The 107,848-nt window shown below is 42.8% G+C and overlaps 2 protein-coding genes across 2 annotated transcripts; one reads left to right on the top strand and one right to left on the bottom strand.

Annotated features, from left to right (window-relative positions):
- The first annotated feature begins 3,150 nt into the window (after positions 1–3,150).
- TEK (TEK receptor tyrosine kinase) lies at positions 3,151–76,715 on the top strand. Its single transcript, XM_090038813.1, has 23 exons — positions 3,151–3,572; positions 28,637–28,948; positions 35,867–35,977; positions 36,634–36,786; positions 38,313–38,444; positions 40,038–40,178; positions 41,350–41,478; positions 42,531–42,685; positions 46,546–46,693; positions 47,920–48,081; positions 48,985–49,119; positions 61,018–61,305; positions 62,548–62,847; positions 63,522–63,679; positions 64,653–64,863; positions 65,793–65,903; positions 66,483–66,673; positions 68,339–68,452; positions 69,558–69,628; positions 72,484–72,524; positions 73,768–73,864; positions 75,240–75,339; positions 75,431–76,715. Exons 1-23 carry the CDS (start codon positions 3,521–3,523, stop codon positions 75,503–75,505), a joined length of 3,387 nt encoding a protein of 1,128 aa, XP_089894939.1. The 5' UTR covers positions 3,151–3,520; the 3' UTR covers positions 75,506–76,715.
- A 2,445-nt stretch (positions 76,716–79,160) lies between these two features.
- Positions 79,161–107,478, bottom strand: LOC149868546 (RNA exonuclease 1 homolog). Its single transcript, XM_090038814.1, has 15 exons — positions 106,034–107,478; positions 104,510–104,605; positions 102,730–102,928; positions 100,454–100,590; positions 99,566–99,703; positions 97,919–98,033; positions 96,918–96,980; positions 93,450–93,596; positions 92,300–92,413; positions 89,633–89,706; positions 89,069–89,179; positions 88,009–88,124; positions 86,503–86,641; positions 85,615–85,735; positions 79,161–80,183 (listed from the first exon to the last, which is right to left on the bottom strand). The coding sequence occupies exons 1-15, from the start codon at positions 107,465–107,467 to the stop codon at positions 80,092–80,094; spliced, it is 3,096 nt and encodes a 1,031-aa protein (XP_089894940.1). The 5' UTR covers positions 107,468–107,478; the 3' UTR covers positions 79,161–80,091.
- Positions 107,479–107,848: the final 370 nt, after the last annotated feature.

Below are 107,848 nucleotides of genomic sequence, written 5' to 3' on the forward strand. Positions count from 1 at the left end.
CACCCCAGAGGTGGTTACATTTCAGTGATTATTGAAATAGCTATTACCTAATGCTTCAGAGGAATTATTTCTGTAATGGCCGTATTCAATTATGCATGCTGTATCGTTATGACCCTCCTTAGCCTTTACATATTACTTTATATCTACTTATAAATGTCGGAAGGATAGAATTCCCCACTGCCTTCTCTAGTGATCACTTTATGATGTAGGGAAGAAGATTTGATTATCTTAGCTTGCCATGAGTTGCAGACCAATGACCAAACCCCTTTCAAAGTCAGATCCTTGTTAAAACTGATTAAAATGAAGAGCAAATTAAAACAAGAGATAAAGAAAATAGATTAGAATTCATGCTAGGAATGAGTTCTGTGTACATATTTTTCAATTGCAATCATTTTTCAAACACCCCAGAATTAGTGGGTATTTACAGCAGATATTCTGATTCAGTCTGCTTATACATCAGGACCACTAGTAAATAATAGATCAGGATTCTACAAAGATTCCCCTGCCTGGGAGGCAGCATGGGGTGGAGCAGTGGGAGGTGGGGGTTGCACAGGGCCAGATGCAGGAGGAGCTGAGGGAGGAGGACATGTGCCCCCCTTTGGCTCCCCCATGCCGTGCTTCTGAATGAGCTGCGGGGCTCTGGTTTCTCCATGACCCGGCCCAGGTGAGGCCCCATTCATGGTGACTGGGACCTGGTCAGGCCAGGTCGTGGGGCAAATGGAGCCCATCGGCTCCTCCAGGGGCACAGCACGGGGGAGCCAAAGCTGGGGGCTGTGGCCCCTCAGTCTGTGCATGGGGCAAGGGTGGGCTGCAGCTGCGAGCTGTGCTCAGCCTCTGCTCCCTGCCTCACTGCTGCTACTTTGACAGTGGTGCAGCGCCATGTGAGTCCCACCACTGTGGGGGTCAAGCAGCAAGGTACATGGCGCCACGTTGCTCTCAATGCAGCGGCAGTGAGGCAGGGAACAGAGGCTGAGCACAGCCTGCCACTGCAGCCTGCCCTTGCCCCAAGCACAGACTGGGGGCCACAGGCTCCACCCCTGGTTAAGCCATGGGGATCTGATTGCCCCATGACCCAGCCCAGCCCAGGCCCTATTCACGGCGATTGGGGCACTGGCCAGGGTGGGTCATGGAACAATCAGAGCCCAGTGGCTCCTCCAGGGGTGTGGCACAGAGGAAGGGAGGAATGGGCCCAGAGATGAAAGGGGGTATGGGCCTGGACCCAATGGATGGGGGGACATGGGCCTGGACCCAAACCGGCAGTAGGAGGAGAGGAGGAATGAGCCCGGACCCAAACCCATGGGGGGAGAGGGAGGAGGCGGGGGATGGGCTCGGACCCAGGGGCAGGGGGGAAACAGGCCCAGACCCAGATGGATGGGTGGGTCTGTATCCCTGCCCACCAGTCATTCTTGATGGGTAATTTGCTACTTATCATAGATAGTCAAAATGACATGAAATTGGCTGCTCTGGGATCTAGCTAGCTAGCTAGCTAGCTATCTGTCTATCTATAATATACAAGGTCTTCATAAAGTCCTTGTGCACTTTTAAACTTTAATAACTAAGATTGTAGGTATGATAGAAACAATCTGTAAATGGCATTTAAAAGCAAATTTATTAAGGTTTTAGGACAACTAAAGTACACAATGCTAGACTTCAACATAACCACCATCCATCATGATACAACGCTCAATCTGATCTTCCAACTCCTTGAAAACGTTTCCCAGTTGCTCTTGAGCTACTGCACTAATTGCATTGGTGATCCTAGCCATAAGTTCCACCAAAGACTGTGGTTTTGACAAGTAAACTACACTTTTAACATATCCCCATAAGAGGAACTCCAATGGCAATGGGTCAGGTGAACAAGGTGGCCAAGCAATTGGTCCACCTCTGCCTATCCACTCACTGGGAAAATGTCAGTTAGGAACTGTTGTACATTCAGAGCATAGTGGCACGAAGTTCCATCTTATTTAAGAATAAATTCATTATTACTTATGAAGTCTAGCATTGTGTACTCTAGTTGTCCAAAAACTTTAATAAATTTGCTTTTAAATGCTGTTTACAGATTGTTTCTATCATACCTACAACCTAAGTTATTAAAGTTTAAAAGTGCACAAGGACTTTATGAAGACCTTGTATATATGATAAGAGAACTGGGAATGATTTAACAAAAACTGAGTCTACCTCTGATACCATAGATATTTATGTATCCTATCCTATCAGATATATTATATACTATCTATATTTGATAGGAGAACTGGAATGATTTAACACCTTCTGAGCCAGCCTACTCGCAGCTTTCTCTGTAGCACACAACTAAACTCCCTCTACATGTCTCAAGAAGTTATCCTGAGACCCAGTCTTACACTGATGGAAGGCAATAAAGGGTTCTCTTTTGAATTCAGTGGAAGAAAAATCAGTCCCAGAATCCATTTTCCAAAAGAAGTGAAGAATCAATGCCTCTGCCACTCTTTAAAAATCATTCTGGATGTTAGCATGTCAGCAAGACTAGAGTTCTTTCAAATACAGCACTTGTGGTTTGATTCTCTGGGTGTTGCCTCTCTATTTGTTGGATTGTTTTTTTTTAACTTGCTTCTCATGTTTTTTGTTTCATAGGCTTTACTCTTGTCTATTGTTTGTAATTTTAACTTTGTTCCACAGCCCCTTTAGCTTAAGTTCCACTGAAGTCATTAAACTCTGGTTGCAATTTATTTTTACATCTAATTTTTTAATCTGTTTCCTATCCCAGAATGGAAAAAAAACCCACTTTTCAGTAAACTTCATAACCAAATGGGGATCGTGGGGGGATGGGTGGGGGGGGAGAGGAGGGGTTATCCTTGGCTTTGGTCTATATTGGATCTGACTAGTTGTTTTGTTAATGCTTCTTTAGTGTATATTATGGCAGGATGGTTAGTTGCCTTGTAATAGTCACCTTCTGCATGAATTAAATACATCAGTGAAAAGATTATTATATCCTGAAAACTCTCTGCTGAAGTGCTGAAACTTAGAGACCTCTGGTGCCATTAGCAAATCTGTACGTTGAGCAGGGGCCAGGATCACAATTTCCACATACCATACATAGGTGGAGGGCTTGTTATTCACGCTATCCCGCCTACTGGAGGATGCCACTATTGTTGCTGACATTGCTGACCATGACCCGTTGCCAGTTCTTCGAGATTAATCCTCTGCCTCTCCAGCAGCCGCAGATAAGTGTTTTGATATATTGCTAGATGGATAGGATTTTCAGTGTCTCGCAATCCTGCTGATACAAAATGCCTTTAAGATCCTGCCTTTCCCATCCTAATCTACAAAGGAAACAGGAAAAAGGAACTTAAACTCCCTGTACTCAGACAGCAATGAGACTGTTGCAGTTTGCTCCTGCACTGCAAGTTTTTGCCTCTGACTTGTAAACAAGAGCCCTTGTACCATGCAAGTGAAGAATAACCAGTGAAGAGTATACTCTGTTAAAGGATATTCCTAACTCCATGAGCTGCTGTGGAAACTGGATGGATACATTTTGGAAAGCATGGACCCTTTAGCACATTTACTTCTCTATGGATTCAGCCTGATGATTTCAGGTAAGACTTCACTTTAATTTCTGCCATGCCACAGCTCTACTGTTTCTCTCTCAATACATGGGAGGCTCACTTCTTAAATCCCTGCTTTAATGAGTTATCCTTACTAGTTTAATTGTTGACCTTGACTTTGCCTACATAAAGATTTTTCAGATAAAGAGAGGGTAGTGCATGCAAGTAGGCAGATCTTGTAAGCACTAAATGCACAGTTATAATTTCATTAATGCAAAGGTAATTTCATATCATGATGATCTCCAAGGTCAGAGATGCTTTACTCAAAGATGATCATTTTCTGAAGCACAAGGAAGCCTATCCTTTTCCATGGGCTTTCAGTCATTCAGCGTTAAAGTACTGTGTGACAAGATTGTTTGTGTAGTTTTAGGAATAGGTTAGACAAGGACTTATATGGGATGGTTTGGATGGGGATGATCCTGTCTTGAGTAGGGGGTTGGATTAGATGACCTCTGGAGGTCCCTTCCAACCCTAATTTTCTATGATTCTATGCTTTCCCTGCCAGCTTCTCCATCTGACCATCTTCTAGGCAGTCTCCTCAATACGACACACAAAACAAAGCCTGGGAAAGGGAAACAAGCCTGAGAGACTTTGAGATAGCTTCACAGCAGAACTCTTGTTCCTCGTTCACTCCAAAAGTTCAGCTTCAAATCTCATTTTGATAGTGACAGGACATTTCTAGTTTAAATGTCACATGCAGTACAATTTCACATGATGCTATTGTAAGAAACGGAAGGGAACAGCAAAGGAAAAAAGAATGTTTAACTGTGGTATAACTTGCATTACAATTTCTTGATCGGGTAAAAAAAGTTTAGAAATAGCATCTAAATATTTAGAAAAATCTGAAGATATATGCATGCAAAAATGTTTACTTTGAATTTGGAGTGTGGATATGTGTGCATCACTACATAATTACTGTATATCATTTACTGCTCTTTTGTGATGTGAGTGTCTTGCTAGTTGTAGCTTTAGAGCAGTTCATCTCTCATTTCATTATTGACTTCACTTTAGGGATAGCTGGAGAATCCTTTGAGCATTATGAACAGAGAAACTAAAAAGAAAATTTCAGTTAATCTGAGCTCCTTTGCTCAGAAACGAATCATCTCTGAATCTCCCATCCCCAAAGCAAACTCATATTGTACACACTGTTCTCTGCAGGAAGCAAGTAAAATTCATTAACACATTGGAATGCGAGAGAAACAAAGGCTAGCTATGCAGATTAACAATAAATGTGGACAGCATGCTCAGTTGATTTCAGTATTGAAGAGCTGCCAGTCACAGCCTTTTCCACAGGGCTTGACCAGTTAGGTGTGTACTGGAGTCACACCCATCTCAATAGATCTGTCAGCTTTCCCACTTTTGTTCAAGTGTGATATCATGTTTCCTGGGGCTAGTGCTGGAAGACAATGCTAACCCGCTTTCCTCTAGATACAACAGGCGGAGTCCAGGAAAGCAGTATTGACATTCCCTAAGCAGGAGAGGCATTAAAGTCAATGCGACTGACAGACTGTGAACTGACTTAACCTTTTCCTACATGATGGTGGACTTCTGTGGGTGTGCTGCTGATCTACTCCACCCTTGTTCTAAGGTGGGGACTGTGCCTCTGGGCTTGGTTCCTAGTTACATCAAATACACTGTAATTTCCTTTTCTTATATCAGCACTTCATCATCTTCCACAGCCAAAAGGGTTCATAACACAAGATGCTGTTAAAGAAAGAATGGGATAAATTGTGTAGTTTTCTTCCACACTGGACATTTGGGCAATCCAAAGCACATCTCCATTTATTCTGACAAGAGGGTTAAATTTAACTCCGGAGTTGGACATTAAATAAAGCCATGGATATGAACATGCTCGCCCTTGCTAAGATTCTGTTTTTCTCTTCATTTGGCCCATGAGCCGCCATGAGAGGTTGAATGAAGAAACTGGATCAAAACAACCTGGACACACAAGCTAGTTTAAAAGAAAATTCCATTTTCACAGCCTGAGACTGTCTCTGTTTGAGTGGGGGCAGCTCTCATTGCTCACCTGTTAATGCTAATAGACTAAGCAAGGATATGATTGGAGTAAACAGTATCACTTGTCTTCTAATAAGTAGTAAGATTCTCAATGAGATTGGAAATTTAGGTTGGTATTGCACATTGAAACTGACTCTTGCTAAGTGCAGTTAAAATGCAAGTAGACACAGGTTCAAGCAGTTTAGCACATGTTAAGTGCCTTCATGGCATTGCAAAGTTGTTTCCTTTCAGGAAAAAGTTATCTCCTAACGGGTACTAACTTTCATAGGCCACTATATCCAAATGACTTGAAACTGTTGCAAGTAAACAGTTTCTCCTCTTGGTTTTGGTATTGTGTTGGAGCTCCATTCCAGCAAGATGGAAGCCACAACCTTCAGAAAGCCAACAGTAATTAAGAACAACTTCTAATTAATTTTACAAACTGTTCCTGGCAGGAAGCTTATACATTTTCAGGCCACTAGGATGAGCAGCATCTGTGAAGTTTTGCTTAGTACCAGGAGTGGGAGAAACCAATGGGTCTCTAACTGCAAAAATAATTTTGATTCATTTTTATCTGTTACGTTTTAATCTGTATATGGTGACATCCCCTAAAAGCTACTCTGATCACCCAGGAAAAGATGCACCAAAAGCAACATTACAACATTACTAAAATTAATAACTCCATGATAATTATTTATGTATCCAATGTGAGATATATATCACAAAAGGATCTCTGATCCCTACTTGGGGTGTACGGATGCTACCATAACACAAATTACACATAATTATTTATCTCATCATGTGTATAAATATATCCCTCTACATGTATGTAATTAAAATATGTAGTCATACATAAAAGTATATTGAAGATAGTATTCTAATATAGATATGTCAAAACAAGGCATACAACTATACAAGTGTTATAGCTCATTGCACAGAGTGGATGGTTAAAACAGTCTTGGGTTTCAAGACTTGTTTTTTTTTCATTTTGTGAGACATTTTCACTCCCTCAATTTAAACCAAGGGAAACATAAGTAAAGTCCTCTTTGGTATCTCTAGCCAGTATGACATTTGACAATAGGATTCTTCCTTCTTGCCTTCCTTCTGGGATTACCAGAGAAATAAGCTAAAATAATACACAGTTTTCAAGCTTATGTTTTTGCCAGTGTCAAAGAGAACTTGAAATATGTTCTTCTTGGACAGCTGTAGGTTGCCAAGTGTGTCCTAACTGAAGCAAATAGTCAGATTTAGATTTAGATTGGTGATGTCGGCTATCTCAGTATAACTAATAGACTATGAAACTATAAAAAATATTTTTACTTCGAAATGGCCCTCAGCAAACAACTTAACACTCTTGAACTCGTGTAAAAAGATCTAATCTGGATTTAATTGCAACAGAGGAAAAGGGCTAGAGTTTTTGGTTCCTCCTCTCCAGATGTGTGTGTGATTCATGGTATATAGCAAGTCCATCTGTTTGTGGTCCTCTGATCAGTTCCATGAGATGGCAAAGTCCTGGTATTATTCTAGAGATGCAGACAAATTTCTGTAGATTTTTTTTTCAGAGAGAATCTCCAGACAATCCAGAAGTTATGGTCTTGATGCAGGACTAGCTGTTTGAAATTTTGTGGCCTGCTAGAAGTCAAGAGCAAGAGTGTGACTTGGAGTAAATATCATAACTGTATGCAGGAGATTTGTCTAAATGATCATGGCTTTAAGATTAGATTTACTATCTGGGTGCAAAGAAAACCTTCCAGATGTAACCTGATATACTGCTCTCTGTTTGGAAAGATAGGTAATGAAAAACAACAACTGCAACCTGGACAGACTGCTTTAAATGCCCCGTGCAGCTCCCAAGGGATATATTAATTTAGGGCTGCCACCAGTATTCCCAGGGAACAGTTCCAGCATCTGGGATTAGCAGGAGCAAAGAAGCATTGCATCAGGCCCTAAATAACTGCACCCAAAAAGGTACAGTGAAGTGCCATTACATTCAGAAGGAGATGGGTATGATTAGAACTGGTTGGAAGGTATGAGTTGAAATTTTGTTTTGGTGAATTTTTGGCTGCTTACTAAAGCCAAAATGGTTTGCATGGATGTACTGGTCTCCACAAACCTTTCATCTGGAGTGCTGGGGAGTGAGTAAGTGATCTAGGTGGCCAGGATAGTGCACTAGAATGTGGGAGACCTTGGTGCAACTCCTGGAATGGCCTGATCCAAAGTGATAATGGTTATAAAGCACTACTCTGAATCAGGCACAGCAGAGATTTGATCCTGTTCTTTCCATATCCAGCACCAATATCCTATATGCAAACTGTCTCCTTTTTACCCAAAACACAGTGAAAGGGTTTTGACTTTCAGTGGGCATGTCTACATGTGCAAATGCTGTGGGGTAGGCTTACTCTAGAGTAAATTACAGGGCAGCCATCTACATGTGCAGTGATTTGGTGCTTCCTGGCAGCAGCTGCTCCCACCCCCTCTGGCCCTGTACCAGGCCCCTGCAGCAGCCAGAGGGCACTCCCCCTGTGTGCTATCCCAGGGGCTGGCAGGGAGATCTAAGAGACAGCTGTCTCCTGGCGGGGGCTGGGAGATTGTTCCTTGCCCCCAAGAGCTGCCTGCTGCTAGGGTGGGCTCCAGTGGCAGAGCTGGGCAGAGAAAATGTCTCCCTACTCTGGCAGCAGGGAGCTCCAGGCCGCAGCTCCCTAATTGGGGTTAGGGGTCTTGGAAAGAGCTGCGGGGGAGGGGGCAGGTCTCAGCCCCCTTCCCTGATCTACTGGTGGAGCAGCTAGCAGCAAATGCAAGTAGCAAGTTAACTACAGAATAATTACCTTGCAGGTGTAGATGGCCAACCAGAAGCAAATTTGCTCCCAGTCAGTTGGGCAGTGGGGGGCAGGAAATTGCTCTAAAGGAAATCCACCCTGCAGCATTTGCACGTGGGTGCATCTACACAGATACTATCATATGCCACAATAAATAACTGCGGCTTAAATATACCTGTAGATGGTGACATCAGGATTAGTTTACTCTGGCTCAAATTGAGGTAGAGTATATCCAGTCATATTAATTGCACATATATATGCACCCACTGGTTCTGATTTTTGTTTCATTTGCTCTAGTGTATTGCACACAAAACTAATGTAATTATACTGGCATAATATTAGTGCAAGAGGAAGGTCAAGTCCCTTGGATTCCCATATATTTCAGTCAATTTTATAGCTCATCTATGTTATCTCCTAAGTTGATGGGCAACTAAATATTGTTTTTTAAAGAAATGGTGGCACAGCTTGGATTTTGGGTCCCTTAATCAAGTTTTCTAAAAAGTAAAAGGTGGAGTTACAGAACCTAGATGGAATAAAAATGCTTTCATAATAATAAAAGGGAAAAGCCTAGAAAATAATTATTTCAGAGGCAGTTTCTACTTATTATTGTCAGAAACTCAAGCACAGCAACAGTATGATAATATTGGGGAAGTACATAGGGAACCTCATTTCCAGTGTCATGTAACTGTCCTGGTTGAATAAATAAATACCTTAAATGGGGAAAAGTAAAATCCTTGCTTGAATGCCTGTGGTGGCTTTGAATATATAAGATATTGCTAACTGAAGGCGACTGGCTAATGAAGTTAGATTTGCAAATATAGTTCTTGGGACCTCAGAATGGTTGTTTTCCCATGGTTACAGCATATGTAGGAAAGCAAATATATTGGTGAATTATAAAATGCTTTTTGGTGGCCTTTGTTCCTTTCTTTGGGTTTGGCCTTTACCTTGCAAATGTTAATGTATTTGCTGAATTTATGACTGATTCATCAGACTATATGATGCAACTATATACTGGTATTTTAAAAATTGCATATATTTTAACTGCTTAATTGGAGATCTTCTACTCCAGCAACTCCAATTGTGTTCTGACCTTCCTGACTTCATCCCTGCATTCCCGAGCAATGCTTTTATATTCTTTTCTAGTTATTTCCCCAAGTTTCCACTTCTTATTAAGCTGCCTTTTTTGTGATTTAGTTTACTAAAGAGTTCTCTGCTAAGCCAAGCTGGTCTTTTGCCATACTCGCTAGTCTTCCTGTGCATCAGGATGGTTTGTTCCTGCAGTCTCAGTAAGGCTTCTTTGAAGTACAGCCAGCTCTCCTGCACTCCTCTCCTCCTCAGTCTTCCCAGGGGATCCTGCCCATGACTTTCCTGAGTGAGCTGAAACCTGATTTTCTGAAGTCCAGCATCCTTATTCTGCTGCTCTCCTTCCTTCCTTCCTTTCCTTAGGATCCTGAACTCAGTCATCTTGTGGTCACTGTTGCCAACCACTGCTACATTCCCCACCAATTCTTCCCTGTATGTGGGCAGCAGGTCAAGAAGAGGACAGCCCATAGTTGGCTGCTCCAACACTTGCACCAGGAAGTTATCCCTAATACTTTCCAGAAACTTTCTGGATTGTCTGCGCACTGTTGTATTGCCCTCCCAGAGGATGTCAGGGTGACTAAAGTCCCTGACAAGACCCAGTCCTATAATTGGTAAACTTCAGCTAGCTTTTTGAAGAAAACCTCATCTGCCACTTCCTCCTAGTTTGGTGGTCTATAGCAGATCACCCGTCTTTCTCTCCCCTCTGACCCTAACCAAGACACTCTCAACAGGCCTATCTCCAGCTCTGTACTGGAGCTCTGAGCAATCATATGGCTCTTCTGCATGTAAAGTACAATTTCTCCTCCTCTTCTTCCCTTCCTGAACAGTTTGTACCTATCTATGACAATGCTCTGGTCATGTGAGCTATCCCACCAAGTCTCTGCTATTCCAGTCACATCATAGTACCGTGACTGTGCAAGGATTTCCAATTCTTCCTGCTTGTTTTCCAGGCTCTGTGCATTTGTGTACAGGTACCTGAGGTAACTAGTTGATTGCCCTGATTTCTTAGGAAATAATGAAAGCACCTCCCTTGTTGCCTCCTTCTGCTTGTTCTTCCTCAGGTCTCCTGCTTCCCCACTTACCTCAGGGCTTTGGTGTCCATCCTCCAGTGAACCTAGTTTACAGCCCTCCTCACTAGGTTCGTGAGCCTGTCTGTGAAGAGGATCTTTCCTCTCTTCATCACATGCACTCACATGACTGCAGTGGGTCAGGCCAATAGCTGGGGGGGCATTAGAGCACACCTCCCTGATTGGCTGGAGCAGACAGGAACCAAAAACTGGAGACAAGAAACCAAAAACCCAGGGCCAAGGCTAGCCTGCCCACACTGCAAGACAGGGTTTGCAGGGGAGATGCAAAACATCCTGGGATGCTGGAGGACTGTGAGCTAACTTGAATCTGTAGGGGATCTGGGACAGAATTTCCATATACTAATTTAACCTAAATCAGTTAAATCTGATACGACAACCATGCAGGTTTATCTTAAACTAGTTTCAGCCAGTTTGAAAGAAGTTTATGTGGACTGAACTTCTGTTGTGTTCATAGGCAGAGAAAGAAAATATTATCTGGGGGCTGAGTACACATAGACACACACACACACACCACCAAGCAGGTAAGACTGTGGAGGAGGGAGGGGCAGGGGGAGAGGGAAGGGTCATGGGGGGTTTAGATCTAAGTTCCCACAGTGAGCAAGGGTAGCACATGGCAGCAGGCAAATAGCATCATGCAGCTCTCAAGGCAGCAGCAGTGGGATGCAGAGCCCAGCCCACAGTGGCAGCCCACCTCTGCCCCTCACAAAAGTCCAGGGGTCACATGCCCCCATGCCCCCCTTGGGATGTGCATAGCAGCAGAGCTTCCCCCCCCCCCTTACCCCTGGACAAGCTGGCTGGGCTCCAACTGTCCCATGACCCACCCCAGGGCCCCATTCACCCCAGCCCCTACCCCTGACTCTGCTCCCTCCCTCCTGCACTGTGAGGGCCTTGATCTGGCTCTCCCCATGCCACTGCTGTGGTGGGCAGTGCTGCACATGCTGCCAGGCTGTAATCCTGACTGTGTGCAGGCTGTGGCTGGGTTTCTGTGCCCATGTGTGTCCCCTGCTGCAGCCACCCAGAGTCCGTGCCCAGTTGCCCTGTGGCCCTCTGCGCTGCCAAAGCTGCCCCATGTTTGTGGGGGCTTATCTCCATTAGCCCCAGCCTTCTGCAACCCATGGTTGTGTTATGCATTGGAACTGGTTTTCAGTAACTTAAACTGGTTTATGTGTAACTTCTGTCCCGAGCCTATAAGAAGCAACAGATACCTGATTGCATTGAAAATCTATTTCCCTGATAAGTTCTATGGCCACCAAGCAGTTTAAACAGCTGTTTTTGGTCAATTTTCTTTGCAGACCAAAGACAATTTATTTATGTCAGGGGTGTCAAACATGACTCGTATATCAGGCTGAATTCCAACCACGGTGATTACTACTCATGATTACACACCAGCTGACCTGTTGAAACTATTTTGTCTGTTGGCTTCCATCCTCTGGTCAGTGGCAATAAACCCTGCTAATTTAACCCTGTTACTCTCGGGGATAAACTACACTAAGTTAACTTCCACTTTCCATAGAATAGGAACAGACAGACCAAAACAAATACTTTGGATTCAGCTGAACTACGGGTATTTTCCAACCTTTCTCCCTTAAAATAATTTGTTTCATCCATCTAATGGTTTGTTTCATTTAAGTCTAGGTCCTGCAAGAATTACTTCTGAGAACAGTCTTAGGACTCAAAAGGGAATACTCACGTGAATAATAGTTGCAGGATCAGATACATGTAACTGTAGAGAACACCCCTTCCCTTCCTCTGGTGTTTTGTTGATATACCATTCTTCTGCGGTTGCTTGTCTGCACCATGATCAGAGCTGATAAGAACATGACAATTCCCACCTGCAGCAACCTTCAAGGCATTTGGTTGTATTCTACACTGGGTGTGCCTACATGAGGCAATTTACGGAGCAATAGAGCTAATTATTGCCTAGTAAGCATCACTGTCTACATGTGCTGACCCTTATTGTGCAGTAAGTTACTGCATAGTAAGTTCAGCACTATAGATGGTGATGGTGTTGTCTACACCTACATGTATTTGTGATCCTGCAACCATTATTCATGTGATTATTCCCCCTGGAGTAAATTAATGCACAGTAAGGTCAGCACATGTAGATGGTGATGCTTACTATGCAGTAATTAGCTCAAATGTACAGTAAAGCATCTCATGTAGATGTTCCCAGAATGTAGGAGAATGGATTTTATTCTTCAGGCTCAAACCCCAGCGCCTCCCTTACTGTTGGATGTTATCACCACAATAATAACTTATCCCAACAGAGGAAAATGCCAAACTTTTCCTGTGTCAACAGCAAAAATCTTTCAATGTTCTGAGAAATATAATCAATATCATAGAATCCAGGCATCAGCATAACTGTTGGAGACAGTACTATCCTATGGCAGAGTAATTTATTCCACTGAAATGCACATGTAGATGGGTTTTGCAAACACACGTAGAAAACAGAAAGGAAAGAAACAAGTGGTGTTAGTTTAGATTGTAAACTCTAAAGTCAATGGGATTCTTTCCACTGATTACAGCCAAATGTTTCTAAAGCATCTGACTTGTTATATTTTGTTCCTTACTGCTATTTACAAGCAATAGTCTTAATTTGGTTTTTTCCTGCTATTGAGTCATGGAGGCAGCCTTGTTCCATTTGAGCAACAATCATTTCTAAACAATGATGTATCAGCTTTGTTTTCCTGCAAAGAGACAGTTGTCAGGATGGAACCTGGTTTGTTCATGAAAGTAGTTTGAGCGCAAGAATCTGACTCAGAAGTGAAATAATATGGGTCATTGTTATCTTTGAGTCACTGAAAAAGTTAGGCATCTGGATCTCTTTAGGACATAAAATGCTTCATTATCTTTAAATGCAGATAAGAATAAATAAAAATAAGAAGCAATAGAACTGTTTATCATGAAACTGCACTTATAGCTCAATTCTGTGAGAAATCCTTACGTCACTAGATATGGGAAAATCTTTCAATTCCAGAATTTTGAAAAATATCTACTGAGAGTTTCAAATTTAGCCAATACCCTCCAAAGAAATCACAAGGTGATGGGTTTTGGGGTTGTTGGGTTTTTCTGGTAAAATATTGGGTTTATTTTTCCATTATGTCTACTGGCAAAGCCTTTTATTATCCCTTTAAGAAATGGGACAAGCTTGAATTAGAGGCGGACTGATACATTGGTCCGATATCAGATTGGTACTGATATAAAGAAAATTGTCTATATTAGATATTGGCCCAATGAGGCCAATAATTTGGCCGATAAATGCCTGTGCTGTGTGCAGCCATAGCGCAGCATGGAGCAGAGCCACCAGTGTGGAGAGCTGCTTCCAGCTGGTAAGCTGGAAGGGGTGGGGGGAGGAAAGGGGTATGGAGGTGCAGATCAATACCCTCCTGCTCAGCTGGGGCGGGGTTGGCATAGGATGAAGGCACAGCTCGTGGTGGGGTGGGGACAGTTCCTGCCACTGCTTGTACCTGAGCCCAGCCCCTGGCAAGGAAAGCCCTGCACAGCACCAGCTCTGGCTCTATCCCGCAGCTGCAGCCCACCTGTGCCAAGCAGATCCTGGGGTGCACTCCCCCCACCTCCTGGGGTGCAAGCAGAGGTGGGAGCTGCCCCCACCCCACTACAAGCCTCATCTCCGTCCTGCGCCCCCCCGCCCCAATTGCGCAGGGCCTCCCCCCTTCCTCACTGTGGGAGGCGTTGATCTGCCTTCCCACACCCCTCCCCTTCCCTCCCCTCCTCCTCCCCTTCTACCATACCAGACTTACCACCTGGTGGCAGCTGTATTGGAAATCAGATTGATATCAGCCAATATGCCTCCTTAAATGTCCGCTATCAGTATTTGCCCTTACAATCTCTATTGGTGCACTCCTAGCTTGAATCCATAAATGGTTCATTTCTTTCTAAGACTGAATAAAATTATGAACATACATTTGAGCACAGATTAATTTAATACCGTGCCTATTGTAATTGTAATAATAATTAATACTTCACTTCATTCTAAAGGTTTACCAGAGAAGCTGTCAGATTCCATTACTTTCTCAATAAAATTGTCAAAATGCTTGCATCTTGATTCCAAAAGAGATTTTTAAAAATTATTATTTGTTTGTTTAAAATGTGGTCTTTACTATGCAAGACAGATAGACAGTGTGAAGAATTGCAGTGGAAAAGCTAAGTACACAAGCTAAGGCACACTGAAAAATTCTGAAAGGCCAAACATTTTATTTTCAATCAGTAGGAGCCAACCTTTTTGGCAGGTATGCCACAAATTAATCCTCACACTTTTCCCAAGTACCACTCCAGTCTCCTTTCCCTGCTTGATCTGATGCTGTGCTTTCTGTTCCCTGCCCTCTTCCTGATATGGTGCATGTTGCACACAGATGCTTCTGATGTCAGTGCCACTTGTGGCATGTGTGCTGCAGGTTGGTCACCCCTTTTTTAAATATTGACTTCTGTTTTTGTGACCTTTTTTGAGGATCTCAAAATAAGAGGAGTAGGTGGCTTGGCAAAATGGGTCATATATTTTCAGTATGCTCCAAAGTAATCTTAAATCCCATAGTTATAAATCATATAATGAATGTGCTTCAGCTGTTCTTATACTAACCTGCTTGTGAGGCATATGATCCATGCTTTGGCAATGAAGGCCTAGCACAGATTTTAGCTGCCCTGTTGGTAGGGTATCTCTTTGGCTTATGGTCTTACCCCAAAGTTGTTGCTAAAAAAATATTTACTTTCTTAGTCACATTAAGGACAATGTAAATCTATTGTTCTTATTGTATTATAATCTCCTTTCAGTGATACAGACTCCAGCCCTGATGATAAAAGAGTGGGCTTTACATATTGAGATTATTCATAGATAAGATCCTTCCTCCCCAGAGATGCTTATTTCCCCAACTAAATTCCTGCCTTGGACTGGAGGCCACATCCTACAAACTCCTTAGTGCTTACAACTACCACTGATGCTGAAGAGGGTATATGAGAGGAAAACTCATCATATTTAGAGGGGCCCTTTTGTCTATATTGTAGCAAAAATGTAAACAGTTACTTGCAAGCAGTAAAGGCCAGATTCTGTTCCATCCACTAGGTGCCCAAGTGTGATAATATTTCATCATGAAAATCTTGAGTTACGAAAAGCAGCAAAGAGCAGGATCAATACTGCCTTAAAGTATGCTTTAGTTTTCTCCAGTCAAGAGCTTAGTTATCTCTTTCTCTCTCCAAAGGAGCGCCCAGTTATCTCTCTAATAAATGAGTTTTATTGAGCATTATAAAGTATTAACTCGAAGTATGCATAGAAATATAATCTTAGCAGTTTCAGTAATCTTAACAAGATACAATTTTAGCAAGCAAGTAAGTGTATATTACCAGTCCTAATAATACACACATTGAGTGCTGGCCAGGCATCTCAAAGTGGGCTCTGGTTCCTTGAAGGGAGAACAGATATCTTCAGTTCTCAGACATAGTTGGAGTGAGGGGAAGAAAAGAGGAGGAGGGGACAGGAAGAGAAAGGGGAGGAGAAGAAGAGAAAAAGGGAGAAAGGGAAAAGCGGGGGGGGCATAATATTTATAGTCCTTTGGTGTGTACCAACTAGGCCAATTTTCTGTTTTTCATCAACAACTTGGGGTTTGTCTTCACTTTATCATTGTTTTTCTCTTCTTCTTGGTACCAGGTGCCATTTGCTTCAAATGTGAGTGGAATGTACCATACAAAAACTTTTATCCATAATAAGCATTTTTACCACCAGACTCTTGCAGAAAGGTAAGCTGCATGAGACCTTTTCTCTGTAGGGAGCAGATCATACAATAGCATAACTCCATGAATGCACTCTTAGCCTACTTATGCAGACCTAAGGGACCATTACAGTCCTGTCAAACATCAAGAGGCTGAACTGTCTCCACATGTGTGCCTGGGACTGAGCACTTTGAGCTGGGGCAGAGCAGCCCCAGTCTGGTAGGGGTCTGGGGGGTCAACTGCAGGCTTTGGGTAGTGGTATCCCATGGTGGAGGGGCTGACTGGGGCACAAGAGTGCTAAAGTGCAGAGCTAGGAAGCAGGCAACCCCCACATTTTAGCACCCTTGTGTCCAGCTAGCCCCTGTCACCATGTACATGTACATTTTAGTGGAGTAAATTACTCTGCCATAGGATAGTACTGTCTCCAACAGTACTATCTTACAATGGAGTTAATAAATTTACTGAGCCCTAATACCAATGTACATGTAGACTGTGACACATTACTGCAGAGCTAATTAGTCAACTCCACAGTAAAGCATATGTGTAGATGCAACCGTAGAATCCCACTTAGGTTCCTTAAGTCCACATATGTGTGTACAGGGTGGGAAAGAATCTGGCCCTTAGGCTCCAATCACACAGAGACAATTGTCTGAGTCCTGGAAAGATTTTCTAAGAAAACATTTGAAGAAAAGTTTTAGGTAGTAAACTGGTGCCTGGGCATAACCATTTCTAACCAGTTGTTAAAAGCTGGTCCAGATTAGGAATTTTATCACTGGCTTCATTGGGGGAGGATTTCTGCCTAGGTACCTATATCTGTCTCATTTGGTATAGCCGCATTACCAGAAACTATATAACAGTTCTTTTAAGCTGTGGGCAATTGCTTTTTGCAGATAGGACTCTGTAAATCCTCTTTCAGTTCTTCCTGTGCTGCTATTTCCTGCCTCCAAGTGGAGTTCTCCTTTGAGGATAGGCCTTAATTGTACTTGGAGCATGGAGGAACCCAGCCTAGTTGGTCTCTGTATACTAAATAAGTGCCCTCAAAGGAACCTCTCGCCATAAAAGCAATAAAGAGCTTCCCTTCAGAACAAGGGAAGGGCCAGAAAAGACATTCGGATGAACTAAATACAAGATAAGTGTGTAGCACACTGTAGGAAAAATTGTCCTACAGAGATATGATATCTGGGTTACCACACCTAGACTGCTTAAGTTGCTTGAGTGTCTATGGTGTCTCTGTGCTACACATCCCTCTGTAATTAGGGTGAAGTTACACACTGTACTTAAACCTACCAAATCTGTGGAATGTTAATCAGTGTTAAAGTAAGAATGTACTATAAGCAGCGAAGGGTTAATACCATTTCTTTTCTGCACAGCTCTGACTTGCCAGGAAAAAGGTGGTGAGCAGGGACATGGCTAGAAGCCAAGGTATCTGGGCTCTATCCCTGCTTTTGGGGTCAGGGGCTAGAAGTGGTGCATCCTGGGATGCTGAAGGACCGCAAATTGCTTATTTTATCTCCATGGAGCAGACTGAAGTTACCCTAACATGAGCTGGGTAGTATAGCCCAGAGTTAACCTTTGCCTGAAATGGCGTATGTTTGAGATGCTCAGAGGGCACTTAGCACACATTAACAAGGTTTAACATGTTGATGCTTGCATTTTAAGTATCCTTAGTATGGTCTAAGTGTAATGTGTAAATTCACCCTAACATGGACAGAACACAGAACAAAGATGACAGAGGTCTATGGACCATAATGTGTAAAAAAGGCAGGACACACCCATTATTCTGGAAAGGAATCTAAGGAACCAACAAAGGCTACTCAGGATTAAAAAGGCATTAAGGGTGCTTGCAGAAGTGACATCTGTCATATGTTAGGCCCCTTGAAAGCACTGTGCAGCCATGCCTTGACAGAAGTTCATGGCTGCAGAGTGCTTTAAAAGTGCTCAGACTTGCAACAAACTAACCCTCATGTAATTTGGAGCACCTTCTGCTTTGGAGCACGTTCATTAAGTTCTGTCTGTCCCTGCACACAATCAGGAACTTCTGTCTGTCCCTGCAGGGGGCTCCAATCCGTTTGTCCTCCCTACCCCTCCAGCTCATGCTGGGCAAACCTACCCTAGAGCTCCCTCCCTCTCCTTTCTCTCTCTCCCTTCCTGCAGACAGCACTGGAACTGGGGGGGGGGGGGGAAGCAGAACTAGGGGAGAGAGCCTGAAAACTGTCAGCTCCTCCTGTATCAGCTCCAAAGTGGAGCTCAATCCCCCACCCCTCTAACCCAACAGCGAATGTCTGTTGGGTTGAGGAGGGGGTGTAGTCACTCCAACTCATAGTGCTTTCTGTGGAACACCATGAGTTAGAGTGAGGAGATGCACATCTGTCAGCATCCTAAATCATTGGCACGGCAGATTATCAGCCCCAAATCATACCAGTTTGTTCCAAAACAATCTAACAAAAGGAAGATTGATTCCCTTTTAGACCTTTTTATCTTCCTAAGTTCTTTTCCTCCCTCCCACTGCTCCCTTCCTTCCCTGTTTCCCTCCTTGTTATTTCTTAGAATTTATATAGCACAGATCATATAATCACATATATGGTCACTATTTGTTCTGCCTTTCCTTTAACTGTGACAGACTTCTCTTTTGGCCTAGCTATGCTATAAACGTGCCACGCAACACAGTCCTCAAACATACTGCAGTGCCCTTCATGGGCTGCCATCTAAATTGGAAGCAGTGTAACCATCTCTCCAGAGTGCTCAGTTTGGGGTAATTAGTGCCAGGGCCAGCGAGTCTGTCCTCATGCTAATTATCCTGCCTACAGTACTGTACAGATGACACCATACTGATTCCAGTTCAGGACACAACTGATGTAGACCTGTGAGCTGTTCTCGAGATGCTGTTGCCTGACTTGGTAAGATTGACTTATAGACTCTGAGGGTGCCTGTACACAAGCTGGGAGGCTGCTCCAATGCACTGTTCAATAAGCTTTAGATAAAATGTCCCTGCCACCATTTTGAAGCTTGGGGATGCTGACACATGAGATGCTCTGGGGCTTTAGTTAGAGCAGCACTTGGAGCAGCTTTAGTTAAAGTGCCCCCACCTCCACCCCCCGGAGGCATGTAAAATCACCCTGAGTGTGAAGGAGGAGAGACAGCAGATCTGTAATTGATGTTGAGCAGAGTTTTCTGGTTAATCGTCATTTTACTCAAAGTTAAATATCCCAGTGTACGTCAGGACTATCTTGAAAATGTCCAGGCCTTGTCAGGGGCAGGTGAAGGTTAGTTAGCACTGCAATTTGGGAATTATTTGGACAGGCATTTTCAGAGATACAGTGCCAAAGGAAAAAAAAAGGCAAACCATTACATTTTCCCCTTTCTTCCAACATTTTCAAACTTACGTCTACAGCTCATATTATAGAGCTGCTTTAGTCTGAGATTACTCAGACTTTGACCTCAGCTAGGACCTACTTCCCTGTTCCACACTGGGGGAATAATATTTAAAAGGGTTTTGGTAGGAGCCTGTGGTCTAGCTCTGAAAATGTAAAGATGTGTGCTGCTGTTCCTCAGTAGAAAAATAACACAGTGCTAAGGACAGATAGGGTGCCTGACAACATATGCAGCCTTTGAGACTACACAAGGGGGATGAGCTCCAGCCAGGTAGAGAATTGGTGCTCTCTGAAGTAAGTACCCGCTATATCAATACTACCAGCCATAGCCCAGTGAATGACAGTGCACCCTCTGGGTTTGAATAAGTGTTGCATGGAGACCCCAAAGTAAGTAACGTGGGGTGGGGGGAAGGGCTGGCAGGATCAAGGGGGCCTGGGAGGTTGGGGAGGGAGCACTGGCAGGTTTTGGGGGGTGCTGGCAGGTATGGGGGTGGTGTTGGTGGGTCGGTAGGGCACAGGAAGGGTTGGTCAGTCAGGGGAGTGGAGGGGAGCTAAAAATAGCCCATGAGGATTGGAATGGGGGGTTAGGAACACCACAGTCCTGGGGCTAGACCCAGTGGCTGGGATGTCCAAGTTGAAGGGCTGTGATGTGAACTCATGTAGGCATTCATGAGATCAGGTTAACCCCTTCCTAGATTGGGCTAACCCATTCTTGGTCTAAGTTAGGATACCACCTGAGGTGAACTAGATTAGATTGGGTACAACAGTTTTTGCCCAAATTAAACCCTTTGAATGCCTGTATGAGTGGGCATTTAGATCAACCTACCCCTGGTCCGTGCAGAGTTGTGCACAGCACTCAGCACTTTGCACTTACATGGCCAGCTGCTGTCCCTGCCAGGGCAGCATCAAGGCTGTGGGGCTCAGTGTGTAAGAGAATACTTTATCTCTATATTTCAGAGGATTCAGATTAGCAACTTTCCCCATTCTGGAAGGGCCAAGGCCACACTGAGCAACCAGAACTCTGTTATAATACTGTTTTGGCATGAATTCTCTATAAGCTCCCCCTCCCATTTCTAGTGCTTGTTTCCTGTGTGTTTCCCAACTGCCTTTGCACATACAGCAATTTGCTTTCAAGCAAAGGTCATTCCTGCAAGGAGAAGGGCGGGAGTCAAAGAATTGTTTCAAGGAAATACATAGGATCTTCACTGATACAGAAGCAGGCTGTTTCCTCTCCATGTTTATTGTGTTCTCAGAAAGCTAAATCCCATAGCCTGTATCCCATCCCAGCCTGGGTAAAACTCCCATGAACACTGAAGTTCATTTTTGCCAAGTAGAAGTTTCACCTGATTAAAGACAATAGGATTTGATCAAGGCATGTGTGCAAACAAGGTTGCTGTAGCCAAGGCACACAACCTTGAGCCTGATGCATTTTCTCTCAAATCAAGAGGAGCTAATGGCCTGATCCAGTGCCATTGGAGTCTGATCCAATGCCTTCAAGCCTTGCAAGTCCAATTGTCTCAACAGCCTGGAGTCAGTAAGAATTGGAAGAGCTTAGCTCCTTCTAGGAGATATTCAGTATTTTGCAGGATCTGGCCCTAAGAGAGGTTCAGGTTTCATCAGATCAGAACTTTCACCTGAATGGCATTTTCATCTCCACTGGAAATAAGTTATAGCCATAAGATTTTGGCATCAAGGACTAAAGATCTGTGGATGGACAAACTCTTAATTATCTCAGGATAGTCACATACTGTACTTAGACGATCTATGGATCTGGTTCTCAGTTGTCTTATACTTTGTGGTTAGTCATTAATTTACACCTGTTCAAAGGAACTGCAATTTGGTTATAAAGTATTACCATTCTTTTGACACCTATACTGCACAGGTATCAAAGCTTAGAAAAGTAGCGTATCCTGATGCTTTTACCTGAGATATTGAGACACTCTTACAATCAAGAATGCAATTATGTTTGTTTGGATTTTAAATCTATGGCCATGAAAGTAGTAGATTTAGTAGTATCTTGCACCAGGCACATTAAGTATAGAGAACTGTCAGGACCTTCTTGGGTAAGGAGATCCAGTCCTCCAGGGTACTTCTATATTTTGGCTCTCAGATTTTTGCTCATGACCTCCAGTACGGCAAGCCAGAGTCACAGCCTTGTGCCAATAGGTTAAACTAGGCAAGCACTACTGAAATTCATCCCCCATGGCAATGGCAAGCTAAAATCCTGCCTCAGCTACACCACTCAAGTAGAATCTTTTTCATGGAAGGAGTTCAATCCAGATTTGAATCTCAAAGTTCAGAGAAGTTAGGAGTGAATTCATGCCCTTCTCTATTTAGATCTGGTCAAGTATGGGCCGGACCTTCAGCTGGTACAGATCAAATCAGATCTGTTGACTAAATAGAGTGTGTAAACTTGCAGAATATAGCCGATATGTACAATATGTACAAAGCATATATGTAGTAGGCCTGTGTGAAGTAGCAAGTATTCAATTCGGATTCAGATTCAGCTGATTTGGAGGGACAGTGGTTTGGTGATTTGGATCACTGTCCCGATTTGATTCAGCCAATTTGGAGATTTGGCACAGATTCAGATTCGGCCAAAGACTATAATGGGGAATCACTAAAGTACCTATAACTTTGTCATTTTCTTGCAAATTTGGATGAAGACAGAAGGGATGGTAGCCCCTTCTGAGGTCATGAAGCCTGCCAGGTTTCAAGGATATAGATGCAGGTGTTTCTGTGAAAGTGCATCTCCAATTGTTGAAAGCAAAACTTGTATCATTTGTGTGTGATAAGGCAGAGCAGGACGAATACTGCAGGGATGGTAGCCCCTCATGTGGGTATGAGGACTACCAGGTTTCAGGCAGATTGTAGAGGGGTTTCTGTGAAAGTGCATCTCAAGGTTCTGAAAGCAAATAAAAAAAGCAAAAAGGTGCGGAGTGAGGAGGGTGGCACTCAGTCCATCTACACGTGGAGCTTGCGGAATCCCAGCAGCGGGAGGTTCACCTTCAGGAACACCAGTTGCTCCACCAAACCAAGATCCAAGGAGGTGCGGTGGGGTGTCACAACATCCCCAGCAATGCTGAACACCCTCTCACTTGGAACACTGGTTGCTGGACAGAACAGGTGTTCCCGGGCAACCGTGGCCAGATCCTGCCACATCTGGCTGTGGGTTACACAGTAGGCCGGGGGTTACAGTGCAGAGCCTCCATATCCTCAGCAAGATAAGTAGCCACCGAGGCCTCCATGCTACCTGCTTGGAGGTAGGGGGTCTGGTGCCTCTGGACCCCAACATTGAATCCATGCCCTTGGCCCACAATGGCTGTGGTGGAGGAGATTGGCTTGTGGTTGGAGTGCTGGCACAAGAAAGTGGATCCCCCTTTTCCACATCCCCCTGCCTGTGCCCTTCTGTCCTGACTCTGTTCACCAGTACCGCTTTCCAGTGATTGAGGGTTTTGCTGGTACAGACACTCCCCTTCACCGTTGGATTGCACATGCCCACCATATGGGACCATACGGGACCACAATGGATCGAGCCATTTTTTGATGCCCTCCTTCAGCTGCTTCACCAGTGCCTGCACCTCTGGTGAAAATGGCGTGTCCCCACCAGGAACATCAATCCCCTGGAACTCCTCCATTCCATTCTTAAGTCCTTCACTATGGGGATCACCTGGCTAAGGAGGGAATCACCAGCACTGAGGGTCTCAGTGACCTCAAGGAATGGCTTGAGGACCCCCAAGATCTGGGAGATGGTATCCCACCCTGTTTTGTTAAGAGGGCTGCCAATCCCAATCTTCCCAACCAAGGCCATCTCATGGATAGCCTTCTGTTGCTTGACCAGCCTTTCAAGCATCAGGTGTGTGGAGTTCCACTGAGTCTCCACATCCTGCATAATTTTGTGTTGTAGGATGCTCAGCTCTGCCTATTTGTCCCATAGCATTTTGCCCCCATTGATACTCTAATGGAAGTAACCCACCACCTTCCTGCATTTTAAAATAAGCTGGCTGGTAGTGACAGCACCATCGCTAGGAGCCTGTACCCCTCCAAGGCATCCCTGACTATGAGGTGGAACTTGTGTGCCACACAGTGGATGCCAGCAAAGTTGGCATCACACACCACCTTGACCATATTGGTCCCATTGTCAGTAACCATGAACCCATGGGTGAGCTTACCTTGTCCAATGAGCCACTATTTCACCATGTAGTTCAAGGCCACCATGATCTCCCTTGCCATGTGGGACCCATCCATCACCTCCGCTTGAAGGAGAGTCTACCGATGCCCTGACCGATCGCACCAGTGCCCTGTGAGGAAGAGATTGGCATGATCTCCACTCTGGTTGCTCCAGATGTCTGAGGTAAAATGCAAAGCTACCTGCGGTGCTGCCTTGTGCGGTTCCTCCCTCAAGTACTCCCTGCATGCCTCATACAGGGAGGGCACCACAGTCCTGCTAAAGGTGGTGCATGCAGGGCCATTAATGTTATGAGCCACCTGGACCCTGGACACTTAACAAAGGCGAAGGGCTGGCTTTTCAGAGCAAGCATCTTCCCAATGCTCTGGGTGACCTCGTTCTCCTTAGTAACACATCCCCCTTTGTCTGCGGCTTTCCTCCCCTTGTCCAGGGTGGCCTGCCTCTGCTTCTTGGGTACAGAGACTTTGGAGCGAGAGGGGGGACTTCTTTTTGGGTACACTCTCACTGGTGGGACAAGGAAGGAACAAGGGCAAAGGAATGCTGCTGCCTGAGATGTAGCAGTATTGCTGTGGTGGCAAAGTGTTTCACATCCTTGATCCGGCTGATCTGCCTTTGGCAGTGCTGGCAGGTAGCATACCTCAGATCAGTTGCCACCTCAAAATGATCCCACACTACACTACCCACCTGCTTCTGGGTTGAAGGTGGGGATCCTGTCTTATCCCCCTCCTCACCAGGCAGAAGCACAACAATAGGAGGAACTGAGCCACCTGCCCCCACAACTTCCTCTGAAGTGCCTTCCAGAGAAGGGGACCTGCCCCTAGGGGCACTTTGAGGAGTGCGGAGCACAAACTCAGATTTCCCCTCCTTCCCCAGAATTTCTTTTGCTATGGCCCTCAGCTCCTCTACTTCCAGATTCAGTTCCTCCTCTGGCACTGGAAGGCTAACTCTGGGAACTGAAACTGGGGTGGAGAATGTCATGCTGCTGCTGGTTAGTGGTGTTAGTGGTGGTGGTGTGGGTGCAGGCATTACTACCACGTCCTTGCTCCCACTAGCAGCAGAAGAGTTATCACTGCCAGGAAAGAGGGTGCATCTGTGTTTGGGCCAGGGGGAACTTGCTGCTCTCCCTCTGCCCCCTCTCCTTCCCCTGCTAGAAGACCTGGTACCTGCCTTTCAGGCACGCTTCATGATGTTTGGTGTGCTGCAAAATGCGTGTGTAATGTATGTTGGCAGACAAGGTTCTTTGGGTGAATCCAATATCTTTTCTTAGACCAACTTAAATAGTTGGAAAACATTTATTAAGCAAGCTTTCGGGTTCAAAAACCCTTCATCAGGCTAAGGAAGTTTCAGCAGTTGGTGTGTGCTCTTCCTGGATGGAATGAAAAGCAAAGAAGCCGGGGGCTGGGCTGGTCTGCATGCAAGACAGGTATCAGTGAAAGTGTAGATTGAGGAGCCAATGGGTGAGAGACAGGTGGGGGTGGGGGGAGAGAGAAGGGGGATGAATAGTGGAGAGATACCTGGGGAGTCAGATGTCAGGCAGGCTATAATCTGTCATAAATCCAATGTCTATATTTAGTCCATAATTTTTAGTGTCCAGGAGGTTGATGAAGTGGAGTTCATAGGCTCATCTCTGGGAAGTGTTTTGTAAGTTTCCTTTGAGGATCAGGACTGAGAGATTGGAGGGAGAGTGGTTTTCTTGTGAGAAATGTGCCCCCACAGGTAATTGGGTATTCCTGTCTTTGATAGATTTTCGGTGTGCATTCATTCTGGTGCGCAGTTGGTGTTTGGTCTCTCCTATGTATTTTCCCTCAGGGCATTTGGTGCATTGGATGAGATATATCACATTTCTGGAGGTGCAGCTGTAAAATCTGGGAATGCTGATGGCTCTGTTGTGGGGTGTAGTAATTGTGGGGGTGGTGGAGATGTGTTGGCAGGTTTTGCATTTTTTGTCATGGCATAATCTGAATACATTTGGTGTGTTCTGGGCTTGAGGAAGTTTGCTTCTGGTGAGGAGGTTAGCAAGGTTTGGTCCTTGTTTGAAGGCTAGGATGGGTGGCTCTGGGAATGTACTTTCCTGCACAGTGATGACACATGACTCAGGGAAAACACAGATTTCTACTTGTGAGGGGAAAGAATCAAGACAGACTAACAAGAACAAATAAGAGAATTTTGGGGGGAGAATAAATTGAAAGGAATGGACAGAGATAACAATAGGGATTGTAGGCAAGGGCAAGTAGGAAAGGATTGGATACAACTTACAAGAAGAGAGACTAGCTACCAAGAGACTAGATAGCTCTTGGTATTTGAGTTATGCGCTGTTTTCCAGGAACACATAAAGCCTGTAAATAAGTATTGTAGAAACTATCTCATCTGTACATACAAATTTCAAGACAACTACTTCTGATTCCTACTGGTATATGTGAGGGGAGATTCAGGGGCATAAAGATTAAGAACTACTCATTTCAGTAAAAATTGCAAAATTTGGCCCTGTGTAATTACAACCAGACATGAAAGTATGCATATAAATCTGACAAGATCACAGGGTCTATTTACCTTTAGCTTTATACAAAGGAGTCATTTTGTAATGTGTTACAGGATGTCTTGACTTTGCTGACCCTTAGCTTTATACAATATTGATTTTAATGGCTGTTGTATCCTTTCCAGGAGGTTTCATTTCTCCATTATGTTGCTTAAAGTTATCTGGGTTGGCACGTTAAAGGGTGGTGACTGCAGCTGGGCGTGGTGGATGTCAATGTGCTCTAAGATACAAGGTTCCCCTGAGTAGCTGCTGGCACTGAGTGCAGAGAAGGACCTCCTCCCTTGGCCTGAAGCACAGAATACACACACGCACACGTTTAAAGACTAAAGTAAGCCCTGAGCCCTGGTGACCTTTTTATCTAAGGCTACACCCATTGCCTGAAATTAGAAAAAATGTTGCAACCTGAATGATGCTGAATTTTGGCTGCATGGAGGCTGTTTGTGTATCCACAACGTATAGTTGAATCTGAAGTTGGAAAATCAAGGTGTTACTTTAAAAGCAATCCATTATTTCTCTTGTTTTAGCTGGAAAAAATATGCAATGTTTCCTTGTTTCTTACCCTGACTTTCAAAATTCAAAGGAAATGCCTGTTATTTGAAAAGTGTTACTCAGAGAGGGTGCTGTAGCTCGCATGCATGTAAACTATTTAGGCATGAATATTGTAATGGTGCTTTGATCTATCATATTTCCATAGTGCTCATCACCAAGGTATTTAAAATGGGACAGCGTTGCCAGGTTAGGTCTGTTGCTTAAAGCACAAGATTACAAATTAGAGAGGTGACAAGATTATTATTTAGCTTTAAAGTGGGTTTATGACTTTAGAGCAAAAAGCAAGCAATATAGAATTTACAAGATTTGGTTAAGGATAAAGGGACTTTTACCAAGGGAGGGATATAGTGGTAGAGCAGAAAAGAGCATCTCTTTACACACTCTAGACATGTGAGTTACTCCAGGCTTGGGCCACAGGCCACTCATATCCATAACCACTTTCTCATTTGAGTTGGGGAGTCAAAGGACTTATCAGCACCATGGTGTTCATGATATTCTCCAGACGTGGAAATTTTCTAACAGGACTACTTCAGACACTTCTGCTGCACCTAATCTTGAACCTTCAGTTTCCAATACCTGCGAGGTAGACAAGCCTGGAGTGGTTTCACTGGTGAACCTCCAACTCTCGAGCACATCAGTAGGCCTGAGTCGGTGGGGCCTCCTCAGCCCTATTCTCTCTGAGCCCTGCTGCTGCTGTGGTATAGCCAAGTCCAAAGGCTGTCAGACACTGCCAATTCACTTGTGTGCTGTTGGCTATGAACACAGGTATACCTTAGTAATGTTAGCATCATATGCCAGCTTGGACAGATGTCTGATCATTTTTCCCCTCCATTGTAAGCTGTGGACTGAATTCTCCACTCATTTTTACATCTTTTATAATCCTTTTTGCCTCAGCAAAGTAGGCATAAATTGGCATTCTGATTTGGTAACACCTTACATCTGTTTTGCACTGTTGTGTCTGGCTGTACCATGTCCAAAGCAGGTGAGGAGCTGGCTCAGAAGGTCTCAATACAGGAATACAATGGGCTCATTGAGACAGATCTGTGGATACTGGTTTCCATCCATCTTGGCCCTTATTATGTAGTTCTGAACCCAATGTGCTGGCTCTTTGGATCTAATGTCCTGCTTTTGGACCTATCTCAAACCTCCACAGAAATGTGTCTGTCTTCTTTTTTGTTTTCTCTCTTCACTGCATGAGAGAAGCAACAGTAAATGGTATTTGAATGCAAGGTAGGATATCCCCATTAAATAGGTGTCACACAAGTCTAACACATAGGATGGCTTTTTAAGAGCAGACACTAGATACTACAGGGATGTGTTTGGTAGGAGCAGCACACAAGGACCCATTGCAGTGCAGGTTTCTCCCTTTGACTCTACTTCTGGTTCCTTGGCTATATTGGTCTTAAGGGGTGCTCCAGTGGCTTAGTAGGGACTGATGGATGGAAATGTCGAATGAGACAGGAGAGTGTTGCCAGAAGGCTGGCTCATTTCTGTGTCAGCACAGAGCCTTCAATGTATCTGGAGGCACAATCTGGCCTTAGTAAAAAAAAAGACTATGAACTTGCAGCCATTTTCTCTGTTTAAAACTCAGCAAGGTGGTAGTCAGAGAAGCTGGACGTTATTTTGAAAGACCCCCATCTGAGCAATCAGAGCTAAAAGAAATACAGGCCTTACAGTAAAGTTTCCTTACCTGTTGTTTGTTTGTAGGTAAAGTGGAAGCAGCACTGGACCTGATGCTGATCAATGCACTCCCTCTAGTGGGAAACACGGAAACATCTCTTATCTGTATTGCTGCCAAATGGCGTCCCTGTGAGTCTGTCACCATCGGAAGAGACTACGAGGCCCTGATGAGCCAACACCAGAACCCCCTGGAAGTGTCTGAAGATGACAAGAGAGGAACTGCCAAAAAAGTGGTGTGGAAAAGAGAACAAGCTGGTGAAACGATTGGAGCTTACTACTGTGAAGGGAAAGTCAAAGATGAGGTGACAAGGATACGTACTATGAAGATGTCACAAGGAGGTACCGTATGTAGGTCATGATAGATATGTAAAAGGCCTACGAGGGGGCTTCTTGTTTCTGCTACCTTGACTTGATGGGTACAGGTGGTGGTGGTGAATGATGGGTACAGGTACAGGTGGTGAATGGGCAAAGTGACCCTGCCATCTCTGTCTTCCCTTTTGCATGATGACATTTCTTTTCTACCTGGGAAAAAATTTTATAATTTTTGAATTCTTCTTTGCCTGGTAAGGGCATGTGTGCCCAAAAGCTTGAAAAGAAAAATTTTTTTTTGCAACTCTTTAGTTGGTCTAATAAAAAATATCGCCTCTACCCTAAGAGTTTTGTCTGCCTGTGTTCAAAATAGAATTTATTTGGCTCAAATCAGCTCAGAAATAGTGGGTAAATATGTTTAGATGGTTCTTTTACAGTTTTAGACATTCTGCCCATTTCTGCTTAAAGCTAGATGTACAAAAGGAAGTAATAAAATAAGGCAAGAAAAACTGCCCCGGTTTTATGGAAGCCATAAAGTAATAAAATGGTAACTCTTATCATTGGGCTTCCATATTCAAAGCACTTTATGAAGAGAAACCAGCTAAATTCAGAACAAGCCAGTGAGGTAGGTAGCTGAGTAACACTGTGTACATTTTATATAGGAAAGATGAGGCCAGGAAGTTGAGGGACACGGTTAAGACTGCAGGCTGAATCAATATCAGAAACAAAGAACAGACATCTCTCCCTTCTCCCTCTCTCTGCCCCCTCCACTTTACCTCCCCCACCCACCAGAAAAAAAGAACCAGCAAAAATAAAATGTCTTACCTCAAGCTGTTCCTCTAAACTGAGAAGAGACAACTCCACACAATCCAATAACAATTTCACTGTTGTTTGCTATTTTGGGTGTGTCTACATGGCACTACAGAGGTTAGCATGGTGGTCTGCTCAGGCTAATTTACGCAGCTTCTCAGCAAGAGCTAATTAGTCCAAGCAAAATATTGAATGAACCTAGCTTCACTGCTTCTCTTACTAGAGAATTCTCATTCAGATTAGCTCCAGTAATCACGATGCTGCATTGATGCAATGTAGACATTCCCTTTCTATGGAAGGTGTTCAGGTATTAAGGTGATGTGCAGTGGTAGTAAACCTTAAAACAGAAAAATATCTTAATTTTAAAAGGTAGGAGTTGCTGGATACGACTGTTGTACTCAGACCATTAGGCCATTCTCCTCCAGGCTGGGAAACTTGATCTCAGTCATTCCCCAGGCTGAGATCTAAAGCAAAAAGACTGACTTAATTCTTAGAGAAGCATAAGAACTGCTCAATACATATTCTGTAGTAAATCAAGTATCAAAATCTTCCACAACTCACCAATTGGTAAGACCAGGTACAAGAGTTTATGACACCAAAAATTTAGACAGCAACATGTAGCCAATTAGGCTGCTTTTCAATACAAAAATGATGAGCAGTTGCATTTGTCTGTCTGTCTGTTCTTTCTTGGTTCTTATATAGCAATCATCATTGTAGTGTCTGAGCACACCGAAAATAGATAATGAATGAACATAAGGATACTTTCTTTTGTTCTCTGTCTCTTGTTAGGACTAGCTGGTGTGTATGTGTTTGTTTTACTCTAAAAGTGTTTGTTGGCAGTCCAGGGTGAAAAATGGGTTTTATATTTTATGCTGAATGAACTTCATGGTTATTCTGACCCCTTCTGATACCCTAGCCAATAATTGAGAAAGTTTATTCCCTTGCATAACACATGGATCACCAGCACTATACTGGCTTTAGTCAAGCATGAAATAATCTTTCTAGTGGCAGAGGATGGATTTGGAACTGGTCCTTCCAAATCCATCCTCTGCCACTAGAAAGATTATTTCATGTTTGACTGAAGCCAATATAGTATTGGTGATCCATGTGTTATGCAAGGGAATAAATTTGATTCGTATATATCTACTTTTGAGGGAATTTTTGCCAAAACCTTTTTGGTTTGTGTAGCTTGAATTGAAACCTCACCAGAGAGTCTATTTTGCGCACTGTCTCATAATTACTGGATGGATGGGTGAGAAAGAGGCATGATAGAAATTCTCAAAGCTATTAGATGCTCCAGGGAGAGGAAAGGGAGGTCAGTGAATGACTGCAAGGCTTCACAAAGCTACTACAGTTGAAAATAGGTCTTTTTCACTTCCATTCCTATTATATGAATAATTTTCAAAAGGCTTTGAAATGCACTGTGGTTTTTCAGTACTGAAAAACCGAGTGTAATTGAAAAGTACGCTTCATTTCCTATTTAAGTCAATGAGAGCAGCTGGATAATCAGCACTCTGGAACGTCCAGCCATTGCTGGAACTTTCATTGCGTTAGTGCCCTAATCCATTAGACGATTCAAGTGCTTAACTTGAAGTCCATGGGAATAGTCTTGTTGAGTTTTACTGGACTTCTCACATGGTCATTTATGAACTCATGTGCTTTATTGAGGAACCTAACTTCATCCATTCATTCCCCAGCCTGAGCACTAAGAAAAAAGTCTGGCATACTTTGCAGAGAAGCGTAAGAACTGTTGAATACGTACTGGGCACATCTGCATATGCAACCGACTGCACAGTTGTTATTGCATGTTTATTTAGTACTTGCTTTAGCACAGTCCTGGTGGTGCACAGGTTGTTTTTGACCACAGGTTGTGTTGGCATCATGCTTTGTGCCCACCAACACTACATTGCTGTAGCAACAAGCTATATCTCTGTAGCTCGCCACTACAGGGACGTAGCATCTCATGTGGATGTGCCCACTCTGTAGTAAATCAAGTATCAAAACCTTACAAAGCTCACCCATTATTAACACTAGGTACAAGAGCTTATGACACCAGAAATTTACACAGCAGCACTTAGGAAATCTTGGCCTTTATTACGTGGAAATGTAAGAATTTTTTTTTCTGCCTGAGCGTACGTATAAACTTCTCAGAGTAGTGGGCCAGTTCTTCTGAATTCTGGATATTCCAGCCCACGGTAGGATTGTATGATGTGTGTATGAGGCTTATGGCAGATGTTACACCTAAGATGCAATTAACCTGTTAATCATCTCTTAACAAGTAACCTGCCCACATGTTCAGGCAATTAATGACATGATAAAATGGGAAATAAGCCACAAAATTATTCAATAAAATATGTGCAATAATTTTGCACTGGTTCCATTGTGTCTTAACTTAAACATATGGCAAGGTTCCTGCTCTGCATCCTGACACCAGCTGCATGGGGTGTGTGGCCAGGACCAGCCCTAGTGCGGTCCTGAGGCTGGTACCTACAATCAGCTGATTGTCAGTCTCAGCCCTGGGACTACACTGGAGTCTTGAATTAGTTGCTGTGCAGTCCTGGGGCTGAGACCAATATCAGCTGATTGTTAGTCTCAGCTCCAGGACTGCACTGGTTTACCAGGTATCCAGTTTTCTACTTCCTGTTGCAGGTACAGCTCAGGATCATTCTCCCCTTGACCTGGCAAGTAGTAAAGGTGCAACTGGAATCTGATCCCTGATCCCAAAATCATGTGTCCTGCCAGGCACGTGTGGCATGGCAGCCGGTGCAATTGTTGGGACCAGGAAACAGATCCCAGCATGCCATTATGTGAATTTCTGCCAGGGACCTAAGTATATATGTGCATATAATATAGGTATAATGTGTGGTATTCTTATATATTGCATGGTATATTATTTAATATGCAATGCTAGAGGCTTTTTCTGCAGGAACAATAATGGGTATATAGAAATGAAAGCAAAACACTGCATTGGCATTTCTCCTGCAATCTGATTTATGGTGTCTTTGTCAAGGGAGGGCTCACGCAAATTCTGAAATCATTAAATAAGTCACAATCTAAAAATACATTGGAAATGAGCCCACCAAAGAATGTGGGCTTCTTGTCCTAACAACAGTGCTGTGAAAAAAATTCTCCCATGGATAAACTAACACATATGCACGCACGCACGCACGCACGCACACACACACAGAGGAAAAATAGAAGCTAAACTACGAAATGACTTTTTAATGAAAAACTATTAATAGCTCTCTAAATTTAATACAAAACCTTGTTGCATCTAAAGCCCATGGAGGCCAAATGCTTTAGCGGAGCTGGTTGAAAGACTTGTTGCGAACAGTTTGTTTTGTGAGTTTTGAATTATTTTTTGTTTACAAGTAGATCATAATCTTTAGAAGTGGGCTTGCTCTTTATGACTACCTTTCAGTTTACATACTGAGAACACTCTAGGATTGCTCATGATGTTTTTGTTAGTATTCTTTTTTTTCTGCTTTTGGTACGATGTTCAGCTCTGTGATTGGCCATGCAGCTGCAGAAACTAATGCCACCCTAGAAGGTACTGACTGGTGCTTTATAGGGCCTGATTCCAACACTTCTGCATCTGCTTAACTTCACACAAGTGATCGCTCTGAAGTGACTGGAACTGCTCACATACATAACATTGTACAAGTCAGCATATGCATGACATTTTACATGTTATGGCCTAGGTTATAGAGTTGTCCTGAAAATGAAAATGCCATTTCTGAAGAACCCCGCTCCTTCCCCCCCACACTGTTTTTCAATGGATTGTAATTTTTCATTTCAGTTGCCTTTTTGCTATTATTGTCAGATGATTTAAAATTTAAAATACTGACATTCAATAGTTATTTTAAAATGGAACATTTAAATTTTCATCTCGATGTGTAGACATTGTCAGAACTTTTATTCTGGATGGTTCAAACAAAATTTTAGTGAAATGGTCATGATTTCAACTACAATTCAACTTTGAAAGAACAACAGTCTCCCAGGGAAAATAGACCACCTATGTTCTTCCTACCAGCTTTATCAAATGAAAACAGGACTTCAGGGTTAGGGATAGAAATTACATGTAAACTAGTATAAGTGATCAGAAACTGGTTAAAATCTGTAACACAACAGAAGTTCAGTGCATATAAGCCACTTTTAAAATGGCTGAAACCAATTTAAGATAAACCTGGATGGATGTAGTATCAGACTTAACTGATTTAGGTTATTGGATTTATTGAGCTTCTGTCCCAGATCCCCTCCAGGTTCAAGTTAGCTCACTAAGCATCCCAGCATGCTTTGCACCTTCCTCATAAACCCACCTTCACAGGGTAGGTGGGCTAGCATTGGCTCAAGCTGTCTGTTCCAGCTGAGCAAGGAGTTGTGCTCTAGTGTCCCACAGCTTCTGGCCTGGGTTACTGAAGGCATGTGGCTGCATTTCCTGAATCAAAAGTGAATGTGTGCTCACTTGCTCATTGGTTCAGTCTATGCATTTGAGATTAAACTGCAAAGACTGAATAAATTCAGCCTTGGGCTTTTTGACTTATACGTGTTTTTTTTATTTAGCACAGTAGATTAGGGATCAAGTAGGAGCTTATGTCAGTCTTGTATGACTCACTCCAGCTGAGGCTTCAGTAGTTCCGGTAGCTCCTGGTAGTTCTGGTAGCAAATTCAGCTGACTTTAGGCATGAGGAAGATAGATGCAGTACAGAGGTACAGAGAGTAGAAGGAAAACAATATGTGGTAGGAACCGACTCAGAGGGAAGCTAAATACTCCCATGAAAATAGTAAAACACAGTAGCCCAGTAACAGAGTAGCCAGCTGGGAGTTCACTCACTGTCCTAAATAGGAATGGGACAGAAGTAAAATTTACACTCAGATCATGATCTGAATATTCCTGAAGTACTGCCTGAAAAATCAAAGTTTCCTAATTTTGTAAGACTGCTTTTGTAGGATTTATTTCTCCTTTGTATCTGAAGAGGGGCCTAGGAAATCATAATTAGAACTGATCAGGAAACTCTAATGAGCTCTGCTAAAAATTCTGTTTTTTTCCAATGAAATATAAGGAAAAGAATATTTTAAGTCAGTCTTAAATGAAATGATTAATTTCAACATACTGAAACAAACTAACATTTTGAAATTAACCTTTCATTTTAAGTTGGCTTAGAATGTTATTTTTTTAATGTGGGGGTTAGATTTTCCTGTTTTTGACTGCTCCCCCTTCCTTTTCTGTAAACATTTTTCACTGGTAGGGAGAAGATAAAAATTAAAAGGTTTTAGTGAAATGTCACCTTTTACATTCAGTTATTATTTTCTAGCTGGAAAAAATTGGAAAACAGTAAAAAAGTATGGAAAATGTGCCTCTGTTTTATGCAAAAAGAAGTTGTTTCAAATTCTTAGTTGAAGAATTTAAAAAGATCATTGAACTGGATAGTTTGCCATAGGCATTATTTTATTTGATTAAACCATATCTTCTGAGGGGCCAAATCTTGATCAAAAAGTGTTGACCAGGAATGTAGCTTATTCAGTTGTCCCCACTGACGAGCAGTGTTTGCCAATATTTGAGGAAAGCATGGAGGCCTAATTTTGAGCAAAGGCTTACATTATGCTATGCCATCTTTAAGCAAGCCTTACATGACATTGACATAATCTTCTAGAACTTCAGAGAAGTTAAATGGGGGGGAAAAGCTCTCCTGAGTTACTTCTCTCTAAATTTGCTAAAAGAAAAAAAAATATTGCCTAAAATACATGTTCCAGTACTTTATCCAGTCTGACCGCAAAATGTGTTTCTAGGGATAAAAAGAATGGGAATGATATTTCACAGACTACTGGATCTCAGAGTTAAGGAAATGTTTCCAATTATCCAGGCAAAATTTAATTTCTACTCATTTCTTCTCCTCATCTTTAGCCCTGTTGTTGCTCCAGGGCATAGATGAGCTTCCTGACTGCCAAAATACACAGCAGGGGCTGCTGGTGGTGAAAAGAATGAATGCATTCTGGTAGGAAATCTAAGCATGCAAAGCCACCAGCAATGACTGTGTAGGGCTTTCTCCAGCTTCCATCATGGAGACTGAACAGAGACAACAGTTCCTGCCGCTGATCCCATGCTGTCCCATTTGTTTGTTTTTGTTATTATTTTAGCTTCCTTCCTCCCAGTGGCCTTAACTATTACAGCAAATCAGGGAGAGTCTGTGAACATTTCCTTCATCAGAAAGGTCTCAAAGGAGGAAGACGCAGTGATCTACAAAAATGGTAACTGCTCTCTATCTCTCACCATTACTGTGCTATCTGGGCACCTCTATAATTACCTAATAATTATTTCTGCTAATGCTTATACAATGGCATAGAGGAAACATCACTTTTTACACCTTTCAGTCAGCTTGCGTTCCTACAAACAGAGCTGCTTCCCTCCACAATCCCTTTAGTCCTATAATTCCCTTTATGTGCCTTTGCTTTGTTGTTCATGTTGCATCTCCCTCCACTTAGTTCTGTCTATCTACCCTCAACTTCCATTATGTTTTGTGGTCCTCATGGCTTCATCCCTACTTCCCCTTTTTCCCCTGACATATTGTCCTCCAAGATCACCTGGTCTCACTGTTCATTCCACAACCCAGAACCTGGGCGTTTGACTGATCTTTTTCTTTCTCTCTCTCCACCATTGCATCCACTTTCATCTGACATCAGAGGCTGAATTTTTTAACCCTCCATGATTCCACAAGAGGCAAAAAAGTTCTTTGCCTCAAACACATTGTCTGTAATGTTTCAAATGGAAGATTTCCCTTGTATCGTGGACAACTTGGTACACCCAAGCTGCCTTCACCCAGTGCCTGATTCAAGCTCCTCTAACCATGAAAGGATGAATGGATATTCTAGTTGTTTATTACGGATCCTTTCTGATCTTCTTTCAGGTTCATTCATTCACTCTGTGCCCAGGCATGAAGTGCCAGGTGAACTAGAAGTATCTTACTCTTCTGTCCAGCTGCAAGATGCAGGGGTCTACTATGCCAGATACATAGGAGGAAATACATTTACCTCTGCTTATACAAGGCTGATAGTCAGACGTAAGTTGCTGTGTCTTGATCTTCGTTTTATATATTATACTGTGATGAAGCTAAGATTAAACCTTTGTTACATATACTGTGGTCAAATTCTCTGTTTGTGTAAACCAGCATCAGTTTATATCATCAAGAATTTGTGGCTTCAGCTGCCTGGTATGCATGATGACCGTGCTCTGAAAATGTGGGAGCTGTAGTTGTCTGCATTGAAACAACAGTATCTTTTGTGTAGTATAGATTGCCCTTCATGGCTTAAATGCATCTTTTATATTGAAATTTACATTGCAAAAAAGAGAAATTTAAGCTGTATATTAAGAAGAACTTTCTAACACTTGAGAGTGGTTAAGTGTTGGAACAGATTGCTTAGAATGGCAGTGGGGTCTTCAATGGAGGTTTTTAAGTGCAGGTTAGACAAGCATTTGTCTGGGATGGCATAGTCAGAGATGTTCCTGCCTTGATCATAGCTGGGCCATGCTATGCCATGCTATGCCAATCCATGGAGGTTGGATTGGATGACCTCCCAATGTCCCTTATAGCCCTATTTGTCCATGATTTTATATTATGTGCAGAATTATTTTCATGAAAGGGAAACAAAGCATGTCATAAGAGTCTGAAAAGTTTTTGGAGTAACCAGCGTGTCCCAGAACCAGATCAGAGTTTAGGGTTTTACAGTTGGACCCCTAAGTGTCATCTCTTGAGAACTGCATTTAGATGTCTAGGGATTTGAGATAATTTCTGACACATAAATGCCAAGCTGAGCTATCAAATACAAACCAAAACCTGAAAATTATGGTCCAAATCTAGATTCCTCCACTAATACTTTTTTTGTTATTGGAGCTGCCTTGGGAGTACTCTATCATTACCTTCACAAACATGTCTATGCATGAGAGTTATCAATAAAGATCACTTTCTGTCCAATACAAGTATGATTACTGGTGTGTATACTGAAAATTACATTTATGCTGTTGGTTTTTTACACAGTGTATAAGGGAAGAATATGTTTTATTGATCTCTGGTTTATAACATCGGGGAGAGTTCAGCCTACCATGTTTTTGTCTCAGTTTAAGAAAAATATTGTGACAGCAAAACCCTGCCAGATACTGGCACAATGTTAGCAATGCTGAGTTTAAACCTTCTGCATGTTATAAGCACAACATGTTTCAGCTGAGATGAAACTCTGAAATCCGGGCTATTTGTAGTCCAAGAGGAAAACAATATTAAACAAAGCATCCTTGCCAACATCCAAATTGTTTAATTATTTAGATTAATTACAATCTAAAATCTGTTCCACAGTTTCAAAAGAGAAGTTGTTCTTCTCTTCCTGTCTCAAAAGTGTTGTGTGTTGCTATTGTGTACTGCAGTTGTCATGTTTCACCCCAGAAGTGGATGCATTTCTCTAGTGAAGTGATTTGTTATATACTGGATTCTAATAGATCAAAGGTGCTATATATGAGCAAATGCCATTGATCCTTTTCTGGTTTGCCTAGTGTGTGAGACAGAAACCAGTTTTTTGTTGTACTTCTGTATAACAGGTTGTGAAGCTCAGAAGTGGGGTCCAACATGTAGTTCAATTTGCCCTGCCTGCATGAACAATGGCATCTGTCATGAAGATACTGGGGAATGCATTTGTCCTCCAGGCTTTATGGGGAAAACGTGTGAGAAGGGTAAGGAAACATTCTTTCTTTAGTCTGATCACTTCTTTGTCCACAGCAAAGTGGGCACTTCTTTGTCCACTTCTTTGTCCACTTTGTCCACAGTTTACATTACAACTGAATCCACATTGCTAAGCAAACTGTTAGGGCCTAGTCATTCTGGGACATGAGCACTCACAATAATTCAGTGGTGCTCACTGCTGTGTAGGCTGCAGTGCTTGGTCTGTCCATGGATCCGATCCAGGTGGTGAGCCAGATCCAGCATGTGGGGTGGACATGGCAGGCCCTGATCTAGCTGCACAGAGGGAAGGGGCATGTCCTGGCACCACTCTGGCTACATTGAGGCTGGGCATGGCTCAGCTATGACCCAGCTGCATGGGGCTTGGGAATTTGGCATCAGGGGCTGGCAGTATTAATTGCCACTGTTCCACTGCCACCAAATTTCCCAACCTGTGGGGAGCCCCATGGGCCAGATTTCACCCACAGGCTAGGGGTTGAGTACCCCTGTTTTCAGTCACTATACTTGATATTGCTTACTCTAACAGTGAAATGTATTACAGAATGTGTAAACCTTAACATTATGATTGCAGTTCAGTGCTTGCAGATGTTCTAACCTGAACTGTGGAAAGATCTGACATCTGAACCATACTTTAAAACCTTTGACCCACTCATTCTGTAATTTCAGTAAAGTAAAACCTACTAACACCCTGGTCTTGCAAACAAATGCATCTGAGATTAAGCAGGTGAGTAATTTTAAGCACCTGAGATTAAATTTAAGCATTGGCTCATTGGCCTATCCATGCAGATAAGTATTTGCAGTGCCTTCTATGCATTCATTTTATGATGCCTTCCCTGATAGAACAGTGTTGGGAGAGACCACTGTCCATTTAATGAATAGTGTTTTCCTTGCTAAGTTTTAACATCTGTTGCTATAGTGGCTCTCAAAGATACAACTAGAGTGTTCACAGGCAACTGTGTGTTGTGGATATGGTGAAGCATTCATCCCTTTATAGAATTATCTGTTACCAGTGGGAGATCTGGATGTTTTTCTTGACTGTTTGCTGTGAGCAACCACCCAGAAACAGACATAAAACTTGCCTCTCCTTCACGAGAGTTTAAAAACCAGATGTAATACCCTGATTCCCATTGAAATTAATGGTAAAATCCCAATTGATTTCCATGAAAACAAGATTTTACCAGGTATTGAAGCAGTTCAAGGTTTTGCTATAGTCAAGTTCTGATAAAGGCTCTATGCTGGCAGAACTTCATCAAATTCAAAGGGGTTATACTGATGTGCAGCAGCTGACAAGATGGCCCTAAGTATCCAAAACGTGGTGGTAATTTTGGAAAATCCTCACCATTAAAGAAAACAAAATACATTTTCATTGCTTGAAATTATCTTCACTGAAACAGCAGCTTTAGGACATGCCTAGAATCTTGATGCCTGATGATTCACAACAGGTATGGATATTAATGGACCCAATATTTGAAGGTAACACTTTATTTTTCATTTTTCTATTTCTTCACTTTGTATAAGGATGTATCACTGAAAGTATCGCTCCTCCATAGACTTAACGCTGTTCGTCCATTTTCCTTCCCCTGTAGCATGCGGAGCCAATACATTTGGGAGAACCTGCAAAGAGAGCTGTGAGGAGAAAACGGGCTGCAAATATTATATGTTCTGTCTACCAGATCCATATGGTTGTTCTTGTGCCACTGGATGGAGGGGCCTGGAATGTGATGAAGGTATACAGACACGATGCACGCGCTGTGTGTAAAGCACAACAAGAAGTGAGCAAGAGCTGCTCAGAGCAACAATGCTAACTCATCAGGAATAATAATCTTTAGCGACCTCAAAGATGCTCAGATGAAAGGTATTCTCTGGGTGCATCCAGATGAGCATGCACATGTGTTTTCTTGGGAACAACTAGCATAGTCATGCTGCTGCTACTTGTCTCTGGGGAATGCCTGTGCACACATGTTCTGGTGCATGGTAAGTTGCCCCAGCTTGGGTAGGGGAGGCTGGCGCCAGTACCTGGGCTGACACCAGCAGCCTTACCTGAGGTCCTGGGCACCTCCCTGTGTTCCAGTGGCACCGATCTGCACACACACAGTCTGGCCAGCAACTGGAGTGTGGCTCTGGCTCTCCAAGCTCTGGTTTCAGGCAACACCTGCTGCTGCCATGTGTGCCACCCTGCTTTTTTCTGGCATAGGTTTTTCTGAAACTGGGATCTCCTGGTGTCAAAAAACCTGCTGTACTGCAAACTAGCAGCACAGCATACACCTGCATGTGCAGCGTGTGCAGTTTGCTGTGCAGCAGACAGGTCTGCAGTGCCACAAACCACACCTGCATGCTCATCTTGCACCCTCTAAGTGCAAGATAGTACTAGTTTCCTATCAATTAATTAAGTTGCAACTGAAATTTTGGGAAAAAATCTGTAAGGCTGATGGCCCTGTTTTTCTAAGAATTAATTATTTTGGTATCTTATTATTGCAAAATGCTGAGTAACTTCAGTTCCATTTGAAAGTAATCTATTTGGGACAGGAATCGTATCTTCCTATATGCCTGGGCAATACCTAGTGCAGTGCTGCCATAACCTGGTAACAGCCTTTGGGACCACTGTAATGCAGATAATAATTATGTCTTCATTGGGAAACACCTCAAAACACCTAGCTTTAAGATGGCAACACTGGAAACAAATTTGCTTTATTTCCTTTTTGCTGTGCTCCATAAGACCACACATTAATGATTTCAATTCAGTACACAGCACTTATCAATTCAGCTCAAATGGGTATCATGAATTTTACCTAGAGCTCAATGCTCAGAAAGAATGGAGGAAGGTGTGTAGCATAATAGGCAACTGCTTTTATTAATGTATTTATTATAAATACTCACTTTAACCACATGTACTTACAGAGTGCCAACCTGGTTTTTATGGACCGGACTGTAAACTCAGGTGTAATTGCCAACACCAGGGAAGCTGTGACAGATTTAAGGGCTGCGTGTGTAACTCTGGCTGGCATGGCCTACAATGTGAAAAAGAAGGTAAAGCAAGGTAACATGGTAGTAAATGGCTTTTCCCAGTATGACCAAAACAAAACTTCATGCTGGTAGAACATCTCCATAAAAGGCTGACCCTGCGTCCCTATAATTCTGAGACTTCTGTTCAACCATCCAGGACTGGCCTATGAAATCTGAGCTTGTCCCAGCCAAACTGGGACATATGGTCACCCTAATTATAGTGCACCCTCACTGCCTACTTCCCATGAACTATGCATTCTCTTGTGGCCAGTACCTCATGGTTTTCTTTGCACTCTAAGCTTGTGAACCTGGGACTGGCATTTGAAACAGCTCTAGTTCCATGGGGAGTGAGGGCTTCCAAAACTAAAGAAAAAGAAGCAGCCAAGCCAGGGGTCTAAATTCTGGGGTGATTCAATGCAATACCGTTGGATCCTGTGGAGTTTTTGTGCTATAAATCATGTCATTTATCAAAGCATAGAATTTTGTATTTACCTGCAACAGTACTAGAGTTGCCCAGAGAGACTGGGGGACCCTGGTTTTGTGCCACAATGGGCACTAGATTCTCAGGAGCTACAACACAAGGAGGGGATGATACTTGTTAATTATAGTATGTAAAATATCCATTGAATATTGTTTACTGTAGGCTTAGAGGGCTTTATAAATTTAAGAAGTGTGGGAGGTGGAGACCAAGACTTAATTATACCACTTCAATCCTAGCCTGATTTCATGACTTTCTTTTTATAGAATCATAGAAAAGTAAAGCTGGGGCTTTGGGAGATCACTTAGTACAACCTCCTGCTCAAGACAGGATCACCCCTGTCTATACCATCCAGGCTGGAGATTAGAATGAGCTTTTTTACTATGAGACTGGTCAAGCATTGGAACAGGCTATCTAAAGACACTGCAGAATCTCCATCCTTGAAACTTTTCAAAAGCAGGTTAGACAGACACTTGGCTGGGATGCTTTAGTCAGGGATGATCCTGCCTTGAGCAGGGGGCTGAACTAAGATGATTTATGATGTCCCTTCAAACCCTACTTTCTTATGATCTTATAATCCTACATTTTTTATTCACAGGTCCAGCAGATGTATCACCTCAGATAAAAAGCTCACCAGGTGATGTGGAACTCAATTCTGGCATGGAGTTTAAACCTACTTGTAGAGCCACTGGTGAGCCACTTCCTGTGAATGAAGATTTTAAACTTTTGAAAAAAGATGGAACTGTCCTCAAGGTGGGTTTCTGATCGGTTATTGCACTGTTTTTTCTTATTGATATTATGTGTGATTGTTAAATAATCTACACTAAAGACCTTTTGACCTAGGGCACTCCCTTACTGGTATGAAAAATACCATGGTACTTTTATGGTCAATTTTTCAGCCAGCCTCTATACCCAACATCCCTGGAAGAATTTGCAGAGGTTTTGATTCAGGGATGTATCCTGTCTCAGGAGGCATCTAGCATACATTTAGCTTAAAGTGCTTCACATTTACATTTGGCCATACTCCTTGCAGAGAAAAATTTAAGTGGCGCTTAAAGCCTTCCTGAATCAGGTTCAGAGTTTGATGCATATTACAAAATAAGGATAGTGTTTACTTTCTACTGTTTGTTTTTATGTATTTGTTAGTGAGTGAGCTGTTTTTGGGATAGTTGTGCCACAGCAGTAAAAGCCCATGCTACAGCTGCAGCAGCCCCTATGCAAGGATATAAGTTGTCATCACCCAGTGCCCCTACTCCCTTCTACCCTGCAGAGCACCAGCATTTTAAGTTACAGCTCTGCTATTTGTTGTTCCTTGTGGCTAAGTACAGACATTTGGGGGCATTAAGGGGAGGTTAAATTGATTCAAAATGGGTGCCTGATATCAGGTAAGTAAGGATGGCAGGGGCTAGCCAGGGAGTTGGGGAGTCAGTAGGCTGGAGGAGATCAGGGGTCTGCTGGTGGATGGGGAAGGCGTGACCCATGGGTGGGGTAGAGAGGGCAGGTGTAATCTGCAGGTGTAGGGGGCAGGCATGACCCATGAGGGATAGAGGGGGCAGGCATGACCCATGGATGGGGTGGGGAGAGGGTGGGAGGAGGTGGAGGGTCTCTCCACCCCGAAGCAAACCTACATCCCCACCCCTCCTGCCCTGTTTCCCACCAGGACTTACTTGGTTGGCTCCAGCAGCAGCAGCAAGGACTGATAAAATTGGCTATATCCAGAGTGACTTGTGAGATGGGGGTTGAGACAGCTGGCTGGGGGAGGAGCAACGGGCCAGAGGGGTGGAGCAAAAAATAAGATGTGGGGGGCGGGGGAGAGAAGGGAGGAGTGAAAAGAGCAGCCCTGGGGCTGGGGCCAGTGGCTGTGTTTGCCCAGCCCCAGGGCAGCACAGGGAAAGCGTACACAAGTTCCATGCTCCAGTTTGACCTAAATTGAATGGGTATGATACTGCGTAGATCCAGGTTTATCTTAAACCGGATTCTACAATGTTTAAACCAGTTTGTGTGCATGGAACTTATGTTCTGTTACAGGTTTAGACTGATAGCCAGCCACGGAGACCAGGTCTGTAAGTGTAAGGTCGGCACCAGGATGAGTTAAGTTTAAATCGGGCAGCCATTTTTAACCTGATTTCACCTCCCGAATGTCTGTGCTTGGCCTATTTGTCATTTCACTGTTTAAAAAGTTAAAGATGTAGCAGAAAAATTGTCATGTGGCTTAAATGACCAGTCAAACATTACAAATAACAAAGAGCATATAATCTAAATGAATATTTCATGAACAACACACAGACTTCAAATTATTCATCCAAATACTGATCAAATACTTCTGAATAATTAACATGACTACAGAACTGAGAGCAGAAAAAGGTACTAGTTCTTTGGAAATACAATTCATGACTATTAATTCAATCAGGTATTATAATACAATGGAGACTTTTTGGTGCAAAGACTGCTGAATTTCTAGCTTAGCATTAGAGGTTTTTCACTGAGGGCTGAAGCACACTCCCTACTTTAAGAGGAGGAAGTCGGTGAAATTTTTCTCACTAAAATCAATAGAAACAGACTTGGGATCCAGCATCTCAGAATTTTTTGGATATTCTTCAAGAGGCCAGGTGCATAATACATGACAGTTGTATTTATTATTATTCTATATACAGTAAAAAGCTAAAGTAAAGCAACATTTAAATTACCATGTGAAGCCCACAGTAGTCAGGAAATGACATTGCTCTACTTGGGACCTGTTCCAAAGATCACTGAAGTCAATATGGAGCTTTCTGTCTGTATCAATGCACTTTGCATGAAGCTTTAACTGAGGTTAGGAACAGACATTCAAAAAGTCCAAGGTGGAATCAATCAAACTTACGCAGGTGTCTCTAAGCTACTTAGGATGGATAATTAGCAAACAGATTACACTTTTGCTCTTGGGTGGCGGGGGGTATGTAAGCTGCCAACAGGTTAGGGATACTCCCACATACCTCCCAGCATGCTAAAGACTGCCAAGGATAGCCTAGTATACCATGGTGACCCACTCTGGTGCTCCCCTGGAAGCCTAGGGCTGGGCATGGGGGAGGGTCCGCAGTGACGGCAAGAGGCTGGGAGCATGTGCCCAGCAGCCAATCAGATGTGGCCCAGACACTGTGTAGAAGGAAGGATCTGGCCCCTCAGCTGCTGCTGCTGCCAAGCTCTGGCAGGACACATTTGGAAGTCTAGGAGGTTTGTTCTGTGCAGCAAGGACAAGGACACTCTGTAGAAGGAAGATTTGGGCCCCTCAGAGCCCAGCACCAGTGGCAGCCTGTAGGACATGGCCAGCATCCCAGGAGCCTTGTGACAGGCAATGGGGACAGGGACACTCCATAGAAAGAAGAATCAGGCCCCTCAGCTGCTGGTGGTCTGATCCTTCATTTTACAGAGCACCCCTGTACCCAGACATGCTCTCTGGACTCAGGAAATTCATGCACAGCTGCCTGCCTTTTCTTTACATAGTGCTGAGCTGGGGGGGAGCATAGCCAAGCCCTGGCAGGACGTCTGTTTAGGGAGGTCAGCCTGCACCATTCTAGGCTTTTCCCTGCTGGCTGCTCAAGGGGTGGGAGTGTTGTCAGACTCTAGCCCCCTGCTAGCACTCTGAGGCAAGGGGGGGTGGGAGGGTGCAGTGCAATCATCTGTTGATGATATAGAGCTTTTCAATCTCCCTCCCTGCTTCTTCATGCTGTCTGCAGCAAACTGACAGGCAAGCAAGCCAGCATGGGGGCTGATAACAGTGTTTATCACCCCATCATCAAAACAATAGCCTCTCTCCATTAGTTCAAGCTTTTCTTAAACAGCTTACCAGCTGATTAGCTCCAAAAAGACCTAAGCCCTCACTGTTTTATCTGACTGTCCCAGTGAAATTGGAGACACACACACACACTGATACCTCTCAGCATTAGCTAGCATACCACATGCCTAGGGTCTATGGGGCTGGGCGCTGTGCTGTGGGAAGGAGGGAGGGGGAGATTCCTGCTTGAGCAGCGAGCAGCAAGCAGGAGTACAGCAGGAGGAAGCCAGGCAGACCCTGCTGTGTCTGCAGTCTCTGCTGGAGCTCTAGCCAGGGAACAGAGGGGAAGGGCCAGCTCTGCTGTGGAGCAGAGAGCTGTGCCCAGCCCAGAGAGCATGCCGGGATGCTGGGGGAGTCTGGTTTATTTTAAACCAGCAAGGGGTCTGGGATAGACATTGCATAAACTAGTTGGAGCCAAATCAGTTAAGTCTGATACTACATTAAACCAGGTTTATCTCAAAGTGGTTCTGGCCATTTTGAAACTGGTTTATGTGCACTTGAACGTCTGTTCTGTTACAGGTTTAAACCAGTTTCTGAGCACTTAAACTGGTTTATGTGTAATGTCTGCCCCTAGCCATTAAGCCTGATACCTCAATGATCTAAGTCTCTCTTAGACTGGGTTCTATCTTTTTAAAATTTCTATGTGCCCCAAACTTCTGTTCTGTTATGGGTATAGACCAGTTTTTGGTCATTTATACCAGTTGATATGTAATGTCTGTACCTGGCCTGAGAGGAGAATGAGACAGGACGTATTTATCAGAGTCCATGTTTTTTAGGCCCTTTCTGTAATTTATCTTTTCAGCCCAATTCGTTCTTAACCGTTACACAAAATTGCTCCGAGGCAACATTTCATATCTATAGAATCCATCCCCCTGATTCAGGAATGTGGGTCTGCACTGTTCAGACAGTAGCAGGAATGGCAGAGGAGCCTTTCCAAGTTACAGTTAAAGGTAAGGTTGCATGAATCATCTGCCTTTAAATAGCCTTGCCTCTTCATTTTAAGAAGGGCAAGTTTACATCTCTGAATGTTTTCATCTACAAAAATCTTCAAGACACTATCAAGTGGCAATTCCTATTCAGTGGATGAATCTACATATGCACCTTATTGCGGAGTTTATTAATTAGCTCTTCATCTACATCTACACCAGTATTAGGTAACAGTAAAATAATTAAATCTGCCATATGATAGTACTGTCTTACGGCAAGATCATTTACCATGCTGAAATGCACATGTAGACAGTGACTGGATGGGGTCTAGACTGCTGCCTGCCACCTAGCCACAGAACTCCACAGGGTCAGCATGCTTCTGCCTCAGCAAGCCCCTTTGCCACCTGATACTGAGACCAGGAGCCTGGGGCTGACCCCCCACCATTTTCCCTGCCAGCCTGTCTCTGTTCCGCCCCAGCTCATATTACCGCCATCCCAGATGCATGTGTAGAAGCTGTGCCTGGGAGCAGTTTCCTTCGGCTCAAACAGCTGGAGTTTATTGCTGGAGTTTATTGCTTCACCTTAATTTCACATGTAGGTTCACCCAGTGATTCCTAGACACTAGAACAAGTAATTTCAAACCTAAATGGATACAATGAAGCACCTCAATTTATACCAAGTCATCTTAGTAAAAGAAGCAAGGTGGCACTCAGAAAACATTAGAGATATAGGTACTTAATCCCTCTAAAAATGTTTTAGTACTTGTTTATACAAGTACTAAATGATCATGCAGTAATGACTGCATAGTCAGCAATTTGTTGGTTTCATTTTTGTTTCTGATTAGTTATGCTTCCTAGGATTCACTGTGAATGCTTCAATTCTTTTTAGTCTCAGCATTGCAGGGACGTTTAAATAAATATGTACATTCAAATATTACCAGTAATAAGCTTTTATTACAAACAGCAGCCTGCTGCATGTATTATTGTATTATTTGGAAAATGAACATAATTTTCAGGATAGAAAGAAAACCCGAGGTATTTGGAAGGATCTAAACTCTCAAGCTGCAGGTCATGAGACAACTTCTGTCTAATGGAAGTCAGAGCTATCAAAGATAGAATACTGGATTAGGGGTACCATTTCTCTGATACAGAATGACAGTTCCTATATCCCTTTGCATCCAGGTAGATACCAATGGATTATTAATGTAGACAGATAAAAGAACTAATCTTATAGTCCTATTCTTGCTCAGTTCCTCCAGTGCCACAATATCCTCCAAAGATGCGGGAGAGTGGACATAATTTTCTCATCATTGATATCAATGCTGACCCTCACACTGGGGATGGACCGATTGTGTTAACCAAACTCTTCTACAAGCCTGCTAAAGGCTTCCAGCCATGGAAGTCAGTGGAAGGTAAGGGCCAGTGCTTTCATTCCATAAGTCAAACAGAATCTTTGGTCATAATTAGCCCCATCACATTTGCCTAGCCCAGTGCACCCTGCCTGCAGGGGTCCTGAGCCAGTCTCCATGAAGACCCCACCTGCTCTATCTGGCACCCCTGGTGGTGAGTGCAAGGTGAATGGACCAGTGTGTCTGGGTAGCAGGGCTATCAGGAAGCCAAGTCCAGCCACTGTGCTGCCCCTGCCCCACTGCTGTGCTCCCTGGCCCCATGGACTATAGCCCTTGGCATACCCAAGAGCTGCACGCAGGGATAGGACAGGCTGTACTATGCACCAGGTGGCACTTTCACACCTGGGAGCAGTGAGAGTGGCTGCACACTCCATGGCCCTGGATGCCCCCCATGTCTGGGCCAAGTGGGGCCAAGGGACCCACTGAAGCCTGGATATAATCACTTGGTGGGCCAGATCCAGCCCATGGGCCTTATTTTGCCCACCCCTACCCTAAGTGCTAAACTAGTTAAATCATGAAGTCTCTGAACAAATGCAAGTTATTCCTCCATGTTTCTCTGTAGGATCACATTTTACGCTCCTGGCATCACTTCTAACTATATTTTAGAAGTGCTTATCACTTAGCATCTTGTACAGAGAACTCTGGCTTGGGAACTCAACCCCCTTTCCATGTCACAGCCAACTGCTCTTGTGGCTCTCGAGCAAATAATAAGTAACAGCTAATAAAATTGTAACTATGATAATTAATTTGTACTTCTAAGTAGCTCATCCTAGAACAATGGGGATACAGAGCACCTACACCTTTTACCTTCTTACATTTTATAATTCAGGAGTGACAAATTTCTTTCCTAAGCTTTTTGCAGTATAGAACAAGGAGATTATTTTTCTTTTCTCCTTTCATCCTCAGTACATGGAAAGACCAAGAAACTAGATAATCTGGAACCAAAAACAGAGTACCAGTTTTGTGTTCAGCTGAGACGGCGAGGTGATGGTGGAGAAGGGCACCCTGGGCCAGAGGCCAGTTTCACAACAGTAGCTCTTGGTATGTAGTGTTCGTTTGCCTGAAGGATGCCTTAGAACATACATGTGCCAAAGAACATGACATCAGGGAGCTTTTCATTAAACCTTAGTGGGTTCTCAATCAAGCCCCAAGAAGAAGGTTTCTCTTTTACTGGCCTGTAGTTTTATTGCTTTATGTAACCATGTATATTAAACAATTAATTAGCCCTCCCCACAGGATCAGGAGCCAGGAAAGAAAGTCAAAGAGCTACTAATCTTGGCGATCCTGACTGAGGTAATGTAACTGCGGTAAAGAAATAAAATCCCAGGACCTGATTTTTCATTGCCTTATGCCTTGTGCAACAGTTATACCAGTGAAAGCGCATGTGAAGTACTACCAAATCAAAGAGAAGCATTTTGCATCCACTTTTCGCTGGTGTTAGTCATTTAAACCAGGGTCCTGGCAGTGGAAAATCAGTCCCCAAGTTACATAGCAGCACTTCTGTTTGTAAAACCTGTGTTACATAATGTTAATCATTTTCATAGAAACAGAGTAAATATCACCTGAATTCTTTAGAAGTAAACAAGGCAAATTCAGATTATCTTGGAAGTAAATGACACGGTGGAGAAACTAGTGTGGTGATTCTCAAGGTTTCATTTCCTGTCCAAAGCTGTTAAGCAGTTCCACCAGAACCTCAGATCCACTTACCAGTTTTCTTCCTGAAACTTCACTCCTTGAGTCAAGATTAATAGTTCCATTCTCTAGATCAATAGTTCTTACCCTTTTTTAGACTCAAAGCACCCCTTGAAAAATGTCAGCACTTATCTTGGAGGAGACAATTCTCCAAGCCCAAAGGGAGGTAATCCCAGCATGGGTCAAAGGGAGCAAGAGGGCGCAAAAGCCCCCATGGTTCACCAAAAGTATCTGGGAACGCCTCGTAGCTAAGAGGGAGGCGTACACCCAATGGAAGGGAGGGGCCATCGCCAGGGTGGACTATACCTCGCTTGCTCGGGGCTGCAGGGGGGTGGTCAGGAAGGCCAAGGTGGAGATGGGACTGGGACTAGCTTCCCAGATCAAGGACAACAAGAAGTCCTTTTTTAAATATATAGGGGGCAAAAAGAAGGTACCGGAAAACGTGGGGCCCCTGCAAGACATGCTAGGAAATCTGGGCATCACACCAGACGACAAAGCTAACCTATTTAACAATTTCTTTGCCTCCATTTTCCTGAGCAGGGACCGGATCAGCCCCCCCACTGGGACCCCCTCAGGCCCCAGGGGAGGCACACCCAGGCCAAGGGTCAGTGAGGATCTTATCAGGGAATTTCTGGAGGGACTGGACGTATTTAAGTAAGCTGGTCCTGACGATCTCCACCCCAGAATGCTGAGGGAATTAGCAGAGGTCATTGCGGGACCCCTGGCATAGCTATACGAGTACTAGTGGTGCTCTGGTGGGGTGCCAAAGGACTGGAAGAGGGCTAACATGGTTCTCATTTTCAAAAAATGGAGGAAGGAGGACCCAGGAAACTATAGGCCAGTTAGTCTTACCTAGATCCTGGGTAAGCTTTTTGAGAGAATTATCCTGGCACATGTCCACAAGGGGCCAGAGGGGGAAGTTATGCTTAGGGGTAACCAACACGGGTTCATTAGAGGCAGGTCCTGTCAGACCAACCTGGTGGCCTTCTATGACCAGGTCACAAAATCCTTAGACACAGATGTAGCAGTGGACTTAGTCTTTCTGGACTTTAGGAAGGCCTTCGGCACTGTCTCTCACCCCATTCTCATTAAAAAACTAGGGGATTGTGGTGTCAACACCTACACAGTCAAATGGGTCACCAACTGGCTGGAGGGCCACACCCAGAGCGTGGTGGTGGATGGGACTTATTTGACCTGGAGGGATGTGGGCAGTAGGGTCCCCCAGAGCTCGGTCCTCGGACCTGCACTGTTCAACATCTTCATCAGCGACTTGGACGAGGGGGTGAAAAGCACCTTGTTCAAGTTCACAGATAACACTAAGATGTGGGGGGGAAGTGGGCACGCTGGAAGGCAGAAATAGGCTGCAATCAGACCTAGACTGGTTACAGGGGTGGGCGGATGAGAACAGGATGGGTTTCAACACCGACAAATACAAGGTGATGCACCTGGGGAGGAAAAACCAGCACCATACCTACAGGCTGGGGAACTCCTTTCTTGTCAGTGCAGAGGCAGAAGAGGATCTTGGAGTCATTATTGATGCCAAGATGAACATGGGCCGGCAGTGTGGGGAGGCAGTCAGGAAGGCCAACCACACCTTGTCATGCATCTACAGATGCATCTCGAGCAGGTCCAAGGAGGTGATCCTCACCCTTTATGAGACACTGGTCAGGCCACAGCTGGAGTACTGTGTCCAGTTCTGGGCACTGAACTTCAAGAGGGATGTGGACAACATGCAGAGGGTCTAGAGGAGGGCCACCCGCATGATCAGGGGGCAGCAGGGCAGGGCCTATGAGGACAAGCTAAGGGACCTGAACCTGTTCAGCCTCCACAAGAGAAGGCTGAGGGGGAAACTAGTGGCCTGTTACAAACTAGTCGGGGGGACCAGCAGGCATTGGGGGAGTCACTGTTCCCCCAAGCACTACCAGGAGTGACCAGGAATAATGGTCACAAGCTGGCAGAGGGTAGATTCAGGCTAGGTATGAGGAGGCGCTACTTCATGGTTAGGGTGGCTAGGATCTGGAACCAACTTCCAAGAGAAGTGGTGCTGGCTCCTACCCTGGGGGTCTTTAAGAGGAGGCTAGACGAACACCTTGCTGGGGTCGTTTGACCCCAGTACTTTTTCTTGCCATGGCAGGGGGTTGGACTTGTTGATCTACTCAGGTCCCTTCCAACCCTACCAACTGTGAAACTATCTTTCACTTATTTTTTGACTACACAAGCATAATTCACCTGTAGCAAAGAACTCAGAAAGGCCACAACAGGTCAGAATGTTTTTGACACCATGCACTCCTTTTTGAAATCTCTGGGTTTTTCTTGTGAAGTATGTGTAGGTGTTTGCACACCTAGCAGTGCTATATTCTGCAGCACCCCATGGCACTCTTTAAAAGATGTCACGGCACTCCAGGATGCTGTGGTACCCTGGCTGAGAATCACTGCTCCAAATATTATGATGGTCCTTGTCTTCTACCTGTTGAGGAACAAACCCTTCGGGGTATGTATCCCAGAGTCATTTGCCATGCTGCTATGAAATTGCAAACCTGTAATATCCAGTATATTACAGCAGAGCTCAAACAACATCTATGGCTTCTTTGCCACCAGTTGCTGTTCACATGTCACCAATAATTATGCCACTATTGTGACATCCAGATCAGATGTTATATTTAGGAAAATATCTGTGCAGCAGTTGTGCTCTCTAAAATCCTTCTTCCAGTGGGCTACACACTGCTTTGGGGTAAGTGACTGCAGAGTGTGCATGTGGACAATCAATTTAATGAAAAAAGTTGTTTACTCATCATAACTAGAGTTTTTTGAGTTGTGTTATCCAAATGCACACTGCAACACTCCCTCTGGTCTCTCTCTCTCTTAGAGTCCCAGATATCCTGGGATTCTGCTAAGAAAAGGGAACCAAAAAGCAGGAAATACATCTGATCTTGTATGTCCTCAGTTCAAAATGTGAAGAGGAACAGTGTGTGTGCATCATATGGGGACTGCTTGGAAACCATTTTTTTTGTGATTTCTTAGTTGGTCTATTAAAAAGTAACATCTTTGAACCAAGGGTTCTAGAGTTTTGCATCTCCAATCTTGAGGCACTTGTACATCTACAATACATATGGATAGTTTATCCTGGAGAAGTCCAGGTCTGTAGGTAAATGACCTGTCTTTTCTTTAGCATGGGATTCCAGATGAATTAATGGACAACAACTCCTCAATAGCTATGTTTTGGCAAGCCTTATTAATATATTAACTCATGCGTGCCATGTCCTACCTTAATTAGGCACAAATAAATGAGCAAGCAGCAAAAGCAGACAGACTAATAGATATTGCCTGTATGAGCCATGAAAGAAGAAACTGCTCTGAGACAGAGAACTAGATACTTCATTAGAAAGCTTCCAAGGTTCAGAGAGAATCATTAATAATATTCTGTGGTTATCTGGGGGGAGGAGGGGTGGATATTATAATTAAATTTTCATTCAGTGAAAAAGGGAACTGTAGCAGAAATTACTGGAATCTATCATAGGAACTTTATCTTGTTTTTTGTCTACCCCGTACCAAAAAGCCCTGTTTAATAACTGGCTGAAAAAAGCTGGACAGATTTCATTTCACGTCATCTTCAACTGAGCCAGAAGTGTTAGAATTGTAGGATCACAGGGTTGGAAAGCACATCTGATCCAACCCCCTGTACAAATGCAGGAATGTTACTCCTCAGTCAGGCTTGTGCAGCCTCCTCCTGAAAATCTCCAATGAAGGAGATTGCTCAAATTTCCTGAACAGCCCATTCCATTCTCTCAGGGTGCAAACAAGAGTGACAATTTTTGCCCCGATCTGGCCACAGAAAACAGTCTATAGCTGTGACCAAATACAAGCACATGGCTGCAGACAGGTTCAAAAGTGGCTGATTGGGAAAATATCTGAACCTTCATTGCAAGTGGGTTCACATGAAGATGTTTCAAAACAGAGCATCTTCTGTAACTTGTGTCTGCACTACCTGCCATCCTCTGAGCTGTTTTCAGAATGGGAGGGGGGAAAAGTAGAGTTACCATACATCTGGCTTTTCCTGGACATGTCCTCTTTTTTGGCCTCTCTGTGCTGCATCTGGGCAGGTTTTTAAAATAACAGCAAATGTCTGGGTTTTCTGCTCTCTGGAGCTGGCTTCTCCAAGCTGGGAGCAGCAGGCAAGGTGATTGGCTGTCAGGGGTCACGTGCTCCCCACACAGGCTCCAACAGGCCAGGTAAACAGAGAGAGAGAGAGAGAGAGGCATGCTTGCAATGCAGGAGCTGCTTGGGGAGCAGGGCTGGGGAAGCAGGGGGCTGTGAGTCGGGAGTGAGGGGCACCAGCAAGGCTGCCCCAGTGAAGGGCAACAGAATGGGCCAGGGCAGGGCACCAGGATGTCACTCCCCCTCTTACATGGGACCCAGAGCTGCAGCAGGGAAATTTCTGTTAGTGCCAGGTGGCTTCCTTTTGGGTTATGAAAGACATTTTAGCTCCCCATTTCTGTAGAACTGGGAAGCCTGGAATATCACTTACACAGAGATCACTGCCACAGGCTATGAGAAAACAGACCAGACAAAACAAGGATCTATTATATAAGAGAAAAGACAAGGAAAAGTGACCATAGGCTTGAAAAGAGAGAAACAAAACAAGTAAAGTTTCTTAACCCCTTATTGGGCTACATCCTAGTCCTCCTGAGAGACCTGTGTTCTTGCTGATTGTGCAAGCCCTGGCTGCTAGGGCTTTGGACTCTTCTCCAGCCCAGGAAAAATCAAAAAAACTGTGATTCTATCATAGCTAGACTCTAAAAACCCTCCAGGTCAGCCCTCATTCCCCTTTCCTCCCATATCAGCATTAATCTAATTGTTCATGAGTCACCAGAATCCTCACAAAACTTCTCTTCCTGGGATATCTGGCATTGTTCTGGATGAAGGTCATTTTTCTCACATGCCTTTGTTATAAAGGAGTTGTTTTCCACATTGAAGAGAGACAATACTTTGGGTGCCCAACCCAACGATGTTTCATTCTACCTGTCTAAGAGTGGCAATTGTCCTTGCCTTAATGTCACAACAGCAAGAGAAAGTGGCAGTCACACCTACGCTCTTTTCTTTAATTATGTGCCTGTAATTAAGCTCCTCTTACTAAATCATAATCTAAAATCATAAAGGGATATACAGACAGAATAACATCATTTATATAATGATAAAAGTAACATACATGGATACAGTATAAACACAGGCTTTTCAACGAAACCACATGCAATGAACTACACCCAAGGAAACATTTGTGACACCCTATGAACCCCTCAAACTTAACAACGTTTGTAACAATAAGCAGGTTAAATAGCTCTGGAATGAAGACTGGACCCTCTGGAACCCCACACAAAACCTCTTGTCATTCTGACATTAATCCATTTACCTCTGGCTGGCAGTTATGGAGCCAATTGCATACCCATCTTGTAGGAAATTTATCTAGCTTGCATTTCTCCCATTTCCTTATCAGAGTTTCACGTGGGACTTCATCAAGTCTTACTAAAATACAAGTACACTATCTTCCCTGCTTTCCCTTCACCCATCCACGTCTTACTTTGTTAAAGAAGGAAGCTAATTTCATTTGACATGATCTGCTCTTAAGGAATCCATGCTGACTGTTAGTAACCAGATCTTTCTGTAGATCAGGGGCAGGCAGTTATTTCGGCTGGAGGGTGACTTAGGGTTACCATATTTCTAGAATCAAAAAAGAAGAAACCTGTGGGGGGGCAGGGAGGAGCTGGGGAGCCAGCAGTGGGAAGGAGGAGGGCTATGTGATTTTGGGGGGAGAGGGTTGCAGTGATATGCCTGTGCCCTGCCTCTGCCCCTCACTCCTAAGCCCCTGCCCCCCCAGCCCTGCAGCTGCCCCTCACTCCTGCCCCACAGCCCCCTGCCCCACAGCCCTGCAAGTGCCACTCACTCCCAATTCAGAGGCCCTGCTCCCCCAGCCCTGCCAGTGCCCCTCAATCTCAACCCGCAGACCCTGCCCCCAGCCCTGCTGGTGCCCCTCACTCCCAACCCAGAGCCCCCTGCCCCCCCCAGCCCAGCTGCCCATGCAGCTACTGCCTCTGCATGCATGCATAGGCATGCACACACACACACACACACCACACACATGCGTGTGCACTTACTGACTAGGGCTCGTGCACAGAGCACGTGACCCCTGATAGCCAATCACCTTGCCAGCTGCTCCCAGCCCCATGCATGCAAGTTGCTTGTGTCTGGGAGAAGCAGAGGCAAAACAAAAACCTGGATATTTGCTTGAATTTTAAAAACCCACCCGGACATGAGGACAGGGGGCCCAAAAAGAGGACATGTCCAGGAAAACCTTGAAGTATGGTAACCCTGGGTGACTTAAGTTTTGTTAAGCTGTTGAGGACCGCACACACAAAATCTTTTGGAGGGTATCATATTTACATATTATAGATAAAAACAAGGCATATGCTAAAAAATCAAACATCTACTATAACATATTTTAATTTTATTTCAAAAAATAATTTTTGTCTGGATTTATGTTTTTTTGAGTAGTATATAGAGAAGTGATTGCATAGTAGTTCAACATAAACTATTACTCTTGTATACTATGTGTTTGGGAGGGTGGATGTGTGTGGAGTGGTTTAGGGAGAGAGTGTAGAGGGTGTGGGGGGGATGTGGTGGGGGGGTGTATAGAGGATGGATATGCACATGTGTGAAGGGGGCTGCCCACACACTAGGTCCTGGGAGCCAGCTGTGGGTAGAGAGAGGGAGAGGAGGGGCAAGGGGCACTTGCAGCAGAGCTCGCCCACATGGTTCAGTACAGGTGCAGTCCGCCCCATGCTATCCGGCCTGCGGCCACCCCCACAATGATCCACATGAGGCTGAGCCCCAACTATTCCTATTTGGGACAGTCCACACCTCACTCCCACCCTCACCTGGCCGCAGCCCCAGCCAGTATGCATAGCTTTCTGTCAGGGCTGCTCGGTGTGGTTGCAGCTGCCTGAGTGCTGTTCAGTTCCCTCCACCTCCAGTGGTTCCTCCTACTACTCCTTTTGTCCTTGCTGTGCCACTTCAGGTGGGGACAAAGCTGCAGCTAGGTGGCTCCCACTCCAGCTCCCAGCTGTCCATCACTCACTTGGCTGCCTGCAGGCAGAGAAGAAGAAGCTGCTGGAGGTGAGGGGAGACAAGCAGTACCGAGGCAGCTGAAGCCACACTGGGAGCTGCCATGCTGGGAAACTGTGCATGCTGGCTGGTGCCATTGGCAGGGCCGGTGCCATTGGCAGGTGTGGCAGGAGTGTGCTGTGTGCTGCCCTAGGTGGTGGAGCTCAGCCCCATGTGGATCACCAGGGAGATAGCCACGGGCCAGATCCAAACAGTTGGCAGCTTGGATCCAGCCCATAGGTTGTATTTTTCCCAACCCTGCTCTAGATATTTGTAGAGTCATAGACTGCAAGGCTGGAAGAGACATCAGAAGATCATCAGGTCCAGCCCCTGCACGAAGCAGGAAAGATAACTGGGGTCAGGTGACCCCAGCAAGGTGACTGTCAAGTCTCCTCTTGAAGATTTCCAGGGTAGGTGATTGCATGACCTCTGGAGGGAGCTTATTCCACAGTCTGGACACCCTGACTGTGAACAGGTTTTTCCTAATGTTGAGCCTGAATCAGCCTTCCAGGAGTTTGTGGCCATTACTCCTAGTTTTCCCTTCAGGTGACCGGGTGAACAGTTGCTCACCAGGTCCTTGATGTACTCCTCTAGTGTAGCGGTAAGCTGCTACGAGGTCCCCTCTCAGCCTTCTTTTCTTCAGGCTGAGGAGTCCCAGATCCCTCAACCTTTCCTCATATGTCTTGCCATGTAAGACTCTGATCAGATGCATGGTTCTTCTTTGGACTCTCTCAAGCTTGTCCATGTCCTTGTTAAAGTGTGGTGCCCAGAGCTAGATGCAGTACTCCAGCTGTGGTCTGACCAATGCTGAATAGAGTGGAAGAATCACCTCCTTGGTTTTGCTGCAGATGCATCGACTGATGCATGCCAGACTATTATTTGCCCTACTGCCAGCTCATATTCATACTGTGGTCTATTATTACCCCCAGGTCCCTTTCACTCGTGATGCTAGCCAGTTTGGTGATGCCAACCCGGTAGGTGTGTTGGGGGTTGCTCATCCTGAGATGGATCACTTCACATTTCTCAACGTTGAACTTCATCAGATTCCAATTCACCCAACTTGCTAGCCTGTCTAGGTCCACCTGTATCTGTATCTTCAAGCATGACCACACTCCCCCAAAACTTGGTGTCATCCATGAACTTGGCCAGAGGGGTCTTCACCCCCACATCCAAATCATTAATAAAGATGTTGAAAAGTACTGGACCAAGCACTGATCCCTGTGGGATACCACTGCCCACTTCTCACCAGGTTGATGCAGATCCATTCACTATGACTCTCTAGGTCCTATCCTTCAGCCAGTTTCTTACTCACATGAGTTTCTCCCTGTTCCCTATGTAAAAGGACTTCTTGTTGTCCATGATTCCCATTGTTAATCTAAGTTCAGCCACCGCTTTAGCCTTTCTTATCTGTTCTCTGTGAATGCAGGCTGTCGTGGAATAGTCCTCCTTGAGGCCCGCCCCAAGCTTCCATTGTTTAGAAGTCTCTTTCTTCTTTCTTAAGAGGAATAGCTTTCTGGTTATTTAGAAGTAGATGCATAGATTCTGTGGTCTTTCTCTTCTGTCTAACATATTTATAGAACCCCTTCTTATTGTCCTTGACTTCCCTCAATAGTTGTAACTCACTTTTAATCTTTGCTTCCCTGATTTTATCCTTGTATATTCTTTCTATTTCTTGGTATTCATCCTTAGTGTCTTGTCCTCCCTTCTATTGCCTGTGGTCATGTGTAGATGAAACAGGGGCCCTAAATGAAAGTGGTGGGTTTTAAAAAACACCATTTCAATTTAGGGCTGATTAAACCCCCATGTTGTGCACACACCCCACTGTCTTACCTGCTTCTCCAGTGGGGAGGGGAGGGCAAGCTGCCAGGGGGCGTAGTGGTTCCTGGGCTGCAGGGAGGGGGGAGGGGTGCCCCCCTAAGGCAGCACCTACTTGCAGGCACCCAGCTCAGGCGGTTCTGGGTGGCACTGCAGCTACAGAGGGAACCACCAGGCCCATGCACAGCTCAGGCAGGCAGGCAGGCTCCAGAGTGGGGGAATAAAAAGATTAGGCTTGCTGCTTTTCTTGGGCAGAGGTGCTTTCCTGGGCTCCTGTCAGGCTGTCTGCAGGGCTTCCTGCAGAGCCATGGAGCTGCATGGAGCCCAGAGCTGTAGGGGCAGCAAATTAAAACTCCTCAAAAGAGTTTTAGTTTGCTGTGCCCATGGCACCCTAACCACTCCTGTGACCAGTCCCACCGACGGGGGGGGGGCGGTACCCCGCAGCCGATCTCACTGCCTGATCCTGCGACAGTTGATTGCTGTGGCCGATTGCTGCAGCCGCTTCCAGGAGTGGCTGCAGCGATCAGCCAGTATTTGCAGTGAGCGTGGCCAGTCAAGGGGTTCACCAGTGCCAGCAGAGTGTACCCACTATGCATTGCCACTGGCTGCGCCTCAAGTCATTTAAGGTGCATTATGCCACCAAATTTCCTACAGTGGGTGGAATTAATGCCCAATACGCTGCCAAGGCATTCAAACACTGACACCATTAAAGAGGTACAAAAGCATTTAGCCAGCTTTATTAAAGTGTAGTGCACACATGCCTCTCATTTAATCTACACACGGCCTATGTGATTTTCTTTTGATTTTGAGGCATCCAAAAAAGTCCTTGGGTCACCAGTCAGTCTCCTGCTGTTTTCACCACTTGGTCCAGACATGGTCCTTGCCTCTATTATGACTGGATAACTAGAATTATGGATAGACTCAGACCTTGCTTGGAAGTGTAAGATATTACATGAGTGATCAGTAGGGCTATGCAAAGCTTCAGACCATGATTCAGATTTGGAGATGATTCAGATGATTTGGAGGCCGACTGTATGAATCCAAATTGAGTTGCAGGAAGCTTTAGGCTTTCCAAATCTATTTGGAGCTTCCGAATTGATTTGGAAAAGATTTGGAGATTTGGCCATAGGGTATAATGGTGAATCAATGAAATATCTATAACTTTGTTGTCTATTGGCTGATTCAGATGAAAAGTGCAAGGGTGGTAGCCTCTTCTGAGAGCAGGATGTGTTCCAAGTTTCAGGGTGATAGGTATAGGGGTTTCTGGGAAACTTCACCCCGTTGTGGCTTAACACACACGTGACATGAATTCTGCTTTCAGAACCTTGTGGTACAAACTGCAGGGATGGTGGCTGTTGCTGAGGCCACAAAGCCTGCCATGTTTTAAGGAGAAAGGTGCAGGAGTTTGGGGGAAACTGCACCCCAAATTCTTGAAAGCAAAACTCATGTCATGTGTGTATGTTAAACCACAGTGGGGTGAAAGCTGCAGGGATGGTAGCCCCTGCTGAGGCCACAATGTCAAGGAGATAGGTGCAGGGGTTTGGGGGAAAGTGCACCTCAAGCTGCAGACAAGCAAAATTCGTGACATGGGTGATGCCATGTGTGTTAAGGCGCAGGAGGGTGAAAGCTGTAGGCCTGCTAGCCCTTGCTGCACCCACAAAGCCTGCCAGCTGTCAAAGAGATAGGTGCAGGGCTTCTAGGTTCTGTGGCCCTGCACCCCTAGCTGCTGACAGGCAAAACTTATGACATGGGTGCTTGTGCAACTATGTCTGTCTTTGGGGCAGGGGAGATGAAGCTACTGCAGGCCTGGCTGCTAAGCTACTGTGTTACCAATCAGTCATGACTCACTCAGGGACCACCTCAATACAAAGTAGCTAGCTACTAGATAACGAGTTAATAAGCAAGGATTAACACCTACAAAACCACAGACTAAGGAGACAGTCAGTTGCACAAACACCCATGTCATGAGTTTTGCATGTCAGCAGCTAGGGGTGCAAAGCACCAGAACCCCCTGTACCTATCTCCTTGACAGCTGGCAGGCTTTGTGGCCACAGAAGGGCCTAGCAGCCAGGCCTGCAGTAGCTTCCCCTCCCCTGTGCCTCAAGACAGACACAGTTGCACAAGCACCTATGACACAAGTTTGCACAAGCACCCATGACACAGTTCCCTATTCGCACAGGCCTAGTGATCAGACCCAAATTATTGGTTTCATACTAGCATTTGTAGGCAAGTATGCAAAGGACATAAAATAAAGTTCTCTTTACCTGGATTTTCAAGGTCTGCCTCCACCAGAAGGTCTCTCCCTCCTTCCTAAGAGCAGGACATCTCTGAATTTGTCATGGAACCCAATAACACAGAAACCAGAAGATGACATTTCAATTGAAGTGGAAGGGAAGAATGTGAATGATGACAGTGACTATATTGTCACCAAAGTTCAAGGAAATATATCTTCCGTGATCATTGATAAATTAAAACCCCGACAGCAGTATATGTGCCGGGTGCGTGTGAATGCCAGGTCCCCTGGAGAGTGGAGTGACTATCTGTATGCATGGACCTACAGTGACAGTAAGTAACTGGATTCACTTCTTTCAGTTTAGTCCTTTATCTTTTCTCTAGTAGAATTTTGATGTCATCAAAGGTCTCCATAAAAATATAATCCTCTGCGCTAATAGGAAAGCTCTTATGGTACATTTGGGGCTGGGTTTTTTGTCGTTGTTAAGATGAATAGCTATTTTTTATCCTAGGAAGTTGGATTGACCAATGAAAGGGTATCCAAAAAATTTGTAACGACTTGAGAATATAGGTCTCGCTGTCTTCTAGTGGGGCTTGTTCTTCTAAATCATGCAAGTACTTTTGAAAATCCCACCTTCGTGGGCTGTTTCCCAGAAGTGATGAGTAGTACTTACAGCACTACTCGTAGCAACAGGCTTTTCTATTACTTGGGATCTCTGAAAATCAGTGCAGTGTCTTTGCACTACTTTGAAAGCAAAATCTAGCTGAGTCTTTCATACCGCTGCTGATAGAATCCTTAAAAGATATTGGAAGGATCAAACCAATGTTAAAACCATTTCCTACCTGCTCCCTCTTATGGTGTCAGAGCAGACACACTTCGGGGGGCTCATAAAATCACCATGCCTTTATGGGACACTATTGTAGGCTTTGTGCTAACCCCTAAAGATCACAAAATTAAGTGTTCACTCATGAGGGCTGCAAAGCTTGATCCTTAAATGTTTTACAGGAGTGACAGTGCTTACAGTTGGAAACAATATTTTCCTAGTATCCTATGCTGATCTGCTTATAAGAATATCACTAGAATTATGTTATTCCAAGAGAAAGGTATGATTCCAGCTGTTGCTCTAGCCCCTAGTCAGCAGCTCACCCCTTTTCCTCACAAAATCTGTCTAAGTTTTGACATTGAATTTCCCCTTTCCGTTAATCTTTGGTCTGACAAGGGGAACAGCTCCTCCAACTGGGGTAAGTAAGGGTTACTGAAGCAATAAAGGATCCTGATTGAAAGGGGAAGTAAAATATGTTGCTTTCATTCAAAAAGCATATGGTAATACCTGAAATATTCTCTTCCCTCTTCTAACCTGGCCAGATGCATGCCAATTGGCAGAATAACCTCTTCTGAAAGAGGGTGGTACTGCAATATCAAATTTATAGACAACCTGGTCAAACTTCATATCCTGTCAACCAGATCCTTGTTATGTTTAAGGCGATGGGAGCAAAGGTAAAGGTCGTGGCTGTCTGGGTACAGGAAAAAAGGACTGATGTAAACAGGAATGGTTGTTTTTTTTTTATACACAGCATTCCCACCTGCCCCCAACAACATCAAGACTTGCAACATTACAGACACCTCTGCTTTAATATCTTGGTCAACTGCTGAGGGAGAGTCCATCTCCTCAATCATCATCAGCTACAAAATTTGTGGCAAGGCAGAGTACAATCACATTGATGTTACCATCAGAAACACCACCATTACTCAATACCATCTCAAAGGCCTTGAGCCGAACACCAGATATCAGGTTGAGCTTAGTGCCCAGAACAACGTAGGATCAAGTAATCCTAACAATTCTGTTCAACTGAAGACTCTTCCAGAAGCAAAAGGTTGGTCACTCCACCATTCAGAACTCACCACAAGCCATGTGAAGGTAGTCGGAGGCATTTTGTAGATTAGTGAACTAAGGACACAGCAGGGGCTACTAACACCTGAGCTTTTTGTTTATTAATTTTCTCTGAATTATTATCAGGTTTTAAGACAAACATGCACAATTTACATAGAGACTCATGCTGCAGAGTTTGATTCTCAGCTCTGCTATGGGCACATGGTGTGTCTGGGGAAAAATCACATTGGACAAAATTTGCCAATGTCTCAACTGACTTTGTAAGCTTTAAATATATTATGTTCCCAACATTTCATAGATATATAGGGTTTAAGGAGAGAGGGGTGATCATCAAGTCTGGCCTCCTGGGTACCACAGGCCGGGGGTTTCATCCAGAAAAGGCACCAGCACCTTAATTTGAAAAGATTCTGAAGTCCTCCAGCTCCACTTGGAATAGGTGAGAGTAGGAGGTTCGTAATACTTCTGAAAATCAAGCCCCATGTGGTTAACATCAAGCATCAAAAACTTAAATCCTCCAAAAGCAGTATCCACTTTTAGAAATCTACTCTATATGTTTTATGTTTTATCTGTAACATGGAGGTGCTTATATTTACCTATCATGGGATAGTCATGATTAATTGGATGCTACTAAATAACATTTCCCCCCACTTTTAACAGCTCAACATGAATCAAAGGGCGGGAAAATGCTGCTGATTGCTATTCTTGGCTCTGCTGGGATGACCTGCCTAACAATCCTCCTGGCCTTTCTTATCATGCTTCAGCTGAAGCGTGCTAACTTCCAGCACCGAATGGCTCAAGCCTTCCAAAATGTGGCGGTGGGTTTTTTTTGTCTATGTTACCATTCATCTAGGCCTCACCTATTAGCCTTTCCCAATAGGCCTCACTTTCTCAACCCTGGAGTTTCCAAATAAACACTCCCTGCCATACTTATGCATGGAGCAATATTGTAAAGCTCACCTATTACTGACCCAGAGCTGAGGAAGGGATAACAGTTGTGGAATATGAAGTAGAAGGTCCACTACAAGAACAAGGCACCTGCACAGTACATCTTGCTTTTTCTAAGTCCTTTCCACCACCAGGTTACATGTTCTGATATGTGCAGTGGCTGAGGGAATGCTAGACATAAGGAAGGTTAGTTTTAACTTCTTGGGCCAATTCTGTTTCTGGGAAGCTGTATTTTGTGTTGCAAATGGGTTTAATTTGAGGACCAGTAACTGCTGCTACACAGCTTTCGTATGTGGAACACTAGGTCAGGAGGCAGCCAGTAGCAGCCCCACACCTTTGCCAGCTCTGTGTAGGGGCCAGGATTGTACAACAGAAGGGAGATGAGCTACAGGGATATCTCCTGCTAGGCTACTATAGCCTCAGTATCTCTGTATTTGGCAGTCCATACCTTTTCTGAGAACTGTATCAGAATAGACCTTACTCCTGTATATATGCTGAGAGGGCTGTATAGCTGGGGCCATGAGTTCTGTCTGCGTTGCTCACATCTACATGAGCTGCCCACTGTGCAGTTGTTACTGTGCAGTCATTTAGTACTTGCATAACCAAATACTAAATGACCACACAGTAACCAGTATTAATGTGAAGTAGCATCCTGGCACAGTTGCCTAGTGATGCTTACTGCACAGTAGCTCATTATTACTGAGCAGTAGTGTAACGTCACAGTTTGTGCCCAACAACACAACTGTGCAGTAGTTATGAGTTACTGTGCAGTAAGTGTCTCATGTAGACACGGCTACTGTGGTATAAGCCACAGCTAATAACACTTGCTTTTCGTTTTTACAGAGAGAAGAACCAGCTGTCCAATTTAATTCAGGGACACTCACTCTGAGCAGGAAAGCCAAAAACAGCCCGGACCCCACTATTTATCCAGTTCTCGAATGGAATGACATCAAATTTCAAGATGTGATTGGGGAGGGCAACTTTGGCCAAGTTCTTAAAGCACGAATCAAGAAAGATGGCTTACGAATGGATGCTGCCATTAAAAGGATGAAAGGTTGGTGATATAAATCTGTGAAATTTCTTTAAAATTGTAGCTTTTTTGACACAGGGGCATGAAATTTATCTATTCCTGTAAAGCATCTGGTGCAAGAGAATCCTGAACCTAGAGCCTTTGGGCCCTACTGAAACATACATATTAATTCATATAAACGAAAAGTTAGATCATTTCAGCTGTTGCCTGGGCAATATTTGCCTCCTGGCTAGGTATAGACAGTCAAAAAGCCTGAGGCAGAATCAATCTAAGTTTCATGGTTTTCTGTAAGCAGCACAGTTTATCTATAGCAAACAAAAGACACCCCTGCCCCTTGGGAGAGGAGCAGAGGGAGCAAATCTTAAACTGGGTTCTGTTAGCTTTACACCAGTCTGTGTGCACTGAACTTCTGTTCTGTAATGGGTATAGCAGATTCTGTGAGCCAACCTTCTGTTCTGTTTCTGATATAGACCAGTTTCCAGTCACTTATGCATGTCTGTACCTGTGCTAAGTTAAAAATACCACTGGTGTACTGATCTCCCTAGCCTAGGGATGGATTTTGATGTGAGCTTGCTTGCTTCACTCCTTTATTGCTCTTGGGGGGCTTCAGCACGAAGATTGATGACCAGAGTCTTTCTGGTGACCACATTCTTAGGCTGATGAATCGTATACATGTTATAGAACACATCTGGGCTTGTTATCTCCCCAGACAATAAGACAATGATTTAAATTTTGCAGTAAATCCTCTATTTGGTAAAGCTATGGAAAAACAGGTGCCTCCTGTTTTTGGACTGAAGAGTGATATTATTATTCAAGTGAGCACCATGGAGTTTCCCTTTCTACCAGTAATTCCCCAGACAGTTCCAAAGTCTTTTCATAATTAATAGTAGCAAGCATGTGGTTACAACTGCAATTCAAAGGACTACATAAATAAATGCTTATTTGATTTCCAGAGTATGCCTCAAAGGATGATCACAGAGACTTTGCTGGGGAACTTGAGGTTCTGTGTAAACTTGGTCATCATACTAATATCATAAATCTTTTGGGAGCATGTGAACATCGGGGTAAGATACTCTTATTTCCTGAGCAAGAGCTATTTTAGAGTTATTTTAAAAGCAAGAAACTATAGAATTAGATATTTTTCCAATCCAAAGTTTCCTAGTGTTTAGCAAGTTATTGCCCTCAGACCAGTTAAGAAAAAAATCTTCATTAAAACATAAAACACAAGCAGAGGTTAAATAAAGTTGGTGCTTGTAATAAACAAAAAGCCTGATGTATCTAAAACAATAGTTGGTGGTTTAGGGGGTTTAAAGAGTGAATCTTTTTGAAAACCAAGCAATGTGGTCATTCGATTGAGATAGATTCATAAGAGAACCTTACATGGGAGGTACATCTATTTATACCAGTTAATTGTCTGCCCATGTCCTCACCAATGTGAACTGATGAATTGTACCATGTCTCTAATGAAAAGCTGGTTTTGAGCCACAGAACCACAAGAATTCTTCTGAAACTACTACATTAATCAGCCTTACCTCATTGTCTTTTTTAAATCTGATACTCAGCACCATCCATGGAAATGCACAGGCTTTGTTACTGTCCATTTTTTTTAGCTTAGTAATAATAAACTGTCTGGTTTACAACAGGGTATCTCTACCTTGCTATTGAATATGCTCCCCATGGAAATTTACTTGATTTTCTGAGGAAAAGCAGAGTGCTGGAGACAGACCCAGCATTTGCTATTGCCAACAGTACTGCCTCCACCCTGTCCTCTCAGCAGCTTCTGCATTTTGCAGCAGATGTGGCCAGAGGGATGGACTATCTAAGCCAAAAACAGGTCAGTTCTGAACTCCTTTCCTTTTAAACACAAACAGTTGATTTGGAAATGCTTTGTTCTATTATTTGTTACATATATTTAGTAACGTAACAGTAATATGTGTGCCATGACTAATTGATATTTGATGGATTTCTGCAATTAATTATTTGTTCCTCCAATTCATATTTCTTTCTTTTACAATGTGAATTGATTCGTCTATTCTTCTACCTGTCCACCTCCACTTATTTATCTAGATGGGTCTTGTCACTGAATTATTTGGGAACCGATGTAGCACTTCAAAACATACATGGTAAATCAAAATATGATTGAAGATCATTCCCAAGAAGGCCTTTGGCATGTACATTTATCTCCAGAATTTGGTTTATTTTATTCTTAATGTGTATTATAGGCCATTTCATCCCCACCCAACTTTGTCTTGTAGTTCCAAATGAAAAAATGTTATCTAATGAAAGGGATATTTCCACATAATTAGGGACCTACTGAATTCATGGCAGAAGTGAGATGCACTGTAGCTCCTTTAATGTTGCAGTTTCTCCCATGCCCCTCTCCCAGGATGGGCCCTGCTTGTGACTCATCCTTGATCAGCAGGAAAGCAAAAACTGCAGTTTTAATCTGGCGACATTTTTGCCTTTTGCCACTGATCGGCTGAGAGGCCCCGGACAGCCCTGCAGTTTGTTGCTGACTGGCAGGGAGGCAAAAATGGCTCCATGTTTAAAACCATGGTTTTTAGTCTCCCTACTGAACAGGAGGGAGCAGAGTGGTCCCCTGCTAATCAGCAGCGAGGAAGGGGGGCAAGGGAAAAGGTACGCGTGCAGGAACATGCAAGTTTAAATGAGCCGCCACACACTCCACTTCCACAATGAATTCAGTAGGTTCCCACACATACTAATGTATTGCTACTTGCAACTGCTTCACTGCTCCTTTGCATACTTGTCAGGATTGTTTCATGGCCATGAATTATCACCTTTTTGCAGAAGTGTAACAAGAAATTTCAGCACCCTGGGCAAAGATCTTGTGTAGTGCCAAAGAATGGAGGCAAGGGTAGGGACAGGGAGAGGAGTGCAGGCACGGAGCCCTGCAGGTAGCTTGTATCAAACCCCATCACCCTCCCTGCCCCAGCACTTCCAGAGATCCCCATCTGCACCCCCATTCTGAGCCCCAGAGTTATGCACCCATGGCACTAAAGGATTGTCAAAGTCTAATCAACCCAGAGTTTAATGTGGAATAGCCTCACACAGTTCCACGTAACTAAAATCTAACTTTTATTAATACATTAAATGTTATCTTAATAACTTTTGCATAGAGAGAGAAAAATACTACATGACATCAGTTGTAACATGAGCTCATACAGGTTGCTACTTCAGCCTATAAGAACATCCATTTGCTAGCCAAATTATGTCGTGGCTCCATAAAATGTTTTGTCAGGGAGTGTAAGTTAGGAGGTGGTAAGAGATCTGCAGGTGATAGCACAACTGTTTTCCGCCTCTTCCTTATTACACCAAAAAGTTGAACAGAGATTTTCTTATTCTGTTGTCATGCCAAGAGGTTTTCTTTGTTAATTCTTCTGCATTTCCTCATGTGGCAATAATTTTTAATGTGGCACACAGTATAAAACCAAACCCAAGGGTCATGGCTCACATGGGAATTTCTGCTTGTTCTTTGTAGTTTATTCATCGGGATTTAGCAGCAAGAAACATTTTGGTTGGAGAAAACTATGTTGCAAAAATAGCAGATTTTGGATTGTCTAGAGGTCAAGAAGTTTATGTTAAAAAGACAATGGTAAGGATTGAAGCAAAGTTGTCTACTTAGTCATACTTTCTCAGGGGTCATCACTCCGGGTTTTTTTAAAGATTAACTTAAGACACAACATTGAGATATGAACCTTCCTTAAAGTCCAAGTACTGTTGAATTTGGAGACACATGGAAAGTTTCAGGATGTTTGGATGTGGGGTTCTGGCCAAGGCCTGTCAGTATCCTTAACAATAAAAACTTTCATTACAGCTGTATTCAGGGTGTGTATGGGTATATGGGGGGGGGTGAATGAGCAGAATGAAATAAAAATGAGATTTGGGGGCAAATTTTCAAATGGCCTAATTCTAGTGATTTATGCAGAGCTATGTTGCCTTATGTCAAGCTATGGCCTCCCTTGCGCAGCAATTCGGTGTCAGGAAAATTCAGATTAGACTTTTGAATCAGGGTAAATTTTGTTATGCATGACATTACTACTAAATAAGTGTTCAATGTTTCTGAGTGTAAAATATCACATGAAGGACAAATAAAACAATCCTCAATTTTATTTTAATGATTATGAGCCCACAAATGCTAAGATGTTAAATGAAATGCAACAGCGACAAAAAATGGGAACGAAAAGAAACCAAAGTCGCTACTGAGCGGTAGCATTGTTCTACAGCTAATGCAGTGACCTATTAAATAAGTGTGTGCCAAACACAGAGAGCAGTCCAGATGGGCATACCATTTTCATCATAAAGAGGACCAAAGTAACTCTCTATATTGTTTGTTAATTTTTTAATGAAAGAAATATTTGCTTAGAAATAAGTCATTTACACATACTGTTACAATTGTGAATGTGAATCCTTGTGGGGTAGGTTTCAGGTTGGTCATTTTGAAACAGAAATGACAACTATTATTAGTGTAATGCATGGGGGACCATGAGGGGCATGTGCTCCTCCCCCAGATTTCTGTGAGCTAGAGCCACAGTCTGGCAGCATCAGGGGCAGCAGCAGCATGATTTCTGCACCAAAAACAGGGCACGGTGATGCAGCTCAGCCAGGGACAGCACCCAGCAGCAACAGTTGTGCCTCCTCCACTGTCAACCTTTACTCATTGTCTATGGTAATAGCCTCTAATGCAAATGTCTTTCTAGGGAAGGCTTCCAGTACGATGGATGGCAATTGAATCCTTAAATTACAGTGTGTATACCACAAACAGTGATGTGTAAGTGGACGTTTTAAGCCATTTTTCTAAGTGACAATAACATCACCTCTGCCTAGAACAGTGATTATCAACTTTTTTCTGCCAGGACCCATTTGTAAAGATCCATGGCCTGTCCCAACCCACACCCCCCTGGTCCTGCCAGTGCCTGACCCCCAGTCCCCTGCCCCTCCCCTCCCCTCCCCCCCCCGGCCATGCTGGTATACCTCACATCCAACCTGCAACCTCCCGCCCCCGCTGTCCTGCCAGAGGGGACCAGCTACCCACTTCCCACTCAGGCCAGAGCACAGTGGCTGAGGTGGCTCTGGCTCACATGGGCAGCAGCAGAGCTACTCTGGCACTGGCATGGGCTGGAGCGAGGAGGAGGAGAGGCCTGTGGCACCCCCCTGCCCCTCCCCACCTGAGGCTGCCAAGCTGTGCCAGGCAGCCTGATCATGGCCCCTCCTGTCCCCTGAGCAATGTCTCCCTGGCTGCCCCACCTCCACAAGCACGGGCAATGGCCCTGGTGCCACCAGCCTGGCCATGCAGCTCGCCCTTTCCCTCTTCCCCCTCTGGAAGGGCCAGGCGCCTTCCCACCACCCTTCTGTCCTGCCACAGCGCGCGACCCTTTGAAATCTTCTTGTGACCCACTTTTGGGTCACAACCCGCGGGTTGAGAAACACTGGCCTGGAGGAAGGTGTTCAGCCAGGGTAGTAATGTCAGTTTCATAGTCGTTACTTCACCCAGCTCAAAAGACATAGAAGCGTGTATTGGCACATGGACAGACAACTGGGGTGGACCGCAATGGATAAGTGAAGCTTAGGTTTGGTGTGAATCCAGATCTGACCTTCAAAGTCCATGGGACGCTTAGACATGGCTGCATTTCAGTCTGGATCCAGAGCTCAACTGTATCTTTGCAAGGCCCACTGGAGCACCAATCTCACTCAGAAAACTGCTAGGACAGCAGTTCTGTGGCAGCTGAAACTGGGATTTGATGGATGCCTGAGACAACACTGGTACTGCCTAGGCTCTTCTTATAGGTACAGCACTGTGGCCATTTGAGGGATTCATGGCTTGAGGTAACATCATTCCCCTCTTAAGACCACCAGGAGGGATTGACGTAACTGAAACTGAATTAAAGGTGTGCTGGCTAGCTTGCCATATTGTCAAGCACCTCTCCCACTCCTCTTGGGGATATTGGAATTGATGGATGTGAGAGCTGATATTGGTGCTGCCTCAGCTAATTAAGGGCTAGACACCGTGGTCATTAGAGGGATTCATGACCTGCCATTATCCAGGCCACCATTTCCCCCTTAAGGCCACTGGGAGGCACAGACCAGACCAAAACTGGGCTAGAAATGATGCTGTATAGTCAAGCACCTTGTGTTGCTTCCCTTGGTGACAGGTTTTCAAACCAAGTTCATCTCTTCCTGCCTGTGCTTTTTTTTCATCTGTCCTAACGTTTCGTGTCCAAGTTGCTGTCCCCCCGTGCTGCTTTTCTTTACAGTTTAGGTAATCTCATAATGATTACAAACCTCTATGTCAGCCAGTTCCACGGCTGATTACGGTCTCATGACAATTGTCACTGTCCCTACTGGGTCAGATGGGCCACGCAGAACTCCAGTTCTGAATAACCTGAAAAAGGTATCCCTCAGGGTATGATAAATTGATCTGACCAAGGATCATGGCCTTGATGTAACAAAGCACACACCTAGCTGTAAGCGCTCTAATAGTTTCATTGAAGTCAATAGGACTCCGTATGAGCTTTAAAGGCACACCCACGCTTACGTTCTTTACTGGATCAGAGTTCCTGGGGCAAAAGGAGAAGGTAATGTTAGAAGTCATGACTTACTGAGATGTTAATATATAGATGATAGAGTCCATTTCCTATGCAACTGCTGTGGTGTTTAATTATTTCCCAAATAATTTCTTTTAAGCTCGTATTTGTAAATCTTTAAATGAAGAGGAAAAAAGGAAGCATGAGATAAATCACCTTTGAATAACAATTTTCTTTGGCGTCAGATAAATGAAATAAGAGAACATAAGTGAAATTAAAAAACCCTGAAAACATTAAGGGGACCCTTTAAAAGGCCATTTTTTTTCCTACATGAATAGTTGGAGTGAAGTCAGTGGGTTTGGTTCTGTCCTCATGTACATGGTTGTAAGCTAGGAGTGACTCTAAAGGTAGTAAAGCCATTGTGGATTTCTCTTAGTGTAACAGAGCAGGATTTGGGACCAGAGAACTTTATAAATGATTAACACGATCAGAATTCACCAACAACTTTGGCCAAAGGAAAAAAAGCAAAAACCAGGGGAGAGGGGAGTCCTAAGCAATCTGAGGTATTTAAAAGAATTCAGAATTAGAGTTCATTAACAAGAAGGAACAAAATGGGCGATTCTCTGGAAGATTGAAGAGAAACTAGGCACTTTGGATTTGAATTTGTCTCTGGCTTCTAGCAATGGAAACCTAGAGTAATTATACTGACCTCAGCAACACTGCCCTGCATTTACACCATAAAATTGTAAGAATTTGGTGCCTGCACAAAGCAAGGAAAAAAAAAGGGTGGAGTTTACAAACTGGACCTTTGGATAGCATAAACTGGTCCAGTTACACTAAAGTCAGTATTGTTTACACCAATTTAGGCCTGCTGAGAATCCAGCCCCTTATGTTAGAAAGTCCCAGTTCCTGCTATTAAACAGCAAGATATGTGCAAATAATGAAAAGAACTAATCACATCTTATGTTCTTTGTGTATTCTCAAATGTGTCATTGACATTTTATGTTTGAAAATATAATTATACTTAAATTATGTTTTTAATAACAAACCTGCTCATTGTTCCTGTTGAGCTCTGAACACTTTTCCTTCCTCCCTGTTGTAGGTGGTCATATGGTGTCCTACTATGGGAAATTGTTAGCTTAGGTAAGTATTGGTTTTTACCAGCATACAAATAAATCAGCTTAGACAAAGCTGGGAGAGAATATTTGAATATTTTCTTGGCTCTCAGCTGTGGACTTAGTCCACTATGCAGTTCCTCTTATTCAAACATTTTTCCAATGTTTTCTTTTAATTCATTAGCTAATCATGGTACCCTTATAAAACAGTCACAGTCACACTTCCAAGTCCTGTGCATGCCCCATGTTACAAAAGAAAAAGATGTGATATTTTCACTTTCAAACATTAAAGAATTTAAAATAACCATTTATTTTTAAATAACACACTTTTAAAAAGTAAATCAATTTGGAATGTAAAAAAAAAAAGCATATCGTGTGACTTAGGGCATGATCAAAATGCCTTTGCAGCTGATGGGCAGTATTCTATGTTGCATGGGCTTTAGATCAGACTCTTTGAAGAAATAAAGAAAACTGTTACAGTTTAAGAAGTGTTACATTTTACATTTTAAAGAGGGGTTTTTTTTTACAGAGTTTGCTGTATTCCAATTTAAGCTCCCTTTCATCTTTTCTACAAATTTTAATGGGCGGCTTCTAAAATTATTATTCAAATAATATTAAAGCCTGATTCCATAAATACTAAGTGCTTACAGGGACCCACTGTGAATGGTCACACTGGCTCCCTGTCTCAGGTGTGTTTGTTGGTGTGCCCTCAGTGCCAATCTAAGGCCACCATGTTGCCTCATTTCCACGATTTGAAATGGAGGGACTGAAAAAAAAGAGGGTAGAAGAGTGCTCAGGGCAGTCCTACTAAGTGTGGCACTAGGTATGTTTTAACAGGGCACAAATAATAAATGAAATAGTTTTTATTTAGTATGGTTACTCAGTGCATTTTTCTTTCTGAGCTGGGATAATCAGCATTACCTGTCCTTATCAGATATTTCATGTTGTGCTTCTCAGGACCCTGGCAGACATGCAAGTAAAGGTGTGATGGAATCTGATGCACAATCTCCACAATCACGCTTCCTGCCATGTCTCATGTGCATGGAGGGAGTCTCAGCCTGGCCACATGCTCAATTAATGGCATGATAGGAACCAGCCACAAAGTTATTACACATTTTTTGACACATGACTAGTAACAACTTAAGATATGATGAACTGTTTAATCATGTCTTAGGTGTAATGTATGCCAGGGGCCTGGGTCACAAGTTTCTTTCCTTCATGACAGCACAAGAAGAATTTGTTTAGCACAGTATTAAAATTGTATGTTTCAGGTGGAACACCATACTGTGGAATGACATGTGCTGAACTGTATGAGAAATTGCCACAAGGGTACAGACTGGAAAAGCCTCTCAATTGTGATGATGAAGTGTAAGTAAACAATCTCATGTAACCTTTTAGGCTGCCTACCATGGGTGACTGGTGCCTTCTGACTCGGGGGGAGGGGGGTGGGGTGTACCAGCAGCCGATCACCAGCTGGGGGGAGTCCCTCAGCGCCCGATCGCCAGTCTCAGAAGCACCACTGGCAAAACCAGACGTGCCGCTGGTGCTTCACAGGGGGCACTGGCTGGCACTCCCCGGCTGGTGGGGTCCAAACTCGGGGGGGCATGTGCCCCACCCCCGTGCCCCCCTCTATGCATTGCCTATGATGCCTACAGATGTTTAGGCACCCTAACTCATGGTGCTTCATATAAAGCACCATAAGTTAGAGCTTGCCCCCACCCCCCCCACAACCAAACAGGTGTTGCCTGTTGGGTCAGGGGGAGATTGAGCCTGCCTGCACTGGCCCTGGCCAACAGGTGTGGGTGCTCCTTGGAGGCTGCCAAATTGGAGGTGGGGAGGGTGGGATGGAGCCCAGTTGCCTCATGCCCCCCCCCACACTATGACAGCTTGAGTGGATATTGAGGGGGGAGCCAGCCCAGGCCTATGAGGCAAGAGCTGTTCCAACCTGGCTCAACATGCTGTGGTCCTAGGCACATGTGCTAACAGTGCAGGTGAGGGCAATAAACTCCAGAGTGTTTATTGCTTCATATTATTATGCATGTGAAGACAATGGTAACTACTGAGGCCTTTTTCATATCATAAGTACAGATGATTGGAAAATTGTAGTGACACTTCCCCACCGCCTCCATTTTGCAAAGAACTTAAGTTTTCCAAAACAGATTCCATTTCAGATAGAGATCAGCCATTTGAAATTTAAGCCCAAATAGAAAAGTTCCTGAAAGTTGACTGAGTAAAATAAGGAAAGCTTTAATTTAAAAGGGTCTATAGCAGAAATGAGTAATGCTGGTGCCCAGTGTAATTGTTACCACAGTGACTGAAGAGATCAGTGGAACAGATATATGCCACACAACCAATCGAACCTAACAGAAGTCTTGGGTGTAGAGCTTCTGCAGTAACCGTTATGTCATTTTCCTCCTGGCCTCTGGTACAGAGGACACATTCTACATGGGGCCAGGAAGTTCCCACACTCTCCTGATCTTTGGATCTTAGTTGCTTTTTTTTGTGTATAAAGGTCTTGTATTTGGCTACTTCTCTTTCACTTCAAAACTGAGCTTTAATTTCCATGTTAGGTATTTGGGGGGTCAGCATTTCAAAGAAGCCTAAAGGACTTAAAAGCCTTAGTTTACTTTGGAAATCCCAGCCTGCAACTATACGATATTTATTCTATTTTTAAGCTAAAACCCTCATTCACTGTTCTGAGAGAGAGCTTCCAAGTCATAATGGGTTTGCACCTGACTTTTAGGTATGACCTAATGAGACAATGTTGGCGGGAGAAAACATACGAAAGGCCATCCTTCGCTCAGATATTGGTGTCCCTGAACAGGATGTTAGAAGAACGAAAGGTAATAATGTACCACTGGATAATTTCTCTACAGCTTGAGGAACTTAAGAAACATGCATTCCATTCTACCTTAACCTCTCTTATTGTTTCAGACCTATGTGAATACAACCCTGTATGAGAAGTTTACCTATGCAGGCATCGATTGCTCTGCTGAAGAAGCTGCATAAGACAGAAAATCTTCATGTAATGATTATCTATTAAACAAAATTCAAAACCAACAGGAGTCTAGAATTATGATGTGCCATGTAGAATTGTGTATAGCTCTCTCTGTATAATACCTGTAGTTGTTTAACTACAGATACCAATGTGCATATCTTCCAGGCAATTCAGCCTCCATAGACTGTAGGAGTGTATATACTATTTGACTAGAAATGAACTCGAGTAATGAACTCTGATGTTTCCTCCACAACGGTTTTTTGGGAAATGTGATCAATTCTGTATGTTGCTCGTTGGCCACAATTATTGTAATGCATTGTGCATTGCCTCCTAATTTTTTTATATGTGCCAAGTTAATAATAAGAATTTCGGTATCTCATAACAAGTGTTATCCAAACTGTATTGTGCTTCAAACAGAAATGCTTTATGTTTGGTACCAGTGATAAAACAGTTGCTTGCCTACACAGAACAGCTCTTATCAGTAGCAATTTCTGAAGATAATTAGTTATTATAACTGCTCTTTGAAACCGGCAGTAAAAGTGAGCTATGAAAATAATTTGTTACTACAATTTTTGGACTAACTGATGCCTGTGAAAAGAACGTAAATGCTGTTTGTTCTTTTGTTAAGTTTAACAGTCAATTTCTGTATTAAAATATCAGTGTTTGTTTAACTTGAAAGTATATATATTAAAGAGTATGTTGCTATTTTGGGAAGAAAGATGGCATTTATGGAGATTCATAAACATGTTAAACAGTGCAGAACACATTTGTCTGGATAGAAAACTTCTTCATTTTCCATTTGAGTTTAATAATGTAATGTATAGGTATAGATTACTTTTTGATTATAAACAGGTAAGGTTTACTTACTTGCTTGTCCCTTCCCTGTCCTTTATGGGAAAGGATATAATTTGCTGTGTGGCTTTTAACACATACTATACGAACTTGTACCAGTTTTTCTTCAATGGTTTTATGTAAAGGTTTTCAAATCGAGACAATGATCAGCTAGTGTACGTAATGCTCAGGAAGGCAGGAATATTTTGCTCTTCAACAAAGCAACTTTGAGAGTTTGTGCTGACAACTGAATATACTAAATAGGCTCTCAAATAAATAGATGACTGACAGTAAAGAAAGAAAGAAAAGGCAAGCTACCGTATAGTGTCGGTGACAACATTGTTGTCAATAGTTGTACGAGAAATGTAAATGTCAATACTTTTAAGAATATGGGAGATAAACTATTGGTATTTACGTGACATGTATTTTTTGTACTGTACATAAAGGTCCTGCTAAGAGCAGCTCTTCATTGTGTTAGGGAGTTTACAGACAAATAGCAAGAGAAAGCTCTATCCCCAGGAGCTTACTAACTAACTGGAACATACAGACCAAGGGTTTGTAAGTCTGCACTGTAGTCAAAGCTATGACTACACCTCATGTAGAGTGGAGGCATAAAGATGAGAGTAACAAACTTACAGTGGAAGCCTGCAGCAGATCTAGCAAAATGAGCCCAAATCTCCTGAGGCCAATAATAGTACTATACAGAAAAGACCATTACCATGACCTGATCAACAGACCAGTGACAGAGCACATGGATAGCAATGGGAAGTCCCTCAAAGTCACCTTTTGAGCTTGTGCACCAAAGAAGACAAGACTGAGATGTCTATGGAGCCAGGAGGAGTTCCCAGAAGCAAGTCCAGGGTGGGACGACATATTCATGGGGGCCTGGTACCTACAGCACCTGCTGGCATGTTCCTTTTTTTCCCTTTAAGCAAAGTCTGTTGACTTTTAAAATGCCAGCTATGCTAGCCTATTTCCCTTAAATGTGACAATATGGCCTTTGTTGCCTCTTAGGCTTAGATGGCCATTGACTCCCCACACCTCTGGTCTACCCTTTCCAGATGGAGTGGCCTGAGGGGAAGCAAGGGCATGTGACTGGAGAAGCAGCAGCAAATCCAATGACCTCCTGCCATGAAAATGACTCAAACCCTTTGCTCCCAAGTACACAACTAGGCCACCAGATTACAAGGGCATACCCAGCCAGTTCAAGCAATACTGCTAGGCCTGGAAGTCAGGAGGCCAGAAACAGAGCAACAGCAAATAGCCCAGACTGTGGTCTAGTGGTCTGGCCCTTCATCTCACAGCTCCATGTCCAACAGTCCATTTTTCTGCCTCAGTGCTGTTTTGCTAATGTCTATGTAAGGTAAAAGACACATTTTGCTACTGTTTCATATCTGGGTCTTCCCATGCTTACATAACAATGAACTTGTAGGGAGGATTTGAACTCAGTACTTTAGCATTCAAGGATCCACCAGGTTATCACCCACAGAGACTTTTCCACGCTCCTCTTGCTGCTCTGCTACCATGCAGGTAGGCACACTAGATATGCAGAAAAGAGACAGGCAGCAAAGGCCGTTACCTCCATGGCCCAGCAGGCAAGCTCTTGGCCTGAAAAGCAAGGTGCTGACTGCTGCCTTGAGGCTTTTGTTGTTGCTCGTGCCAATTGTCCAGAGGTCCCTTCCCGTTCTCCATTTCCACAATTCCCTGAAGGTGTAGCAGCTGCTAGTTTGTCTCTCTGTTGAACTGATTTACACAGAGGGCAACTTCAACAGTCAGGAACCCCTCTTGTATTCATAGCCTGCTGGCTACAATACCTGCTTCTAGCACAGGAACAGTGCATATTTAAACCTAAGTCCAATGCAAATGACTCCATATGCATTGAGCTATTGGCTATAATGCAAAGGGAAGATGGCCTTCATCCCCTCCTCCCTTAAAGTGAAAAGGCTTACCTGTGCTTAAAAGCTTATGTGCAGAAGGGTTGGGGAAGGAGGGGCAGGTTCCATGGTTGAGGATACCAAGCAGAGGAAGATGCCTCTCTCCAGCCCAGACTTGAGCATTTGATTACCTTTGGATCATGGGGTGGTGGGGACAGAAGACAGTGTTAGATCCCATCATGCAACTTGAGTCCCAGAGGAGTAACATAACTTTTGTTGCCCTGAGCAAACCTTTGGTGTGGAGGGAGGGGGGGACATGACAGGAGCAAGCACTCCTTTGTCACATCTGGAGCAGGCCTCAGCTCTATGCCCATAGGAACCAAGCTGAAGGAGCCCTATACCACCTAGCTCCAGGACACAGCAGGAACAACCCTGTGCCCTACAGTCCTAGAAGCTGAATTAGAGCAGCCCTGTGTTATCTGGCTGTAGCAGAGTCTGATCTAAACTGCAGATTGAAAGACACCCACTGCTTCCTACAGCCAGTGCCTATGGTCAGGCAGGGCAGGGCTTCTGCAGCTCAGCTCTTCAAGCCAGAGCAGGGCAGGGCAGGGCAGGGCTGCTCCAGGTACAACTAAGACTCTGGGGGAGGTAGGCATCATTCCAGCCTTCCTTTTAAGTTAACCCCGATGCCAATTCCCTCTCTAATTCCCCGCACCATTTACACTACTGCTGGGTTCCATGTACCCTATACTTATGCCTCTAACTGTACCCCCGTATGTACCCAACATGCCTAACTTAGGAGAATGCTTAGCACAAGTAGTCATATAGACGGAGAGAAAAATCACAACAGCTAAATACCACTGCAGAATATACTGCTGGCAGTGAATACTAGTTAAAAGTACATATTGTCCTGTAACATAGCATCATTACAAAGGATTGGCATGGTTATTGTCATCTTGGGTTTCCTTCTTTATTCTTTGACACCATGAACCTACTAGTGACAGCAAATCTAGCCTACTTTTTTCTTTACATAGTATACATTCAAATAAAAAATATTTTTCTCCCCCCTAAACTAAAGGAATAGACCATATGGACCCTGCACACAATAAACAAACACATTTTACTCTGTTGTTGTTGTTCCTAAAGGCAGCTGGCAAAATAAGGGGTTTCTTTTCCTTTGTTTTTTAAAACTCTTCTTAATTACAAAATTAACTTACAAAACATCTCAGCACCTTGTTAACTTTGCCTTGCAAACTAAACAAATATAAATCACTAGAGTACAACTACATCATACCACTTTAAATTACCTTTGGAAACAGCTTTGAGGTAAGTAATATCATAGAATTTCTCCCCTTTTTTCTGCTCTCCGTCTTTATTCCACCTCTAAGAGAATGTATGAGGGGAAGGGCACATAGAGTTAAAAGGAAACCTAGCCATCTGCTGCCCCGACAGCAATGGTATTCTGAGGTTAAGAGCAAGGTGACACAGCTTGTTTGAAGTAGTGTATGAAACTTTCAAAAATTGAACACACAGATATTACATAAATACTGCTTTTCAGTTTCTAACTTCTGACTGGTTTAGATCAGTGTAACAATTTCAGCATAGAACTGAACAAAAAAGATCTATCGGCTTCACTTTTGTAAGCAAAGCTTTAACATTCTTGTACAGAAGTACTTATAGATACAATGAGTAAGTTACACATGGGATATGAAGCATAATTACAGCATTTTGGTCTTGTAATATAAGTTTCAAATATGAACAAGTAACAGAAAGGAAGGGTGTCCTAGTATCATCTGTTGCCCGTTGCATGAGGGAGTGGGACCGGAAAGTTATGAAAGAGTCACTCTGTGTAGAAGTTACACATTTCTTCTGGTATTCTTGAAGTGAAGAGATCACCACTTTCTACCCTTATTATCTTCTTTTACTTTCCAAAGCATTAGTTCCATACAAGCAGCAGCATCTTCACTAGAATCATGACCACCAACTGATAAGAGAGAAAATCATATTTAAGGGAGAAAAACAATATTAGGACAGCAGTACTTCTCCGTTAGTGCCCATCATAAAAATCAGATAGGTTAGAGGAAGAAGTTAACTATTACACTTTAGAAAAGTTTAAACTGACCAAGCCCAGCAACTTACGGCATGGTAAAAGTAACAAAACCGTTACTGCATTCACCGTAACTGGAATATCTAGGAATATACTAACATTGCATTTAACCCTAACTGAGAGTTTATAAATATATCTGTTGGTAAAGACCAACCACCAAAAAAAAAAAAAAAAAAAAAAAGGGGGGGGGGGGAGGACAAGTTGAGGAAATTAAGTACTAATATAAGAGAGTCATACTCTGAAAATAAGCCTTGATTTTTATTTTTTCTGGCAAACTTCTTAATATGTTTACACAACCAGTTTATGATGTCATTTTTCTTATAGACATTCATCAAATTTTTAAAAAAAGAAGCAAAATCAAGTGGCATGTGGCCATTTTGGAATTAGAAAATTCACCAAAGAAGTTTGCATAAAAACAGTTGGTCAACTGTGGCAATTGCATGAGGGAAGCCAGACTTTTGAAGCAGTATTAGGCTGAGATTTATTTTTTTATATTCATTCGAAGAGAAGAATTCTACACAGGTGCCTGTGTATTTTAGTTTCGACTTCTACACAGGTATATTCATTCTAGACAGCATTTAGCAGAACAATTTATTAAAAAGGCACCCTGCAATCATTCCCCCCGCCCCAGATGTAAACACAACTGATGAATTCCTGACAGTTAAAATTCATTTGTTCCACCCCTGCTCTCAGAGCTACTTGTGTTGAGTTATGCAACTCCATTGTAAAGTAAGATTCAGCTATGAAAGAGGAATAGGGATTTCACTGCTTTTTATAGTGCACTTAGTTATCCCCCCATTCCATGTAGAGAAAAAGAAAATCTGTAACCACAGTTCTTCTAGATGCATCATCAGCCAGCCAGACAGACTCCCTCCTGAGAGTATGCTTAGGTTCCAAGTCTTTGGTTTAAAAAAAAACAAAAAAAACAAACAAAAAACCAAACCTCAGGCTTTCACAATATTCAGAAGCTGCTTTCATAGCAGTTTTCCATCTTCCAACACCAAAAGATAGTGGTTGTGCATACATGTTGCTCTTCAGTTTTTCCTTAACTGCAAAACCTCTAGAACTTAAGACTGAGAAAGATAAGGGAGAGGGCATAGTTCAAGTATGCATGGGGATAACAAATCTCACTTGTGGGTAAACCTACACCTCCAGGAGGTAGGTCTTAGCATGCGACTGGTGCCTCCTGGGTCTGGAGGGGGCACCTGGGGTCCCCCTGCAGCTGGTCACTGAGCTGAGCGGTGCAGGGCCCACCCCCCTGCTCCTTGGTGGACCCGGAAGTGCTGCCAAGCACATGGGGAGCCCCCCTGCATTCCTATGGGATGCTCCATCTGCCACAGCATGGCAGCATTCATGAGCCATGCCTGGTACCTTGAGGTACATAGAAAAAATATTTAAAGTTGTGTCTATGTCTGAATCAGCATCAAACCTTAATATCTGGATTCAGCTGAAATGCATCAGGGAGAGTGATCTGAATTGCTGTCCCCGATTGGGGTCAAATCTGAATTCAATATGGCCTGTTTCGCACACTCCTGTTGTACGCCTGTGCAAACATTTATCCATCCAAACCTACGTTAGCCAGCACTTGAACTGTCATTCTGTTCCTCCAACAGGAAGAATGTTCCTATACAGTGGGTTGGGGTGGATACCCGAGACATGTTTAGACACTTATGTGGTCAGGGTCTGTTTCAGAAAATGTTAAGGTATGTGAAAGCAAAGCATTAGCCTGGGAAGTGAAGAGGAAAATTTTTGGCATAAAATAATAGCTTCCAAAAAAATTAACACAAAATACTGGGCACATTTAGAACACAGTGCCATCTGATATACCATAAACAGAACCACAGCTACAGAGAAGACAGGATACAAAAAAAGAGGTTATTAGCATGTAAGAATGTGATCTAGCTTCCTTTTGCATAGAACTGGTTCAATTCACTGAAGCCAGTGACAAAATTTCTACCCACTTAAATGAAAACAGAACAAGATCTTGGGGAAGCAAGATTATTCCCCATAATATACAGTATTAATTGGAGCCAGGTAAGGTAAAATACAGGGCATTAGTAACTGTACGAGTCCCAATGACTTCCAAAGAGAGAAGATGCATCTTGGATGATGAACCAAAATATTAGGGGTCTTTCATAGCTCCTCCACATCACATGTAAAAGCATCTTTATTTCAACAGTCTTCATCACTGGGCAGACATTACAGTAGTATTTGAACTTCACAACCTCCTTCCACAGATACTATGTGCAGGGGCCAAGAGTCTCATGAAGATGACCCATTTGTTATTTTTTCCAGTGCAACAGTGGTCTGCTTCATACTTATGACTGGAAGGTATATCAGGCACTCGACTAATAAAAACAACCTTGGCAATTACAAGCAGTGTTACAGGCAGCAGAAACTCCCAACTAATCCCTTTCCAGCAAATAGATGTCCTAGAAAGAAATGCTTACTGACAAAAAAAGTTCGCTTGAAACTGATACCAAAGTTCAGCGTTCTTATTCACCTCCACATATGTATACAAGATTTTAAAAGAATGTTCTCTCTCTACTCGAGAAGAGTCAGAGAAGCCAGGAAATTCTCCTTCCCATTCTTTTTATTTTAAAAAAAGGTCTAGTAAGGAATGAGTTGAGACAGACAAAATGATCAGAACTAATTTAAACTTTGTGCAATAAGAATGAATACTTGTTTATAGTCTTAAAAACAAAAAAACAACAAAAAAACCTGTAGTAAAAGCATCAGCTGCTCATCTTGCAAGAGTTACATTACTAAAAAGTTTAAATAGGTGTTTTATTTTAATTACTTTGATAAAAATGTTACTCTGGAATAGCTAAGAAATAGTTATCCCAGCAGAAAAAACCCACAACCCTGTGTAGAGCAGAACTAAGAGCAGCTAGACAAGGAAATGAAAGTACACTGGGGGGGGGAGGGGGGGGGGGAAAAGAGTTGTAAGCCACGATAAGACTTGTTCAAGTTGCATATTAATTAATGCCACTTTGAATGTTGCCAGCCATCACTATTTCTAAAAAATAAAAGCATTTAGTTTGACTCTACCAAAATGTCCCTTTTGTCAGAATAGTAATAGAACTTTTGATACTGAATATCAAGCTATACACAAATTCTTCCAAAGTAGTGAAATTTATGTCCATATCTTTTTTTCCTGCACAACATAGCAGTTTCTTGTTCACATGTATGATAAACCTCAGTGCTTAGGTTAGGTATACACTTTTGAACCCCATGAAAAGTGATATGCTCACAAAGTCTATTCTAAAAATGCAAGTTGTCTGCAAGATTCATTAAGACTTCATTGCAGAATCATAAAAAAAAAAAAAAAAAAAAAAAAAAGTTAAGGGGGGGGGGCAGGAGTAGGGGAAGTAAGCCCTTACTATTAGACTCCAGGGCTCCTACTACCTCAGCACAAGCTCTGTGAACACATAGCAGCCTTGGCACTAACAGTGGGGGCTGCCATTCTGATACCCTTCTAAAATCAGCACCCAGGGTTCGTGCCCTCTTTCCCCTCTCCTCCTACCAAGTTACATTTTTCCTTGCTTATTTCTGAAGCTGCAAAATTTTCATGAATTCAATTCTAACCATTTTGACTTTTGCTGGCAGTTTAAATGGCAGGGACTGTAAGTCAGCAGGTAGTCTCTGTAGAAGCAAGTAAAGCAGAGCTTTAAACCTCTAGAACAGGGCTGTCCAACTTCAGAGTAGCCAGGGGCTGCTCAGGCTCCTTGGGACCCCTCCAGTATACAGTACCCCTCCCCCCTCCCGCCCAATCATGTGAACCTCTCCCTGCCTCTAGCAGCACAAGGTCTCCTTCCCCCTCCCACTGCTGCCCCCACTGCCACCAAGCAAGCTCCAAGCCAAAACCTCTGGCTAGCACTGGCAGTGAACTTGCTGAGCCAGTCATGTTGCTTTGCCACAGGCACCCCAGCTGCCACAATAGTCAAAACAAATCTTCCACGTAATATAGATTAAGCTTGTATCTAGTTCTACTTAAGATCTTTTTACCCTCTTAAATCCCTCCCAGCATCCTCTTTTTTTAAACGAAAAACAAAAGACTGCCAAACAACAGGGGTGTTCAGTCCCCAGTGCCATGTCATCTGGCACACAGGGCTTCTCATGGCTCCAAAACTGGGCAGAGGCAGCACAAGATCCCTATAGCTTGATCCTTGCTTGTGTGACTGGGTGAGGGAAGTGCAGGGTTCCCAGAGCCTGATCCAGCCCAGACTGGCCCCATACCCCTTAGATGGGCTATAGGGTCAGAAGGTTGAGCACCCTACCATAGCAAACAATCCAAGGTTGTTACAATGGGTGCATCTACATGGTGATGTAGCATCTCAGATGTGCCCAATGCAATGTAGGCATGTGGCATACTGCTATGCAAGCTAGCCTGGGGAACTGGAAGCAGTCTGTGGTAAAAAACACAAGTCTGCATAAAGCTGTTTTACTTCTCTGAAACAAACAAACAATCTGGTTGGAGTGCTGCAAAATATTATAACATTATTGCTTACAGGCATCTACACATTGGAGACAAATTATATGAAATTAAATTCTAAAAAATGTACTTTAAACCTGAACCCTGGAAAAGGAAAAATACTAACTATTGGATTAGAAGCAACCATCTCAAGTAATACTATGTATTAACAAAATGACTAAAGCCTAGGCATGGAACCTGCGTGTTTTTGTTTGTTTGTTTGAAGTTAAATCCATTTTGAGATATGGGAACAAGTGTTCCAATATTTGGCGGGGGGCGTTTTTAAGAAAAACATGCAGCTAGTTTAAGACGCTGATAAGAGTACTCAGATCTGTAGTCTCTTTAGGCATTCCTACAAATGGAAATAGTTAACAACTTTAAGAGCGACAACTTCACCCTAAATCAGTGGTTCTCAGCCAGAATGTTAGGCATCCTGGGGTGCCACCGAATCCTTTGGAGAATGCAGGAAGGAGAAGATGAGCAAAGTGGATAACACCAGCATAAGACTGTCACTGCCTGAAGGATTTCCTAACCTCTCTGCTCAGAACACCTGGAAAGAGATAAAGGACCATAATATATAAAATAGGTTTTTGAAACTGGATGCCACTCAATTCACAGAAATTATGGAGGGGCGTCTCAAGTCCAAAAAGGCTGAGAACCACTGCCCCACATCTTCATTTTCAGCATTCTGTCCTTACTATGAAAGACACAGCAGAGAGGCAGAAGTACCCATGACAAGTGACAAGCTTTTAAAGGGCAACTGTATTACTCGATTTATTTAGTTCTTTCCCTTCATTATGCATACAACTTACATAAAAACTCAAAGGCTCTTACCATCATCTTGAATAATTCTTCTGAGATAATCAGCCGTTAGATTTTTAAGTGCTCTTTTATGAGGCAAACCTAGCCGATGAGGAAACACTATTGACGTGTCCACAACAGTGTTATGGAATAGCTAAAAAACGAGAAAAAAGCAAAAAAAACCCCTTGCATTGGCTTGCAAACAGTATGTTTTCAAGCTTACAGTGTTTCATACGTTTCTTTCACTATTCAAATGCTTATGGAATAGCAAAGGTTCCTACATTGCTAACATTGGATCTATAGTGTGATAACTTCCCCATTCTATAATAGTGGACAGATGATGCACTTGTCCTGGGATAAAATGGCTCATCCTGGGACAAATGCAACTGTTCAGGGACCCATAAATAAAAGATAAATGAGAAATCCAAAACAAGGTACATGGGATAAGCAGCACAAGCAGTTTATCAGAGGACATTGCAAAGTGTGCCTGACTGGTTATTCCAGGATTACATCTTTGAATCAGTGGCAGAAAAGCAGCAGTGCATTAAATACATCACCCTAACTAGGCTGTAGTGAGTATGTACTCACCCATTCCAGGACATTTCTGTCCCAGGAGAAACAGGCATAACTTATCCAGGGACAAATGCAATGTCTGCTCCTATCTTATATTAAAATGATTAAATGGCTTTAAATAGTCATGCTATATTTTATTATACATTTTAAAATGTATAATATGGGCAGTTTAATCTGAAAAAGTGGAGGTACACTTCTTTTTGGCTGATTTTTAACTGGGCTATAGTATACACTGTAATAAAATTAAGTTTTCTTCTTAAAAACACTTAAGATAGAAGTTAGGAATAGAACAAGTTTCCAACAACCTTAGAGAATTTGCTTCACAGAACTGATCCCTGTGTGTCTTACCTTAACAGCAAATAAATCACTTTCCAAGCTGTGACCAATTAAAATAGTAGCTGCACTGAACAAGTTTAACAAGATGGCCTGTACATCCCGAATAGTTGTTGTAGTGTTCTTCAGATCTTCTTCTGTGACTCCAGAAAATCTCAGATTAAAACACAAACAAGCAAATCTCAATAGAGAGAGAAAATGTACAACATATCCAATTCAAAAGCATGTGAACAGCTAAGATTATTAAAAAAGTCAGGTTTGGAAGCAGTGTACATTCATTTCAGACATACAAGTGGATTTTTTTCTTTCCCTTTCTTCAGGGATGAGTTCCACAGAAGAGGCATAACTAATCAGGGGCTGTACCCTAACCAGCAGCAAGGGTTGGGCTGGCTGCAGCTGTGGCTGCCCTTCTTGGACCCCCAAATGGGCATCTGGGGCTGCTGCCTTGGTCATCCACCCTTCATTATGTTATCATGCCACAGTAAGATGTAGAGACCTGGGTTTCAGATCACCTATTGAGGACAGCTGACTCTAGCTGGTTCTCATGAGCCCAAGACTGATCGACTAAGGAAATGAGCACATAAGCACTGTGACAGAAAGATGTCAGAAGAGTCAAATTCTGAGCCACTTCCTTTTCTCTATGGTGAAGCAGCAGCTAAAAAAACCTAAAGGCCTTGAAACTTATGCCCTGCCCAAACACTTACTGCTTCCTCAGCGAAAAGAGTAACCAAGAATGAGTTGCATGAAGTGGGAGAGCATGAAAGCCAAATTATTTGTATCTAGAGTATATACCTCTTGCCCAAGTGATAGCTACAGTGGCTATTAGTACAGGCATCTTATCAAGAATTCTGTACATTCTGAAATACTGCATACAGTTCAACAAGAATGATGTCCAAAATGGCACTATACAAATCAGTATCTATAATTTAAGTAAGAGATAGGTGTGAAAGAGCAACTCACCCATTTGGGACATCTATAGATGAGGTTTTACCAACTTAACAGCTTAGCCTTTTTTTCTGCATTGAAATACCCCTCCAATGGCCAGGAAAAAAACCCTCTTGGAAGTATAAAAATAGAAGACTGCTGAAGTGATGTTGTAACTATGATTGTCTGAGAAATTCAAGCAGTAGGAATTTGTCAATGGTCTCTCTCAGACCAGCTACATAGTTGGGATAAACTGAGAGACCCAAGGAAGAGTATTGTGATATCCAGAAACTTGCCTAAAATATCCCAACCAATAAAGAGAGAAAAATCGGTCACAAGAATTCTTGCCTTTCAAGACAGAAGATACCTTCTTAAGCTATAAAGCTCTTAACATCATGGTGCATCTTTTTGATCTGTATTCCTATAGTGCCTGGGAATAATGTGGTGGCATGACTGGGACTCTTCAGCATCATATAGATACACATTAATGTAGAAGACGGTCTCAAAAAAAGTTCATTCAACTATAGTCAGTCTTAAATCATAAAAACTGCACAACTTTTAAAAAAAGAATAATGATATTTTCAAATGTATGGATACCTTGTGTTGTAGTCTATGATGTCATTATCAGGTTTAACAAATGTATTATAGGCAACCTCTAGGTTGGGATCAACAACCGTCACTCTAGTAAGCTCCAGGCCTTGTGTTGTGTAACACTAAGAAAAACAAATACCGCAAGTGGTAAAGAAAGATTCAACATTACTGTTTCTTGATCTTTTTATATGGATTGCTGGCATGAAGGACCACATAGGCACAACAGGTCCAAGTGGTTTGAGTTTTAGTGGCTCCTGAAAGAGTACCATGACAGGGGGCAATGAAGGATGCTCTAAAATCAGTAGTGTTCAACTTGTGGTCCATGGACCCCTGGAAGTCTGCAAACTATATCTAAGGGGTCCCCAAAACTTGACTATTATCAGTCAAAAGTATGCGACTTCCCAGACTTACCATTCAAAGGGGTCTGTGCTTCTACTCAGTTTTTTAGTGGCCCATAAATAAAAGGTTGAAAACCATTGCTCTAAATATTCAACTTGAGTTATTCCTGTACACTATAGTAAAAGTTATTAAAAATAAAAGCAAAATAGGCTTAAGTCTCTGTACAAAAGCTCCGTTTTTGCCTCCTTTACGGGTGGGAGGTGGGAAGAGAGACAAATTGACAGCATATGACTTTAGCAAATCAGGCAGTATGCTTCCCTCTGTAGGAGCCTATAGTAGTAGCTATTCCTCAGTTCGAATATAGTGGAACAAAGGCTATTGATCATACTGTCCGTCCTTTGACCATTATATTTAGTAGCAAGTATACTCCAGACCAGAGCCGATTTTCTCCATCAAAGGAAAAAAAAAAGCAAACTAATAAAGTTCACTATTACTACTACTTTTTTTTATTATAATTAAAGGGTCTGATGTTGTAAAAGCAGGTAACTTTTAGGTAGCAACCCTCGGTTTACTGTGTTCTGTAGGAGAGAATACAAGCCAACTCTTAGCGTAAATATCTTGGTGGTAGAATGGGTTTTCACAATTTTCTCAGCAGTCAATTTACAGTATTTCCTATGAACCTACACCCATCTTGAAATTAAGTTCAAAATACGAAAGTTAACCATACCATTTCACAGTCCAGTGCATACACCCCATGGTTCCCATCAGGTGGAGGTGGTTTGATAAAGGTCTTCATAAAGCCTTCTAGGTTTTCCTTTCGCCCATCATGGACATGGAGCTGTAAAATTCCCAGTAGCATTAAAAATTGAATATTATAGTATTGTATCCAAATGGCTGGGTGCTTCAGTAAAAAAACAAACAAACAAACAAACAAAAAAAACCAAACAAACAAAAAAAATAAAAGAGCCTACCAAAAACAACTTTAGTGAACAAAACATAGGAAGACTATTTATTAAGTATTGTCCATGCAACCTACCACATCCAGTATAAAAACAGGAGGTTCTATAGAAGAATATTATTTGACAAAGTCATTTTCCAAAAATGTATTAAAATAACTAAATCCATATAACAACTTCCAACTATTTTCATGAAAGCAACAGTCATTGTCACAGGGTTGTTATATGATCATTACTAGAAAGTTAGGCAAGGCCTTGAGACACTGCATGTTAAAGTATGATCCAATACCGTAAACTGCAAAACCATGAGAGGCCCCATCACAAAACGTTCCTACCTTTGCAACTTGGCATCCAGGAGACCCCACCACTCCTTCACAACAACTGTAGCGGGATTCCATGCCACCAGGAACTGCCATGCAAGAATTAAAATATTAACATATTCTATTCTACCAGTCACTAGAAAGTTTTAATGCTTGTAATTAACTTTAAATGGAAGTAAAAAGCTGCAAGCTAAAACATTTCTAACAATGTTGACTTCCTGGCTAGGGACAGATATTAACAAAACCTTAGCCTGAATAGATTCAATCTTTGCAGGTTACTCTAACCTGACTAAGCTGAACTGATTTGAAACTGGACAGACATTCTCTCCAAATTGAGGAAATGCAGGCACATGCCTGCAGTGGCTCAGGCTAGAAGCTGGGGGGCATGACAGCAGCCCTCCCTTTCCTTCAGCAGGGAAGTGAGCTGGGGGGGAGGGGTTGGCCAGGCCCTGGCAGGACTCTCCAGTTAGTGAGGTCTGCCTGCACAGTTCCAAGCTTTTCTCCACTGGCTGCTCAAGGGGTGGGATGTTGTCAGCCCCCAGCTAGCACTCTGAGGCAAGGGGGTGAGGGGGAAGATGTACAGTGCATGCATCTGTTGGGGACACTGAGCTTTTTAATCTCCCTCCCTGCTTCTTTATACTGTCTGTAGCAAGCTGACAGGTGAGCAAGACAGCCAAGAGCCAATAGGAGTCTTTATCATCCGATTCACAAAGCAATGTCCTCTCTCCATTAGTTCAAACTTCTTAAACAGCTTACTGACTGATCTGTCAATTAGCTTCAAAAGCCCTAAGCAGTCACTGTTCTGTTTGCCTATCCCAGTGAAATGGGAGAGACACACCCCTCTGTATTAGCTAGCATACCACATGCTGGCTACAGTCCCTACTGTGGCAGAAGAGGAAGGGATCCCTGCTTAAGCAGCAAGTGGGGGTGGGGAGCACAGAAAAGCCAGCAGACCCTGCTGTGTCTGCAAGTTTGTGCCAACCTCCAGCTAGGGAGCAGAGGGGAGGGCCCATTTCTGCTGTGGACCAGAGAGCCTCACCCAGCCCAAAGAGCATACTGGGAGAGTCCAATTTATCTTAAGCCAGAAAGGGGTCTGGGATAAGTCAATTTGAGCCAAATCAATTAAGTCCGATACTACATTCAACCAGGTTTCTCTCAGACCAGTTTCATCCATTTTGAAACTGGTTTATGTGCACTGAACACCTGTTCTGTTACAGGTTTAAACTAGTTTCTGATCACTTAAACTGGTTTGTACGTAATATCTGTCCCTAGCCCTTATGATCAGTTTTAGGCACATGATAGCAATGTAGAAATTTAAAATTTATTAAACCTTTTATCTATAAAAAGTCCACTTACAGCATTTTAAAGTTGACAGAACATGGAATGGCAACAGGTAAGCTTCTTATGAAGTCTTAAGTCTGCAACCTTGTACATTCCCTCTTGCTATACGCACATTATAGTAGCTCTTAACTTTGGGAGTAATTCAAACTGCATTATTTAAGTTAGTAGAATATTTCATAAAAAAAGTATTTAAAACTACTCAACTAAATGGGTCACTACCAACTTCCCCTATAGTGACACTGTACTGAAACCAACTTTCTTTATTCCAGGAAAAACATTAGGAAGGCAGCTGGATTTTTTCCTCCAAATAGGAGAACTGAGAAGAACATAGTAGGACTCTTTTATATGCTGTTTTGAGCTTTCCCCATTATAGCATATGAACAGAACATAGAAACAGCAAAATGAACGGAACAGCAGTTTCCAATCGAAATGAAATGCTGTTCTGTCAAAACGGAACACTTTGTCATTTCTGGCCCGATTTGGATGAAACCTGCAGGAATAGTAGCCCCTTCTGAGGGCATGAAGCCTGCCAAGTTTCAAGGAGATAGGTATAGGGGTTTCAGGGAAAGTGCACCTCTGGCTGCTGACAGGCAAAATTCATGACATGGGTGCTTGTGGGATGGCATCCGTCTTGGGGCACAGGGCAGGTGACAACTGCTAGGTCCTGCTGTGACCACAAAGCCTGCCAGCTATCAAGGAGATTAGGTGCAGGGGGAGTCTGGATTCTGGGGCTCTGCACCTCTGGCTACTGACAGGCAGAACTCATGACATGGGTAGGTGACACTGTGCATGTTACAGCGCACCCTCACTCAGCTAATATCATCAAGGCAGAAAGCAGGGCAGTTCAAACAATGCTGCCTTTTATGCAGGTTTTCCATCCCTCCCCCAGAGCACTGGGATTGGAAGAGACCTCAGGAAAGGATGACAGTCATTAGTGACTGTGTAGCTGGCCAATGAGAGCAGTCCTTCACCCCCTCCTTACTTTAGTTTCTGTTTCCCTACAGGCAAGCCCAGCTCGAGCTTTGAAACGTTTCGACTTGCCTCATTTAGTTTCAAAGCTGTTCTGAAGCTCTCCGTTTTGAGCTCAAAACAAGTCAAAACAAAACTGCCAGTGAAACTTCGCACAGCCCCAGAACATAGCTTCTTTAGTAAGAAAGGTTGATATATTGCCAGGTAACCACAGAGAACAGAAGACAGTCCTGGTTTTAACTGACTCCTGGTGAAAGCAAGACTTAAGACTGTAAATAAGGTCAGAACAGTTAATATTCAGTAACTGAAAACAAAGTCTTCCCTTTATGGATTGGTAATGGTGGCCTATTACATGTCAACAACTATACTTGCCTTTATGTCTCTGTACTCTACCAAAATGGTAGTTGCATTCTTCTTTACGAATATGCTTCCCTGAAGAAGTTACAGCATATATTTTTCCACATCTACAGCATGTTCTTTTGCAAGCTGAAACAAAGTATGATAATTTCATGATCAAAGTTCAGCCTTGAAAAATTGTACTTTCCACATGGTCAGCCAGGAAGAAGGTATTCAACCTGATGAACTGAATGAATGCGATTATCATTAGGGTAAACAATGAACAGGTAATTACTCTGCTTAAACAAATATACCCTTAGTACTGTTTGCGAGGCTTGTTGAAACTATGACAAAAGAGCAATCTGTTTCAAGGTGTATACAATATAAAAGTTGTCATTACAATATGAATTCTTATAATCAGTAGTGGCATCTACTACAAGTATTAACATTTTTACTCCTCACACAAGGGCCTCATCCAGATGAGCACAGTCACATGGTATGTGGCACTGCAGATGCATCTGCAGCACTACATACTGCACCTTCAAATGTTCTCTGCACTGCTATGGAGCAGGACAGAGAGTTTAAGACGACCCACAAGGGGAGGGGGGGTAGGAAAAAAAAAAAAACAAAAACAAAAACCGACCCAAAAAAAACAAGACTGATGCAGGGCTGTCTAGAGCCACGCTGCAGCTGCCAGCCAGGATTGCTGCTGCTGCAGCCCTGGAAAGTCCCCCCACCCCAAGGCTGCTGATGCCACCCCAGTGCTGGCCCCAGCCTGCTTACCATCCCCAGGGTAACTTGATGTGTACCAAAGCACAAATGGAACACGCATTCCCCAGGGACAAATAGCAGCCTAGTTCTCTCCAGAAACCAAATGTTTTTCAAAAATACAGATGGCATTCTGTTCAAATCCAAGTACTTGGGTCAGTCTTGAAGCTTTCTGGTAGGCAGCAAAGACATGCACAAAATTCTAGTTCTACTGAAATCAGTTCGTGAACACTAGTTTTGGAAGTGTTCGTAAGAAAAACCAGGGCCTCAGTAGCAATATGCTTTATCATAATTTAAGCAGTTTTTACTTTAGCAGATTGGAAAATAGGAAGTCCAGTGTAAGAGTGTTCTTTGAAGTTCTATTCTTATTTCTATTGACCTGGATAGGCATTCAGAAATCCTAGTCTCATTTACTCACGGTCAGATACAGCCATTTTTGTAACTCCATTCAACATAGCACTGCCAGGCTTTTCAGGATTTGGTTGTGGGAAATTATTTACATTTAGTTGTTCGTCAGTCAGAAGGTAGTCTTTCAGTAGTCTATAGAGAACAATTCCTGTAAGATCTAGTAAAAATGTATAATAGGTTAAGCATATATAGCCAAAATGAACTCTAAACAAATGTGTCACTTAACCATCTGCACTGTACATTTAAGGTTTTACTTCAAGTGTGGTATTGTTTTGCAGTTTTAAGTTTACTTGACTCACCAGGGATCCTGGTTTCCTCTTTAAAAAAAATCCCCAATTCTCTAGTTAAAAACCCCAACATTTACTTTTTTGCAGCTGAAATGAAAAGCCGCTATGTATATATGTATCAATTTCATGCAATGTTTTATTAAAATATTAAGTATATCAAAGCAATTTGGAAGCCTACCAGTGCTTCAAATCATAATAAAATATATTCTAAATACCTGTGTGTGCTGGACGTTTGTTTTCATCATCATGACACGGTCAGAGCACCCCTTGCCCCCTTCACTCACCAGGATGTGGGCCCAATTGCAGCTGCATCCCCTGCCATGCTGCTTTGTAGAGCTAAGCAACCCTGATGCCAGTGCCTTGCCCCTGTATGTGCCATTGCCCCTCACTCCCAATGCAGTTCCCTATTATCGCCAGCTCTGCCAGTGACTCACTCCCAACCTGCAGCCAACTTGTTCCCCCCCCAGCCCTGCCAGAGGGGGCCTTGCCAGGTGATGGCTATGGCACTCCCTATCCCAGGCTAGGGCTCCTGTGCTGTACCAGGTAGCCTGGCCATGGTCTCCCGCTTCAGGGTAGCATCCCCTGGCCACCCTGCCCTTGACAGCACAGGCAGCAGACCCTGGTTCCACCAGCCTGCTCTGGCAGCTCCCCACCACTCCCAAAAGATGCCCCTACCTCCCTCCTCCACTCGTGGGGCAGGTGCCTCTAGGTGGGGCCCGCTGACAACAGCACAGAACTGGGATCACTGGCAGCCCCAGCACCCACATACCTTCTCCCTCCACCCCACCCCCTCAACACATTCCCTGACACCCACAGCCGCACCCCCAGATACTGCCCAAGCCCTGACCCTCCAACCCCCCTACCACACCAATAGACTTGCCTGTATCCAGCTGCCAGACCTGCTCCCACCACATCCTGCCTGGCTGTATGCTGGTCACATACATGTACATGGTGTCCCCTGCCTCCAAAATCACCCTCCCTCCAGCCCCAAACAGCTACCTGCAGAGTGAAACCTCCTTTAAAATGAGAAAATCCACATTTTTCCACAGCAAACAAAGCCCAGATCCCTGTTGACTCATTTACCTTATTGATTTATAATATCTCTGACCGAAGCCAAAACAAAAGAACTGCTCAGTTTCAGCTATAAAACATACCTTAAAGTGTTAAATAAATTGTACCCAAATTTGAAAACAAATTGTACTGAAGAGCATTCCCTGTACTAGAAAGTCAGTATGTTCCTTCAAATTGGAAAAGAGAACATATTATTAGCCACCTTTTTTTAAAGATGTGCTATCTATATGCACATTCTTGTAGTGTATGTGCATGTACTTCAAAAACACTTGGGCTTACATTTTACCCTACAGATATCCTTGGAGAGCCCACACTGAAAACATAAAAGATGCCTCATCAGTTTTGATGCTGTGTTTGCACTTTTAAAACTTTAAAAGAAAGAGTGGCATGCTTCAATACCACTTTTGAGAAGAGTTTAGTGTCCTTTATCACATTCATGAAAAGACACCTTGTACTAAGGTTTCAAATTATAAGCCATGCAAGGTCCAGCTGATACCACATTAAATCAGTGACTGTCATGGTCACAAACCCTATCAAGTTTTATTGGGGGTGGGGGGGGAAAAAGAGTTCATGGGGTGTCACGCAGATTTTCTGACATTTGTTGTATTGATACGGTATGTGTAGTCTCCTTGAAAAACCCATGTTATGTTCTATCCATTTATGCTACTTTCATCTCTATATAGGTTATGTTACATAGTCTGTATGTGTCTTTATGATTTTGGGCATGGTTCAAAGGAACAGAGGGATGCCTGCTTAAGAAAGGGAGTAGATAACTGCTAAATATTTCTTGCCATTGTGTTGTTAGACCAAAAGCTAAACCCAACAGAGACATTTTTGGGATAAGCACCCAAGTTATTATTTACTTGTAATGGGAAGAACATCTGAATGAAGTGGCAACCAGATGTCCTAGGGAAATAAAATCTCTGGAGGATTCTATGACTTGGGAGCAATTTGGACAATGCTGACTGGAGGCAGAGGCGGACTTGAATGTATTTTATTTCAGAGGCTTCCTGTGTGACAAGCCTGGTCTTCAGTTATTCCTCAGGCTTTGGAGGAGGCCTGGTTCCCAGCAGTCAGGCTTGGTAGAATGAGCAGGAAGGCTGATCTCAGAAGACACTAGGACTCCCCTCAAGGGGCGAGGTGGTAGCCAGATGAGGGAGTAAGAAACATTATTTGTCATTTTGTTCCGTTTCCAAAAACTTACGGGCTGTTTTTCTTGTATAATTCCTTTATCCTACATAAGTGCTTTTGTTGTCGTTTGTCTCCTTGCTGGCTGCCTGTAATGAAGAGTGATCTCTGGGCAAGTGATATGCCAGGGGGCCCATTCTCTAAGGAAGAAGGACTTGAAATCTCTTTTACAACCCAAGTGGAATCCACCTAGAGATTCCCTTGTTGGAGCGGTAAGGGCTGGTATAAGGCCAGTGGAGCTGAGGCTTGAAGGAATTATACCAGGACAAACCTTAGTCTATTCCTTGGACAAGCAGTAAGACAGCCAGGAGAAACTTAAAGGCTCTGGGGGTGTACCCCATGAATGGGTCTGTAACCATTATGAAGAGTGAGGAGAGAGGAGAAAAATGGAGTCACACACAGCTAGAGAAAAAGTGAGTCATTCAGGCCATGAAAACCTTAAGTATTTCTGAAAATAATTGTCCCTGAAAGAAAAAAAAGTGTGCAGGGGAGGAAAGGATGCACAAGGAAAAGAATGTTACCCAGAGAAAGAGAGAGACTCTAGGGCAAGCATACAGTCTACAACAGATACTACCTTCCAGCCAATGAGATTGAAGGGAAGCTGAGGAATGGGAACCTGCATCACCTTATACATTCAATATGAAAGGCAGTACACATTCAAGCTGTGAGATTAGCAAGTTCTCTCATCTCAGAAACACTTGAGGTGCATTTGTACCCCAAAGGAATGTGGACAAAACCCTGAAGAAAAAAATATTACTGAATGGAAACAAATCATATGTTAGCCATGAGTGGCATTTGTGGCCAACAAAAAAAGGAAGTCTAAGAACTTAAAACCAGAAATTAGGAAAGAAATGGTTTTCACCCTGAAATAAGGTTAGCCTATTTTATACAGATATAGGAGGTAAAGTAAGAGTATTCAGCACTATTTTTACCGTTCTTCTCTTCTGACTTTCCGGATCCATTTGCATTGGTAGATCTGCTGCCACTAGCTTGCCCTAGATATAGAAATGTTTAAAAATATTTTTCTAATTGCATGCACCAAACATCAGATTTCCTGTAACCCAAAAGTGTTAAACATAAGGCCTATTGGCCAACTCTGACCCATGGATCTCTAAACAACTCCATACACCGGCCCTGGCCTTACATGGCTTGCCTGTGGTGGTTTTAGGTATCCTGTGCACATCGGGTCAGAACAAGGCTGGACATGGCACTGCATGCAATAGGTGGTCCAGGGAAAAGATCAGCTGCATGTAGCACCCCAGACCGACCTCCTGTGCTACTTGCAGTGTCAGGTCCAGCCTTCACACTACAAGCAGTGCACACTCCATACTGGCCCCACATGGACAGTAAGCTTTGGGGGCAATGCACTTATCATATGGGCTAGATGTGGTACCATGGGTACACTCCCCATGAGAATGGTCCTGGTGTGGCCCAACAACCAAGCCATGGTGCCAGATGAGTTTGAAACCCATGCTTGTAATCATTACAGTGTGCGCACACACACACACACACACACACACACACACACACACACACGCGCGCGCGACACTGCAAGTAGCACAGGAGGTCAGCCTGGGGCGCTACATGCAGCTGATCTTTTCCCTGGACCACCTATTGCACGCAGTGCCAAGTCCAGCCTGTGACCAGTATGCACCTTGTTCTGACCCAACGTCCACAGGAGACCTAGAACCAGCACAGGCAGGCCATGTAAGGCCAGGACCAGTATATGGAGTTATTTATATATTCACTGTAACGATTACAGCATACACATACATGCATTAAGTCATACACTACATCAAAGGGGAAAAAAAGTTTTAGAAATGTGTTTACTCAAGAAGAATGTAAAAAGCAGCATGATTTCCCCTGAAGAGACACAAAACAATCATCAGATATTGTTCCTTCCATCTGAAATGCCCACTATGAAATGGCTTACCATTGGAAGAGAGGCTACCATGATCCCTCAGCTTTTTGAGTGTGTTCACAGTAATATTCAGATACATATTTTTACTGCCACAACGGTCATAAATTGCCTTTTCCTCAGCCAATGCCTATATTAAGAGGGAGAGACCAATATAAAACAACAAGGAAGTGACAAAACAGTTTAAAACTACAAGCATTAGAAGACAAGTCAAAAGTGAGAAAGACATTAGAGCTAAGTACAGACAATCAAAAAGCCCATGAATGGATTCAATCTTTGCAGGTTAGTCTAAGCAGTATAGATTTAACTGATAAGCAAGTGAACAGACATTCACTTTTGATTCCAGAATTGCAGTCACATGCCTGCAATGGCTCAGGACAAAAGCTGCGGGGCACTAGAGCATGCCTCCCTGCTTGGCTGAAGCAGACAGCTTGAGCCAAGGTTAGCTCACTCATCCTGTGAGGTTAAGATTTGTGGGACTGGTATGAACAATCCTGGGATGCTGGGGGACTGCAAGTTAACTAATTTAGGTTAAATCAGTCTATGGAACTTCTGTCTCAGATCCCCACCAGATTCAAGTCAAGTCTCATACTATATCCACTCAAGTTTATCTTAAGCCTGTTTCAGCCATTTTGAAAGTGGTTTATGTCTAGTGAACTTCTGTTGTCACAGACTTGAACCAGTTTCCAATCACATACTGGTTTGTATATAAGTTTTGTCTTCAGCTTAAAAAAAAACCACACACAGTAAAGGAAGTCTGAAAGAAACAGTATTACAAGAAAAATGGTTAAGAAGGTAACAGAGGGAACAGTTAAAGAAGTGTGTATTCCCACTATACACTGAAAGAGAAATATACTATCTTATACATACAGTTTTAAATAGAAAAAAAAAAAGTAAAGCAAGAACAAGCAAACAGTCATTTCATTTAAGAGAAAAAATTTTAAAAAAAATAAACAGACATTGTATTAAAACCTTTAATTAGAGATTTTAAGATTTAGTTAGATATTAAAGGCTTTAGTTAGATTTCAGGCTTTTACTTGTGAACCCCAAAAGGTCTTCACAGAACTCAGTACTCAAGACATCTGTTCAGACTTCTCATGCCTGTCACTCACATGGTGAGACTGTCAATTTAAGACAATTATTTGGTTTGATATAAACTGTAAATAAGCCTCCACTGTACACAATCAAGTATTGTGGGTGCTTTCCAGGGAAAGATACATTTCCCCAAGCAGGTGATTACTAACCTGCAAGTCAGCAGTCTTAATTTCTCACCAGACAATGAAACAGTCAGACTGTTGTATATTCTAAGAAAAAAAAATTTTGTGACTATTTCAAAACTTCCAAATATTTCCGCAAAGTCCTTTCCTTTGGGGGTGAGGAACAGGGGAGAGAAAGAGGGGGTTGCACTGGAACAGCAGATAGGAAAGGAAAGAAAAGAGAAAGAAAAAGCAGTTGTAAGTTTTGCCAGCTCTTTTTTGTCAAAGTAGCTCATCAGCATTCTGAAGTTAAACTTTTGGGGTTTTTTGTTTTTTTTTGTTTTTTTTTTAAAATACACATGATATTTTCCTTAATTACGTATATCGCTGTATGAAGACATTTGCAATCTGTATCATTCTTTGCATTCACTTCAAAAACAAGAAAACCAAAACAAACAGTCACAACCTTGTCAAATGCTTCATTCACTGTTCTACAAATTTTCATATATTCTTCAACAAAGAAGTTGACATATCGTTGCCTTGTGTCATGTGATACTTTGGATCCAGATTCTGGAACTACAGAAGGCCGCCTCCGTGTAGAAACCTTAAAAAGTAGATTTTTTCAAATTATTTTTTTGTAACATGCTGCATAAAAGGGTTTGAACAACTTACAGTTGAAACATTTTACTTAACCTATAAAAATTAATACTTTAGTCCAGAATTACATAAAAGCTTTTAAATCAGAGATGCATGGGAAAGATGTAGGAGGCATCAAAAAGCCAAATCAGAAAAAAAATAGTGTGTTCATGTCTTCAAAGCAGGAATTCATATTAACTGCTATTATTTATATTCAGTAATTTGCCTCTTTGGCCTTTATCTCCAATCTATTTTTTATTCCACCTGGGATACTGAATTGGATTTTTTAAAAGGGACTTGTTATTTTGATATATTCTCCAGATTTTGTTACTTAGAATAGAACAGTTTGGTTTCACTTTGTGTAAGACTCCACAAGTTTCTTATATACTTTTAATTTTTAAAGAGTTCTATTAAAAATATTACCTCACAGTTTTTCCTTCTCAAACTTTTTTCCTAGCTACAATAAGAACTCTCATCACTATATTGCAAAATACTGCTTAAATTTCCAGTGCTTAAAAATGTGACAGAATAATATTAAATTTACTGTTATAACAAATTTCAGAGTAGCCTACATAGTACAAGAGAGAGAATATTTAAAACACAGATTAATATTTAATATTACATGCCAAATTATGCAGTATAAGGTAACAGCCTTTTACATGGCAATTACAGAATTTGGGCACACAAATAAATGCTTGTTTCCATCCTGCTACTGTACCTTCATAGGCATGGGTGCAGTCCTTTTTACTGAAAGATTAGAAGATCTGTATGGCATTCCCATTACAGCATTTCCTTGTAGAACCACATTCAGTTGACTGGTTGTAACAGGCTGAACTTCAACCATATTTAAAGAAACTGAAATAAAAAGAAAAAAAAGAGAAAAACTGTTTATCATGGTGAAGGAATTAAATGTTACTAGCTCAATCTACTCCCACTGAAGGGAGATGCACATAAAAAACCCCCACCTCCCTTTTGCTAACCAAAGTGGGTTAGCCAAGCTTTAGGAATAGCCAGGGTCTAGGTAGCATAAGAATGACTTTACACTCGGTCTCATTAATTTTATGTGGAATATACGTAGATATTACAGTAACATGTAGTAATATCAGTGTTTAAGAGAAGTGACCAAGTAACTGGATCTAAAGATTATCTTTAAGCTTTTAGGCAAGTGCATGCTCAAACCATAAAGTCCAGTAGAAGAAAAAAAAAAAAAAAAAAACACTAGGAAAGTAAAGAAAAAATTCATTCAGTTATATCTTAACTTCATGAACCTTTTACACAAATTTCACTCAAAGCACTTTCCACCAAGTCTTTTTAGTAATATGAAGCAAGTAAAATGCAATTTCAGAGACTAAGGAAACAAGTTGCTAGACACAGGCCTTTTAAGTCAAACACTAGACTCTGGACATATCTGTTATACTTAATACAAGGGCTGTGCGAAGCTTTGGTCGCCGATTCTGTTCAGCCCCATTTGGCAGCCGAATGTCTGAATTGACTCAGGAGACCCATTAATCTCTCTGAATCAAATTGGAGGCTTCTGAATCTCTCCAAATCAGAATTTGGCCATAGACACAGCTTTTTATGTTTTTTCTACATACCAAGGTACCAGCCAGCTCATGAATGCCAAGATGGTGGGGCAGATGGAGCATCCCATGGGAGTGGGAAGGGAGTCCCCAGCACGCTTGGTGGCAGACTTGGAAGTAGACCAGAGGTACTTCCGGTCCACTTCTGGTTCTCCTGCAGAGCATGGGGGGCAAGTGAGGAGGGGTCACCCCATGTGCTTGGCAGCAGACCCAGAAGTTCTTCCAGTCCACTTCTGGGTCCGCTGCCAAGCATTCACCACCACCACCCCTGCGCTCCTGTGGGATGCTCCATTCACCCCACCATCTCAGCATTCATGAGCTGCACCTGGTGACTCGAGGCATGTAGAAAAAACAATGGGAAAAAACCCAACCAGATGAAGGTGCGTCTATGGCCGAATCACTGTTTCTCTGAATCAGCACTGAATCTTCAGATTTGGACAAATTGAAATTGGGACAGTGATCCAAAAAAGTCAACAAGCTGAATCACTGTCCCCTGAATCAGAATCAAATGCCACTTCGCATACCTCTACTTAATATGTATGCTTGGCACAAGCAATGTACCACTTCAAAAGGGGAAAAAGGGAAATAGTTACACAACATGAAACAGTAGCTCAGTCTGTTCTGAGACTAGTTTGGTTCCTCCCCCTCCCTTCCTCACACCTGAAAAAAGGTCACTAAATGTTACTTCAAATACAGAGTTAAACCTCCCCCCAAACTGGGAAAGCAGTAGTTACCTCCCTACCCCCATAGCTGTTTATCTGAAGTGTTTCTATTTTGTTTTTTAAGCTACAGTAGTTAATGCAGCTACTTAACTGTTGTGAAACGAAAGGGGGAAAAACCCTCATATGCACAGAAAAGAGGATTGTAAAAGCACAACATTTATTGACATGATTGTTTAAAGATTAAAAGTTCAGTTAAAGTCAGCAGATTTGTAGAACTATTATAGCACTATTTTAGTTCCAACATCAGGATGAAAAAAAATAAAAAATAGGTGTTTTCGGGTTTGTCTTCTTGCAACAGAGAGAGTCATAAAGAAAAGAAAAATAAGTTCAGAGGGGGAAGCAGCAGAAAAGGAGGTATCATACACAGAAAAAGATGGCTTTTCTAAAGTCCTGCCCACTTAAGTGATTACTTGCAGCTGGTCTAGATTTGTTTCTTCTTCTAAGAACAGTTTCTAAGCATTTTAGTTTTTAGCTGAAGCTTGTACAAGTGCAAGAATCTCTGTAAGAATGCCATTATCCTGACATTTAATATCTTGATTATGGGTAATATTTTAAATAATGAAGTGAAGCAAGAGAGTTCACTGGAGGATCCAATGCTCAAAAGTTTTAGGACAAAAACTTTCATAAAATAGATTTCAAGCTGATCCAAGTGACAATTTTATTAAAAATAAGAAGTACTTGGTTTCTCATACCCACTGATCCGACACTTTGAGTCATTGATGATCCAGACACATTTTTCTTCTGCCCAGAAGTTGCAGCAACAAAAGCTTGGCCACTCTTAACAGCAGCTGTTATCTGCGCTGCCTGGTGCTGTACCTGCAGGATTCTGGCATTGGCCTGCTGTGGAGGAGGTGCTTTAAAAGGCACAATTATTTCTTTGCTAGATTGTACCTGGTAGACATGAAAATATTAGAAGTTAAATAATTGATCTGTATATTCCATCTGTCAGATACAGTTTCAAGTTACAAGGATAACTAGTATGCCATGTATTAACAAGATGTAAATAAGTGCCATGCTCCCATAATTGTATTCTTGCTCAAAAAGGATTAAAAAACCCTACAAGACCAGATTTTAAACAGGCATAAAGTGACATAGCCACACTGATCCAAGCGGAGATATTTTAATCCATACTGAGTTTCAGACCCTACAGACTTTTTTTTTTTTTTTTTTTTAAAGTGTGTTCCCCCCCCCACACTCCACTTAAGCAACTGCACATTCTTATTATTTTCATCCTTATCCTCATCTTCTCCTCCCCCAACACTATATGTAGTTAGGATGACAACAGAAGATTTCTAGGCTCAGTATGTACAGACAGTCAAAAAGCTCAAGGCTGAACCAGTTCAATCTTCACAGGTTAATCTAAACTGTTTGACTGAGTTGATAACCAAGTTGATAACAGACACTAAATTTTTATTCTGGAAATATAGCCACATGCCTGCAGTGGCCCAGGCCAGAGCTGGAAACCACTACAGCACATCTCCCTGCTTCACTGGAGCTCGGGCCAACACTAGCCCACCCACCCCATGAGGTGGGGCTTATTGGAGAGATGCAAAGTATCCTGGGATGCTGGGCAACTATGAGTCAACTTGAATCGAAATGGATATTTCTGTCCCAGATCATTTTAACCTAAAGCAGTTAAGTCCATCCATCCAGGTTCATCTTAAACCAGTTTCTCCCATTTCTGTTGTTAGATTTGAACTGGTTTCTAATTATTTATACTGGTTTACAGGTAAATTTCTGTCCCTAGCCATAAAAGATTGAGTTCCTACTCTGAAACTGCTTATTTTGTGAAGTTTTCCATGTCTATGACAGACATTTAACAGTAGACATCTGAAAACAATATATGAAAGCCATGTATAAAATAATCCTATTTTGCATATTGCATAAAACATAAATTAAGAACAGCTTAGAACCAAATGCATTTCTTCTATAAACGTTCAGGTACTGCTTGTTTGTCAAGGGTATATAAAAGGTAACATCTGTTAAAGCTATCATAATAGACGTTTTCGCTTGAAGAATAATGTAATTCATAAAATCAGGACTCCCAGCACTTCAGATGAAAGGATGACTGTTCTGTGCTTTGAATTGCTAGTTAACGTAACTAATCTCAGGCTTATAAATGTACAGCTGTACTGAAAAAAAAAAAAAAAAATGGTGAAGTGATTCATTTTAAGAAACTACTAGCTCACTATGGACTCTTCCTTTATTGAAATGGAACAAAGCTTTGAGTCCTACTTTGTTATGGTGACAGTTTCATTACTGAAAAGTATCTGAATAGTACAGCTGTCCATCATAAAACCTTTCTGGTACAAATGAGAACAGAGCTTAGTACAACTGAATGAATCTATTAGTTTAATGTACATCTCACCTTGCACCTCAAAAGGTATTAACCTACAACAAAGATAAACTAGCACATATACACATAATATGAGCAGAGCACAAATCCTCTTAAAAGCTACCAGAACAACTCACATCAAATTTTGCAGTATGAGCAATTCTTTTCTTCTGCCCAAAACCTGTATTTGTCTTGGAATCCAATGCCTCAGCTTCAATATTTATACCATGGGCCTATTAAAAGTAGGAAAAAGAGAATGCATGTTCTCCTTATTAATTACAAAAAGGGTGTACAAACCCATATGAAGTCCCTAAACTCTGATAGCTTACTCATTTTCCTATTCATCGTTGCAATGAATCGAAAAAAAAAAAAAAAAAAAAAAAATCTAAAAAGGTACCTTAGACAGATATACAGGCATACCTCGTTTTATTGCGCTTCGCTTTATTGCACTTCGCAGATATTCCGTTTTTTACAAATTGAAGGTTTGTGGCAACCCCGTGTCGAGCAAGTCTATCAGCGCCATTTTTCCAACAGCATTTGCTCACTTCGTGTCTCTGTGTCACATTTTGGTAATTCTCGCAATATTTCAAACTTCAGCAACCACCACCCTGATCAGTCAGCAGCCATCAGCATCAAGGCAAGACCCTCCACCAGCAAAAAGATTACAACTTGCTGAAGGCTCAGATGATGGTAGCATTTTTTAAGCAATAAAGTATTTTTTAATTAAGGTATGTACATTGTTTTTGTAGACAATGCTATTATTGCACACTTAATAGACTACAGTATAGTGTAAACGTAACTTTTATATGCACTGGGAAACCAAAAAATTCGTGTGACTCGCTTTATTGCGGTGGTCTGGAACTGAACCCACAATATCTCTGAGGTATGCCTGTATATGCATTCCTGTATCATAGATCCATGGTGAGAAATTCATGTTTATGCTCATGTTCAAGAAAAAGTAGAACATTTTCAAGGCTTAAGATATTTCTAGATACAAAATACCATAAACATAAAAACTTCAATTTAATTCATATTCAGCTGATTGCCAAGTTTGAGAAAAAGTCATTAAAAAAAAATTATACGATAGCAGAGTCACAATGTAAGGTCGCCATATGTCAAATTTCAGCTTGAATGCCCAAATGAGTCATTTAGAGATTTTTTTTTTAAAGTTTGCTAATAGACACAGCTCCCCATGATTTATAGGAGATGTAGACATATCTTAACAGTACACAAAAGTGTTGCCATAAAGAGATGCCCCGACTCCTGCTGTCCCTTCCATTCAAGCTACATGCCAAAACACCTAGTAATGTAGCTGCTGTTAGAACAACATTGCATTCTCAGAAACACTTATTTCTGTATACCCAAACAGCATTGGGTACACTAAAGGCATTTTTACATATGCTCTGGGAGGTTGGGAGTGCGGTGCTTTAATCAGAGTAGCTGTGAGAGCCCACAGCCTCTCATGCATCAGCATCCCCATGCACCTTTGAATGTGTTCACCAATTCTGAGCACAGAACGCTAAATGAAGGTCTGAGAAATATACAGTTGGACACTAGATCAAGTTACAGGATTTGAGATAACATGGAAAATATGGCTGATTCTTCTCCCTCTTTTCCCCCCACTCACTAGCACCACAAAGTGTGGAAGCAAAGGAAAGCACCTGGTTAGCCATCTTTTCCTTCAGTGCTTCACTTTCAACAAACTCATTGAAAATTCTCCGGCATTCTTCTGTGGGATCATCTGATTCGGAGACTGATGAATCCTCTTCACTATAATCCATCTCTTCAGAAGAAGAATCTAATACAATTATTTCACTTTCTTTGCTGTTAGCTTGAATCCTACAACCATCACTTCCTTCGTTAACATTTTTTATTAAGACACCTGTGTCAGGACCAGTTTCTTTCAACAAATTTAATTTATCAGATGGATGGCTAGATATGTTGTTCGCCAGTTTATGTCTCCCATTTTCCCAGGTACACAGAGCTTCATTTGTATTTTCTGTTAATTTCTTAGGAGTACCCCGGGTTAGTGGGGTACTCCCAGTATCTTTTAAACCATCTTCAGAACACCAACTTATCTGGAGCATTCTTTGGGCGCTTGGGAAGTTGTAATTAGTATGTTCTTCAACATTAGATGTTTTCACTGGCACTTCAGTCTGTGTGTTACCTGTATTCAATGTTTCTTTCTGCATTCCTACCACAGTATGAAAAAGCAAAGGCATGTTATTTTCATTAGAATTAGTAAGAGCATTTCTGTGTTCCTGGAGATTATTAGAAACGTTTAGGACATCAATTTTCACATCCAGAAAGTTTGTGCTTTGAGTTTTTGGTGACATTTCCAGTGTTTCTTCAGTGTTGCCCAAACCCTTGCTATCTTCCTGTAGACCCCCACTGCCCAATGTTCCTTTTTCCTCTGCAGACTTGCATTCTTCTGCTCTCTCTCTGTTCTGTAGATTATCTGCAAGTGCTACAAAAGCACATTTTTCTTCCCATTCCAATTTTTTATAGCTCCTACTTATTTTTGGCTTCTTAGTTAGAGTCAATGGAGGAACATCAATTACAAGAACATCATCATCATCATCAGATTCTTGGAGGTTTATTTCAAGTTTTATAGGTGAAGAGCTCCTTGCCCTCTTCTTTGGAGAACAATGTTTGTTTTCAAATACAGTCTCCAAAAACACCTGCCGATTGTCACAAGGAGATGCTTCCACCTGCTGAAATTGCTGTTTGTCATTTTCATCCTCTTTTGCTAAAGAAGAGCTAAGTAAGCCTGCAGAATAATTTATCAATGGATCATATTCAAGGTCAGTTGCTGGACAACTACGGTCAAGAACGTATTTACTGGATGCAAGAGGATAGGCATGATTCCAGTGTTTGGATGATGAAACAGCATGCTGTTTAAGTACTTGAGAAGGATTACATTGATCATCTTCATCAGAGGAAAAATTGTTACCCTTAAGATCTTTTGGAATCAAAAATACATTGTTTTTAGACATTTCATCCTGTAAGTTATGTTGTAAGAATCTCTTTTGTTCTTCTTTAAATTCTGTCTTCATTGACTCTTTCTGTTTTTTAGTTCTTTCCAGTCCTTGCATATTTTCACTGACACCTGCTGGTGAAAAAAAAGATCGTATCACTCCTGATTTCACTCACCTGAGTATTCAATTGTAAACTACAAGAAGCTCACCTGAAGAATACCTTCTAACTCATGAACTACATGACCCATGACAAGGCTTTACAAACTCAGGTTTTCCATGGACCTGGCAACCAATTTTTATCTAAGCTTTTACTCATAATCTTTATTTAAATATTATTTTATGACCTACCATTGTCAAAATAGTCATATTGTCATCAGTAAAATAACTCCCAGATGGTTCTGAAAGCATGACTAGTATGTAGTTAACATAGTTTACACAGATAGTTTAATATACTGATCCTTACCTTTTCAAAAGGTAAGGAAAAGGTACTGGGTAACA

Source organism: Crocodylus siamensis, chromosome 3 (assembly GCF_052110815.1).
Source record: "Crocodylus siamensis isolate JL-2025a chromosome 3, ASM5211081v1, whole genome shotgun sequence".
Taxonomy (NCBI): domain Eukaryota; kingdom Metazoa; phylum Chordata; order Crocodylia; family Crocodylidae; genus Crocodylus; species Crocodylus siamensis.

Excerpts from the sequence above, each read along its gene's own strand:
- TEK (XM_090038813.1), top strand. The coding sequence starts at position 3,521 with ATGGACCCTTTAGCACATTTACTTCTCTATGGATTCAGCCTGATGATT. Across the intron at positions 63,680-64,652 it reads AAGCCTTCCAAAATGTGGCG|AGAGAAGAACCAGCTGTCCA; the intron begins GTGGGTTTTTTT and ends TCGTTTTTACAG. Across the intron at positions 68,453-69,557 it reads TTTATGTTAAAAAGACAATG|GGAAGGCTTCCAGTACGATG; the intron begins GTAAGGATTGAA and ends ATGTCTTTCTAG.
- LOC149868546 (XM_090038814.1), bottom strand. The coding sequence starts at position 107,467 with ATGCAAGGACTGGAAAGAACTAAAAAACAGAAAGAGTCAATGAAGACA. Across the intron at positions 100,591-102,729 it reads TCAAAGTGTCGGATCAGTGG|TTTCTTTAAATATGGTTGAA; the intron begins GTATGAGAAACC and ends TTTTTATTTCAG. Across the intron at positions 99,704-100,453 it reads CTGCACCCATGCCTATGAAG|GTTTCTACACGGAGGCGGCC; the intron begins GTACAGTAGCAG and ends CTACTTTTTAAG.